The sequence below is a fragment of the Canis aureus genome, chromosome 5 (genome assembly GCF_053574225.1).
Source record: "Canis aureus isolate CA01 chromosome 5, VMU_Caureus_v.1.0, whole genome shotgun sequence".
Classification (NCBI taxonomy): Eukaryota; Metazoa; Chordata; class Mammalia; order Carnivora; family Canidae; genus Canis; species Canis aureus.
The window spans coordinates 76,580,815-76,697,300 of record NC_135615.1 but is presented as its reverse complement, the minus strand read 5'-3'; the positions used below and the strand labels follow the sequence as shown (position 1 = coordinate 76,697,300).

The window sequence follows — 116,486 nt, the reverse complement described above, 5'->3', positions numbered from 1 at the left end:
CCCTTCCAGTGAACTAGGAACAGTAAAGCTAGCTGTGACTTATCGAGTATCTGCCATGTGCCAGTGAGTTTCCAGATGCTTTACCAAATCGTCCCCACAAATCTGTGGACAGGGTGCAGGATCCTGGCAGGATTACAGGGAGGAAACTGAGGCTTGGAGAGGTGAGGGAGCTTGTCCAACGTGCCACAGCCTGCGAGTGGAGGCACCGAGCTGGAGTCCTACTTTTAGTCCGTGCTCTACTCCTGAGGCATCTGGCTGTCCTGCTGATCAGATGCTCTGGGTGTGTGTGAAAGGGCTCTGAAGGGCACATGCGGAGGGCAGGCAGGCAGTGCTGAGATGCTGTGCTTGGTTTATGTCAACAACACTGCCACGCTGGAAAGATGAGCAAGGAAATTATGTTAGGAATGTGACAACCATGCCTAGCAAGCTCTTTGGTTGGGGTTACCCAGTGCCAGGCACTTCACATATGGCATCTAATTTAATCATCAAAGCAATCATCTGAGGTTCTGAAAGGATAAATAACTTACCTGTAAAGGGACAGCTGATACACAGCAAAGTCAGGATTCAGCCAGCATCTATCTGATTCCCGGACTCACAGGGAGAAAGTGCGGGAGGGCCAGGGTGGCCGTCTGAGGCCAATTCTGTATGACCCATTGGTTTGTACCGGGTTCTAAAAGAGCTGCTGACATCAACAGCACTGGATGTGGAGGCTGTTTTAGAGACCTGGGCTCTGATGTGTACTCCAGGGTGACCTCTGGCAGGTCCCCTAATATCTGTGAGTCTCATAGAAGGGAAATGGAGGGAGCCCCCCCCCAAGCCTCTTGCTACCTTGTAGACTAACATGCCAAGTGCTAGCGAGTGGCGTCTTTTGAAGACACCTTCTTGCTGCTCTCTTTGAATACGGAGTCAAGTCTACAGCGAACAATGTGATTGACAAAATGTGAGACCGACATTTAGGCTCCTGGGGACCCACCTGAATCTTCGATGGAAGCTGGAATCAACCCTTTGTACATCTGGACCCACTGCAAGACCTATCAGGGGGCCTGATGGGGGAGAGATGAGTGTGAGCCAGGGTGTGTGTGTGATGGGGGTGTCATCTGTCTTGATGGTCTCTGCGTCATCTCCTTGCATGACTGGTAGTGGCCTAATACCCTGGTGTATCTTGAAACCCTTATTTTTAAACGTGTGTGTGTGTGTGTGTGTGTACACGCACACGCTAGAAAATGGCATAAGGTGGAAACCAAACCAAGTTCTGGAAGAACCTGGATCAGTGAGCGGGAGGGGTATGCTAGAGAATGTGTCATGCCTTGGGTACCCTTATTGCCATACGACGCACACTTTTAGCCCCAAACCAACCAACTGCCAGCTGGCCGGCGACCACCTCGACTTAGGGTAATGAGTTCCATATGTTTCCATAAGAACCAGGCTAAGCTTTTCCCCAGCAGTTCTTAAAAGTGTTCTCTCCCCTCCCCAGCTTCCAGCTCATGCTTGGCCACCCTTGTTTCATTTGCTCCTAATGAGGGCAGAAGGGAGGCGGCTGGGTGGCAATGACAAGGAGGCAATGCTTTAGGGAATCACCATCCCTGACTTCATATTTACAGATCTTCAGGGTGCATGGAAGGTTGGGAAGGTAGGGGGGAGAGGGGGCTGGCAGTCCCTCTACTGGAGCTGTGTGAGGCCCTAAGCCTCTCAGAGTCTCAGCTGCCCCATCCCTAAAGTGGGAATAATAATCCCTGCTCAGGGCAAGCGGGTATCACAGAAAGAACCCTAGATAGGAAGGTAGAGGCTTGGGTTCGTGTCCTGTCTTGACTATGAACTTTCTGTATACCCCCCTGAGCAGGCTCCTTACCCTCTCTGGGCCTCATTTGTGACCTATAAGGGCCCTTCCGTCCCTGGCAAGCTTTAGATTTTTTTTTTTAAGATTTTATTTATTTATTCATGAGAGAGAGAGAGAGAGGCAGAGACAGACAGAGGGAGAAGCAGGCTCCATGCAGGGAGCCCATTGCGGAACTCGATCCCGGGTCTCCAGGATCACGCCCTGGGCCGAAGGTGGCACTAAACCGCTGAGCCTCCCAGGCTGCCCAAGCTTTAGATTTATGAACAAACAGCAAAAGGTACAGAGAAGCACATCAACTTAGCTGTCAAACATGGGTGGCCTCAGGGTGGGGCTCGAAGGAAGCCCAAGACCTCCCAGCTGTGGTCCCCGAGTTACTGTCCACCTGGGCTCCCTGTGACCGTGGTCTGGCCCAATCAGAGTTCTGCCTTCCACATCTGGCACAAAGTGGGAATAGGGTGGTGGTGTTGAGGAAGAGAGGGAGTGTCCCCGGATGGAAGGTCAGTCCAACAGCTTGGGTGGTGAAGAGGGGAGGCCACAGTCAGCCCCCCAGCCATGCAGTCAAAGGAGTCTGAGTTCAGAGGGCTACAGCCAGCCCCCGCCCTTTATCTGGCTTGTCAAAGATAAGGCCAAATCCTTGTCATGGAGAACCTACTAGCCCGATCTGGTCTGCCCACTGATCCGACCAAGGACTGACTCACTAACCTCCAGCACTGACGCTCCTCAGACTGACCCTGGCACCGTGTCTGTTAACCCAGGCCACAGGCTGACTGACTGCTGCCCACTCCTATCCAGACTTGCCCCAAACCCTGCCACAGTCTGGCTGAACCCCAGCTCTGGCCACACTCTGCCCCCTCACCCTCCTTTCAGACTGACCTCTGATTTGGGTCACAAGGAGACCCCTTGACCTTGCCACCGACTGACCCTTAACAGGAGGAGAAATAACCAGAGAACCATGAAACGCTAAATTGTGAGTGAAATAGGACGCGGGAGAGGAGAGCGGGGCGGGGCGGGGAGGGAGACTGGGGCGGAGGGCGAGGCTTCCCGGAGCACCCCAGCGGGCCCGGGGCCACCCTCGGAAGGTCGGATGGGCCTTGTGCGGGGCACGTCGCAGGCGCTCGAGGAATGCGAGTTGCCTGAAAGAATGAAGGAAGGAAGGAACGGGGGTGCGATCCAGGGCGGCCGCCGGGCCAGGGCAAAGCCTGCCCAGGCAGGAAGCGGGGTGGGGGCGCGCTGAGGCTGCAGCGGCCCGAGCGCAGCTGGGGGCAGCGGGAGAGCCGTGGGGTCAGCGACTCCGCTGGGTGGGGGGGCCCGGCCGGGAGGCTGGGAACTGGGAGGCCGCGCTGCTGGCAGAGCGGCGGGGGCGCCGCGAGGCTCCGGATGGGCTGGGAGCCCCGCCCGCAGGCTGCGGAGGGAGCCGGAGCCAGAGCGGAGCCAGAGCTCAGACATCCGGGCGCCAGCGAACACCTGCGAGCGGCCCCCAGGGCCCGCGGGGGGGCAGCGCGGGTCGCCGGGCGGGGGGCGGGGCGGGCGCGCCTCCGCCCCGCCGGGCTCGGGCCACGTGGGGGCCCAGGCTCCGCCCCCGCCCGGGCTGCGAGCGGCGGCCGCAGGAGCTGCGGCGAGAGGCGCCGGCGGAGGGCGCGGGGCGGCCGCGGGGCGGGCAGGAGCGAGCGCCCGCAGGCCCGAGCGCGGAGCCCGGGGCGACGCAGGCGAGCGCTGGCCGGGAGCGGAGACGAGGCCGGGAACGCGCACAATGGAAGGTTGTTGGGCGCATCCCCAGCTGGGGACGCCTGTAACCGGCCTCCTCTCAAGGGCACCGTCCCCGGTGTCACGGGCATGGATCTGAATCCCTGCTTTGTTGCTTAGGAGCCGTGTGGCCACGGGCAAGTTCCTTCCTCCGTTCTGAGCCTGCCTGTCCTGTTTTATTTACAAAGTAAAAAATCTCTTCCAAAGGTGCCTATTTCAGAGTCGACGCGATCACGAAGCAAGACAGTTAATAGTGAATCTTGTGTTTCGGGGAACCTGGTAGATGCTTCCTTTGCGCGCGTTACCTCTAATCCGCGTCACAAACCTGCAACAGAAGTACCATCAATCACCCCAATCACAAATGAGGGAGAGGGACCCCGCGATGGCCCTGGGTCTTTCATTCAGCAAGCACCCACTGGGGACTGCACAGGTACCAGGTGCAGGGAATGGCCAGGGAGGAGAGCTGTCCTGGAGTAGACACGAGAATAGGTTTTGAAGCTACGTGGAGTTGGGTTTACTCATTCCTGCTGTGCCACTTCTTTGCGGTGTGACCTGCATCGAGTTATTCAGCCTCTCTGAATCAGTTTCTTACGTAAAATGGGAATAAAGATACCAGCTTTGCTGAGTTGTGGTGAGGATTAGAAAAAAATTAAGATAAAACAGAGCCTGACACCTGGCAGGCACCCGGTAGGTGATTATGACAGACGACACTATCCTCATTCTGAGAGTTTTCCGACCCGCGGCCAAATTGCTTTCACTCTCTAATGACTAATGAATTGGCATCCTGGTTTCAGCTTTTGTCCCAGCCACCTGAAGAGCTCAGTCTCAGCAGACCTGACAGGCAATTTCCTTGGAATTAGCTTAATAATACCTTGTAGGTGTGTGATGCATTTCAAAGACCTTTCCCACCATTATCTTCTGTCCAGGGAGAAGGCTGTAAGAGAACTGCCAGCTGTCGGGCAAAGGAAGGAGAGAGGCTTGGAGAGGTAAAGTGGCTTGCTCAAGGTCACATGGCAGATGAGCCATTTGGCTCTTTTCTAGCCGTCCCCAGTCCCACAGCTTCTGAGTGAGCAGGAAGCAGCATGCTGTGGCAGTAAGGGTGGATGAAGAGTTCAGTGCCTGGCTCTCCTGCAATTAATGGTCTCGTGTAGGGCCAGGTGCCTCAGAGTAGATGGCTCAGGATCAGCAATCTTACATAGATGTGGAAACCAAGGGTCAAGGGAGGCAGTCTCTAGCCTGCGTTGTACAGCTAGGATGTGATAAAGCAAGAATTTGCACCCTTGCGTGGCTGCCACCAGAGCCAGCACAGCACACCTAACAAAACAAACCAAGGTAGACCCAGGTTGGGAGGCAGGTTGGTTTTGAGGCAGGAGTTATTCACATGGGGGCTGAGGACTTCCTAGGGGATTAGAGGTCTGCTAACACTCTGCAAAGGTATGTGTATATATTTTCTGGAGTGCGCATACCTTCCACTAGAACATCAGAGGAAGCCAGGAAAACAGGTTAGGAATCGCTGGTCAGCTGATTGGCAAAGACAGATTGCCTCCCCACCACATGCCCCTGTTCACCCCTGAAAGCTCACCAGGGTTAAAGCATGAAGGGTGATGACATGACCTGTTTGTTATGAAATATTGAAGTAACTCATGCCAGGGGCCAACACAGATGAGCTCATATCATAAACAGGAATCTGGTGAGGCCAGGAGCCTGGTGGAGCCCACCTGGGGAGCTGCCTGGTGGGGGGCAAGGAGGGATGGTGTGGTTTGGGGGTCTTGCCCTCTGCCCCACTCTTGGACCTGGCACCGTGGGATGACCAGTCTTAGGCTCTCCACTACATTTGTAGTCACTGTCATTGGGTTAAAATCCCATCTTTCTCTCAAGGGGTTGTAAGAAGCTGGCCCAGACCCATTATCCACTGAGCCTCAGTTTCTCCATTTCTGAAATAAAGATGTTCACAGAGTAGACTCCCAATGGAAGTGCTATAGGAAGGAAATATCAGAAGGAATGAGGGGTGTGGGGCTGCTGCTTCAAATTCCCACTTTAGGCTCAGTCTTCCAATTACCTGGTGGTAGAAGAGGGATTGGTACACTAGTGCTCCCCAAACAGCATCCAAATCATTCTGATCAGAGTGGCTGGGGATTTGATGGATGAGAAAAACCCATCTCCCGTTTTTTCTTTTTCCAAATTTGGAAGCCCAAGAGGAAGCCAAACCAGAGAGCATGAGGAGGGAAATGAAACCAGGCCCTGATCTGCTTATTCATCTCTGAAATGGGTCTATCAACCACCACCCCTGTCTGGGCACCAGGTGAGACGCCACTCTTCCACATCCCCTGCTAGAAAGACATGAATAATTAACGACATTGAAGAGGACAGCCATCGGGTAATGTAGCAAAACGTAATGTAGCAAAACGGCTAAGGGACCTAAGAAACTGGGACTCAGGAGACCCAATTTCTATCCCGAGCCCCCAAATTGCCGGGTGAGATTGTGCTAGTCACTTCCCCTCATCCACAAAATGAGGGGACAGGGCCAGGATCTTCTCTGCACCCACCCTTAATGGATATGAGGCTCCCAAGCAGGAGCTCTTTCCACTGCCCCCGCCCCCAGTCTTAGTTGACATTTTTCCATCTCCCTTTAATAAGCAAGTTTGCTTTTCCCAAGGTCCAAGAAGGACATCTATATTTCCCCTACATTCAGCCTTATGAGAGCATTAGCATTTAAGGAAACAAATTACATACTCATATACTCAAGTGTTTAAAAACCGTTTATTATGCAAAATGTTAACTTTTATAAAAAGTTTAATAATATACATTGCATGGTTACAGAAAGTCACCTTCCTGCAAAAAAGGTACAAAAGCTATATACTCTATTATAGAGTTCATAATCAGGGCAACAGAGCCTTTCTCCAAGGAGACCAGAAGACCAGCTCTACTGCTGCCTCGGCAGACTTTGGAGAGCAGCCACTCCCCCCCCCAACTCCACACTGTGAAAGACAGTCTTTAAAACTTGGGGGTGGGGTGGGGGCTGGGAGATGTTGCCCAGCTGGTGCCCAGAGCTAGCTCTGGCTCTTTAGGCCACCCAAGTTCACAGTCCTCCGCTCCCGGGCGCCAGGTCCAGCCTCGAGGCGGGGGTTTGGGGAAGTCAAGTGGGCAGGGCGAGGTTGGGGCCCATCCATGCCCTCGGGCTTCCGGCCGTAGAGGGTCCCGGGGTCCCAGGCGGAACGGGCGCCAGCACCTGCGTTCTGGGCGGGGGAGGAAAGAAGACCAGGGAGCCATCAGTTTCCGCCGAGCGCGCCGAGGCGGGGGCCGTCCGCAGACTGCCCGGCGCCAGGGAGGAAACTTGGTCTCTACCTCCAGCTGATAACTCCGAGCCCTAAGCTGCCCCCACCCAGTTGGCGCCAAAGGACCACAGGCGGAGCTTGCAACCACCCCGCCCTCTTGGAATTGACACTAGTTGGGAGAAGCCTACACTCCCAACTACGGACAGAACGGCTCTTTTATTTACCTGCGCCTACTTTTCCCCCTGTCTTTGGCCACTGGGGGAGGGCAGGGGCAAAGCGCGCGGAAGGTGGAAACGCACATTGGATGGGAATTGGTTCTGTCATTCATTTGATGGAACCGAGGGTTAAGCCACTCTCGCCCCACCCTCGCCCCGTTTTCCCCAAACTGAGATGGCAATAATCGCTTAAAAGGCCAACCAGTTCCAAGATCTGTCGCTTTAAGCACCGCCCCACCCCCACCCCCACCCCCTGGGCGACGGCGGGGAGACTCACCTGGAGGCGCCAGGGCTGCCAGGTCAGTGGCAGAAGCTCCTCTTGTCGTTGGAGATCACGAGTTCCGGAGCGAGCTCGGCTGTCTGAGACGAGGAGAAAGAGGGTAAAGTGATGCCCGGCGTTTGGGAGTTTCAGGAGTCCAAGCAGCATCCCGGCTCCGGAGCTCGAGCCCGCCCCACCTCCCGCGCACGCCCCCACGCACCTGGATGGGAAGATGCGGGCCGTCGGGGGGTCCAGGGGCGGGCTCGGCCAGGACCACCTGCAGGTCGAGGATGTAGTCGATGACGCGCTGCAGGATTTCCACCTGGCTAAGCTGAGTGCCTCGCGGGACTCCGGGTACGAGTTCCCGCAAGCGCGAGTAGCAGTGGTTCATGTCGTCCAACAGGCTCAGCGGCTCCTCGGCCGCCGGGCCCTTGCCGCGCCCGCGCGCGATGGCCAGGCTGCGTTCGGACAGGCAGCACACCGCCTCGTAGCAGCCGCGCACCGGGCTCAGCGCCTTCATATTGCAGAGTGAGGCCGGAGGTGCCGAGAGGAGCAGGAGAGCCAGGGAGCCCCGACAGCAGCTGGCAACGCGCGCACGCCGGCCGCGGCCCCACTTATAGAGCCCGGTCGGGGCCACGCCCCTTTATGCAAAACGCGCGCCTCGGCCCCGCCCCCGCCAGCCCTGGGCGTTCACAACCCGGTTAAATTGCAAACAGGCTTCCTCCGGCTGGTCTGACGCCGAATACCGCGGAGCCGCGGATTCAAAGAATGAGGAAGCGCTGATACTGGGGAGAGGCAGGCCTCTTTGCCAGCGAGGATTTTAAAAAATCACTTAAAACCATTAACTTTAAGAATTTGCCTTTTCCTGGCAGCGCCCCAGATCTTTGAGCTCCCCTGCCCCCTGCCAGTCCACCCACAGCCCAACACTAGTTCGAACCCACAGCTCCTCTGAGGTCATAAATCCCTGAACAGCAAAGAAGCTTTTTTTTTTTTTTAAAAGCAAAGGATTTTTCAAGGGAAACTTGTAAGGAATTAGTGCCGCCTTGTTCCCCAATTTGCTGTTCGTCTGACCTCCAGACTCACTGGCGTCAGGAATTATCTTGTGACCAGAGGGGAAAAAAAATTAATTGCGGTGAAGCTGAGTTTACAATGAAGAAAACAGATTTGGGCTAGGGCTGAGATTGCAGAAGGAGGAGGGGAAGGGGGTTTGAGCAAAGAACACTATTTGAGCAACAGGGGAAAAGGAAAAAAAAAAAAAAGAAGAAGAAGAAGAAAGCAGGCCGAATCCGTGATTTTTGCATGGGGAGAGAAAGGAGCTCCCACCCTCTGGCCCCATGCGCTCCATAAGGAGCCAAATATTTGCCAGTTGTGTTTTGGAAGTGAGTTCGATTAAAATCTTGGACCGAGTTTTAAATATGGGGCGACAGACAAGATGATTTCTGTATCAATCTTTCAAGGGGTCCCCCGTGGGGGGGGGGGGGTCAATCTCTTAACTCTTGCTTTGCCATCCCCCCACCCCCCACACTTTCCACACACCTCTATGCAGAAAACAATAGTTTGGTAATTTCATCACTCTATTGTCTGTCCCTTTCTGCTATGGAAGGGTAGGGCCACCTGGACTTGATTATTCTTAGCCTCACTGAAATAGCTCCAGCTCTATCTGAGAGCCCAGGAAAGGGATCAGAGAACAGGGAAGCTAAGCCCTGTATTGCAACAGGACATTGCACTCAGTATTCTTGTCTTCTTGTCACTTCCCAGAACTTTTGGGAATTTGCAGCCTCAAAATGCTGGTTTTCATCTTGGAACTGACCAGGTGGGATTCCCCCAATGGTTGCTTCCTAAATCAATCAGTTGGTAAATATTTATGGAGTCATCTTACACAGAACAGTGGCTCCTGCTCTCAAGAATCTCACAATTTGGGGAGACAAGATTAACACAGGAAACAATTAAGATTTCTATAGTATGTGGCACTAATTAAAAGGACAATGGGAGCTCAGAGCTAGGAGAATCTCAAAATAATAATCGTAGAGAGGACGCTGGACTGGAAATCCACATAGCCATGCGATCTTGAACAAGCCCATTTACCCTGGCCTTTGTTGCCTTGTGACTAATATGGGGAGATGGTGCTAAGTGATTATTTTAAATCCTTCCCAATACTAGAAATCTAAGGCTTTATGAAATTTGGACAGGCAGGTGTGGGGTAGTAAAGGGCTCAGAGAGGGGCTATAAAAACATGTCCAGTGTCACACCACAGCTAATGGTAGACTCAGCCCTGAAGTCCCGTTGTTTGCCATCATACCACACAAGGTTCTGTGTCCCAAGAAAGGGGTCTTCTAAAGATTTCTCCCTAGAATGTTAATGTTTCCAAGTTTCTTATACTTTTTAGCATGAGGAAGAAGAAAATAACCTGTAAGTGCACAAGTCAGTCTATAAATGCTACAGACGTCAGAAGAAGAGAATGCCAGCTATTTGGTCATGGGAAAGGAAAATGGTGGCTCCGCAGACTCCTGAGTGACCAAATAGAAAACCCTTTCCTTTTCTATCACGCAGACTTCCGTGGTTTGTGCAAAATGGTCAAGCCTGGGTTGGGGGGGAGGGTGTTCTGGAAAAATCATGGCCTTTGGAGCCAGGCAGATTTATGTTCAAATCCCGGTTCTTCTCTTTTACTAATGATGTTGAACTAAGTCAACTCTCCATGCCTCAAGTTCCCAATTTATAAAAACGAAGGCTAATTAGATCTAGCTCATTTATTCAACAAATAATTACTGCATGCCTCTGCTCTGCAAGGCACTTGACATATGCTCTTTCCACCAGATCTGGTAGTCTCCTTAGTGCCTGGGGACACAGCATGGGGCCAGGTGTGTGTTAGGTGTTCAGTCCACAGGTCCCTACAGGTTCTCTTCTTGCCTTTTCCCCTCCTCTGTTGCTACCACTGATGCCTCAGGCTCGCGTACCTGTTTGCAAAGCATCTTCACATTTACTATTTCCCAAGATGCTTTCAGGCTGAAATGCCCATGGGCTGTGTGACACAAGGCAGTAGAAGGATGCAGTGGGATTAGCAAGCAGATTCTCTCTTGGCCATGCCAATAACTTGCAATGTGGCCTTGGACGAGTTTCCTTCCTTCCTGGGCAGAATTTTCTGCAAAACTGGGGGACCGGGCGGGGAGGGGGAGGGAGAGGGGTGCAAAAGACCTCTAGGGGTCCTCTCCAACCTAAGAGTCTAATTCTGAAAGAAGCAGGGGACGGTTGGGGACACTGAATAAAGTTTGAACCCTAGAGACTTCTTTTTCCAACAGCAGACTGGAGGGGCTAGCTCGGGCCTTCTGCAACTAGTTTAGTGGTGGCGGGGCCTCAGCCTCTTATTCCAAATGCCTCTGAACTTTCTGTTCCCAGTTCTGCTCCTTTTACCAGCTTTTTCCCCCCTCTTGCATTTTTTATTTTTATGAAAGGATGTCATTAAGGCTTTTGTCTGCGCTGTTTTTGTTTCAGAACTTTTCTCACAATCCTATTTTTTGTTGAGGAATCCGCTCCTTTGCCCAGCTGTGGGTCCCGGTCCCACAGCTGTGTTGATCTAAGACTCAGCCCCAGACAGCCTGGCGCCAGGGTGGGACGTCATGCGTTCACACAGGGATGCGTGTCCCAGGCAACCTTTCCTCGGGCAGTCACCGGTCGGCGACTGCCGCCCCCACCAATGGGCGCCCGACACCCGAGAAAGGGGCGGGGTCTGCGCCTCCCCGACCCGAGAGCGGCTGGTGAATTGCAGATGCTGGGAACTTGATAACGTTCCTTGAATTGGGGCCCTTCAAAGTCTTTTTTCCCTCCCTCTTTTGGTTCTTTCTTTTCTTCCTTTTGTTTTTTTTTTTTTCTTTCCTTCCACCTTCTTCCTTGATCTCTATATGTATGTAGTTTTTCTTTGCCATCTCCTTCTTCCTTTTTAAACTATCTCCTCCCAGTGTCAGGAATCATTTTGTAAGCATTTCCAGGAACTGAATCTTCCTTTGCCAAAATTGAAAGAAAAAAAAAAGAAGAAGAAGACGAAGAGAAAAAAAAATTCAGTGTTGTGTTCTCTGATTTTTTGAAGTGTTGGCAGAACCATTAAGTGATACTGTTTTGTCTTTAAAATTTTAAAAAGTGGTGGGGGGTCTCTGAGCTGTCGTTTTCAAAGCCAAAGTAATGATGATGAGAACTGCAGATGTCTTTTTGCCTAAACTGAGTTTCTATCTATTTATCTACCTATCTATTTTTTCCCCACTTATGTTGTAAAGTTGGAATCAAGGAAACCTCAGAAACTTGCCCAAGGTTACTTGGGATGTCAGCTGGGGGGGGGGGCAGAACCCTGACCTCCCCTAACTTGGCTCCCTGTCCACGCTGTTCCCTAGCCCTCATTAGCATTACAGTGGCCTGCTGTGGTCTCAGAAGACCCCCAGATGCTGCATTTCCTAATAGGTAACTGTTTGCTCTCAAAGTACCTGTAACTGTGTGCTGAGCACTTTCTAGCCATTCACATAAGAACGGACTTCTAAAAAAAAATAGAAAGAAAAAAAAAAAAAGAACGGCTCCTTCTCCCCTCAGCGAGGCTAGACCTCAAAGTGCTGCTTGAGACTCATGTGATACAAGGAAACCCCAGGGAATTCAGAGTCAAGACCAGCCTCCAAATTCCTGTATGGACTACTTCCCCTCACTCTGCCTCAGTTGTGTCTTCTGTAGAATGGGGAGGAAAATGATAGCCACTTACCTCAGCTGGGAGGACCGAAGGGGAGGAGGATTGGAAAGTGCTGTGGGAACCAATTAGTTATTTTTCTGTGCTACGGTGTGATGCACCCCTGGTGAGTAGAATAGGTGATGCCAGGTGAGTTTAATGGTTCCTGCTGAGACTGTTCTCAGGAATGTGGGTAATACCCTGAAGGGGACTGTAGGAAGCATGGAGATGCAAGGCTTGAGTCCTTATGGGGGTGGGTATTTCAGCAGTCTCCAAGATAGGCTACTCTATAGTTAAGAAGTACTTGGTGCTATCATCATCATCATCCTCATCCTCATCCTCATCCTCATCCTCATCTTTCATTGAATCATAACTGTTCATCTTCGCATACATTATCCCATTATGGATTTTGCAGACAAGGAAACTGAGGCTTAGAAAGGTTAATATGCTTGTCCAAGATCACATAGCCAGTAAGCGGCAGATCCAAGATTTGTACCCATGTCTGCCTGTCTCAAAGCTTGTGTCCTTCTTCCGTGCCTATGCTTTTCCATCTGTGCCTTCAAGGGACTTCTTGGGAAGGTAGCTCAGTCCTGAAAGTGTTTTATTCTACTGGATAGAGAAAAGCTTGTGTGTGTGTGCGCGCGCATTTGATAGGAAGACAGACACTGGTATTGGGGACATTACGGGAAAAACCTTTGTTTTCTAAGCAGAGAGATTCAGAGAGCATTGGAAATTTCAAGTTTTTCCCCTCAAAAGCCCTCTCCTGTCCATGCTTTAAAGGACATTTATTCCTAAAGTGCAGAATGACTACTTCTGTTCTTAAGGGTCAGTTTGGAATTGAGTTTCCTCCCTCTCTCCTTCTTCTAACCCAAATCCAGCCTAGTTTGGTCCAGCCAGACCACCCTGAAATTCAGTAGCCTCTTGCTCCAACAGGTAGGCAGTGGCCATGGGATGTCCAGGAGCTCACTTGGCATCTGGGGTGAGGGGTAGACACCCACAGAGAAGCAGGTAAGGAGTTTATCTTCTGAGAACCTATCCTAAGTTGGGTCTTTTATAAACTCTATCTTACATAATCTGCTCTAGAGGCTTTTGGGGTAAGTATTATTAGGACAAAGATCCTGAAGTTCAAAGAGATTTGTCACACAGCTGGCTGAAAATAAAACCCCACCAATCAAGATTTGAATCCAGGTCTATTGGCTCAAATTCTCCAAGGATGGAGACACATATTCAAACCACACACAGTGTGCAGACATGAAGGACTGGTTCTCTCACCCTAGCATTTCTTGGCCCATGAGTATGGCCAGCAACAACTTGTCAAGCAGGGACAATTTGGAACTTCTAGCATTTGGAGAGCATCAGCAGGTAATGTGGGAGTTTAACTGTAACTTAAAAAAACAACAAAAAGGAAATGAATATATTGCAGAGGTTTTCTATTTCCATAGCACTTTCATTCAGGATTTCTCTGAACACTCCCAACCACCATACAGGGCATATATCTCACCTGCTTTGCAGCCAGGTGGTATTTATCTCTCTGATTTCAGTATACCTCCTAGTGCCTGGCACTTAGTAAAGTGCTGAATTAAGTTCCACCTCAGTCATCACTTTTAGGAGACCACTTGGGGATGGAGGGATTTAAAAGTCAAATTCACGTTATACTGGATGACTCTGATTCTGTGACTCTCAGGCATAATGTCTTTGGTGCAGATGCCAACAATTGGATTTGGGCTCCTACTAACAGGGGTCAGAAAAGGCTTTAGAGGGCAGCCCTGGTGACGCAGCAGTTTGGCGCCGCCTGCAGCCTGGGGTGTGATCCTGGAGACCTGGGATCGAGTCCCACGTCGGGCTTCCTGCATGGAGCCTGCTTCTTCCTCTGCCTGTGTCTCTGCCTCTCTTTCTCTCTCTCTCTCTCTCTCTGAATAAATAAATAAATCTTTAAAAATAAAAAAAGAAAAGAAAAGAAAAGGCTTTAGAAAGATGAAGTCCAGGGATGCCTGGGTGGCTCAGCAGTTGAGTGTCTGCCTTTGGCTCAGGGTGTGATCCTGGAGTCCCACATGGGGCTCCCTGCATGGAGCTTGTTTCTCCCTCTGCCTATGTCTCGCCTCTCTCTCTCTCTCTATTCATGTGTCTCTCATGAATAAATAAATAAAATCTTAAAGAAAAAAAACAGATGAAGTCCAAAGGAAGAAAAAAAAAAAGCGACCTCCCCCCCCACCCCCACCAGCCCGCCAAGGCCTTGCCCAGATATTGTTTTATGTTGGCCTAGGTCCCAGCTGCAGTTCAAAGGCTTCAAGGGTAGGTACTGAGGCCAAGAGGGGGAATCTGACCTGGGACACAGGTGTCCGTGCCAGAGAGGAAAGGGCTCCCTTACCCCCAACCGGCCCAGCCCTGCAGCGAGCTGGAAACGCAGGGGTGTCTGAAAGCACAAGCAGAGACTGCAACTCAGAGAGAGCCTCCTGCCAGCTAAAGGGGCTCCTGAGTGTAATCATTACAGTGGCTCAAGCATCAGCAGGTTAATAAAGGGCAACTTTTGCTGGGTGCCAACAGTGAGCCAGGCATCTTACATGTATTTTCTCTCTCTCCATCCTCATATCAGTGGAAGCTCGCAGGGATGAGGTGACTTGCCCAAGGTCACACAGCTGTTGGGAGGCAGAGCAGGGCTGCCTGAGTCCAAAGCTTGTGCGTGAACCAGGTTACCAACTAGAGGGAAGCAAATGCTGGAGAATGGGGGGTGGGGGGTTGTATTAAGGAGGAATTGAGGATGGAAGGAGAAGGAAATCAACATTTGAAATCCATTTTGCTCAACAGACCCTCACGGCATCAGGCAGTGGATGCGTGTATGTCTCTGAGTAAGTGGGTTCTTCTCTGAATGCCTGTGTTCCTTCCTGAGCGTGTGCCCTTCACCCGCCTCTGGGTTTGGGGATCCTCCTGTTGAGGGTGGCTGCCTGGGCCCTGCCTGGTGAGAGTGTGGGTCTCCGCAGCGCTGCGGCCTATCTGGATGCGTGGTGAGTCTCCCGGGGCGCCCCGCTCCGTGGGCCCCGCCCGGTACGCGCCTGCCTGGGTGTGCAGCCTTCTCCCTCACGGCCCGCCTCGTATGTGTCCATCGGGCCAGGTGCAAACGGGGCCAAGGGGACAATGCGCTTGCACGCCCGGGTGGCCTTTCCGCCACGCCTCCCTCCGCGCGACCCCCTCCGCCTTCACCCCGCGCCCTGGCTGCCGCCCCATCCTGGCCCGCTCCGACCTTGGCCCTCCCGGCCTGCGCCAGGGCGCCCCGCGTCGCCCCGCCTGACCCTCCGCGCCGCCCCCCGCGCCCCCGGCCCCCCCCCCGCCCTCCCGCCCGCGCCCCGCGCCCCCACCCCCGGCGGCCCCAGGCGCGCAGCTGCGAGACACACAATCGCCCGCGCCCCCTCCCGCCCCCCGCGCAGCCCCTCGCCCAACAAAAGCCGCTTTCTTTCCCCACAACAGATTAAAGACCAGGAGGGGGTGAAAAATAGGCTTCTCCAGCCCTGGCGGGGGAGGGGCGCGGGCAAAGCTGGGCTTTGGGGACTCTTTGATGGCGAGCGTGTGGGAAACCCGGAGGAATGCGGCTGCGGGGACCCGCGCAGCGGGGCGAGGCTCCCGGAGAAGGGCCCGAACCCCCCCACCCCACCCCGACCTCCGCGCCCCCCCTCGGGGCCCCGCGCCCCTCGCGCCCCGACCCCCCTCCCCGGGACCCCAGCGCCGCCCCCCGGGGACCCTCGCTGCGCCCTCGCGCCCTCGCGCCCGGCCTTTCTGCGCCCTTCGCGCTCCTGCCCCGTCCGTCTGTCCCTCAGCCACTTTTCGCAAATTCTCATTTCTCGGTCTTCTGTTTTGCGTTTTTCCAGTTTTCCTCTTCGCGAATCTCCTTTGCTCCTCCACCCTTTTCTTCTCATTTCTAGTCTCTTGGTCTCTTACTCCGTGTCTTTCTTTATCTGGATCTAAACACCCATCCTCTATCTCCTCTCTTTGTCTCGGACACACTCTGTGCCTCTTTGTTGCTGTGGCTCTATCTCTTGGTGGCTCCTTGTCTGTGCATCTGGCTGGGACTCTCCTGGGTTGGCTCCTGGGGACGGTGCTGGATTGAGCACAGTCTCCTGCCTGTTTGGAGCGGGCTGGCAAGAGGGAACCTGAGATGTGGGCAGTTTGTTTAAACATTCCTCTCCCTCCACACACGCATGAGTGCAGATGAGAGCTGGCAAGGGGAAGACTGGGGGAACCCAGAGAGCCCATAGGGAGGAGACTTGGGGAGGCCTGGCCTGCTAGACCAGGGTCCACTAGGAACAGGGGCTCTCTGAGGCCTCCAAGGGTTCAGTATTATTTTCAGCCCAGTTTGGTTCAGACTCTGAAAGGTATTCCTGGCCCAGGACCGGACGGTGGCCTTGGGACCCTGATGGAAATGGGTTGGGTCTCCTGGCCCCCTCCCTGTCTAGTCCTTGGGACAGGGCTTGGGGAGGGAGGAGGCTGATTCAAGACAAAGGCCTTTGAAGTGGCTTGGGGCAGAGATCATCCTTGCAAAGACCTGGAGGTACCCACAGGGAACCTCGGCCTAGAATCCTGGAAACCCAGCTTTTGCACTTGGCCCTGCCACTAGCTGACAATCCTGGGCAAATGCTGTCATCTTTGGGCATCAGTTTACCCACCTGCAAAATGAGATATTTGTTTAGATTAGTGATCCTCAGCGTTTTATTCTACCCACAGATCCAATTTATTCCAAATTCATTGCCTCTATTAATTAATCTGCTTTCTCATTTTGTATTTATGAAAGACAAGCATTCAGAGTTTCTGATTAGCATGGTTCATTACCATGCAGAGCTGTCCTAATTCCAGCCAAAGACACCCCATGGAGACCCCCAAAGCTTTAGTGGTCTATGCAGCAAAATCCCAATGGAAGACTATCTGCTTTGGAGTCAGACAACTTGAATTTGAATACTGAATCTGCTAGTGTCCAGCTGTGTGACCTTGGGGCGAGCACACCCTCCCTCTCCTTCCTTATCTGCCAAAAAGGGAGATATTCATAATATCTACCCCACAGGGTTGTGGTGAGCATTACATCAGATAATAGAAAAATGTAAGAAATAGGTGCTCAATAAACAGCAACTGTGGGGATGTTGATGCTCTACACCAATGCTGTCTGATAGAATTATGATGCAGCCACAAGTGGGAGCCACATATGGGATTTAAAATTTCACAGCAGCCACATTTTTGAAAAGTAAGAACAGGTGAAATTAATTTTAATAATGGATTTTACCTAACCCCAAACACCCCAAAATATTATCATTCAAACATATAATTAACACAAAAAACTACTTGTTTTATGTTAATTTTCACACTGGTGAAAATTCGCACACATCAAAATTCATACACGTGATTTCATGCACATCAAAATCTGGTATGCATTTTATCATGCAGCACATCTAGTTCAGACTAGCCACATTTCTAGTGCTCGGTAACTAGTTTCCACTAGATATGGCTAGTGGAAACCTATTGGACCGTGCTGATCAAATTAGTTAGAGAACCAAGATAGACCTTAGAGAGGAAAGAATACCGGAGCTGAGTCTTGAAGGCCAGGAAGGATTTTAATACATGAAGAGCGGGAAGGAAGAAGGCAGAGAATGGTGTGAGCAAAAGTGCTAACCAGCTTGCTTGGGCAGAAGCTAGAAGGGGGGTGGATGTTGGCCAAGACTGGATAAGTAGATGGAGGTGGGGTGTGTGGGATACCTGCCTTATATGCCAGGCTAAGAACATAAAGAATATGGACATTAATACTTTAGAATGACTGTCTCTTTGAGATCCACCTTCTTTTCAGGGAAGAAGGCAGCAGTACCGTGGGTAGTGTTGATTCTATTAAGATCTCGGTTAGTACCAGCTACCATTTATTGAAGATTCATTATGACCAGGCACTATGGTAAGCACATTATGTTAATTACCTCATTTAATTCTCTCAACAAACCCTCATACATTGCTGATGGGAATGGAAAATTTTGGAAAACAGTTTGGCAGTTTCTTAAAAAGTTAAGCATAAATTGACCAGATGACCCAGCAATTCTTGTAGGCATCCACCCAAGAGAAATGAAAACATGTGTCTACTCAAAGACTTGTACATGGACACTCATAGCCACATTGTTCATTGTAGCCAAAAAGTGGAATCAACCCAAATGTCCATCAACTGATAAATGAATAAATAGATATAGCTCCATACAATGGAATATTATCCAGCAATAAAAAAAGGGAGGGGGACCCCTGGAGGGCTCAGCGGTTCGGTGCCTGCCTTCGGCCCAGGGCATGGTCCTTGAGTCATAGGATCGAGTCCCATGTCAGGCTTCCTGCGTGGAGCCTGCTTCTCTCTCTCTGCCTATGTCTCTGCCCCTCTCTCTCTGTGTGTCTATCATGAATAAATAAATAAAAATTTTTTAAAAAGGGAATTAAGTACTGACATATGCAACACATAGAGTCCAAAATATTATGCTACGTGAAGGGCACCTGAGTGGCTCAGTTGGTTAAACATCTGACTCTTGATTTCAGATCAAGTCTAACCTCAGCGTCGTGAGACTGAGCCCCACGTTGGTCTTTGGGCTCAGTGGAGAATCTGCTTGAGATTCTCTCTCTCCCTCTGTCCCTCCCAGCCCCCCTCAAATGAATAAATTAATCTTTTTTTTATTTTTTATTTTTTGAAAGATTTTATGTATTCATGAGAGACACAGAGAGAGAGAGAGGCAGAGACACAGGCAGAGGGAGAAGCAGGCTCCATGCAGGGACCCTGACATGGGACTCAATCCTGGGTCTCCAGGATCACGCCCTGGGCTGAAGGCAGGCACTAAACCACTGAGCCACCCAGGGATCCCCAAAAGGAGTGAATTCTAATGGAACAGTTTTTTGGGGGAGGAGGAGTTGATAAAAATATTCTAAAATTGTCGTGGTGATGTTTTGCAACTCTGTAAATATGCTGAAAATCATTGAATTGTATACTTAAAGTGGGTGAGTTTTATGGTATGTTAATTATACCTCATTAAAGCTCCTTCATTTTTAAAAATTTATTAGAGTGAGAGAGAGAGCACGCACATGAGCAAGGGGAGGGGCAGAGGGAGAGAAAGAATCTCAAGCAGACTCCTCAAGACTCATCACCCCAAGATCATGACCCCAGCCAAAACCAAGAGTCAGGCTCTTAACTGACTGAGCCACCCAGGTGCCTCTAAAGTGCCTTTAAAAAAAAGTTTACTTGGGGCACCTGCATGGCTCAGTTAGTTAAGTGCCCAACTCTTAATTTTGGCTCAGGTAGTGACCTCCAGGTTGTGAGATCCAGCCCCTCCTCGAGCTCCTTGACTAGCAGTCTGCCTCTCCCTCTCCCTCTGCTCCTCCCTCCACTTGTGCTCTCTCTCTCTTTCAAATGAATAAATATATAAATTCTTGAGAGAAAAAAAGGAAAGTATCCCAACATTTGTGATAGATACTACTGTTATCTCATTCCACAGATGTGGATATCTCAGAAAGGTGAAGCCAAGGCTGCTGAGCCAGGAAGTGAAGGAGCCGGATCTGAAGCCTGCAGAGCTGCACTGCTGACCTCTGGGCTCTCCCACGTGATGAGGGTTGCTTGCGCTGTGCTCACCATCTTTCCGGGGGCATTTGACGCACCAGTTTGGTGCCAGACATGTTTTCAAGCTGCAGCAACTGCTTAGATGACAAAGGTCAGGGGGAGGCTGCAGATTTGGGACGCTGACAGAGCCTCCTCCGTGAGAAAGCTCAGCAGCAGCTGGGCCGGGGTCATGTGTGGTAGCCCCCATGCTCTGACACCCCCTCCCCAACACTGCCTCCCTCCCAGGGGACAAAGGAACTTGGCTCTGAAGCTGAGGCCAGAATATGAGCCAGAGACCTGACCTGACCCCCACCTTGGAGTCGAGTGGATCTGGGGCCCTGGTGGGGGAGGGGTTGTCCCCAAACCCAACAAACAAACCCTGTTATTTTATAATCACACCATAGAACAGACTTGAATGGAAAGCCAGTGGATCTGGAAGCTTGGAAACCCAGTTCGAGCCTCTACCTCCTCAATCTGCACAGTGTCCTTGAGTAAACTTGCTTACTAACTCCAAACCTCAGTTCTCTTATCTGTGAAATAGAGACAATGATACTCCCTTGGGTGGTTGTAAGGATTTGGGGCACCAGGGGTTAAATTCACTTTATTTTAGACTGCCTATGTTATGTGTCTTAAGTTGTGGTTCTAATAATTTCCCCACTCAAAAGAAACGAGCTTAAAAGAGAATAGAAAAAAATAGTTAATAATTCAAGTCAATGTGTATGGGTGCTGATTTCTTTGTTTCAGGAACTTTACATTTACATTTAACTTTACATTAACTCATTAATCTTCATCACAACCCATGATGTTGGTATTATTATTCCCATTTTACAGATGCAGAAACTAAGGTTCAAAGAAATTAGGTATGTTGCTCAAGGTCACTCAGTGTGGGAAGGACAAGCCAAATGATGTCAGAGCCTTAGCTTCTTGCCATTTATTTATTTCTTTAAGTAAACTCTAGGCCAGGGCAGCCCAGGTGGCTCAGCGGTTTAGTGCCGCCTTCTGCCCAGGGCGTGATCCTGGAGACCCGGAATCTAGTCTCACGTTGGGCTCCCTGCCTGGGGCCTGCTTCTCCCTCTGCCTGTGTCTCTGCCTCTCTCATTCTCTCTCTGTGTGTGTCTCTTATGAATAAATAAATAAAATCTTAAGAAAAAAAAGTAGACTCTAGGCCAATGTGGGGCTTGAACTCATAACCCCAAGACCAAGAGTTGCTCTACTGCCTGAGCCAGCCAGGCACCCTGCTTTTTGCCATTGAGAATGGAATAGAATAGAACTCAAGAAGACCCCAGTCTCAGGGTTGTGAGTTCGAGCCCCACATTGGGTGTAGACACTTCTTAAAAAAGAAAACTCCAGTCTGGTTTCCTGAAGTCCTGGTGTGTGAGGATAAGGAAAAGCAGCAGTAAGATGATAAGTTCAAAGGAATTTTTCAACATTTCACCATTTTTTTAAAGATTTTATTTATTCATGAGATACATGAGAGAGAGGCAGAGACACAGGCAGAGGGACAAGCAGACTCCCCATGAGGAGCCTGATGTGGAACTTGATCCTGGGGTCCCTGAACCACTGAGCCACCTAGGCGTCCCCATTTCACCATTTCTAAACCTGTTTGCAATGAGGTCACACATATCATCTTCATGGGAGTGCAGTAGAGTCACCATGACAACTATATTTATGTTTATACCTTTCACATGAACTATCGTATATGGAAATATTTTTAAATTTATAAGAGGATCTCAATGTAATATTTTAAATAGGGAACACACCTGACTCAAAATTCAGAAAGCATGAAAAGGCACACGGTGAAAAGCCTCCTTCTCACCCCCCATTCCTGCCATCCCCCAACCTGCCAGTCTTGCTAGTTTTTTCAAGGGGAAGGGAAGAACTGATACCTTTTGAAATTAGAAAGTGTGTGCTTAATTTGTTCTGAAGTCATGAGGCATAAAGCCTACCTTACTCTGGTTGATTTCTTCAGGTCAGCCTCTGCCTGATTTCCTGTACCCTTTGATGCATCACTGCTTCCTGCAGGTGATGGTTGGTCCCTTAGGGAAATGGTTGGTCCCCTCTCCCTCCAAACTTCCCCCAGGAATCCCCACCGGTACCCCGCGATGCTCCTGACCACATTCCCTCCCACCGCAGCTTGTTCCTCATACCCCAGAGCCTGCAGAGCCTGTAAATCCAGAGAACATCTCATTGTCTCACTACAGCTGATAGGGTGAAGGTGGATCTGGAGGTCACACCTGAGTGGCCTCAGGCCAAACCTAGCCCATAAAAAAAAAATTGAGGGGGCCTTAACAAATTATTTCAAAATTGGAAAATTTCACCTGAAACACTAAATTTCCAGATTCATTTGAAATGCTGGTAGACCCAGGGACACCTGGGTGGCTTAGTTGGTTAAGCATCCAATTCTTGATCTCAGCTCAGATCTGGATCTCAGGGTCATGAGCTCAAACCCCATGTTGGGCTCCATGCTGGGCATGGAGCCTACTCTAAAAGAAAGAGAAAGGAAAGGAAAGAAAGGAAAGGAAAAGGAAAAGGAAAAGGAAAAAGAAAGAAAAAGAAGGCAGCCCCAGGGGCCCAGCCGGTTTAGCACCGCCTTCGGCCCGGGGTGTGATCCTGGAGACCCGGGATTGAGTCCCACGTCGGCCTCCCTGCATGGAGCCTGCTTCTCCCTCTGCCTGTGTCTCTGCCTTCCTCTCTCTCTGTGTGTGTGTGTCTGATATGAATAAATAAATAAAATCTTTAAAAAAGAAAAGAAGAAAATAAATAAATAAATAAATAAATAAATAAATAAATAAATAAGTAAGTAAGTAAGTAAGTAAGTAAATAAATATCGGTAGATCCAGCCATAGTGAACCTGTATTCATGTGTGATGAAATCAGCTGGGGCAGCTCCCTGGATTAGGAGGAGGATGTGTTGTCTGGATTGTCATGGTTCCCACCACTCTCTGCTGGTTAATGTGGCCAGCAGTTTAATGACCTCTCCAAAGATGTCTGCATCCTCATCCCTGGAACCTGTGCATGTGCTCTGTTACATGGCACGTGGAAACTGAGGTTGCAGAAGGTCGCTAATCAGCTGATCTTAAAATAGGAAAGGTATCCCGGATTATTTTTGGGGTGCAATGTATCACAAGCGTCCTTAAAAGTGGAAGAGGGAGACAGAAGGGGAGAGTCAGAGAAAGAGATGACATGGAAACAGGGTCAGAGAGGTGCCATGCTGCTGGCTTTGAAAATGGAAGAATGGACCATGAACCAAGGAATGTCAGTGGCTTCTAGACAGTGGAAAAGGCAAGGAAATGGATCCTTTTCTAGAGCCTCCAGAAGGGAACACTGAACCTGCGAACACCTTGATTTTAGCCCAGTGAGATCTGGGATTGAGAGAGTGGGGCACAGCTGGTGAGAACTATTGTAAGCACAGGAGATACTTAGCTTAAAATTCTCGGTCAGTGGCACCTGTTGTAGTAAAGGACGGGCTTGTGAGGTGGATCCCAGGCAGAGGGGAGACATCCGTGCCTGGTTTCCATCCAAGAGTCCAGATCTGTGCCTGGTTTCCATCCCAGTGCCCTGAGAGACTTGGGCTGAGCAGGCAGGCCATGGTCACCACTCAGAGAGCTGGCAGGTGTCAGCCGCCAGGGGAGGAATAGGATCCTTGATTGAGGCCAGGATTAGAGGGCCAAAGTAAATGAGCAGGGACTGGGCCCCGGGCTGGGTGAAAGGGCTGTCAGAGCCGAAGGTGGGAAGGTCGGGAGGAGGTCTTCATATGGGGTGCAAGTGGGGGCAGGATGTGGGGTTGGTGCTGGTGGGTGTGGGCATGACTGGTGGTTCAGGGGTGCTGGCGGGGAATGGCAAGCCGCCTTGCTGGGAAGGAACTCGTCAACCAATCTATCACGAGCAGTTACTGATGGCTCGTAGTGGCTCGCTGTGTCAGGCTTGCCCAAGGTATTCATGTTTAACAGTGCATATCATTTTAACATAAAAAGATGAAGTTGCATTTAAGGTAGCAGTTTTGGGAAGGAAAACTTCATGGCCACGAGGATGGAAATGTCACCTGGGCAGCCACGTGCCTCACCTGTTCACAAAACCCTGCACACCCCAGAAGCTCTTCCATCTTCTAGCTCCCATGCCCTTAAGTGACCCCTAGACTTTCATTATAATTCTTCCACTTATTTTTTGTGTGTGCTGGCCCATTTTCATTATTATTACCTTTTTAGCAACAAGTCATATAATAATATATGCCAGGCACTGTTCTAAGTGATTGACAGATGTTAACTTGCTTAAACATCGTAACAAGTGGTGTTAGCTCCATCTTATAGATGTGAGAAAATGAAGCACAGAGAAGTGAGGGAATTTGCCTAAGACCCCATGAGTGGCTATACTTTCTGAGCCTCTGCTTTCTCAACTGTTAAATTGAGATAGCGGATTTCAGTGTCCTCATCAGAGCAGGGCTTCCCAGCCCCGGAACTACTGACATCTGACATTTGCTGTGGGGGCTGTCCTGTGCGTTATAGGATTTTAGTGGCGTCCCTGGCCCCTACCTGAGAGATGCAGTAGCAAACCCGCTTCAGAAGTTGTGACAAACAAAAGCATCTTCAGACCTTGCCAAACGTCCCCTGGGAGCAAAATCAACCCTGGTTGAGAACCACTGCTCTAATAGGATCTGGGGAGGATTAAACTGGGTAATGCATACAGAATGCCTTCACACATTCATTCCCTTCTCTGCCCCTTCTAAACCTACACTCTTTGAATTGCAACACTTCAGAACCCTCTTTCTCTTTCTGTTCCTTTATTGATCTTGAAGATGTGCCCACCTAAATGTAGACTGTGTGCATGAGAGCTTCTCGCAAACTCGAAGCTGGTTCCAGGGAGTCAGACCTACATTCTAGTCTCCTCTCTTCCATTGACATGCTGTGTGGCCTTGGCCCCTCACCTCCCCGAGCCTCAGTTTCCCATGTGTGAACTGGGGGGGTTGACCTAAAAGCTTTCCAAAAGATCTTCTCACTGCAGAAATCAGTGACCGGGTGATTCATACCAAATACCAACAAATTCCCCTCACAAAGTCCAAATTCTTCCAGAGACTTAGTCATTCCAGGGTTTGAACTTTCTCGCAAAAACCATTTGAAAAATTCTTCCAGCTTTAAAAAAAGAAAGAAAGAAAAGAAAGAAAGAAAGAAAGAAAGAAAGAAAGAAAGAAAGAAGCTATTAAAAGAAAGTAAAAGTTTCAAAACCAAATCCTAAGCAAACAACCCCGAAAACAATACACACACGCGCGCACACACGCTCACAGCACCCAAGGTAATGCCGAGAACAGGATATGAAACCTTGCAGGCCGGCACTAAGAAATGATTCACAGGCTTTTCGAGATGCTTCTATTTCAAGGCATGATCCGCCCACTGGATCTGGTGGCTCCAAAAACAAAATAAACCTTAAAGAAGCTGGCATTTCTTATCTCAACACAGAGCCTAGCCAGCATCCCCAGATCTCAGGGTCTCCAGCCAGGAGACAAGGCTGAGTCCTATGAATTCCCTTTCTGTTCTGTTTCAAGTCTCAAGGTGCTGGCTTGTTTTAAGAAAGTCTTTTGCATCTACCTTTGGTTGGCTGAGTTTAAAGCAACACCACCTCAACCGATGTGAGCTCGTAAGGTTTAGTTTAGCAAGGCCTCTGTATGGCTCTGTCCTGCTAAATTCCAGGCTGGTCATTCCAGCTGTCTAGTAGCTGTCTCCAACTAAACAATCCTGCCTGGCTTGGAGATGGTGCAGATCAAGATGACTTGCCCCCAGGTTAGGAAACGTTAATTTTAGCATGCCCTCCAAAGTTTCACGCTCCTGCGTAAAACAGAAATATCGCAGTATTTATTCACTCAACGAAATGCTTATTGAGTGCTTGCTGAGCCGGACACCAGGGTTGCACTGGGCTAAGAGGCAGCCTCTGCCTTCAAGGAGCCTTGCTGAATAGGAAAGACACGCAAGCTAAATTACTAGAAATGTATGGAACTAGTCCCTGCAGGAAATGCCCTGCAGAAAAAGTGATACTAACATTGGAGCAAAATTTAAAGAAATGCAAACACTTGTGATATGGTTAAGTACAGTCTCCTCTGTGCTTACCCTTGATCGCTCCTTTTGGGTTTAGAAATTTCTTTCACTGGTGCTCTAGCTGCCCCCCACCCAAAAGCCCAGAATGCTGCAGGAAGGGTCTAGCCCAAACCTGCTTTTCTTACCAACCGATTTCCTCACACCCGGATCTTACTTTCATGCCACTGTTGCCCCAGAGAGTCTTCCCTCCTCCCCTTCTTATCTATCTTTCAGGGTCTGATTCCAAGCCCGTTTCCCCCAGGAAGCATTTGCAGACCTCCTGGCTGTGTCCCCACTATTCCTAAATGCACAGATCTCGTGCTCTCTTCTTGGCTTTTAGCCTGTCCTGCCTTGTGACCTCTCACGTATTTTTGTCCCAAACTTTAACCTAACTTGTGAATTAGGACAAAGAGCATAAGGACTGACATTAAGTGGTTATGGTGTCAGGCATCTTGTTAACTCCTTACTATACATTACATGCCTGGCCCATAGAAGATGTACAATAAATATTCGCTGACTGAATGCTTGAATGATTTCACTTCAATACAGTAATAACTGTGAGGCAAGTGCTGTTAGTATCCCCATTTTACAAGTGAGAAAACAGAGGCACAGATAGGTTAAAGCCTGCCTTTGTGGTCTTTCTGCCTCCAAAGCTAAGGTTCAGGCTCATTCTTCAGTTCTGTGTTGCTTGTCTTCAGACATATATTTTTTCCCTAGGAATCTTGTACATGGTGTTTAATAAATATATCCTGCTAAAAAAAAATTTTTTTTTTAAGATTTCATCTATTTATTTGGCAAAGAGAGACAGTACAAGCAGAGGGAGCTGCAGGCAGGGGGAGGAGGAGAAACAGGCTCCCCGCAGAGCAGGGAGCCCGATGCGGGGCTCCATCCCGACACTCTGGGATCACGTCCTGAGCCAAAAAGACAGACACCCAACTGACTGAGCCACCCAGGCGCCCCTAAATATCTATTGATTGATAGGACACATACCATGTTCCCTTCTTCATTCCATTCCAGACGTTATTACTTGCTTTCTTTTGTGGTTCATAGTCTTTATTTGTATGCTTAATTTAAAAACCATCCCACCATGGGATGCGTGGGTGGCTCAGGGGTTTAGGCCTGCCTTTGGCCCAGGGCGTGATCCTGGAGTCCCGGGATCAAGTCCCACATCGGCTCCCTGCATGGAGCCGCTTCTCCCTCTGCCTGTGTCTCTGCCTCTGTGTGTGTGTGTCTCTCATGAATAAATAAGTGAAATCTTAAAAAAAAAAAAAATCCCACCATTATGTGTGTCTGTCTGCCTCTCCCCCTAGACCATGAATGTAACATGCCTGGTGGGTTGAAGGCTGGCACATTGTTGGTGCTCAGTGATTTGCTGAACTAGAGGAGTAGTGGTGATGTAGTGTGTTGAACTATGTCCCCCCCAGAAGATATGTCCAAATTCTAACCCTGGTACCTGCGAATGTGACTCTAGTTGGAAATAGGCTATTTAGAGATGTAATTAAGGCTCTCAAAACAGAATCATCCTGGCAGCCCGGGTGGCTCAGTGGTTTAGCACTGCTTTTGGCTCAGGGCGTGATCCTGGAGACCCCGGATCGAGTCCCATGTCAGGCTCCCTGCATGGAGCCTGCTTCTCCCTCTGCCTGTGTCTCTGCCTCTCTCTCTGTATGTGTCTCTCATGAATAAATAAAATCTTAAAAAAACAAAAACAAAAAAACCAGGATCATCCTATACTTAGGGTGAACCCTAAATCCAAGGACCGGTGTCCTTATACAGGAAATGAGAGATCTGAGACCCAGAAACATAGAGAGAAGAAGGGCTAGTGAAGACCGAGGCAAAGATTGGAATCGTGGGGCCCAAAGACAAGGAACGGTACCAATGCTGGCAGCCACCACAAGCTGGAAGTGAGGATTCTTTCTCAGAGTCTTCAGAGGAAACCAACCCTGCTGAGACCTTGCTTTTCAACTGCTGGCGTCCAGAACTGTGAGAGAATCCATTTCTATTGTTTTAAACCACCAACTTTGTGGTCCTTTGGTACAGCAGTCCAAGGAGACTAATACGGGGTGTGAGTGGGGGATAATCTTAGCTAAGAAATTCAGGGCTTATTTGTTTTCTTAAAGATTTTATTTATTTATTCATGAGAGACACAGAGAGAGAGAGAGGCAGAGACACAGGCGGAGGGAGAAGCAGGCCCCCCGTGGGGAGCCCCACGAGTACCGGGCCCCGGGATCACACCCTGAGCCAAAGGCAGATGCTGAATCACTGAGCCACCCAGGCGTCCCGAAATTCAGGGCTTAATGGAAGCAGCCTCAACTCTGGGGTCCCACCCTCCGGCTTTGGCACCTACCTGTTCTGTGGTCTTGATAGATGACTCTGCTCTTCTGAGCCTCGGGTTCTTTCTGTGCAAAATGGAGAGAGTCATAGTTACAACTAACCTCTTTTTTCCCCATTTTATTTTATTTTTTCATCATGATTAAGTGTAGTCTTTCACGTATAGCTAACATGTGTAGAGAATGCCAAGCAGTGTGGTAAGCCCTTTCCAGGCATCCTAAGACAGCCTGGGTAATAGGCCAGGAACACTCATTAAGAAAAGAAACCAATGGGGTGGGGGGCGCCTGGGGGGCGCCTAGGGGGCTCAGTCTGTTATGCATCTTCCTTCTGCTCAAGTCATGATCCCAGGGTCTGGGATGGAGCCCCGCATGAGGCTCTCTGCTCCAAGAGGTGGCTGCTTCTCCCTCTCCCTCTGCCTCTCCCCCTGTGCTCCCCGCCTCCTCTCTTTCTCTCAAATAAGTAAATACAAATCTTTAAAAAAAAAAAGAAAAGAAAAGATGGGCAGCCCGGGTAGCTCAGCGGTTTAGCGCCGCCTTCAGCCCAGGGCGTGATCCTGGAGACCGGGGATCGAGCCCCACATCGGGCTCCCTGCATGGAGCCTGCTTCTCCCTCTGCCTGTGTTTCTGCCCCTCTCTCTGTGTGTCTCTCGTGAATAAATAAATAAAATCTTAAAAAAAAAAAAAAAGCTGGGTTTGGAATTTACGATCTCACCTTGCACCCTGCATTTTTCTGCTTTGAACCTGACAATGAGAGCATAGGGTGAGTCAGCCAGAACCAGATTCAAATCCTGACTCTGGAGTTTGCCTTCTGCCATCTGTCTTGCCCTCTGAGCCTTGAGTTTGGCATCTGTAAAATGGGGATGGTGCGGGTCCCTACTTCATAACATGGATGTGAGGACCCAGATCGCGCGTGCTATAAGGGCGGTGCCGCTCGGTGCACAGTAGGTCCTTCACGAGAGGAAGTGGCCGCCGCCGCCACCGCTGGAGATGAAGGTTCAGGAGGGGACAGTCCAGAGCAGCAAGCGAGTGAGAAAGGACTGCAACAGCTGGTGGCTGATTTTCCCAGAGGGGGCCTGAGGGACAGCGAGGGCCTCTCGGGCAGCTGCTTCCTGGGGTTGTGATGTCACCAGCCCATCCAGGAGGCCACGGTACCAGTGCCTGTCCCTGCCTCCCAGCTGGCCGGCTACGCTTCCTGCGCCCTGGGCCTGCCCTTGCCTTCTTTCTCATGACCCTTGGGAGGCAGCTGGACCGCAGCTCAAGGAACAACTCACATCTGCAAATTGGGAGAGCAGGGCCCCTCGCCGCTCCCTAGGGCTTCTGCACCTTGGAGGGACCCTAAAGAGCGACTCCTGTCCAGTGGTTGTCAAACCGGGTTCCTCCGAGCCCTGGGATCCTACTGAAATGGCTCCGAGGCCACTGAGGGTGGGGAGGGGGCGGCATGGTGGGAGCAAGGGGTACGCTAAGCAGGCCAGGTTCTGAAGCACCCCCATTTCCATCTTGTTTACGTATTGGATCTACTTATAAAGCTTAATTTCTGAAGAAAAGATTTTGTGGCAAAAGAAAGTTAAAAAAAAAAAAAAACCCTTTGATCCTTCATGGTATGTGAATCATATCTCAGTTTGAAAGAAACCAAAAAGCAAGCCCTCCGGTTCTATTCTACCCTTTTTGTTTTCTAGATAAAAAACAGGCCAAGTGAGAAGCAGCAGCCCCTCCATGCTCTCCTCGTGAATCAGGGCTAGAACTGGGAGCCAGGGTGCCAGCAGAGGGTGCGGGCAGATGGCCCTGATCCCCGCACCTGACAATCACCACCGCATCCCTCCACTCTCCCGGGCACAGCTCAGGTGCAAGGTGAGGCCAAGTCAGTGACCGTTTCCCCCGCTCACCCCCGGCATGCTTGAGGCTACACATGCAACCAGCCTGCTGGAGAGCTTCATCACCTTCCCCTGGGAAAGCAGGGATTAGGAAAACAACTCCTGGGAAGGTGGAATGTATAAGTTGTTCTTTTTTTTTCTTTCTTTCTTTCTTTTTTTTACTTATTCATGAGAGACACACACACAGAAAGAGAGGCAGGCAGAGACACAGGCAGAGGGAGAAGCAGGCTCCATGCAGGGAGCCTGACGTGGGACTCGATCTGGGGTCTCCAGGATCAGGCCCTGGGTTGAAGATGGAGCTAAACCGCTGAGCCACCCGGGCTGCCCATATAAGTTGTTGTTGTGTTTTTGTTTGTTTTGTTTTGTTTTGTTTTATAAGTTGTTCTTTGAACTAACATTCAAAGCACCTACTATATGCCGGGCATCATACTTTGCTTTGGGAATTGAGGCAGGACCAGGATGTCAGACTCCCTTTCTTCTGGAAACTTAACATTTGTGTGGCAGGGGCCGATCCTAAACACGGAACAGGTAAGTCAATGGGAATATATCAGAGTAAGTTCTATGGTAGGAAGAGAAGGGGCAATGGCGTAGAAACGTTTCTAGTTAGATTGGGCGATTGGACAGGATCCTCTAAAGGGGCAATATTTGAACGGAGACCGCAGAGAGGTGAGGAGCGAGAGGATTAACGCTGGTGATTCTCTGTGATTGCCAAGTGTGCTGCGTAAATGCCAGAGCGCAGCAGGAAGGCAGAAGAGTGATTACCCCAGTGTCCACCTGCAGTACAGTTCAGTTATTACTATAAATACACACATGTGACGTGCACACGTTCACGTGTTTGTTCCCGACTTGTGTTTGCTGATGGTACTCATGCTTCACGTGGCACGCACACCTGCAACACGCCACATCCTCTTCCAAACATTTAGATGTGCTGCTCTGTTTAATCCTCATAGCAACCCTGTCAGGTAGGCACTATCGTTTCCCCTATTCTACAAGTAAGGAAACTGAGGCTTAGGGGGGTGAACTGCCCTGCCTGAAGGTGCTTGATCTGGAACTTGAATCCAGTCGATCTGAAGCCTGTGGGTTTTTTTTTTAATTTTTATTTATTTATGATAGTCACAGAGAGAGAGAGAGAGAGGCAGAGACACAGGCAGAGGGAGAAGCAGGCTCCACGCACTGGAAGCCCGACGTGGGATCCGATCCCGGGTGTCCAGGATCGCGCCCTGGGCCAAAGGCAGGCGCTAAACCGCTGCGCCACCCAGGGATCCCTGAAGCCTGTGGTTTTAACCATCGCCCACCTTTGCCTCATCCATGGTCTGCCCACAGTCGGTGCTCGACTAAATGGATGTCTGCTTGTGTTTGGGGAGAGGAAGCTCTGGCCAGATGTTTAGCCATTCCGGACCCATGGCGCAACCGGCCCTGGAGGGGCACACGAAGTTTTGCACTTACCTTTTCTTGCCTTGCTCCCACCAACCTTCCAAAATCAATCCCTGAGGTCCCAAACGAAGAAAAATGAATGTGCTGGCAGGAGTCATGACAGTGTCTGCAATCCTCTATGCGGATTGTGAAACTAGACAAGTTCTGAGACCATGACTCACAAATGTTACGTCAAGAAGGAAATTACAAACAAGTAATAGCTAGGAGCACCATTTCACAGAGCGTCCTTCCCTGGTTGTGTCATCCCGGGGCCCCGACCCTATGTTTTAGTCACGGCAGGCGTCTGGAATACAGATGGGAGCCCCATGTCCCCCCTGACCCCCCACCACCCGAGCCCAGAGCACCCTCCTCCCAGGTCCTCTCTCTCTGAGAGTTGGGGTTTTGCACGTCCCAACAGGAGGTCCTGATCCTCCTGTATTTTTTGGAGATGATGGCTCCTGGCGGGTGGTTCTGGGTTCAGATTCTGGCTTAGCCACTTACCAGCTGAGTGCCTTTGGCAAGTTTCTGGACCTCAACATCCTTCGTCAGGGAATAACTAGGACAACAGAAGCCCGTGTCCTAAGGGCTCCAAGAGGGCAGCATCCTTGTGTGTGTGTTCATTGCTATATCCCCAGGGCTTTGAATGGTACCTGGCATCAGTGACTAAATATTTGCTGAATGAATGAAAGTTCTAGTTACAGGACCTGTTCATATAATAGGCACTTAGTACCCGGTGACTGCTATTATTACTACTAATGCCTGAAGGAGAGCCTGCAGAGCCACTGACCTCCTAGCTCTCAGGATCAGCGAAGATACTGGTATATCCGCTGGTCCCAGATGGGTTTACTGGTGTGAGTCAGGGTCCCAGAGCCTGGACACCTGGGCTGGTAGGAAGAGGGCTGGGCAGACAAAACTCCGATCTTATAAAACTCAGGAAGAGGTTTAGGGCACCAAAGCATTTAGGGATACAGGGACTTTCTTTCTGCAGCAGGGTGGGGAGGGACAGATGGAGAGAACACCTTGATAATAACAGGGAAACTTGCTCCTTGCATCAGTCACCGTTCCAGCAGGAAACAGATGGCCTGCCAGAAGGGGCACCTGGAGAGAGAGTTTAATGAAGGGCTTTAATCTCTAAAGGGGTTGGTAGGGTCAAGGGATGGAGGTGCACCCAGGGCCAGCAACAGCAGGAAGCCCTGGGCTCTGTTAGCCTGGAGGGGCGAATGGTAGGTGTAGGAAACCAACTGTGGCCTTAGGTAGAGCTCTGCACAGTCAGCCCAGCTAGTGGGGAGGAGGGAGCCAGGGCAATAAGTACCCAACCCCTCTCTTCCTTTCAACACCGGTCTTCTGCTGGTGCTTCCACTGGCCAAACCCAAGTGGAAACCAGACAGCAGAGAAGCCCAGGCACTTCCCTGGGCACAGAAGGGAGGGCTGGTCTGGAGGGGCATGTAGAGAACACAGGGCATGCCTTGTTTTTGTTTTGCTTTTGTTTTTAACATACCTAGGGGTGAGGGACTTTATACACATTATTTTATTATTATGTGAATTATATATATTCTGGAGGTGAGGAAACCAAAACTCAGAAAGGCAAAGTGACTTGTTTGGGTCTTCTGACCCCAAAACCATGACCGACCTTCCTTCCTTCCTTCCTTCCTTCCTTCCTTCCTTCCTTCCTTCCTTCCGTCCTTCCTTCTTGATGTTTTAATGAAGACTTTAGAGTGGGTTGGGAGATAGGGAGATATTTAAATATCTTAAGCCAAAGAGATGTAATGCACAGGCTCACTTGGATGGGCCAGTGTCACCAGAGCTCAGTGGCAGGGCATGTCTGAATGGTGCAGCTCTGTGTAGGCTGAAGAGGAGAGGCCCCGCAGCTGGCCTCACCCACAGGAGTCCCAGCAGTGAAGCTTCGGGAAGCCCATTGCCTTCCAGTAAGCAGGGTCAACATTATCAATGAATCACTGGTTTATTATAAAAGGATATAATTCTGGAACCAGGATGGAAGAGATGTGTGGCGAGGTATGTGAGAAGGGGCATGGAGCTTCTGCATCCTCCGCAGGCATGTCATGCTCCCCAAATCCCCAGGCATTGACCAGCCCGGAAGCTCCTCATGTTCTGTCCATGTGACATGATTCTGAGAGAGCTCACACTGACTTTCTGGCTGATATGTTCTACTTTCCAGGGGAAATCTCTCTTGACCGGGTGATGCTAAGTTTCAAATGGAAGGAAGTTCAGGAGACAGGGAGGACTGGTAGCAGGGGAGATGTTGTATACTGTGGAGGGTCTTTGGCACTCACCAAGCCTTTCCAGGAGCCACCCCTATTATTTTGAGTCTCATTCATTCTGGGATGCAATAGCTGTGGAATGGACAGGCCAGGGGAGCAGGGGCTGGGTTTGGAGGGGCATTGCTCATGGAGATCAAGGAGTAATTAGCTAATTATTACCTGGCAGCTCCACCTCCTGCAGAAATATTCACTCATCTGTACAAAGAGGCATTTATAAAGATGATCATGGCAGCTTTTCCTGTAACCATGAGAAACTGAAACCTCTAAATGTCTATCATTCAGTGTTTTGATTGTACCTGGGGCTTAATTTCTAGAGATGAGTGGGTGCCAACACAGTGAAGCCAGTGCCATTGAAAGAAGTTTTACTACTTATAATTCCAAAGAGGAGGGGCAATCCACACCACACAAGGCCACACAGGGAAGCACTAGGGTCGGTCAGGAGGTGGAAGGAGTGAGGGGAGAATAGGGCACAGAACCTTGGTTGTGGTTTCCTTGGAAAGGAATGGGCAAGCTAGGGTAGGTAAATTTGAACTTAGCCAATGTTGGCAAGCTTTGGGCTAGCAGGTGGTGTCTAGTGGTCCAGTGCCTAGCCCTGGGGTGATTTAGGGCAGGGGGAATATTGACTTAGTGTGCGAGAGTTAGGTAGGGTGGTTGGGAGTGTGGTTCTGGATTGGTTGATTTGTACACGAAAGATGGGTTCTCAGGCAACTTGTCTACTATCTCTAGTAATTAGTGAGCCCTAGGAAAGGTGGTTTCTCTAGGATTAGAAAGATCTCAGGGCGTCAAAGCATCATTACATGCAGAAAGCAAGAAATATGATTAATGCATTTGAAGAATGATGAAAAATGACAATACATCATCCTTTGGAATACCGTATGGGAGTTAAATAGTCAGGTAGGTCTCCGAGTTCTGACATACATGGCCTCCAAGACATTGGTAAGTCAAGAAAACAAATTTTGAAACAATACTCACCCAAATTATTCCATTGACACGTGGGGGAAAAATACACAAAATGAATCTTAAGCTTCTGTAGGTCTGTGTGTATATGTGCAGTGCCCAGAAAAATGTAGAAAAGAATAGATCCCAAACTGCATCACAAAGGTCTTTTACTAAAAAAAAAAAAAAATTTAAAAAAGGTCTTTTACTGTATCTGTATGTTCAAAAAAATTTTAAATAAGAATATGTTCACATATTATCTATGTCATTAAATAGAAAAGAATTCATTTAGGGCAGCCTGGGTGGCTCAGCAGTTTAGCGCCGCCTTCAGCTCAGGGCGTGATCCTGGAGACCCGGGATCGAGTCCCACATCGGGCTCCCTGCATGGAGCCTGCTTCTCCCTCTACCTGTGTCTCCGCCTCTCTCTCTCTGTATGCATCTCTCATGAATAAATAAATAAACTCTTTAAAACATAAAAAGAAAAAAAGAAAATAATTCATTTAAAAAAATAACTTGGGGAGGTTCCCCGGGTCACTCAGTTGGTTAAGCACCTGCCTTCAGCTTAGGTCTGCAATTGAGCCCTGCATCGGGCTCCCTACTCAGCAGAGAGCCTGCTTCTCCTTCTCCCTTTGCTGCTCCACCTGCTTGTGCTATCGGTCAAATAAATAAATAAAATCTTAAAAAAATAAAAAGGGAAAAACAACCTGGCGGTGGAGCAAATTGAGTGAAGGTGGTCAAAAGGTACAAACTTCCAGTTATAAGTAAGTTCTGGGGAGATCATGTACAGCACGGTGACTATAGTTTATAAAACTGTATTGTGTTTTTGAAAGTTGCCAAGAGGGATCCCTGGGTGACTCAGCAGTTTAGCGCCTGCCTTTGGCCCAGGGCATGATCCTGGAGACCCGGGATCAAGTCCCACATCGGGCTCCCTGCATGGAGCCTGCTTCTCCCTCTGCCTGTGTCTCTGCCTTTCTCTCTCTGTATCTCTCATGAATAAATAAATAAAATATTAAAAAAAAAGAAAGTTGCCAAGAGAGTAGATCTTAAGCCTTCTCATTAAGGAAAAACATTTGTCACTACGTGAGGTAATGGGTGTTAACTAAATGTATCGTGGTGATTACTTCACAATATATACATATATCAAATCCTACTGTACACCCGAAACTAATACAATGTTATGTGTATGTCAGTTATACCTCAATAAATCTGGAAATTAAAAAACAAAACAAATCTTCTACCTGCAGATAATATCAAACCTACGTGATGAACACAATGATGGGGAAGCGTGGAGGCTGGCTGGTGAGGAAGCTGAGAGGAGTCCCTCACCCTGATTAGGCAATCGGGGAGGCCTTCCTGAAAGAGATGAGTCCTGAGTTATGTTTTGAAGGCTGGGAGAAAATTATAGCTAAATGAAGTAGATGACGACTATTCTATTGAGTATATTGACCAAGGGAACAGTAGGGAGAAGTAGAACAACAGCTTTATTTGGGAGCGTAAGATTTGAGAGGGAGAAGGGTGAAGGATGAGGCTGGAAGTAGATATTGGGGGGCCTCTCTGACAAGCCAGGCTGAAAGGTGTGATTTCCCCCAGAGTGCAGTGAGGGGCCTTGGAAGAACTTTCAGCTTTGCCTAGAGTGGGCCAGGAGGTGAGGCAAGGGAACGGGAAAAGCAAGAATGAGGCCGAGGGGTGGCTTGCCCTCTCCCCAGCACCACACTCCAGCCACACACAGCTGTCTTCCTGACCTCTACCCCGGTGACCCTCAAACTTGAAGGTGCATCAAAATCACCTGGAGGACTTGTTAAAAACCCAGCTTACTGGGTTCCACCCCCAGAAGCGTCTGGTAGATCTGGGATGGGTCCCAAGGATTTACATTTTATTTGTTTATCTATTTAGTTATTTATTTATTTTTACGTAATCTCTACACCCCACGTGGGGCTCAAACTCACAACCCCGAGATCAAGAGTCACATACTCTTCTTCGGAGCCAGCCAAGAGCTCCAGAATTTACATTTTTGACTAATTCCCAGGTGACACTGTTGGTTGGGGAACCCCACCTGGAAAATTGCTAACATTCCTATCCATTCTCACCTTAAGGCCTTTGCAATTGCTTTTCCCTCTCCTTGGGATTTTCTCCCTTACATCTTTGTCACCTCCTCCGAGAAGCCTTCCTTAACCACTCTTGGTAGCCACTCAACCACTATCTTCTGGCCTGTTTTGCTTTCTCTACTGCACCAGTCATATTTAGAAATTATCTTGTTGCTATATTTGTTGACTTCTTTATTTGTTGTCTGTTTGCCTCTATGAGAACATAAGCTCCGGGAAGGCAGGGATCTACCCCTGGGGGCCTAGGACAGTGCTTGGCATGCAGCAGATCCGCAGGAAATTGTCTACTAAAAGAAAAGCGGGTGGTGTGGGCTTCTGCAGCCTGGGGACTCTGCAGGGCCTGGGGTTCTCTGCCAGTGGAGGCCTTGGTGATGGGCACCAGCCCAGAAAGCTGTTTGGATATTGAACTGAACGGTTGACATAGGTTAGAAAAAGTCATCCTTTTTTGGGGGGAAGGGACAGGGTGGGGTGAGACAGAGTTTAAAATAGGTGACCTTTCAAGCAGATGTGGGAGGAAGGAAGGGCCCACTGACATCACAGCTGAGAGGCCCAGAGCTCCGTTGTGGTCCAGGGCCCATGGCCACCAGAGCAGGTCCCCAGCCTGAGTCACTCCCACCTGTAAGGCAGAAGACCAGGCCGAGCCTGGGGGTGGGGGTGGGGGTGTGGCCCTGGGGGAGTGGAGGGGGCAGGGAGGGGTGGCGACTGAGGGCAACCTGGGTCCTCCTTCCTTCTTTCCTCAGCCTCCCTGCATCGTGGAGGCCTGGGTAAGACACAGGTCCTCGATTTTCTCATCTGGGGAGTCGGGGGCGGGGAGGAAGGAGCCAGGCCAGGCTTCTCCTCATGCCACAGTTGACCTCACCCCAGCTACTCACCTCCACTCGGGCACTCATGTACCTGCAGTTTGAACCATTCTGCCTTAGGCCTCCATCCAAGCTCTTTGTGTGCACTTGGGCACACACACTCACACACACACACACACACACACACACATGCACACGAGGCCCTCTTCTCCTAAGCCGATGCTCTCTATTCTCCAGAATAGAGAGCTGCTGGGTGCAGGCAGAACAACAATATGGGCTTTGGAGCCTGACAGACCTGGTCCCAGATCTGGCTGTCCCTGATTCCCTGGTGACTCTTCCCTCTTCTGACCTCAGCTTTCCTTCCTGTAGAGTGGATACATCTATCGCTTCTCGGCCTTTTGGCGAAGATCAAGTGTAGAGTGGGTATATGCATCTACCTTGTAGATTGTGGTGAGGATAAAAAAAAAAAGCCAATTATGCAAGTTGGTTTCTTTTGCCCCTTTTTTTCCATTTTTGTTTTATTGTGGCGAAGTACAATAAATGTACCATCTTAACCATTTTTAGGTGTACAGTTTAGTGATATTCAAGATACTCATAAGTGTGCAGCTCTCACCACCATCCATCTCCAAACCTTTTCATCTCATGAAACTGAAACTCTGTCCCCACTCCCCTCCCCCACAGCCCCTGGCACCCTCCATTTGAATCTTTTTTTTTTTTTTTAAGATTTATTTTTAAATAATCTCTACACCCAACGTTGGGCTCACACTCACATCCTTGAGATCAAGAGTTGCTTGCTCCTCCAACGGAGCTGGCCAGGTCCCCCTCCATTCGACTTTTTGGCTCTCTGAATCTGACTACCCTGAGTACCCCTCGTAAGTGAGATCACACTGGGGCGCCTGGCCAGCTCCATCAGAGGAGCATGTGACTCTGGATCTCAAGGATATGAGTGCGAGCCCCACACTGGGTGTAGAGATTACTTAAAAAATAAAATCCTTAAAAAAAATAATAAATGGGATCACATGGTATTTGCCTTTCTGTGACTGACTTGTTTCACTCCATGCTATATCCTCAAGGTTCATCCATGTTGTAGCATGTCAGAATTTCTCCCCTTTTTAAGGCTGAATAATATTTCATCGTATGCATGGATCACATTTTGTTTATGCATTCATCTGTTGACAGACATTTGGGTTGCTTCCATGTTTTAGCTATTGTGAATAATGCTGCTGCTGTAAACACTGGTATAAAAATATCTCTTTGGGACCCTGCTTTCAATTCTTTTAGGCATACACCCAGAAGTGGAATTGCTCGATCATGTGGTAATTGAATTTTTAATTTGTTGAAGAATTGCCAGCCCAGTAGTTGTACCACTTTACATTTCTACCAATAGTTCCTTTGCCTTTTTTGCCCTCCTCTAGTTCCAACTACCGCTGCCCTGAAGCCTTTCAGGATTTCTCAACATGATGAATTCCACGAGCCCTGACAGTCCTTGGGCTGGACTACCCTAAAGCCCTTGACCCCAGCCTTGGTGAAAGCAGAGACCCCCTCACACACCACCAACTCCGCCCCAGCCTCCAGCTCAGAGTTGGTAGCAGAGCAGGAAGGGCTACCAAACACCACCTATGCACCAAGGGCCCCACTAGGTACTTCACACGCATCAGCCCCTTCACCCTCATCACCGTGCAGCAGTGTTACCCTGCCCACCGGGAGAGCGAGCCTTGGGAAGTGTCCTGACCTGCCCACGCAGACATTGGTGAGCAACGAGGCTGGGGAAGTGGAAAGAGCCAGCCCGGTGACGAAGGTCCTTGAATACATTTTATCTTGAGGGCAATAGGGAGCCAACGCAGGTTTTAGACAGGGAGGCAACATGATCAGACGTGGGCTGAAGCTGAGCAGTGGTAAGACGCCTAATGCAAGGGCCGTGTTGTCTTAGGCAACATACTGTGGTTCTCTGCACCTCAAGTTCCTCATCAGCAGAACAGGCTTAATCACAGTACAAGCTCCCGGGGAGCCGTGGGAGTTCAGTGAGATCACCAATACATGCAAAGCATTTACTGAGGCCAGCCGGGCACACAGCAAGTGCTCGAGAACCACCGAGAGTTGTGGGAAGTGAGGCATCGCCACTATTTTTATTGCAACTCTCACTGTTTCGGGGCAGCCTCCCAGGTAGGAAGGGGTCTTCAGCCCTCAGGAGCCTTCCCAGCCCGGCTCAGTTCCGGTGGCTTCTGTTGGATGACGTTTCTCTGCTTCCTGGTGGGGAGGGTGGGAATGGCAGCCACGCTTGCAGGTGCCACCTCCCTGCCCACCCCCGCCCTGCCCTCCCCTGCTCCTGCTCTCTCCGCCCCAGGTCTATTTCCAGCAGCGTGGCTGCCTGAGGCCAGCGCCAGGTGTGGGTGGTGAGTCAGAGCCAGGCCTGGTGGCCCCGGGGGCCTAAAGCTGTCACAGCCTCCCTCCCTGGGCCTTTCCCGGCAGCCCTCTGGGCACTTTAATGAGGGGAAGCCTAGACTAGTGCCCAAAGGTCCCTCATGGGTGTTCCAGAGCCCCAGCTAGAAGTGGGGGCAGGGGCCATGCCCGGTTCAGCTCCCCTCCTGCTATACCTAGGTCCAGACTTGGCATGCAGCAGGGGTGCAATAAGTGCTCACTGACTGAGTGAGCCAGCCTTTGCACAAGACTTTGGAGAAACAAGATTTGCTTTTGTGAAGACAGAGCATAGGTTCTAGAGACAGACAGACATAGTCTCTATGACCCTTGGCAGGTGGATTTGCCTCTCTGAGCCTCAGTTTGCTCATCCGTGAAATCGGGATACCATGTGTACCTTGTAAAGGACCTTTGCGAGGTGCAAATGAGGCCGCCTCGGAAAACGGTCTACCGTGCCTAGACTAGATCTGTAATAACATGGGCCGCGTTTTGTTACCCCTGTAACAAGTATATTTGTTGCTCTATCTGCTTCTCCCTGGATGTGAACAACGCCTGGGTGGGGGCTGAGTCTTACTTATTTTTGTTCCCCCCCCGCCCCCGCCAGGCACCGGGCCGAGCACAGAACCAGTGCCCCACCTGTGTTTGTTGCATGACTGCCTGACTCCAGCCAAGACAAGAGCCAGTGGGACTGGATGGTGGTGACTGTAGGCCGCAGCAGGCCACAGGCCACTGGAGTGCTCACTGTTTCTTCGGCACCCGAAGGCCAAGAGCGTTCGCGGCTTACTTCATCAAAATCTCACAGTGCCGCCTAAGCAGGTACTGTTACGATCCCCATCGTACAGATGGGGAAACTGAAGTTGGGGGGTGTTAAGTCGCTTGCTTATGGTCACATGTTGACCTAGAGGTGTCACTGAGACTGCGTACGGGTCTGCCTGGCCTGATGATGTTCTTAACGGTCCCAGAAGAGGAGGTTGGGAGGCACTGCCAGAGGATTTCCTTGCTGGTCTGAGCTGCCTTGAGGTGGCCTGATCTCGGGTCTCTGAAGGTCTGTCTGCATGTCTGCGTGTCCTCACCAGTACTGAGGACTCTTAGAGATGGGACTGCGACTCCCTCACCCTGGTGACTCCAGGGCTCAGCGGGGGCTGTGGCATACAGCAGGCGCTCCATGGGAGTTTCCTGGGTGAATGCATGGTCTTTGGCCTTCTCTGTTGACTGGGTCCCACACTGTTGAGATGGCACAAACCACTCCACTTGAAGGCACCGAATGTCCGGGCACCAGTCCAACCCAACAGCAGGTGAGGTGACTGCCTCCAGCAAAGCTGGCTTCTTAGCGTCAACACTGTCCTCCACTTCAGTCTCCTTGTCCAGCCCCAGATCCTCTCTCCCTCCCCCTGCCTCCCAGGACTTTGAAGCTCCTCTCCCTGACTCATGCCCCCACTCTCACGCCTGGCTAAGCAGGGACTGGCTTTCGAAGTCATTGAAGCGGCTCTGTGTCGGGTAGGCTGGGCCTTTTACATAATTTCTTGGATCTCTAAGCCTTTAGTTGCCATGCCCCAGCTTCCACCACAGTGCCAGACATGTAAGAGGTGCTCAATAGATATTTGAGTGACTGTCTTCAGGCTCAATGAATCTGCAGGTCTACTGAGCTCTCTGCTGGTAAAACTTTGGACTGGTGTGTTTGACCTTGGCATTTCTGGGCCTTGGTCTTCCCATCTTTGAAATGGATATGTTTAAAGGAACCAGCCCTGGCCACCCCAGTGTCTACTGCAGCGTGCTGGACGAACAGTGGACATTCCCACGTACAGCCTCCCCCGACTGTGCACACCTAGATTTTGATGAAACCAAAAAGGATTGCAGGGAAAGCCAAGTCCTAACGTGATCTGTGATCATCATGATTGTTGAACTAGCCGCTCACCATGGGCTAAGAGGAGCTCTACAATCCTCAAATCCTCATGCAGGAGCAAGACTGCTTCTGTTCTCTTTGAGGAAGCAGAATGGAGAGCACAGGGTGTGAATGACATCATTACAGGACTCAGTTGTTCATCTCTTGACCTATTTAACAACTATTTATAGGGCAGCTTCTAAATACCTGTCCCTTAGGGACAGGACAAGGAACGAGAGGTTCTTTTGGAGCTTATGCTCTGGTGAGAGACACAGGGAACACAAAAATAAGGATACATAAGAAATGTGAAGATGTTTTATTGTGATGAGTGCTATCAAGGAAGTCAACAGGGTGCTGGGTTAGAGGGGCAAGGGAATGGTGTTACCTTAAAGGGGAGGAGGCCAAAGCAAGCCTCCCCAAAAGCTTTGGGAGCTGCCAACTAGAGGATGAGAAGGTGCTGACCTTGCAAAAAAGCAGAGGGAATAGCATGGCAGGTCGAAAAAACAGTATGTGCAAAAATTGTGAAGAGGAAAGGGATAATTGTGGATGTTTTCTGTATTTTTTTTTTTTAAATCAGGGGCTCCTGGTGGGCTCCATTGGAAGGCCATACAACTCTTGATCTTGGAGTTGTAAGTGTGAGCCCGACGACGGATGTAGAGATGACTTTAAAAAAAAAAACACAAAACACTGCAATTCCTTAGTTATTAGTAGTGCCAGATTAATTTCTTCATTCAACAGAAGAGCCCCTACTGTGTAGCCAGCCCTGTGCTAGGCCCTAGGGACAAACAGAGCTGCTTGAAAGGGACATTCTTGTCACACACATCCTGGACCTGGCACCCCATGGAGATGGGCTGGTCTGATGTTTGCGAAGGGCTCCCAGCTTGGATCCTTGGGGAATCCAAATAAACCCCGCAGGTTCTGGCATCCCAGGCCTCCCGGCAGCCAGCAGCTCCAGGCCTGCATAGGAGAGAGGCTTCTGTTTCCTGCCTCTCCCTCCCCCACCCACCTGGGCACAGAGGGTCTTTCATCCATTGTTACTGCTTCCTGCCCATCCATCTCCAGCTGCTGGTCTGAACCCTGCAGATTTACACTGACAAGCGGATGCTTTTACCAAGACCCTCGAGGGGGACAAGGAGGGGAGTGGCCTAGGGCGACGGGGAGGCTGGGGGAGGGGGGGCAGAGCTTTGTGACAAGGAAGAGTTTCCTGCCCCAAAGAGGTGTTAGACCTGAGGGCTGAGACGGAGGGAAGCAAGCCTCTGTCCCCAAAAGCTCCCCCTTGCTGGGAGAGGGAGTGATTAATGACCCCTGACTCAGCAGGGCCCCCCATGCCCCTTGGACTGGGTTTGGGTTCAGCAACATCTTCCCTGGCCTCATTTCTGATGCGCAGAATGAGCACGGGCCTTGGAGTCAGGAGACCTGGGTTTATGGTCCATCTCTGCCAACCCTTCACTGAGACTTAGACAAATTTCTTAGTCTCCTTGGGTCTCAGTTCCCTCATTTGACAGGTGGGTCTAATAATCTACGCCCAGCAGTAATGTGACAACGAATGTGATCTCGTAGGACAGATGGTTGTAAAATGCCATAATATGAAAAACATTTTCTCCCCTGGGTTCTCTTATCCAAAGTAGGAGGTTACAAACTGGATCCTGGTAAGGGAGGCTTGATGGAGCACCTACTGTGTGCCAGCTGCTGTGGCAGTGTTGAAGATAAGGAGCAACAAGACTCAGTTCTTGTTCTCTCGATGGGGACAGACAAGCAAACAGACGTGCATCTCGTGTCTGGTTGAAGCCTTTGAGTGCACCAGCCGACTGTGGCTCTGGAGCCAGCCTGCTTGGTCTGTATCCCAGGTCTGTCATTTCCCTGCTGTGTGGCTGTCGGCAAGTCACTTAACCTCTCTATGCCTCAATTTCCTAAATATGTAAGATGAGGACCAATAATTACGCACCTCCTAACACTGTTGTCAGGATTAAATTATTTGATACTTGTAAAGCACTCAGTATAGCATGTGTTACGTACTATGCCTCAATAAATAAAAGCTACTATTAGTATAGAGTCTGCATTTTGCCCGGAATAACAGGAGTCTGGTGTCTGAGCTGGAACTGCAGTAGCCAAGCCTGCAGGCAGCTGATGCCCAGCAGACACCTGCTTGGGCACCAGGTCTCCATGGCTGGCTATGTCTGTCTGTCCTGGGACAGCGTGGGGTCATGCACCTGCAGTCCAGCCAACTGCCATTTGCATGAAGCTGGAGCCAGTCCCGAACCCTGAGATGCCAGAGCTTCGAGAGGAGAGTGGCAGCCACACGGTCTTACCGGGCTGCGAGATGTGGAACCGTGGCCGTGGGAGCTCGGGGCGCTGAGCCCGCCGCCAGGGCACCAGCTGATCCACCCCGCGCTGTCCCACGGGCTGTCCCCGGGCTGGCCCTGCAGGTGCAGGCCCCTGCCTAGTGGAAGGAGAACCCTCAGCTGGACACCAGTGCCCTCACCCCTGGCTGGGTGGGAGCAAGAAGAGAGGGAGCCTTGAGCCCCAAGAGAGAGGGAGGACTGGGAACAGAATGCACTGGGTGAGAATAAACCACTGGGACCTTCTTCCCCTCGGTATTGTGCAGGATTGGCAAGGGATGAAGACCCTTCGGCCCCATTCTACTCACATACACGTGGTCTCTGGACCGTGTGACTCATTTCAGATCAAAGCTAACTCAGGAAAGAGCAGAACCGCTGACCACCGCTCTCACCCTGGACTGTCAGGAAATGCTGCCCGGGGTTTCTTGTTCAGTCGTGACTAAGGAACCACCAGACCTGATGAGTTGGAAATAATCCTACACCTTAATTAATTAATTAATTAATTAATTTTATTTTTTAATTTATTTTTTATTTTTTTAATCTTTTTTTTTTTAAGATTTCATTTATTTATTCATGAGAGACACAGAGAGAGAGGCTGAGACACAGGCAGAGGGAGAAGCAGGCTCCATGCAGGGAGCCCGATGTGGGACTCAATCCTGGGACTCCAGGATCACGCCCTGGGCCGAAGGCAGGCACTAAACCGCTGAGCCACCCAGGGATCTCCCCACGTTTTTTTTTAAAGACCCATACCTTAATTAAAAAACAAACTATCACTTAAAAAAAAAAAGGTCGTTATTACTGCAGGTGCTGCTGAGTCAACACAGAGTGGGGAGTAGGTGGCCTAAGGGACCTCCAACCTAGCCGGGAGGGAAGTCCAAGAAGATGGGAAGAAGAGCGGAGCCTTAGGTGGTGAATGTGAGCAAACCAGCAACAGGAAGGACCCTCCTGGCAGAGGGCAGGGGAGTGAGCAAAGGTATGCAGGTGAGAGACGGTGCTGGGTGCTCCAGGGGATGCAAGTGAAGATCCAGACGAGGCACAAGAGGCACAAGAGGCAGACTCGGAACTCGGGTCCCGCCAGCCACCCCGTTAAGCTGTTGGGTCACGATCCTGCAGATCACGAGAGGGTTGTAAGCTGTGAAGGGACAGGTTTGGAGTTTTGCCAACCACCTTGGCTGAAGCGTGGAGGATGGATTTGGAGGGCGGGGGACGGTGGGCCTGAGGACAGGGAGATCACACAGGAGGCTGATGTCGTAGCGCTGTGAGTAGTAAAAGGGAGGAGAGGTTTCCTGCCCCTTGGTGTCATTTTATTTTATTTTATTTTATTTTATTTTTAAGATTTTCTTTATTCATGAGAGAGAGAGAGGCAGAGACACAGGCAGAGAGAAGCAGGCCTCTTGCAGGGAACCTGATGTGGGACTTGATCCCTGCACCCGGGATCACACCCTGAGCCAAAGGCAGACATTCAATCGCTAAGCCACCCAGGTGTTCCTCTCAATGTCGTTTTATTTTTTTATTTTTTAAAAGATTTTATCTATTTATTCATGAGAGACACAGAGAGAGAGAGGCAGAGACACAGGCAAAGAGAGAAGCAGGCTCCCTGCAGGGAACCTGATGCGGGACTGGACCCTGGGAGTCTAGGATCATGCTCTGAGCTGGAGGCAGGCACTCAACTGCTGAGCCACCCAGGTGTCCCTTGGTGTAGTTTTAAAGGCTAAGTGACAGTCATCCTCCTAGAGAGCCCGGTACAGTGCCTGGGACACAGTACGTGCTCACAGCCAGCAGGAAACAGCTAAATGCTGAGGGGTCTGGACTAGGGCTGTGGTGGTAGGGATAGGGTAGGGGGCTGGCTTGAGAAAGATAAATCTGCAGGAACCATTAACTGACCGGATATGGGAGTGAGAGAAGAGGAGTCCGAGACTTCCTTCGATATTTATGAAGTAGCCACCATGTCTGTGAGCCTTCTTTCAGCTGGTGATCTAGCTTCATGCATCCACCAATTTTTGCTGAGCACCTACTACGAGCCAGGCACCTTCCTAGCTGCTGAGGCTATAAAACAAAGCAGAGCTGGTCTCTGGTGCCCTGGAGCTCACTGATCAGACTTCATGAACAATGGAAGGACCAACAGATGGCCTGAGACTGCGGGGGCCTCGGGAGCTGCCTTCCAGCAGCATCCCTGGCAACCTGCAAACTTCTCAAACCTCCCATGCCCCCAACTGGATTGCCACACCTGCCCCTACCGCCCCGCACGTTTCCCCACCTCAGGAAATGACACTGCCACTCACCAGGTGCTCAGGCCAGAAACCTGGGTGTCCCTTCTAGTACCTTCTTCCTCTCCACCCTCTTCCCACCCTCGTTCCAGTCCATCTGCAGCTCCTATGAAGTTTCTTTCCAAAATATACTTTGAGGGATCCCTGGGTGGCGCAGCGGTTTGGCGCCTGCCTTTGGCCCAGGGCGCGATCCTGGAGACCCGGGATCGAATCCCACGTCGGGCTCCCGGTGCATGGAGCCTGCTTCTCCCTCTGCCTGTGTCTCTGTGCCTCTCTCTCTCTCTGTGACTATCATAAATAAATAAAAAAAAAAAAACAAAAAAAAAAACAAAATATACTTTGAGTTCTCTCCCCATCTGAGCCCAGCCCCCCTGGCACTCCTGCTCAATGCCATTTCCACTGCCTGGCTGGTCTCCGTGCTGCTTGACCCTCCCCTTGTTATCCACACAACAGGCAAGAGCAAGCTGCTGCTGCATCTTCTTTTTCTTTTCTTTTCTTTTCTTTTCTTTTCTTTTCTTTTCTTTTCTTTTCTTTTTTTTCTTTTCTCTTTTCTTCTTCTTCTTCTTCTTCTTCTTCTTCTTCTTCTTCTTCTTCTTCTTCTTCACTTTTTAAAGTAATCTCTATGCTCAATGTGGGACTCAAACTTACAACCCCGAGATCCAGAGTCACATGCTCTACCTATTGAGCGAGCCAGGAGCCCCAAGTACAAGCTTCTGAAGAGGCAAATCACATCTCCTGATGCCACTGCTGAAAACTTTGCTTCAGTAGCTTCCCGCTGACCTGAAATCAAATCCATAAGCCTGCAGCCCCCAAAGCCAGCAGAGGCCTGGCCCTGCCACCTCCTGCAAGTCCACACCCCGTCCTCCCTGCCCAGCACTTCCAGAACCACCAAGCTGCTTCCTACCTCCAGGGTTCGTACCTGCTGGTATCTCTCCTGGAGATGCCCTCCCGCCATCCTTCTCACTGTCCAGTCCTGGCCGCAGTGGCCCCTCCTTCCGGAGGCCTCCCTGACTATCCCCCAGCCTCCTCATCTCAGCACCGCTTATTTCCCTTGGATCCCTTCTCCCAGTCGGCAGTTACTTTGTCGACTTATGTCATGGTCTCTGGACTTCTTGGACTGGGACCCTTGAAGGCAGCACCCACTGTCTCTTGCTCCTAGGGTTCCTGCAGGCCTGAGGAGCACCTGCCCACCACCCTACTAACACTGAGTCAGGTCCAGCAATCCCCGCAGCGCCCCCCAACTCCCCTTTGTTCAACAGACAGCACTCTCTTCTCTCCCCAGCCCCAGAGGAATAACTGTGGGTTATCTTGTCATCTATCAATCTCTAATAAACCTGGTTATTTTTAGAACAGGTGAAAGCAACGATCTCACATCTCGGAGAGGATTTTCCACTCACATCTGACTTTCTACTACAATTTGGTTTCCTGTGGTGGTTACGGAGGCTGTCAAGCCAGCAGGCTTTGTTATTCTGGGGCGTAGAGAAGGGCCTACAGAGAAAATCAAGCCTCCCCACACCTCTGCATGGAGTGGAGGGAGAACCAAGGTGCGCAGTGCAATCCCCCAGTGGACAGTGGGAAGCCCAGAGGAAGCCTGGTGCTCTTCACTTGCTGTGTGACACTGGCCTCCTCATGTTCCCTTTCTGAGCCTCAGTTAGTCCTCTTTAAAGGGAGGGATGGGGGGAGGGAGGATCCCTGGGTGGCTCAGTGGTTTGGCGCCTGCCTTTGGCCCAGAGCGCAATCCTGGAGTCCCGGGATCGAGTCCCGCGTCGGGCTGCCAGCATGGAGCCTGCTTGCCCCTCCTCCTGTGTCTCTGCCTCTCTCTCTCTCTCTAAGTCTATTATAAATAAATAAATCTTTAAAAGAAAGAAAGAAAGAAAGAAAGAGAGAGAGAAAGAAAGAAAGAAAGAAAGAGAGGGACAGGAGGATTAATTACTAAAGACCTCTGACTGCTAAGAGTTGGAGGGAACCATGAGCCAGTGGGTTTTTTCCGTCCCTGGACATCAGTTAGATGACATCAGTTCTTTCTATGAATGAAATGTACTCAGTGCCTCTAATAGCACAGATGCAAATATATGTAAATTAATACAAATAAAGGACCCCCACCCCCACCCCAAAGCTCCTGTTCATAGAACCGAGGTCAGACCAGACCTGGGGTGGAGGGAGAAACTTAGCTCATGCTTTCACCCTGCTTGGATCTCTCCCCCCACACCCCATTCTGCAGAGAAGAATCTGAGGCCCATGGAAGAAAAGTGATTTGTCCACGGTCATGCTGCAAGACTGACAAAGTGAATTAGCAGCCAGGTCTCTCTATTCTGGCACTTTTCTCACCTGGCCTTCCTGCCATTCAGCCACAAGCCTGGGGCTGGAACCCAGCTCTAAGGGAAGGGAGCTGTATCTTTTGGTCAGCACAAGGTGGACTAGGATAAACTTCCTGAGGAAGTTCAACCAAAATGCTCTGTCTGTGGACCAGGAGAGGTCCTTTTGCTTATGTGATCAGGGTGAGGATGTCCTTTGAGTCTCATGTTCAAAATTGGGATTTAAGGAGATTATTCCATAGAGGGGACAGTGTATGCCAAGGAGAGATGCAGACAACAGGAAAGCACTGCCATGCTCAGGTGTCCCTGCTTATAAAGACAACTTGGAGATAAGCCCTCACAGAAAAATTCTGGAACCTCCCCTGCCTGTAGGATAGTGCACATCTAGGGAAAGAGTGAAGAATAAGCCTCAATAGCTACCTGGGGACCAACATGCCCAAGGCCAGAAATGGTAAGCTAAGGAATCCAGACTTTTTTCTGAGAGCGATAGGGAGCCATTGAAGGTTTTAGAGCAATGAGAGACGTCATTGAATTCATGTTTAGGATGAGAGAAATTAGTTTGAAGACTGGAGCAATAGTCTCAGTGGTAAAAGGAAAGACCTGAACCAGGTCAGGGAAACAAGGGTAATGCATGGACATTTGTCTGAATGGAATAGTCTGAGCTTATTTGGGTAGGGAAGCAAGCGAGAGGACTGGGAACAGTAGGTTTGCTTCACCCGGAGAGGAAGGGAGCTGAGGCCTCTCCTCTCCATCCTTCTCATGACTGGCTATTTCCCCAAGCTGGTGCCCAGGAAGGCGGAGAAGGGGGTGCCCAGGTCAGTGGAACAGCTGCCTGCCAGGAATCTGGGACAGGGGGCAGCTTGACTGTTCTCTGGGGACTTTTAGTCTATTTCTCTAAATCATTAAGGACAGACCTGAGAGCCCTAGAGGACCACAAGCCAAGTATTTCTCAAACATTTATTTAGGACTCACTAGGGCAAAGTATTAGTGTGGGGGACAGATATGCTGAAACCAGATCTTCTGAATCTCAAACTGTGACATGAGTGGTACATAGGGTTTTTTTCGGGTGTGAGATTTATCTATATGACAAGCACTTTAATGACATCTGTTATGGGTGGAATTATGTCCCCCCAAAAGATAGGTTGAGGTCCTGACTCCCAGGACCTCAGGATGGGACCTTATTTGGGAATAAGGTTGTTGCAGATATAATTAGTTAGGATGAGGTCATATTGGAGCAGAGTTGTCCTTTTGTCCAATAGGACCGCTGTCCTTCTAAGAAGAGAGCTGCAGCAAGGGGAATACCATTGTTGACAGAGGCAGAGACGGGAGTGACGCTGCTGAAGACCAAGAGGTGCCAAGGATCGATGCCTACCGCGAGAAGCTAGGTAGAGGCAAGAAAGGACTCTACCCAGAGTCTTAGACAACATGACCCCGATGACAGCTTGTTTTCAATCCTCTAACCTCCAGAAGAGAGAGAGAGAAAGTATCTGTTACCTTCACCCTGGCTTTGTGGTGCCTTGTTACAGTAGCCCTAGGAAACCAATAACACATTGAAGAAAAATCACATTTAACTTTTGTCCATTGCCCACACTGATCACTTTAAAGGGGGTACCTTTTCTAGGACAGACAAAACTTGTTCAAAACTTGTTTACAGCTCCCCAGTGCCTGGGTGATGCTTGGGGGGAACTCCTTGCCTGGGGCCTGAATGCTCCCCAGCACTTTGCCCTCTGCTATCGGAGCCAATACACCATCTCCTTGGGGGGACCCTCCCTCTTACTACCCCCAACACCTGTTCCCTCATCCTTTTCTTTGGGGTGAAGAACAGCTGCCTGGTTTTGAATCCTGGCTCCCCCATTTCCTAGAGTCTAGCAGTGACACCTTGGTTAAATTTTTATCCCAATGCCTCAATCTTCTCACCTGTAAAATAGGAATGACAGCTGCCCCTATCTCACAGAGTTGAGGATGGAAAGGAAGAGCAGTTACTCTTGCCTCCCTTACGCATGGTGTACCGTCTTCCAGGAGGCCTCTCTGCCCGCTGCCCCCACCCCGGTCACTGGATTGTGTCTCCCAGGTATTGTACCTGTCTCATCATATCTCTGTCTCCATCAGATATGCACTGCTCCGGGAAGGGACCACCCTGCATCCCTGCCTCTGAGCACACAGCAGGTGCTCAATAAATGCTTGTTGAATGAACTATTGAGCAGAGAATTGACAAAGGACATCTGGGAGGTAGAGCGTGGGGACAGCTTTCATAATACAGTCTGCCCGTCTGCCTAGAAGTGAAAGTTGCACTACTAGTTCTGAGAGCATGAGAAAGAAAGTGAGAACTAGAGAGGAAAAAAAAGGCAGAGGGCAGGGGGCTGAACCTGCACCCTGCTCCAGCACCCCGATCTTGCCCCCCAGCCCCAGCACATCCTGCCCCCCCCCCGTGGTGCCCCTCCAAATGCTGTCACCCACGCACACCTACCCCATCCCCAACCAGCAGCTTCCTCTGACACACATTTTCCATTGCTGGGCGGGGTAGAGCAGGTTCCAGGTGAAAACAATCTCGGGGGGGTTCCTTCTCAGGGTCCTTCCCCCCGTCCCTGTCCCTGCTGAACTGTTCACAGCCCCTGACGTCCACGGCAAGTGTCAGTCTGGGGCCAGAACATTCAAGGCTATGTGAGGTGTCACCTGGTGGCTCGGATCAGGTACAGGGCAGGGGGGGTCAGGATGCTGGCTCCGCTGCGTTTGAGCTGTGTGACTCTGGGCAAACCCCTTCCCCTCTCTGAGCCACCTCTTCTGTAAAAGGGAATAGTAATGCCAGTCATCTGGGACTGTTGTGGGAATTACATGGGACGATGGATAGAGCATGAGTAAGCTCTACCAATCTGATTGTTTGTGGGAACAGGGCTGGAGTGCAGTGGCAACAGGGAAGGTCCCCTGCTTCAGGCCCGGCACCATGCCAGGCACTGAGAGGTTGCAAGTGTTTGGTTGCTGAGTATGGGGGAGTGGGGCCTAGAGCCTAGTGGCAAGAACACAGCATGGGAGTTAGAGACCTGAGCTTGCAGCCTCACCCCTGGCTCTATGATTTGGCATGTCTTTTTTCCTCTTGAAGCCTCAGTTTCTCTGACTCAAAACAGCAGGACTAACCCCAATGCTCTCCAGGTCGAAATCTCAGACCTTGTGCTGTGCTAAGTGAAGGAAGGCCAAGGAAGGCTGGTGTGGTCTTCTGAGTGTCACCATTTCTTTTTTCTCTTTCCCTCCCTTCCATCCTTCCTTCCCTCCCTTCTTTCTTTTTAGTATTTTATTTATTTATTTATTCATGAGAGACACAAAGAGAGAGGGAGGCAGAGACACAGGCAGAGGGAGAAGCAGGCTCCATGCAGGGAGCCTGATGTGGGACTCGATCCCTAGTCTCCAGGATCAGGCCCTGGGCTAAAGGCGGCGCTAAACAGCTGAGCCACCCAGGCTGCCCTCTTTCTTTCTTCTTTCTTTCTTTCTTTCTTTCTTTCTTTCTTTCTTTCTTTCTTTCTTTCTTTCTTTCTTTCTCTCTCTCTCTCTTTCTTTCTTTCTTTCTTTCTTTCTTTCTCTTTCTTTCTTTCTTTCTTTCTTTCTTTCTTTCTTTCTTTCTTTCTTTCTTTCTTTCTTTCTCTTTCTTTCTTCCTTTCTTTCTTTCTTCTTTCTTAATTTAAGTAAACTCTACACTCAACCTGGGCCTCAAACTTACAACCTGAGACCAAGAGTCAAATGCTCCACTGATTGAGCCAGCTAGGTACTCCTGAGTTGTCACCATTTTTTTTTTAAGATTTTATTTATTTATTAATGAGAGACACACAGAGAGAGAGGCAGAGACATAGAGGGAGAAGCAGGCTCCTTGCAGGGAACCTGATGTGGGACTCGATCCCTGGACCCTGGATCACACCCTGAGCAGAAGGCAGATGCTCAACCACTGAGCCACCCAGGCGTCCCAAGTTGTCACCATTTTTAAGCCACTCTGGAAACCCTGAGCTAAGATCCTGGTAGGGGGCTAGTCTTCCTTCATTTCCTCCCACCAGCTTCTTTTGCAGGTTCTCTTGTGTCACTGGCCAGCCCACATCACTGGCCAAATCATCAGCCAGGCTGCCTTCTTCTGGCTTCACAGCCCCTGTTCTTCTTTCAAGACCAGCTTGGGTGTTCTTTCCTCGGGAAGCCTTCCCTGACACTCTGGGACACCTGGGCAGCTTCTGCTTGGAGCTCCCACTGTACCTCCTAGAACCCTCCATCACCACACTGACCTCCCTCGCTTAGACAAAGTATCTGTCTATCTCACTGGATTTGAAGGAAGATCTGAGACTTTCTTACCCATTGGTGCGCACCGAGTGTCCAGCATAGGACCGGGTAGATGACAGGATGGGGGGGAAATGAGTGAGTGGAGGAAAGAATGAGGGAATCAAGAGATGGATGCTGGAGGAGTGGACAGGTGGACAGGGTATGGATGGCTGGTAGGATGGACGGATGATTCTATAGGCAGGTGGACAATTGATGAAAGAGGTAAGTGAATACTTAGCTACTGATCATGATTTTCAGTATCACGCACATCCCTGCAGGCACCAGACACATACTTGGACTCGCCAGGGCCCAGGGCACTCCCCTACCTTCCAGCCATTATACCAGGGCTCTGGTTCCTCCTCCAAAGCATGGACATGGGTCTAAGTATCCTCCTGGGACTCTCAGCACATGAGAGCCAGGGTAAGCTGCCCATTAGCACCTCCCAACCGGTGCGGCCTGTTCACAGCTCCCCACAAAGGAGAATTTTACAATTTACCATCAGTCACTGGTTCTCTTTGGCCACCCTATCCTCAGGCCATCTCAGGGACCCTAGACGAACAGGAGTCAGAATCCATTTTGAGGGCTCGTTGCCTTCCCCTAATCTGCCCCATAGAATCAACTAATGTAGAAACATTACAGGATTGGAGGTCAGAGGACCTCAGTTGAAGATTTAACTTCTCAGCCCTCATCAGCTGCTTCACTCTAGGGAGTAGGGATTGGCTAAGAGGCAGAGCAGGGCAGCAGGCAGAGACAGGCTTTGGAGCTACAGAGATGTGGGTTCAAAACATGCCCCATCAGGGAGTGTGACCTCGGGCAAGTGATCTAACTCTTGAGTCTCTGTCTCCTCATCTGTAAAGTGGGAGAAACAGCACCATTTGGCTCGCAGATCTGTTGTGATCTGTTGTGAAAATCAACAGACCTTGATCAATGCTGCTCAGTGAGATGCTGCTCAAAGCCAGCCACCTGCAGCTCCTGAGCCCTTGAAATGGGGCCTGGCTGAATGGAGATGTGCCCTAAGGTGTCAAATACACACCGGATTTTGAAGACTTGGGGAAAAAAATGTAAAAATCCTTAAGAATTTTTAGCTCACTTTTAATTGATGATATTACACATTGATAATATTTTGAAATATTGGGTTAAACAAAATATATTACTAACAATCTTTTATTGCTGTTACTCAAAAGTCCCTCTGCTACGCAGGCTTCCCAAGCCTCCCCCAGAGTGTGACGGTTTCTCCTCTGCTGTGCCTCAGGGTTTGTACATGCTCCTGTAATGGCTTTTAGCAAATATTGTGGTTGTCTGTTTAGGTGTCTGTCTCCCCAACTAGTCCATGAGCTCCTTGGGGTCAGGAGCTCTATCTTGGTCATTTCTGTCCCCAGCTCCCTGTACAGAGCCTGGCAAGCAACAGATACTCTGCAAATGTTAACCAAGTGGGTAAATATGTGTATGTGAAAGCAGTGTGAACTTTCATCATTCTACCCTACCTGGAGTCCTTGATGAATTCAACAGGCTACATGTCACGCCAAAACCATGATCGGAGCCTTGGCAGGAAACAGATGGTGCGCTCAAGTTGAGTAGTTTGAAGAGACTGTAATCAAGAGACTATTAACAAATCATGGTCAGGATTCAGGGAAACCAGGCGGGATGGTGCGGTATCCTAGGGCTGGCAACACTGGGAAGCTGTTACCACCTATAGCCTGAAGGATGGAGAGAGAGAAGTTACCCAGACCTGGGGTCAGAGATTTGCATGGGGCCGCCTGACAGGAGCCAGAGCCCTTGGGAGAGGGACATGGCCAAGCCATGGCAACCCTGCGAGAAGGGACTGGGGAAATTACTATACACCCTCTGCCCTCCTGCCCCACCCGACCAGAAGCCAAAGGGCAAAGGAGGCCATTGACGTCACCCACAGAATTCACCTATCAGGGCACAGAACAGGATGGAGAAGGGCAGAGAGGGGTCCTAGGGGGGAAATAGAGAAACCCAGTGCTGTAGAGAACGTTACACCCCCAGCATCTTTCAGGGCCTCTGGACATCCTTATAAAGTGCAAAAAAATGGTCACAGCCAACCACAATCTTTAGGTAAACAACTACAGTATGTCAGGTGCTGTGCTAATCCGAGTTCAGGCTCAGAAAGTCCAAGTAATTTGCCCAAGGGCACACAACAGGAAGTGGCACAGCCAGGAATGGGACACAGATTGGCCTGGGGCCTCAGGTTCTTATCACCTCTTCTCAGCTACGTGGCAGGCACGTAGCTACATTTGAGCCCTTTGTCTACATTACCTCTAATCCATCAAAACTCTGCAAGGTCGTGTCCTTTATCTCAGAGAGGTTGAGCAATCTCTCCAGGGCCACACAGCTCCTGGGGGATGGGATGGACTCAGAGAAGTAGGGTTGGTGACATTGCCATTAATTAAGGCAGGTGACTCGCTGATTGCATGGTGGCAGCCTCAGGGATTTATTTAGCCCCAACGGGTGGAGCCACCTCTCACCAGGTGCCTCCTGGAGTCACTCCCCAGCTGCAACCACAGGATTTAGATTTTCAGAGCTGGGCAGGGCCCTCCGCATCCTCTAGGCTGGCTCTCGCCTGTGACTCTGAAACTAATAATTGCGGGAGTGACAGCCATGGACTTCCAGAGCCCCTGGTATGTTCTCCCCCCCAACCCCGTGTGTTCATTCGATGTTTTTCTCTGCATGGTCACTAACTCTGACCATGACTCTCCCTTAGGACCATATAGGGTCTTGTAGGCAGGCATCACAGGCTGCTCAGCTTGCAGATCAAGAACTGAGTCCGAGAAGGAGATGGCTTGTCCATGGTGACACAGCAAAGCTGACCCTGTGCAGCCCGAGGGCCGTGCATGCAGCTAAGAGCACTGGTTTTGCTGGGATCAATCTGGCTCAGCACTGGATGTAGTGACCCGGGGCTGGTCACTTTTCTGTGTCTTCTGTTCCTCATTTGTAAAATAGGGACGGCCGTATCTCCTTCATGTGGTGTGAGAAGGATAGAATGAGTGATTGTACAAAAAGCTCTTACAACAGAGACTAGAACATACCCGGCGTTATCATTCTACCTCCCATTCCACTGAACTCTCTCACCACATCCGGGGAGGTTCTTAAAATTGTGCTCCTGGGTGACCCTGGCTTTAGTGACCGATTGAGTAGCTGCCACCCGGCCGTGCACTGAGTGTTACATGCTCATGCTTTCCTCCTCCAGCCCTCACTGTACCCCCAGCCCCACTTTGCAGGCAAGGAAACTGAGGCTCAGAGACATATAATGACCTGCCTAGGCCTTCACACCTCAGAAATCACAGCCAGGACGACCACACCCAAGTCGAAGCCGATAACCACCCTCTGCCAAGTGCAGGAAACCCAGATTGTTATGATTATTGGTATTGTTGTCCAAAACAATCCTCTAGACAGTGACAATGCAGCAATCATGGAGGGTGCTTATTTCCATTGGCTCCGCGATCATTCCCCCCCCCTCCACCCCTGCGGAGGGGGCCTGGAGCTTTAAGAAGAAGCTCCTCGAGGCAGGATGAACAAACAAGCAGTGAAAAGCTCGCAGCTGGGCCCCAGGTGCTGGGAGAGAGAGTGGGGCAGGAAGCGGGCAGGCCATTTCTTTCTTTCCTCTTCTTTCTTATTTGTTTGAGAAGCAACTTGACTTTCTAAATCGGTCATTGTCACCCGTTGGCCCCCGCCCCACCTGGGCCAGGGCCTCTGGTGCAGGGGCTCAAGAGGAAGCTCTAGAAGGCAGGAGGGACACGGGTCCTAGGTAGAGCAGAGCCCAGGCCCTAGGTGGACCTGGGGGGCCTCTTCCCTGCAGGGACTCCCTGCAAGTGGCCAGTGCCTGCCTGCCGGTGTGACCTAAGTCTTCCAGGTCCAGCTGCCAGGGGCCCCTCCTAAAAAGGGACGTATCAAGGCATGGCTCTGGCATCAGATCTGCTATGGCTTCCAAGCTCTGTGATCTCCCCTCTCTGAACCTCCGTTTTCTCACCTGTAAAATGGGTAGGGTTGCTGTGACAATGAAACAGAATTAAATAACGTGGCCAATGTAACCCTTGTAGCACATTTACTATCATTTGCATATTGACTGGAGGTTCACTTGAGAAGCCAGTAGCTATTGGGCATTGACTATGTGCCCATCGCTTTTAAAGCATCCTACACCTATTACTGCATCTAATCAGCATGATAACTCTCTTTCCACTTAACCGATGAGAAAACTGAGGCACAAGAGAGGCCAAGTGTGTTGCACACGCAGGAGTGGGTCTACATCCTGCAGGATGTTAGTATAGTCTATACCATACTGGGGAACCCCTTGAAGAAAAATAATATGAAATTATGAATACAAAATGACGGGCAAGGCCATGCAAGTGAGCCACCTGAGGCTTAAACTTCTTGAGCCTGACCTTTATTTTTTTTTAATTAAAAAAAAAAAAAGATTTTACTTATTTATTCATGAGAGACATAGAGAGGCAGACACAGGCAGAGGGAGAAACAGGCTCCCTGGGGGGAAGCCTGATGTGGGACTCAATCCCAGGACCCCGGGATCACACCCTGGGCCAAAGGCAGCAGCTCAACCACTGAGCCCCGCAGGTGGCCCTGAGCCTGACCTTTAATCTCCCCCTAAGCTTTAGATTGCACAGCGAGCCTGTGGCACAGCCCAGGTGGCCAGCTCCAGGACACGCATGTGCCATAAAAGCACTATTAATGGTAGGCGAGACAAAACGTGGCTACCAAATGCCACCCAGGGTGCCAGCAAATAAGAGGCGAGGCTTCCACTGCGCTTGCTGTGTGCCACATATAATTTAACCCTCCACCAACCCGATGAGGCGGGCAACATTATCAACAGGCCCATTTTACAGACCAGGAAATTGAGGCTCAGAGAAGACCCAGGGCTTGCCCGAGGGTACAGCATTAAGAAGCAGCAGAACAAGACTCGCACCAGGCAGCCTGACTTCAAGGACTCTTCGTTGAGCCACTATAAGAACTGTTACCGCCCTGGTCACTGGGGATCGGCGCCTCCAGCTGCAGGTCCTCTTATCCCTTATCTGACAGCAACTCGGGGTGTGGACGAGACACCCCGGTTTTGGAGTTGTTGTTTCCCAGACTTGTGACATCTCTAGCCTCAGTTCTCTCTTCTGTAAGATAGGATTGGATCCTTTATAGGGTGTTAGAGTCTGGACGGATTATTACTTTACATGTCTTGTAATGCACTATCAGTGAACCATGTATTATCGCTGGATGTTTCTAGACATTATGGCTGCCCTGGATCATACCTCCCAGGGTCGTTCAGAGGACCAGAGGTGAAGACAGATGAAATGCCTGGTCCATACTAAATGATCAGCACCGGCAGAGATCGCCGGCATGGAGGCAGAGGAGAGGAGATTTTGGAATAAAGAGCACAGGACCAGGTGTCAGGCAACGTGCATTCTTGATGGATCTCTACCACCAGCTGGTTGTGTGGCCTTGGACAAGTCACTTCCCTCTTTCTGGGCTCAGTTTCTCTGTTTGCAAGTTATATGCAGTGTCCCCCAGTGCATGAATGACATTGTCTCTAAGGGCTTTAACAGATTGGATTTCTGTGTAAGAGCACAGGACTCCCTTCGAGGGCCCCCTGAGGGCTGCTCCTGTGGAGGCTCCCCACTTCCCTGGGGGTGGGGGTGGGGTTCTTCATGGCTATCCTTGAGACAGAGAGGACAGCTGGCAATGAACTCTCACATCTCATCTGCTCCAACAGAACTACGGTGTTGTGGCTCAGCATGGGGGCCCTGCAGCCAGATGGCCTTGATCTAATAATCTGCTTCCTCATCTGTGAAACGAGGATGAAGATAACAGCCTTTCTTATCCCCATTTTACAGATAAGGAGAGTTAGGTTCCAGGAGGCACCAGACTTGCTGGAGGTCACAGGTCCCATCTTTGGAATCCTGGAGTCCTCACCCCATCCCAAATGGCCGGATCACACTTTCCCTCTGCCTGCCATCCTCTCTTCTCTCCTTCACCTGCTAAACTCCGCCAGGGGGAGATCAGGCCCCTGGGCCAGCCCCGGTGCCCCCACTGATAAGCATGGTGACTCTGAGCAAGCCGCCTACCCTCTCTGGGCCCCCATTCCCTCATCCATGTAAGGGGGACAACAGTCCCTACCTCATATGCGTGGCACACCCAGTACCTGACCCACTGTGGGCACACATGAAAGGTCAGCTGTTTTTGTCTTCACCCAGCTCAAATTCTGACTTCTTAGGGGGCTGCCTGGGTACCCCCAGAGGACCGAGTTTCTCTGGGCTCCATAGCCCAGTCAGTCCCTATGGCACTTATCACTTTAGGTCATCACTATCAGCCATCGCATCTCTATCCTGCACTACCTCAGGCTCTTGTGTTCTAGCCTTCTTGACATTTGCCATGTCTGGCACAGGGACTGTTATACAGCAGGTGCTCAATTAAGGACTGTTGAAGGAATGAGTGAATGAATGATACCCCAGTGGTGCTGAATTTATTGGCTGTATTTTCCGTCCTATCAGGACAGCAGGAATCCATGTGCTATTACTTCTACTATTTCTTCCACCAGCACTACACATAGCTCGTATTTATTGAGCACTTACTACGTGCCAGATCCTGAGATAAGCATTTTCCAGAGCCATCTGACTCACACCTCGCAGTCACCCTCTGGGGTGGGTGTTCTGTTGGAATCATCATTTCACAGCTAAGGAAACAGGTTCTGCTGGAGGAGGAGGGAGCATCTATATTGACTGAACTAGGGCCCATGGCCCTTCCACCCCGGTGAGGGTGGGTGGGTGGAGCCCAGAACAGTAGGAGCCTGTCACCCCTTCCAGAATTTGCCTCTGTTCCCTCCTTGCAGGACTTCTCTCCTCCCTGGAGCTCTCTCATACTCCTTGGTCCCCTTCTCAAGTTCTGTCCAACTCTTAGATGTTGGTGTCCTCAGTTCTGCCCTCAAGCCTTGGACTGAACCTTGGTACAGCAAGTAGGGCCTTTCCTTCTGAAGTGTGAGCTGACAAAATGTGAACATGTGGGCATCTTTCCTGGGACTGGAAGAGTCCTGTCTGCCATGGGAGAGAAGGAGGCCCATTCATTTTTTTTTAAAGATTTTATTTATTTATTCATGAGAGACACAGAGAAAGAGAGAGACAGAGACACAGGCAGAGGGAGAAGCAGGCTCGATGTAGGAAGTCTGATGTGGGACTTGATCCCGGGTCTCCAGGATCACACCCCAGGCTGACCGCGGCGCTAAACCGCTAAGCTACTGGGGCTGCCCAGGAGGCCTTTTCTTTCTTTAAGAAAAGACAGGCAGAAACCAGCAGAATTGACTGAGGGGCTGGTGGGGAGACAACACAGACATTATTAGGAACCCTGGATCCAGCAGTGCCTGAAGCTGACACACTCAGAAAACTCCAAGGTAAAGGAGCCATTACATTCTCAATGTGTCCGTTAGCTTTTAAATCCTCCCCCCTCCCCCTCACCTGGTTTGAATTGTTTGGATCACTTAAAACCAAAGATTCCTAATCCGATATTCTCTTCTCTCTCTGTCTGTCTGTCTGTCTCTCTCTCTAGGTTCCCGTGGATGATGCTGGATCTCAACTACTCCCACATCTGGGGGGGCTGGCACAGAAGGCTCTTGAACAAATGGATGTCTGACAGGTACCCAGAAGGTGACCTTCCCCGACTCCTTTCCTGGGTTCCAGAGACAGCAAATCCAGTTGTCCTTACCTTCTCTCCCTCAAACTGTTCTGCCATAAACACTGCTGTTCTGTTGTAGAAAGTTCCCTCCTGTCTGTCCCCTTCTCCTGCCCCTTGCCATTATCTTGGTTCACGCCACCTTCAACTCACTGCAACAACTTCAATCTGTCTTCTCTTTCCTCTTCCTTTCATCCACTCTCCATACCTATTACCACAGCGATCTCTCTAGAACCCACACCTGACCGCATGGCTCTCCTGCTCCGAACACTGCAAGGCTCCCAATTAACTTCAGGACAAAGTCAAGCTCCCTATGGTGGCACTGGAAGCCCAGCCCAATTATCTTCATCCTGCACCCCTCTCTTCTGCCCACCCTGCATTTCAGACATATTTCATGCCCTTCCCCTGAACCCACTACATACTTTCTTTTCCCAGACTTTTCTCCCTGAATGGTCTCTGCTTGGAATGTGCCTCCCCTTCTCCCCACATGAACCACAACCATTCCTCAGAGTCTTCTCAAGACTGACTCCTCTGAGAAGTCCTCCTCCCTGTGTCCCCTACCCCACTCCCCCCACCCTCAGAGCTCCCAGGACACCTTTGCCTCTTGGCTAACTGGACCATGGACTGCCTGAGGGTAGGATCTCCCTCTGCACCCTTGTGCCCATGAGGCAGGATGGGGTGTGCTCTGCCAGAGAAGGTGAATTTCCAAGTGGCCCTTCTCATGGGGATCCTTGGAAACTTACTGGTTAAATCTAGTTTGCTTCTTGATTAATCCTCCACCCTTCAGGACAAAGAGGCACCTGGGGAAAAAAATATCATAATTTCAGTTCTTTGCATGTGCACAGTACTTTAGAGCTTACAAAGTGTTTCTGGGTTTCTCATTCGATCTTTCCATCTCTACGGATTGTCAGGGAAGGTGTTCTCAACCCCATTTCACAAGTGGAACTTGCTTCAGTTAAAGATGGAACCAATCTCCAGTCTTGGGGGAGCCCCTGACTCTCAGACTATCAGACTTTTTTTTTTCTTAAGATTTTATTTATCTATTCTTGAGAGAGAGAGAGAGACAGAGACAGAGAGAGGCAGAGACACAGGCAGAGGGAGAAGCAGGCTCCATGCGGGGAGCCCGACGTGGGACTGGATCCCGGGACTCCAGGATCACGCCCTGGGCTGAAGGCGGCGCTAAACCGCTGAGCCACCCGGGCTGCCCCCATCAGACTTCCCTGATCCAAGCCCTCCCCAACCTCCCCATTTCCCAGATGGGGCCCGGGAAGCACAGAAGGCCAGCAGCATCCCTGGATAAGAGGAGAGAACGCGGCTTCGGGATGGGATGGGGCCAAGAGCAACGTTAATGACCCCAAGGACAGCTACCGCCCTGATGGTGCACGAGCATTCTAGGGCACTTCGCTACCATTACTGGCTCACCAGGAAGGGTCAATCATTCTCACTTTTCAAATGAGGAAACTGAGGCACAGAGAATGCGAGAGACTCTCGCCTCTCTTAGGGTCTTCCCGATGCCTGGGTATTGATTGGTCCCGCACCTACTTTCCCATCTCTTTCCAGGTCTCCGCGGTCCAGCGCCGGGAGGGCACCCGGCCTCCCCCCTCCCCCGACTCCCCCAGCAAGGGGAGCCGGGGGCGCAGCGCGGGAGGGGCGCGGGGCGGCGGGGCCGCAGTGCGCGTGCGCGCCACCTCCCCGCCACCTCCCGGCTCCCCGGTCCCCGGTCCCCCGCGGAGCGCGACAGGTGCGCGTCGGGGCCGCGGCGGCTGTGCCCGCGTGGGCGCGGGCGAGGGACCCGGGCGGGCGGCGCCCCACGCCCCTCCTCCCTCCCTCCCGCCCTTTCTCCCGTGGCTGGTGGCAGGTGAGTGGGTGTCGAGGAACCGCCAGGCAGCGGAGAAAACAGGACGCCGCAGAAATCAGATTACTCACCTGCAGCTGCGACTACCCAGCGCTAATAAAAGCTGAGCTTCCTGTTGTTTCTTTATTACCACCCTCTGCCTCCCCCAGCCCGGCCCAGCTCCCAGCTGCAGCCAGGGCCCTAACTGATGGCCAGAAACCAGCGCCGTCAGGGGCCGGGACCACTCTGCTGCCCGAAATTCCACCACGTGTGCAGCGTGCCCCCAAAGTGGCCCTCCATCACCTGCAGGAGAATCACCTGGGGTGCTGGTTAACCAAGCAGGTCCCCAGACACTGCTTTGCACCTGCTGAATCAGAATCTCTACAATTAGGGCCCAGGAGCCTGCGAGTTCATAGCGATCTCCGGTGATTTGTATGCAGGCTAAAGTCTGAGAACCACGAAGTCCAAATGTTGTGGGTTCACTTGTTTTGTTTTGTTTTCTGGACTGACACCTACAAGTTAGGGATGGATCCATCTCCGAGATTTATCCGAGTAAGTCCCTGATCTCAGGGCCTCTGTTTGCTCATCTGTTAAGTAGGTATGAAAATACAGACTTCTTGGACTGAAACAGTCTCAAACGAGATCATATGCTTAGCAGGAGTTCAGGTGGTTGTTCTGGAAGTTTACAGTCCCACCAGGAATAAAAACTGAGCTAGTATGCTGAGGACCTAGGGGGTGGGCAGGGTGAACGGGAGCTATAGAGACCTTGGAAGGGCCATAATTCACTAGAGAGTGCATTGGGAAAGGAAAGCCCTTCACCGTGGAGATTCTCCAAAGTTCAGTCCTACCATGCTGGGAAAATGTTCCTGCCCAGGGCACTGACCAACCCCGATGGCTAGATTTGGTGGCTTCTTTGGTGCCTCTCTGTGACCTCTGACTTTGGGGTGGGCCACACCCTTCTCCTTCAAGCTCTCACCTCCCTCAGCTTCAGGAAGATCCCACGTTCCTATTGTCCTCCCACCTCACCATCAGCTCTTTTGCAGTCTCCCCAGCTCCTCTTCCTGCCCCTGGGATCATGGGCACCTTGCACTACCAGAAGGGTTCTCCCTCCGTACCTTTCCTGGACAACTTCACCCACTCCCAGTTCCCTTCTCCAAGCTGAGCTCTGCCTGAACTCCTAAGATGTAAATGCAGCACCTCCTAGCATCTCTGCTTAGTGACCCCCACGCACCCCAAAGCAACTCAACCAACTCTGAATTCATGATCTTTCTCTCCCCTCTAACCTGCTTCTCCTTCTGGGTTCCCTCAGGGTATCACACCTGGATATTATCCCAGATGATTTCTCTCCTTTGCCCCCACATGTGGTCTTCCAGTCCAATCAGTTTTACCTTCCCAATTGTTCTAGAATCTGTCCTATCCACTCCTCCTGACCCTGTGTCCAGACCTGCTAGTCCAGGACTCTGTCATCTCTCACCTAAATTATTTTAACAGCCTCTTAAACAGGCTTCCTGGCTCTGGTCTTGCCCCTCACTTTATCCAGATGGAACTTTCTGGGACACAAATCCTGCCTCTGCCTGGTTTTAAACCTTCAGTGACCCCTCAGAGCCACTAGTATTCAATCTAAATTTCTCCTCCCATTCAATGCTCACCTAGGCAGAGCCACACGCTCCTCTCCACTGGATCTCCTCAGCACTTCGTACAAACAGCGACATTTAGTGAGCTCTTTGCTAAGTGTTCAGTAGCATGGTGAACCAGTTATCTCTATTTTTTTATATTTTATTTATTTATTCATGAGAGATATAGAGAGGGAGAGAGGCAGAGACACAGTCAGAGAAGCAGGCTCCATGCAAGGAGCCCGATGTGGGACTCGATCCCGGGACTCCAGGATCACGCCCTGAGCCAAAGGCAAGCGCTCAACCACTGAGCCACCCAGGCATCCCAAACCAGTTATCTTTAAAGCTTTGTCTCAGCCTCATAGCATTGCCAGGAGTGTTATTCCCAATTTACAGATGAGAAAACTGAGGAAGAGAGAGGTTGGCTATCTTGGCCCAGTCACACAACTAGTCAGTAGCAGGGCTGGGATTCATTCCCAGGTCGCTCTGGCTGGGATTCATTCCCAGGTCGCTCTGGCTCCAAAGAGCTGCCGCTCTTCACTGCTCTGTTTTGAGCCACCTCCTCCCAGTTGGATCATGTTCTTTCCTTTTCTATCTTCCCTTGTGTCTAAGAGAGAGCCTGGCATATGGCGGATGATTGTTGAATGAATGAACAACTATCCACACTCCCATTTGGTCCTTATAACAACCCTGGGAACTACAGATGTTCTCAATTTTTTTTTTTTTTACGTTCTCAATTTTTGTTTATACAATTTTTGATGAATACCTGATTTATGAATACCAGCATCTGGGGACCCACTGCTCCAACTTATGAACTAGAACTTCACCAGCACCATTGAGACCCCCTGTGTGCCTCCTGTTCTGTTCCCTGCCTCCCTCCAGAGCACAACACAGTACAGAATTTTGTGGTCACCGTCCACTTGCTTTGAAAAAAAGGGGGGGGGTGTTGCCATATAGGGATGGATTGTATACAACATATTGTTCAGTTTTCTTTTTTACCTTTATATAAACGGTACAATGGGAGATCCCTGGGTGGCTCAGCGGTTTAGCGCCTACCTTCGGCCCAGGGCATGATCCTGGGGTCCCGGGATCGAGTCCCACATCGGGCTCCCTGCATGGAGCCTGCTTCTTCCTCTGCCTGTGTCTCTGCCTCTCTCTGACTCTCATGAATAAATAAATAAAATCTTTAGAAAAAAATGGTACAATGCATAGACATTTCTCTTTGGCTTGATTTTTTCACGTGTTGCTATGTTTCTAAATATGTGACTGCATTTTGGCTGGTATTCGTTCATTTTCTCTGCTGTCTAGTACCCTACTGTCTACATAGACCTCAGCTACTTCATCCACTCTCTAGTCAATGGGCATGTCGGATGTTTCTTGTTTTTTGCTGCCACGATGTTTCTTATACGTGTCTCTTGGTGCAAAACCAAGTGAGTTTCTCTAAGCTACATGTCTAAGATTTAACTTGTGGGTCATCAAGTATGCACATGGTTAGCTCTCCACCTGCTGCCCTGCTTTCCTAAGTGCTGGAACCAACAAACAATTTTCGCTTTGTTTACTGCAGCAAAGGAGAGTTCCAGTTGCTCTATGTCCTCACCAATATTTAGTATTATCAGACTCCTTCATTGTTCCTGATAGGTCAGTCTTCATTTCCATTTCCCTAATCAGATGAAGCATTTTTTTTAATTTGTTTATTTTGCATTCTGGCTTCTTTTTCAGTAAATTGCTTGTTCAAGCCTTTTGCCCACTTTTCTACTAGGTTGTTAGGTTTTTCTTATTACTTTGAGGTGTTCTCAGGGAGGTTTTGTATTTGTTTCTTTAAAAATAAAAGATTATATTTATTCATTTGAGTATGGGGAAGGGCAGTGGGAGAGAGAGAAGCAGGCTCCCAGCTGAGCAGGGAGCCCCACACGGGGCTTGATCTTAAGACTCAAGACCCATGATCTTAAGATCATGGACTGAGCCCAAGGCAAATGCTTAACCGACTGAGCCACCCAGGTGCCCATCTTTTCTTTTCTTTTTTTTAGAGTAACCTCTATGCCCAATGGAGAGCTCAAACTTACAACCCTGAGATCCAGAATTGCATGCTATACCAACTAAGCCAGCCAGGCACCCATGTTTTTGTTTCTTAATAGAGTTAGGATCTGTGACTGAAGTTCACAAGGGACAGAGCTGGGTCCCAAACCCACATCTCCCTGATTCCAGGGGACTTTGTACCAATCCCTTTGCCTCTCATTCATTCATTCATTCATTCCTGAAATGTCTACTGATGAACTTCTCAATTAATATTGGAGAGGGATCGGGCTCCCTGCATGTAGCCTGCTTCTCCCTCTGCCTGTATCTCTGCCTCTCTCTCTCTCTCTCTCTCTCTCTGTGTGTCTCATGAATAAATAAATAAAATCTTTAAAAAAATAAAATAAAAAAAGAAAGGGGATGCCTGGGTGGCCCAGCGGTTGAGCATCTGCCTTTGGCCCAGGGTGTGATCCCGGAATCCCGGGATCGAGTCCCACATCAGGTTCCTTGCATGGAGCCTTCCTCCCTCTGCCTATGTCTCTGCCTCTCTCTGTGTGTCTCTCATGAATAAATAAAATCTTAAGATAATAATAATAATATTAGAGAGGGAAGGACGCTTGGGTGGCTCAGCGGTTGAGTGTCTGCCTTTGGCTCATGGTATGACTCTGGAGTCCCAGGATCGAGTCCCACATCAGGCTTCCTGCATGGAGCCTGCTTCTCCCTCTGCCTATGTCTCTGCCTCTCTGTGTGTATCTCTCATGAATAAATAAATAACATCTTTTAAAAATAATAATAATATTGGAGAGGGAGCAGAGACTTGTGGTTAAGAGCATAGACTCTGGAGCCCTCCTGCCTGGATTTTAATCTTTTCCTTGCCACTCACTAGCTGTGACCTTGGTTAAATTTCTTTTTTTTTTTTAATTTTTTTTTATTTTTAAAGATTTTATTTATTTATTCATGAGAGACAGAGAGAGAGAGAAGCAGAGGCACAGGCAGAGGGAGAAGCAGGCTCCATGCAGGGAGCCCGATGTGGGACTCAATCCCGGGACTCCAGGACCACACCCTGGGCCAAAGGCAGGCACCAAACCGCTGAGCCATCCAGGGATCCCACTGCTGAGCCATCGAGGGATCCCTTGGTTAAATTTCTAGCCAGTCTGTTCCTTAGGACAGATCCAGCACAGCCCGAATAAATAACTAGCACATGCCAAGCATTATGCCAGCAGGGTACTTATTCTGGGGACATGGAGATGAAAAGACAGGCAAGGATACCGCCCTCGTGGAACTCACTGCTTTGCAAAAGGAAAGTGACACAAAATAAATAATGTGATGTGTCTTGTGATAAGGGCAAAAAAGAAAACCACAAGGTGACAAGAGTGACCGGGCACTGACTCAGCTGGGGGGGCATTCAGGTAAAGCCCCCTGTAGGAGATGACACTTAGGAGGAGGCAGAGAAGATGAGAAAGAGGTCATGCAGGGAAAGCCCCCTGTAGGAGGCGACACTTAGGAGGAGGCATGGAGGGTAAGAAAGAGTCACTCAGGCAAGGAGCAGAGAGGAGAGTAGTCCAGCAAGCGGAAGGGCACATGCAAATGCCCTGAGGCAGGAAACACTTGGCATCCTCAAGAGACTGCAAGGAGAGCAGCATGGCCAGACCCAAGTAAGCAGGGAGCTGAGGGGCAGGAGGGAAAGGTGGGGAGGCATCTGGGGCAGGGAAGAGTCTGGATTTTACTCTAAATTTAGTAGGAGGTTTTGAACAGTAAAGTGTTGTGATACAGATTTATATTTTTAAAAAATCACTCCAATTGCTGCATGAAGATCAACTATCTATGAATTCATCTAAAGACTTCTTATAGCCACTAGTATTTTTAGCCAGTACCCTCTCTGTGCAAAACAAAACTTCCCCTTATTGGTCTTAAATTTACTGCTCTCAGGTTTCAAGGGGAGCCCCCTTGTGCCTTGTATTATAGGGTTACCAGCTCCTAGCAGGTCTCTGCCCAAGATTTTTTACAGAGGAGGGGTGAGAGGATGGTCCCCTGGGTTGCACTTTACCTGTGCTGTGATGTTTGCCCACCTGTACAACAAGAGCGGCCGCCTCAGAAAGGCTGTAAGGAGGAAGTGAGAGGCAGCCCAGCAGCAGCTGCGAAGATGAAGATGATGATGGGGGCAAGGAGGATTCTGCTGCGTGATCTTGGGCGAGTCACTGAACCTCTCTACCTTGAGCTGGGAAATAAAACAACAACGTTGTAAAATGAACTTGAAAATAAGAGTGTTGCAACAGATGATCTGTGGAGACCTGCCCAGGTTTGAGGTCCGAGAATTCTGTGATTTAGATTCTCTCTTTCTCCACTCAGCCTTGGTTACTGTCTTCCCTGCAATTTTGTTGTTCCCTACTGACGTGTGATGAGAGATGGAGTAGTATGGGAGGCAGAAAAGGGCCTGGAGCCACGGAAGGTCCAGATATGACGTTTACGGTGGAGTCTCATCACCACGTGTTTAACTTACATTTCAACACACACATAGAAGGAAAGAAGAGAGAGCACCATGTGCACAAATCACTGCTAGGGAGTTACACTCTCCTCTCTCTTGCCCTGTAAGCACTCACACCTTGATGGGACATGACCTCAAAGGGATCCTGCCCCCTATGAGTCCCAGGTCCCCCACACCCAGCAAAATGTGTGCTCTCACCATGCCCAGTGTGATCCTGGAGTTCAAAGGTGTTTTGTATTTAGGTGTGGCCCTAAATACAAGCCAACCTTATCATCTGGTGGTCAGCAGAAGCCACAGCTATCTTTTGACAGCACCGGAGAAAGAACCTACACCATCCACTGTGCGCTGATGGATGACCCTGCTTCCTGTTTCACTGGGAAAACAGAAGCAATTAGAAGGAAACTTCCCCAGGCTCCCACCTCACCCCTCTGTTCACCTGCTAGTGTCTATGCTGGTTCTCTGCTTCTCCCTGTTGCGAGGTGCCCTTGTGTGTACTTCTAAGACCACACCCTCCATGTGGGTACTGTACTGCATCCTCTCCTGCCTCCGGGGCACATCCAGCAATTCCTCCTGGGTCTCCTGCAGCAACAGGTTTCCTCCTCTTCTACTGGCTCTTTCCCATCAGCACACAATCATGCTGTCATTCTCCCAGTCTTAACATGCTTGCTCGCGTGCACACAGGCTCTTTTGCCTCCCTCTACAGTAAAAGTTCTCCAAGAGTTTTCTGATTGACAGTCTTTTTCTTTTTTTAAGATTTTATTTATTTGAGAGAGAGAGAGAGAGAGAGAGAGAGAGAGCCTGAGTTGAGGGGGAGGGCAAAGTGAGAACGAGAACCATACTCCTTGTTGAGCAGGAAGCCCCATGCAGGGCTCCATCCCAGGACCCTGAGATCATGACCTGAGCTGAAAGCAGACGCTTGACTGAGCCACCCAGGTGACCCCCTGATTAACAGTCTCAATTGCTTTTTTCTCTTTCTTCCTCCAGTGTATTCTAGTCCGGCTTTCATCCCCTCTGATCCACCGAAAGCACTATCGTCAAGGTCATTGATGACCTCACACTGCCTAATGCAATGGTCATTGCCTGGTCCTCATCATCAGCATCTGACCAGGTGACTGAGCCCTCCTACTTGAACACATCTTCCCCAAATCTTCCTGGATCTTATTCTTTTGGTTCCCCCCACACCTCATGAGGCCCCTTCACAGTCTCCTCCTCCCTCATCTTCCCAACGCCCACATGCTGGAGTTCCCTGGACGTGGGCCCTTGGACCGCTCCACTTCCCCAACTCACTCCCGCATGCTCCCCTCTGGTCCCGAGGCTTGGTATACATCCTACATGCTGATGACTGTAGGTGTGTTGCTCCAGCCCAGACCTTTCTACTCAACTCTAGAATCATATATACCTGCTCAGCTCTTCAACAAGAAACCCAAACTCAATATAGCCATATTATGGAAATGACAATGGTTTTCCCATCTCAGCAAATGGCAACTCCATCCTTCCCATTCCTTGTGGAGGATCATCTCTGACTCCTTTCCTTGTGGAGGATCATCTCTGACTGCTCTCTCTTTTTTTTTTTAATTTTTTTTAATTAACCATTCCTTTTTTTTTTTTAAGATTTCATTTATTTATTCATGAGACACACAGAGAGAGAGAGAGAGAGAGAGAGGCAGAGCCACAGGCAGAGGGAGAAGCAGGCTCCATGCAGGGAGCCCAATGCAGGACTCCAGGACTCGATCCTAGGTCTCCAGGATCACACCCCAGGCTGCAGGTGGCGCTAAACCGCTGCGCCACTGGGGCTGCCCCTGACTCCTCTCTCTTATGCTCACACCTGACCCAGCACAAATACCTCCAGCCCCATCTTCAAAAGATGTCCAGAATCTGACCCTCACTACCTCCATGCCACTCCTCGCATTGAAGCACCATCTTTTCTTGCCTGGATCTGTGTAAAAGCCTCCTGGTGGGGCTCCCTTCCTCTGTCCTTTTGCTCCTCCCTCCACGTTCTAGTTAGTCTTCATATAGTAGCCAGCAGGATATTTTAAAAGCATGAGTCAAATCACTACCACCCTCTTTTCAAATGGCTCCCTTGTCAATTGAAGAGCATCTTAGCACCTTTCCGTGACCTAGAAGGTCCTAACTGAACTTGTGTATGCCCCCCCTTATCTTGTCTCCATTTGCTTTCCCCTCTCTCACTTCAGCTACTCTGGCATCCCTGCTGATCTTGGAGCAGCCAAACACAATCACACCTCAGGGCATTTGCACTTGCTGTCTGCCTGCTTAAAGGAGACTCTTCTATATCCATCTGTAGGTGCACTTCTGTTCATCACTAAGGAGGCTTTCCCTGGCCACCCCACATAAAAAAGCATCCCACCTGCCCTCCCTCAGCGCTGCCACTCTCTAGCCCCTCTCCTGCTTTACTTTCCTTCATGGCACTCATCAAACAGACATTCTGAGCATTTTGTTTATTTGTTTAGTGTGTGTCTCCCTATTAGAATGTCAGCTCCACAAAAGCAGGGACTTTGTTTCATCCAGAACAGTTCCTGGTTCCTACTAGCTGCTGAGTAAATATACACTAAATGCATGTAAGTGTTGGGACACCTGGATGGCTCAGTGTTGAGTGTCTGCCTTTGGCTCAGATTGTGGTCTGGGGGTCCTGGAATCGAGTCTTGCATCAGGCTCCCCATGGGTAGGCTACTTCTCTCTCTGCCTCTGTAGGTGTGTGTGTCTCTCATGAATAAATAAACAAAATCTTAAAAAAAATGCATGTAAATGTTTGAAAACTGAGAAGTTATTTATTGGTATTCATGGTGGCATCTTCCCCAAAGGATTTTCAAGCATTTGCTTATTCAACAAACATTTTATGGGGTGTTTTATTTATGTGGCGGCTTTAAAACCTCCCTGCCCTGGTAAGATGAATTTCCACTGTTTTCTCTGTGCCATGGCCCTGCCCAGGCCCAGTTGTGAGATGGAGCAATCACACATTCAACATTTATTTGTTGAGCAGCTATTTCAGGCCAACTATTGGGGTGGGGTCTAAAATTCAAAAAGGAGCAATCAAAATAAGATCGTCTCTGGAGAGAGACAGAGATGAAAATAAATGACTTAAATACAAAATTGCCCTAAGAGTAAAAGTATTGGTGAGGATGTGGTAACTGGGAGAGTCTCGTGCATTATCACCGGAAGGGGTAAATTGGCACAACTTTTGTGAACTGCTTGTCGTTTTGCTCCTGAATCTCCAGTCTAGGAATTTACCCTCAGGGGATTACCACCCAAAGGCACAAAGACACAGGGATCTTCATTGACCTTTTTTTTTTCTTATTGTAGTGAAAAATTAGAAACACCAATCAATCCCCAGCCATACGAGGTTGGTTATGAAAAGTATGATAAATCCATACAGCTGATACTACGGGGCCATTAAACATGATTCTGCAAGGATATTTAGTGAAACTTGAAAAGATATTTGTGGAAAAAAAAAGATATTTGTAATATATCACTATTATATGTAAAAAACTTTTAAGAACCAGATTGCAGAGCAGCATGTAAAGTGTGATGTCATTCTTATATAGACATAGACATATTTGTATCTGTTTAGATCCAGAAAGATGTTCAGAAATAGGGCTCCCACATGTTTAAAATGCTGAATTGAGGTGATGGGTGTTTGGATGTTTACTATGCTACTCTTTCAACCTTTCTGTATGTTTCAAAAAAAAAATCTTACAACATCAAGTTGAAAGAAAATGTGGTTATTTTTGAGTAATTTGGGGAGGGTTTTTTTTTTTCTTCTTTGTACTTTTTGTATTTAATTTAATTTTCTGTAATGAGCCTCTACCACTTTTTTTTTCCCCTACCACTTTTTTAAAAAAAGATTGTATTTATTTATTCATAAGAGACAAAGAGAGAAAGGCAGAGACACAGACAGAGGGAGAAGCAAGGTCCTAACATGGAGCCGGATGCGGGACTCTATCCCCAGACCTGGGATCAGGCCCTGAGCCGAAGGCAGTGGCTCAACAGCTGAGCCACCCAGGAGTCCCCCCACTTTTTAAAAAAAGTAGGCTCCATGACTATCATGGAGCTCAGTGTGGGGCTTGAACTCATGACCCTGAGATCAAGACCTGAGCCGAGATCAAGAGTCAGATGCCTAACTGACTGAGCCACCCAGGTGCCCCAACTACCACTTTTACAAAAATAATGAAGTGGTTTCAAAAAAAAATGGAGCTCTTGCCACACAAAATATTTAAATCAGTTTTGTTTTGTCTTGTTTTGTTTTAGTAATCTCTACCCGCAGCATGGGGCTTGAACTTACAACCCTGATGTCAGGAGTTGCACACTCTTCAAACTGAGCTAAACAGGCACCCCTCAATAATTTTTTTTTCTTTGAAGAATTGTTGGGCAGCCCTGGTGGCCCAGAGATTTAGCGCCACCTTTGGCCCAGGGCGTGATCCTGGAGACCCTGGATTGAGTTCCACATCGGGCTCCTTGCATGGAGCCTGCTTCTCTCTTTGTCTGTGTCTCTGCTTCTCTCTCTTCTCTGTGTCTCTCATGAATAGGTAAATAAAATCTTAAAAAAAAAAAAAGAATTGTTGCCCTGATTTTTAAAAAGGGCAGGGGGAGACAATGCAGATATCTGCAGAAAATTGGGTAAATTAATTGTAGTAGTCATACATATACTGTGCTACTGTTTATTTTTTATTATTATTTTGTAAGATGTTATTTATTTATTCATGAGAGATACACAGAAACAGAGAGAGAGAGAGGCAGAGACACAGGCAGAGGGAGAAGCAGGCTCCATGCAGGGAGCCCGACGTGGGACTCGATCCCGGGACTCCAGCATCAGGCCCTGGGCCGAAGGCAGGCGTTAAACCGCTGAGCCACCCAGGGATCCCTGTGCTGTTTAAAAAGTTATTTGTAGTATGTTGATAATTTTTTTTAAAAAAAAGGCCATAAAACAGTTGGAGCTGTGTTAACCCATTTTTGGAAAAAAAACAAAACAAAACAAAAAAACAATATATAATGGCCGCCCTGGAAAAAACTGGAAACATCCACGCCAAAATGTCAGCAGCAGTGGTTTTCTCTGGGAAATGGCATTGCAGGTGTTTTCCCTTTTCCTTTTGCTTATTTGTATGTCATAAATCAGTTTTGTCCAATAGAATGCTCTGCAGTGACGGAAATGTTCTGTATCTGTACTGTCCAGCACGGCAGCCCCTAACCACGTGTGGCTACTGAGCACTTTCAAAATGGCCAGTGAGACTGAGGAATGGAATTTTACATTTTACTTCATTTTATTTAATATAAACTTGAGTGGCCGCGTGTACAAAGTGGCTACTCACTGCATTGGGCAGCACGGTCCTGAATTGTTTACAGAGAACACACACTGGCTTTGCAAAGAAGGAGGGGGAAGAGCTTTTCTTTCTTTTTTTTTTCTTGTTTGTTTATTTGTTCTGCTACTTGCAAAAGCTCCTTGGAGATCTCAGTGAGAGGCAGTGAGTGTCAGGGTTTTGCAAACTGTGAAGTGCGGTGCTCAGGAGGTGCTGCCGCCTGTGACTCCTCTTCCTCTTATTCAGGCCCTTTTTCTGCCATTCCCTCTTTGGGCTCTGAGATCGAGCCCTGACTAGCGACAGCATCTCTGCTGGGGGCCTCTGGAAGCAGGGAGGGTGTCCTGGGGCCTGGCCCCTGCTGCTAAGGAAACATTCATTCTCTCATTCATTCATTCAGCAGTCATCAAGAGCCCTCCCCCCTCCTGGCTATGTACTACATGAGGGCAGGGGCACTGGGTCACCACCGTGTGTGTCTGCCCACGTGGAGACGGGCAGGGACAGGCTGGGGAGTTACAGAGTGGAAAGTCACAGGGGTAGGACCTGGAGGCTGAGTTTGAGCCCCAGCTCGGCCTCCTCTGGGCGCACCACTTAATTTCCCTAAACCTCCACTTTCTCATCTGTAAATACCAGAAAAGAGTGACACTGCCCCGGGGAAGCACAGGGTTGACCAGGGCTGGGAAAGCCCATGACAAAGGCCTGCAGAGATATTCAAGGTCAGAGAACGTGCTCCCCTAGGGGAATAATTGGGTAGTGACAGCTGACAGCCAGGCCGATGCCGACCGTAGATACTATTAGTCATATTTCATCACAATGCATCATGGATTCTTTAAGCATAATTAAGATCTTAATTGTAGGAAGAGCAGCAGAAGATGTAATCATCCACCTATGGGGTGTTTGCTGGTGCCCTGTGATGTCCCAGGCCAAGGGTGAATAGGGGTCCTGTCTGGAAATACAGACCTGGATTAGGGTCCTCCCCTTGGGATCCTGACAAGGGAGCAGAGGGGACACATAAGGAAACAGGCAAACTCCATGCAGCAGTCCCATTGGTATACGCCGGGCCCCTAGGGCCAGATGGAATAAGCCTCTGCTCTCAGGAAGCTTCCAAAGGAAGCGGGGAGGCAGATGTTCATCAAATAGCTGCTCAAGTATATAATTACAAACTGTGATAAGGGTTAAGAGGAGGAAGTAGAGGGCTGTGAAGACATGTCATGGGATTTAATGGTAGTGAGAGGGTCAGAGACGATGTCTCTGAGGACAGCAGGATCTGAAGGGGCTTAATAAGGGGTGATGGGGGAGGGGGGGGAAGAGTGCTCCTGGGGCCAGTGTGGCTGGAACCCAGGCGGCAGAAGGGATGAGGTCTGCTAGGTGGCTGGGGCAGGGGCACAGCCCACTGGGTCGGCCAGACCCTGCTGGGGAGCCAATGAAACGGTCGCAGGGAAGGGGCGGGGAGGAGAGTTGTTCATTCTGGGATGAGGGCTGCAGGGGCAGGGTGGAAGCAGGGTGGGCACAAGGTGGCTGATGTAAGGGGTGGCAGCGGGGTGCAGAGGTGGGGAGAGACTTGGGAGCTGTTTGGAGACTTGGCATTGGCTCCGCCCTGGGGGGTGGTGGCAAGAGGGGTCCTAGAGTGAGAAGTTCTGTGAAGGAGGAAGGTCTGATTAAAGCTGACTTGAGGGGCTTTGGGGCAAGCGTCCCAGGTGGAGCCCATCTCCCCGGGGCTGTGGAGAGGGTTGCAGCGCCCCCGGTGGAGGCAAAGGGGAAAGACAGTCTCCGAGGTCAGGTCCACTAAGTCCCCTGGGCTTTGAGGAGCTCGCAGAGAAAGGAAACGGAGGTTTGTCGAGTCCTGGCCGTGTGCCAGGCCCTATTCCAAGTCCTACCTTCATGGCCTGGTTTAGTCCCCACAACAATCCTAGGACATCGATGCTGTTACAACTCCCATTTTACAGAGGAGGAAACTGAGACTCAAAGAGGCATTGATTCTGGGATGTGAAGTCCAGCCAGGCTGACCCCAGTCTTGCCTTTTCACCAGGGTGTCATACTGCTCTCGTGGTTTGTGGTGACTAGAGCCTGGAAGAGTTGGAGAGATGGGGGAGGGATGAGACTGAGGCTGAGACGAGCTCCCCAAACACGGAAGGGCTGCACGTGTCCGGTTAGGGGGTCTGGACTTGGCTGTGACAGATGGGTAGCATGTCCTTAGGGTGGGAGGCGATTAGGTCAGACTTCTGGAGAAGTCACTGTGAGACCTGATAATGGGAGCGGATGGAGGGGGGATGGAATTCCAGGGGGAGAGAGACTGAGGCAGGGCCCACAGGCACCCAGGGAAGAGGCCACTGCCCCAGTGGGGAGCGGTCTGTGCTGGAGCAACAGGGCTCCAGGCAGCAGGGGTGGATTCCAGACAGTTCCAAGATAGGAACTGGCCCGCAGGATGTCAGGGGTGAGCCATCAAACTTGGGTAACAGGAGGCTGCTGTTTATTTTATTCATGCATAGACCAAACTCTTACTGGGCACCTACTAAGTGCCAGGTTCCATGCAAAGTGCTGAGAACACAGAGAGAAAAGATGAAATTCTTCCCAAGAAGGGAGGTGGGAAGAGAAGGGGAGACAGGGAGACAATGATGAGTTTGGTTGGGGACCTATTGAATCAGAGGAGGGGTGGACAGCTATGTGGCAATGTCCAAGGGACACTGGATCAAGGGTCTGGGACTCAGGAGGGAGGCACCTTTGAGATCTAGGGTTTAGAAAATCAAGCCTTGAGCACAGCTTGGTAACTTTATTGAACATCCCTGAATTGTACACTTAAAATGAGTAAATATTTATGATATGAAATATATCTCAATGAGGTTCTAACATGCAATTAGGGAAAAAAAAAAAACCAACCAGTTTCAAAAAGTCATGAAAAGGGGGAGAGGGTGAACATTCCAGAGGGAAGGCAGAGGGCAGGAGTGAAGACCTGGTGACAGGATGGGAGGAGGTGGGGGGTGGGGGGTTGTGAGGGCCGGCTGATAGCCAGGCTATTGAGCGCTGGCCCCCTGCAGGTGCTTTGGAAGCCTTTGCTTCCTAGATTGAATCGACCCTCCTGACAAGCCCAGAAACGAGATGCCGTCCTCATTTTACAGTTGGGGAAACTGAGGCTCAGAGAGGTTAAGCAAATTATTCTCAGTCACATTGCCTTTATTAAAGGAGTAGAATCAGTTCAGCCCAGGTCTGTTAGTTTCGAAGTCTGGGCTTTTAATTAACACTCTGGACCAAGTTTTGCCATATGTAGTAAATGTTCAAAAGTCCCCATCCAGGAAGAGGCGGGCAGTGGGGCTGGAACCAGGGAGCCCCCTGCAGGGGAACCTGGGGCCAAGACACCGGCGCTACCATGGCGCCATCTGCTGGCCCAGATGTGGAGCTTTGCCGGCGACGAGCAGGTGCTTGGTCCCCGATCCGCACAATTCTCTTGATCTTCCCCTCCTAACATTGCTTTCTCCCACCAGCCCTGAGAGGCTAAAGGCAGGGATTATAGTCTGGCCTCAATTTACCAATGAGGAGACCAAGGCTTAGAGAGGAGAAGATGACTAGAGGACTAGAGGAGGACCCAGGATTCAAGTCCACGTCCATGAGATGCTCTCGACATCCTGTCTGCCCCCAGTGTGGACTTGAGCCCCACAGTGTCCCCCGAGTGTATCCAGGGGCATCTAGGTCAAGCCTCTCCCTCTCTGCTTCACTGGTGGGAAAAACAGATTCAGGGAGTGACCTACCAAGGGGTGTCTTTGTGCGGGCTTGGGGGAGAGGTTGACTTGCAGGGGTTACTTTAGGATCTGCAGGGGGGTAAGCTGGTTCTCAGGCTGGGCGGAAGCCCCATCCCCTCTCCACGGGGGAACCTAAGTCAGGCAGCGTCACTCTTTGGAGAAATGACTGCCCTTTCTCCTTCTCTAACCCCTCTGGTTTTCTGAGTCTCAGGTTCAGGGAGGAGGGAAGGCAGAGAGAGAGAGAGAGAGAGAAGGAGGCCCAGATTCAAGGGAAGACAATGAGCTGAGAGAGGCAGCAGCAGGACCCTTGCTGAAGGGAGAGGGTGGGGCCAGAGTGAGGCCCAGATGGATGATGAGGACAGCCAGGATCCGCTGCCCGCTGAGCTGCCACTACTGAGGAACAGGCACTGAGGCTGGTACTTTAGGGGGATATGCCCCGTGACCCTCTCAATGACCCACAGACAAGAAGGATTATTACCCTCATTTACAGTTGAGGAGCAACATGAGGGAGTTTGAATAATGTGCTCAAGGTCACACACAAGTGGACATGAAGCTGGCATCTAAACCCAGGAAGCAAGCCTCCCAGGAGAAAGGGAATGATGAAAAGCAGAGAGAAAGGGGCAATAGGTTGTTGGAACAGAGGTCAGGCTGGGTGTGGGGACGGAGCAAAGGGGTCCTACTGCTGGGGGGGTCTTGTCATCGAGTGAGTGAATACATATGTGTCACAGGGAGGGAGTATGTCTGAAGGTCTCTTGTCATGTCTTGGTAACAGCCACGCTGTGAGTTGTTGGACTGTGGCTGAGCAAGCCGGGGTTGGTGAGGGGCCTGACAGTTTCTTGTTCCCCACATTTCTGGGCTGACTCCTAGTCATCCTTCCCAACACAGCTGAGAAGTGCCCTCCCTCGGGAAGCTGATCCTGGAGAGGCTGGGTAAGGCCTCTCCGTCCTCCAGCTGCTCTGGCTCAGCCAGGAATCAGGTGAGTCTGGTTCTCTGACCCCTTCTCTGGGTTCTCCTGGGAGGTGGGCACTGAGGCCAGGCCCAGGGGACAGGAAGTAAGGAAGGAGGGCAAGGCTGGCAAAGACAGGCAGTGTGTCCCCCACCTTCTCTAACCACCATCTCGGGTGGCTGGACTCCTTTTTTCCCATGCCCTCCTTCTCTAGGAACCAAGGGGACTAAGTGAACCATCCCAGGACAGCCAGGCCAGGCCACCCCACGGGGCACCTGGACAGGTACTGCCGCTGGACCCCCCCCCCAACACTGTCACCCTCAGCATCCCTGGGAACAGGGCAACAGAAATAGGAAACTCCCCTGCAGCCCCTCCACCCCCACTTTAAGGCCTCATCCAGAAGCCGGGCTTGGAAATAGTGACGTGGGGGGAAGAGGGTGTGGGAGGGCGTTAGATGGACCCTGCATGTGAGCCTCAGCCTCCTCACAGGGAAAGGGGGCTGAATAGTACCAATAGTACCAATTCCAGAGTTTGCCGTGAAGATTACATAAAGTTCTGGAGCATAGTTAGGTGTCCAGTACTTGCCAGATGCCACCACTACTGATATCAAATAGTGAAGAGTCATCCTTCCTATTTCATCCCTCACTAACGTTAATACCTCACCTTTACTGAGCACTTACTACCTGCCGATTCCATTCTTAGCGCTTTACCTGTACCAAGTCATTTCATCCTGACTATGTTGTTGTGCTTGTTTTATAACAAAGATAGGGGGTCCCAGGCACGGCAGGGTGCGGAGCTGGGATTTGAGCCAGGCAGTCTGGCTCCAGAGTGGGTGTCCCTAGCCCCTTTGCCATATACTTGTATGTTGGGCTGTTAGCAGTTTTCATGTGACTCCGTCATTGTGAATGATCATCGTTTTTTACCTCGTTGCTGTTTGTTTGGTTCAGCATTTTCTGATCACTCATTGGTGCCGGGCCCTGTCCTGGGATAGAAAAGGAGGTAACGGAGAGCTCCCTGTCTGGTTGGGGATAGACACTTTAAGAAAACCCACACTAGCAAGGGATAGGTTCCACAGCAGTGCTCCTACAAGGCATAGAGGAGGGAAAGACAAACCTTAGAACAGAGGACCAAAAGCAGAATGATTGGCTGAAAGAGAATGAATGTTTGTACGCTGAGCAGGGTCTTGAAGGATGAATAGGAGTTTCATAGGCAAAGAGGTAGAAAGAACATTCCAGAGAGAAGGAACAGCAGGGGCAAAGGCAAGGGGGCATGAAACACTACAGTAGGTTCAGGGAAACAATCATTTGATAAAACTGGAGAATAAAGAGGAGGAGGTGGTATGGGTGTTTCTAGGAATCAGAATTTTTTCACTGTATAGCAGTGTTTTTTGTTTTTGTTTTTGTTTCTCTGGTGACTTTTCTTTTTTTGCACATTTCTGTATTTCTCAAAGTCTTGTCTTATTTCTTTAATCATAAAAATGTATATAAATATGATTTTTTACTTTAAAAATTATGTTTTTATTTTATTGAAGTATAGTTGATGCACAACGTGACATTGGTTTCAAGTGTACAACACAGTGGTTCCACAAGTCTATACCTTAGGCTGTGCTCACCACCAATGTAGCTGCCATCTGTCACCATACAACATTATTACGATACCATCCTTTACATCCCCTGTGTTGTACCTTTCATCCCCGTGACTTATTCATTCTACAGGCCAATGTTCTAAAAGCTGGCTATGTGGACTTAGGTAAGTTCCTTAACTTCTCTGAGCCTCTACTTTCTTTTCTGTAAATTGGAGTATAATATAAACTACTTCAAAGGACTCTAGTGAGGGTTGGGCAGCCCCGGTGGCATAGCGGTTTGGCACCGCCTGCAGCCTGGGGTGTGATCCTGGAGACCCGGGATCGAGTCCCACGTCGGGCTCCCTGCATAGAGCCTGCTTCTCCCTCTGCCTGTATCTCTGCCTTTCTCTCTCTCTCTCTCTCTCTCTCTCTCTCTGTGTCTATGAATAAATAAATAAAATCTTAAAAAAAAAAAAGGACTCTAGTGAGGGTTAAATGAAATAATATCTGTTAAGTGCCTGAAACCGAGTATTTACTAAATGCTAGCTGTGGTTACTGTTATTGTGAACAATTATTATGAATATAGTTACTTAAAAAATATGCAGTTACTTAGAAAAAAAAAAGAAAAGGAACAAGCAAATTCCTTCTTTTCAGATGGGCTCCCAGAAGTGGACAAGGAATTTAATAGACCAGACAGCACGTGCTGAATTAATGAGGTGAATTATTTTTTAAAGACTTTATTCATAGAGACACACACACAGAGAGAGAGAGAGAGAGAGAGAGGCAGAGACACAGGCAGAGAGAGAAGCAGGCTCCATGCAAAGAGCCTGACACGGGACTCAATCCCAGGTCTCCAGGATCACGCCCCGGGCTGCAGGCAGCGCTAAACCGCTGCGCCACCGGGGCTGCCCGAGGTTGAATTATTTACGCAGAATCTCCCTCCCTCAAACTTACAGGCAAAGTTCACAGTTTTATATTAACCCCCTGGAGCGTCCAGAGGCAGGAAACATGGGAAGAAATCCAGTGTCTCCAATAATCCTGGGGTTTTGTTTCAAAGTGTTTCAAAGCACTTACTATAATCTACGGTTATATATCTGTGAGACTTATCTTTTTAACTTTTTCTTAAAATATAACACACACTTAATCCTAAGTGTCCAGCTCAGTTCATTGTGACAAAGTGAACATGCATGCATATCCTGATCAAGAAGTGAATGTGACCAGTCCCCAGAAGCCCCCTTTTATGCCCCCCCACTGACCTCCAGAGGTAGCTGCAATTTGAGAATTCTTTAATTATCAACATAGATAGTATCTGTATCCCCCTCTGTATTATTTTCCTTGGGCTGCTGTAACAAATTGCTACAAGTGTGGTGCTTTAACAGAAATGGGACACCTGGGTGGCTCCCTGGTTGAGTGTCCACCTTCGGCTCAGGGTGTGATCCCGGGGTTCTGGGATCGAGTCCGCATCAGGCTTCCTGCAGGGAGCCTGCTTCTCCCTCTGCCCGTGTCTCTGCATCTCTCATGAATAAATAAATAAAATATTTTTTTAAAAACCCAGAAATTTATATTCTCACAGTTCTGGAAGCCAGAAGTCTGAAATCAAAATGCTGGCCAGGTTGGTTCCTTCTGAGGGCTCAGGGGGAGAATCCACTCATGACTTTCTCCTAGCTTCTGGTGGCTACTGGCAAACTCATTGGTGTTCTTGGAGTGTGACAGCCCTCCAGTCTCTGCTTCTGTCTCCACAAGACTTTTGCCTCAGTGTCCCTCTGTATCCTGTCTCTCATCAGGACGTTGTCATTGGATTTAGGGTCCACCGTCATCCAGTATGATTTCATCTCCATCCTTAATTACACCTGCAAAGACTCAAATAAGGTCATGTTCTGAGTGGATATGAATTTGGGGGGATACTATTCAACCCATCACATCCTATAAGCCTGCAAGCCCTAGAGGGGCAAGTGGTGTCACTCATCTTTGGATCACGAGAACTGAGCCCTGGGCCCCAGCATACATGAGCTGCTCACAGAACTTTGGCTGAATAGATAAATAGTTGTCTGGCTGGCTCGCAGTCGGAGTCAATGAATGACTGATGAGTGAATGAAATTCAGGCATGGGTTGAGGGTGAATGCAGAGGATAGAATGATAACAGGTGCTGTCCCTTGAGCACCTGCCTTCTGTGTGTGATTCCATTTAATCCCACGTTATGGATAAGTGGGGGGACTGAGTGCCCCGATTTACTTGGGGCGATTCAGTTTGTGCCCATCATCCCAGAATAATGAGTATGTATTTTGTGCCCATTCTCCCCTTTTGTTCTCAGAAGTGTCAATAATGTGTGTGGTCACTCCACAGATAAGGCAGCGGAGGCCTTAAGAAGTCCTGAAGGGAATATATTCACCACCTGATTTGCACCCACCTGAGGTTCTAAAGCCCCTGTCCTCAATGGCTAGTGTGATGGTTGTAAATTAGGAGGCAGGGATAAATAAGCAGGTGCCATCCAACTGTCTCAAGAGAGAGGGTAGAGGGTGGGCATCCTCCTGGGTCTGCCAGAGACCAGCTCCCTCCCCGCTCTGGTCCAGCAATCTGTGGAGGATGAGAGGTGGCTCATAGGAAAGGAGAGTCTGGAGGATCCCATTTGGAGGATAACAGAGGTGGAGGATGAAAAGAGGGGCCCCCTCCTGGCCAGGCAACCCCTTAGGAGAAAGGTCTCAAGGGAGAAAGCTTCCCCCCCCCCACCCCAGGGGACATAGTCCCCTTTCCCTGCTGCCCAAGAAAAAGACACCTGTAGGAAAGACTGGAAAGTTTTTGAACATGGGTGTGACAAGGAGCTCACTCTGAACTCTGCATCTTCCTCCTCAAACCTCTTCCTTCTCCAGAGTCCCCATCTTGGTCCATGAACTCCCAACCACACAGACTAGCTACACAATTCACAGGGCCCAGTGGAAAATGAAAATGCAGGGCTGCCTTCTTAAAAAGTTATCAAAAGCTTCAGGACAGTGACAGCAGGGCATTAAATAGGCACTGGCCCCTTCTGCATGTGGGATGGTGCAGGTCACACACCCCTGAAGCTGGCTCTGAAACCACCCATTTACCGACACTGGAAACCTGACTGCCATCTTTTGCCTCTCTCTCCCCCCACCCCATATACTGAATCCTGTGGGTTCAAATTCATTAAATGGTGGCCCCTTCTCCACCCCAAATGCCATGCCTCTAATCTAGGCAGCATTTCTCACCCCTAGACAACTACAGCCATTCAAACAGTTTCCAGGCTTGCCTGTTTTGGCCCATCCTCCCCTAAGCAGCCAGAGAGAGAGCGCTCCCTACAGGCCAGTCGACCCTATCCCCTCCCAGCCACCTTCCAGTGGCACCTGCAGTGGATGGAATCCTGTTCCCCCCACATTCAGGTGGTAAAGCCCTAAGACCCAATGTGACTGCATTTGGAAATAGGTTCTTTAAGAGGTAATTGAGATTAAATGAGGTCACAGGGTGGAGCCTTGTTCTGATTGGACTGGCAGCCTTATAAGAAGAGACCACAGGGCAGCCCAGGTGGCTCAGCGGTTTAGCGCCGCCTTCAGCCCAGGACCTGATCCTGGAGGCCCGGGATCGAGTCCCACATCAGGCTCCCTACATGGAGCCTGCTTCTCTCTCTGCCTCTCTCTCTCTGTCTCTCCTCTCATGAATGAATAAATAAATAAAATCTTTTTAAAAAAAGAAGAGACCACAATGAGCTTGCCCCTACGCTCTGCCCAGCGCAAGCACAGAGGAAACAATGTCATGTGAGGACCCAGGAAAACAGGTGGCTGTCTGCAAGCCAGGAAGAGACCATCGCCAGAAACTGAATCTGTTGCCACCTTGATCTTGGACTCCTGGGCTCCAGAACTATAAGGAAATTAATTTCTGTTCTTTAAACTATGGAGCCTGTGGTATTTTGTTATAGCAGCCCAAGATAACTAATACAGTTCCCCACTGCCTAAGCTCTGTTCATGGTCTTTGTGGCCCTGTGTGGTTGGGACTTACCTCTCCAGCTATTGCCAGAACATCTTTCCACAAGCTCTCTCTCTCATGTCTCTTCCACGTGCTCTTCTTCTGCATGGGACTGTCCTCTCCACCTCCTCAGCTGGCCAATTCCTGATGGACTTTTAGTCTCCAGGTTGGAAATGAAGCATCCTTGACACCCTGAACCCACGCACAGTCAAGGTAGGGCCCCTGTTCCCTGTCCCCTCAGCCCCTCTCTTGTCAGTCCCACTTGTTACTCATATCACTGAATATTTTGGGCTACTCTTGCCTGTTATCCAGGAGCTCCTTGAAGACAGGGACCTTCTTCCCCAGCATCTGCTGCTCCCATGGCTTCTTATCCCTGGCAGCCCTTCCAAGAAGCTTGAGGCCAAAGAACATGGCCAAAGGAGTAGGGCTAAGTGTAAGGAGAGAGTTTGGTTAACTTTGCATTCATCCTCTTCCTAGGGAGAATTTCAACTGAGTCCTTTTGGAAAGAGTCATTCATTTACTCAGCCAGCAAACACCCATTGCTCTCCCAGTTAGGGTGGGGTCCTAGGCCAGGTGCTGGATGCTTCAGAGAAGGTGCCTGCATCCCCACCAAGAGACACACAGACACCAAGCATCACACTGTACTGAAGAGGGTTTCCTTGGCAAGTCGTGGGAAAGAGAGGACTCAGATAGACAAGCCTAGATTTGTATCCAGGCTTTGCTCATTATTTGGTGACCCTGGGCAATCCACATGCCCTACTTTTCTAGTCTTGAAAATGACCCTGACGTCCATCTGTTTGAATTATCAGTTCTCAAACTTTTTGAAAACCCTGTACATTTGTAAGTATTATGGAAGACCCTACAGATCTTTTGTTTATGTGGGTTCTTTTTTTGGGGGGCGGGGGAGTATTTCTTTCAGTATTTACCATATTGGAAATTAAAACTAAGAAATGCTTAAACCCTGAGAACACACATACATTCCATTTCCCATCAGAGTAATGATATAATCTTGCCCCAGGACCTGTGCTCAACCAGAAGACTGAGAAATAAAACTCCAGCCCCAGCAACAACTCCATGAGGAAGCAGAAACAACCTTTAAAAAAAAAAAAAAAGGTTTGGGGGGCATTTGGGTCCCTTAGTCGTTTGAGCATCCAACTCTTAATTTCAGCTCAGGTTATCATCTCAGGGTCCTGAGATGGAGCCCTGAGTCAGGCTCTGAGCTCAGCATGGAGTCTTCTTGTCCCTCTCCCTCTGTTATTCCTCCTACTTGTGCTCACTCTGTCTCATAAATAAATAAATAAATAAATAAATAAATAAATAAATAAGATATTGTCTTAGGGGCACCTGGCTGACTCGTTTGGTAGAGCCTGCAGTGCTTTCTAAAAGAATTTTATTTTCCTTAAATTCAATTAATTAGCAAATAGTGTATTATTAGTTCCAGAGGTAGAGTTCAATGATTCATCAGTTGTACATAACAATACAACACAGGCCTTCCTCAATGCCCGTCACCCAGTTACCCTATTCCACCACCCTACCTCCTCCAGCAGCCCTTGAGCCTGCAACTCTTAACCTCAGGGTCATGATTCAAGCCCCACAGTGGCCATAGAGATTACTTTAATTTTTTTTTTTAAGTTTTTAAAACCAGAATTACAGATACACGATATGGTGGTACAAATGGTAAACTGTGGTAATATTTCTCTTTCAGTTGATAAATAACAGCTGTCCTAAACCCTGTGAGTGTCCCCAGCATCCTGGCAGTCTCAGCCCATCCCAGAGATACTCCCACTGTTATAAACAATTCTAGAAAGAATACCCCCATAATTGTACCTCCTTTTTTTTTAAGATTTTATTTATTTATTCATGAAAGACCCAGAGAGAGAGGCAGAGACACAGGCCAGGGGGGAAAGTAGGCTCCCCGCAAGGAGCCCACTGCAGAACTCAATCCCAGATCCCGGGATCACACCCCCCCTTCCCCACCAAAGGCAGATGCTCAACCGCTGAGCCACCCAGATGTCCCTGTACCTCCTTTTGATAAATATCTACAATTGAATTGAGTAAAAAGGATGCATATTTTAAGGCTCTAGATTCAGATTTCCAAAATGCCCTATAGGAAGTATATATTGACTGACACTCCCATCAACAAAGTATGAAAGTGCCCATTTTCCCACATCTTCTCCAACAATATTGTTTAGGTTTTTTTTTTTCTTGAAAACCTGAAAGGTAAACAATGGTATGTTGTTTCAATTTGCTTTTCTTTCATTCCTCCAAATGTTGAATATTCTTTCTTGGTTTATTGGCTATTTGCCTATTTGTGTGTTTGTAGGGCCTCTTTTTACTGATTTGTAACAGATCCTTGTATATGTAGTTGATGGAATTGCAAAGTAAACTCTGGATTCCAGAACGGATATGGGGACTGCTTTTCCCTCTCCTACCCCCTCTAACATTTTCCATGGAATTAAGAGAGGAATAATTTTTACTCAGTCTGGGAACCTTTGTAGTAAGAGAAATCTTAAGAAGATGGAAAACAAGAGATACTGAGATTACAAGTGCTTTTTATTTTAGAGGACTTTCCTCACCAATCTACCCTTCCCCACTTTGAACTGTAGAAAGGTTGCTGTGTTCTTTGTAGCCAGAAAAACTGAGTCATACGTCATGTGATCTTTCTGACTTGCTTTACTTTCTGAGCCAAGTGGGTCCCCACCCAGGAAACCTACTCACTCACACCCTGTGCTTATGCAGATAAGCCCTTATTGTCATCTCACTGAGCCCTGATGCAGTGTCTCTGCCATTCACCAGCTGTGTGTCCTTGCATGAGCCCCCTAACCTCTCTGGCCCTCCATTCCCTCTGAAATGAGGAAAGCATTACCTCTCAAGGGTTTTTGTGAAGATTAGATAATGTATATAAGGCGCTGGACACAATATAGGTGCTCAAGAAACATCTGTCAAACTAACACCTGAAGATTGTTTTCCTTTCAGTTTGTTCTTGGTGTGTGTGTGGGAGGGTGTTCTTGTTTAGCTTTCTCTTTCTTTCAGCTGAAAACTCACTCAACTTTTCAGAACGATAATGAGCCAAACCCCTTTGCCTTAACCGACATGGGTTAGGAATCTTTGGTGACAAGCAATAGAAATTAACTGGAGCTTGGGGTGCCAGGGTGGCTCAGTTTTAAGTGTCTGCCTTCGGCTTAGATCATATTCCCAGGGTCCTGGGATCAAGCCCCGAGTCGTGGGCTTGCTGCTCAGTGGAGAGTCTGCTTATCCCTCTCCCTCTGCTTGCTGTTCCTCCTGCTTGTGTGTGCGCTCTGTCTCTCAAATAAATAAATAAAAATCCTTAAGAAAAAAAATTAACTGGAGGCTAATAGAAAAGAAGGAATTGGGAAGAATTTATTACACTTAGTGGTTTCTCAAAGATTCCAAGAGCTTGACATGGGGATTCTACTGTTTTTCCCTGAAGGTCTGCTGTTTCCCTCTCCCTATCTTCCTCTAAACTAGTTTCTCCACCACAGTAGCTACCACTAACTGCTTCTCTCAATTATAGTCTCTACCATGTGGAGAGATTAAATGACCCTAAATCCCCAAACCAGGATCTAGTTAGAGAGATTTTGATTGGCTCAGATTTGGCCACATCCAATCAGATGCTGTCCCTTAAGAAATACACAGTAAGTAACTGCCAGGGGGCCCACGAGCTCAACAAAGCTCCTCCTTTATAATAGAGCCAGTTGAAACCTTTGAATTCTTAGAGGGATTAAAGGAGAGGTGATCAGAAATTGAATCCAGAGCTCCCAGAACTGACCCCAGAAGATCAAATCTTAAAAGACTTTCATGTATTACCTCTTTTAACCTCTGCCAATATTTTATTTTTTTTATTTTTTTTTAAATTTTTATTTATTTATGATAGTCACAGAGAGAGAGAGAGAGGGGGGCAGAGACACAGGCAGAGGGAGAAGCAGGCTCCATGCACCGGGAGCCCGACGTGGGATTCGATCCCGAGTCTCCAGGATCGCGCCCTGGGCCAAAGGCAGGCGCCAAACCGCTGCGCCACCCAGGGATCCCCACCTCTGCCAATATTTTATAGAAAAAGAATAAGGTCTAGAGGTATGTGTTTGTCTGAGGCAGTCCAGCCAATCCATGACAGATCTAGAAGCAGAGTTCCTGGCACCATGGCTCAATCTCAAGGTTTCAGAAGACAAGACTTGATTTCTCCAATAGCAGTGCTGTCTGATAGAATTTTCTGTGATGATAGAAATGTTTCATGTCCATGCTGTTCAAAATGGTGGCTCTTGAGCACTTCACATGTGGCCATTGTAGTTAAGGAACTGAATTTTAAATTTTACTTAATTTTGGGATCCCTGGGTGGCGCAGCGGTTTGGCGCCTGCCTTTGGCCCAGGGCGCGATCCTGGAGACCCGGGATCGAATCCCACATCGGGCTCCCGGTGCATGGAGCCTGCTTCTCCCTCTGCCTGTGTCTCTGCCTCTCTCTCTCTCTCTGTGACTATCATAAATAAATAAAAATTTAAAAAAAAAATTAAAAAAAAATAAAAATAAATTTTACTTAATTTTAATTAATCTAAATTTAAGTCACCACATATGGGTAGTGACTACCATGTTGGACAGGACAGTCCTACAGCTTGAAGACTGATCTCTTGGGAAAGGAGTTGATGTCAAATCCCCACTAGCTGAAGAATCAAAAGATAAAAAGAAAATTCATTCAAGAAGATATGTAGAGAAAACTAATACTTTGTGAAAGTATTTACTAATTATGGAAATATAAAACAATATTGCTTTAAGCTCTCTCCTTTTTGCCTATCTAATAGGTGAAAATAATTAACAAATGTAAATTATACATTTAATTTCCCAGCAACCTTGTGAAATAATAATTTTGAGTGTTCTCAGAATGCCTGGGCCATTTGTGTCTCCACCAGTTATGACCTATGTGTTCTTAGATTAAACAACTTTGCTTTCATTTCCGTATAAACTATTAGTATTACTACCTACCTCAGAGGGTGTTTTCTTGGGGCAAATGGAAAATTACCTATAAAGGGCTCAGCACAGTACCTGGCACCTGATGGGGGCTCAGTATATGTGAGCTGGGATTATTATCTCCATTTTACATGAGGCCCAGAGAGGGCAACCAACTTGCTCCAAATTGCCCACCTGTTAAGGGTTGAGGCCAGGATTCACACTCAGGTGTCTCTGGCTCCAAAGCCTTCTTCTAAGCTGTCTCTTTCCATGGCTCAGGATCCCCTGGTACCCTCCCCTCCCTCCAGTCCCTACTCACTCCCTCCATAGACCCCCACCTCTAGAACCCTGAGGACTCTGTGGGGTCTCTAGACTCTGGATTGTCCCTCAGACCCTGGCTCCTGAGTGCACCTCCGTGCATTGGGAACCTCCTAGACTATACACTGATGGGGATCTGCTAATGGACCTGCTGGTGTCCTTGCAGTCCTGCTGCTGCCTGTGGGGAGGAAGCTCCCCTCTGTCCTGCAAGAAGAGACGAAGAGCTAGGCTGGTGAAAATGAAGAGAAGGTAGAGGAGGAAGGGGGAGGAAGCCACGAAGTGGCAAAGCTGAGACTTGCCTGGTCTTTGGAATCCAAAACCAGTTTCCTTTCCAATGATCCACAGATACTCAGAAGCAGGAACTGAAAGTCCAGGGAGGAATGATAAACACAAGGATCCCAAGGGCCTCACTTTACCCCTTATGAACTTGTGGGACTTATAGCTAAGAAACTGTTAACACACCAAGATGCCAAATAATTAGTGAAAAACAAAACTTAGATGAAGGGGAAATTAGCTACATGATTCAACTACTCACAAATCATTTCTCTACCACCACCTGTATCCGAAGAGGAGGGGCCAGAGTTGGTCAGTGTGACCAGCACAGTGCTGTAATGATACCCCTCCAGCTCCCAACTAACTGCCCAGGTTCTAGCAACAGGTTAACCTGTGGTTTGTAGTTAGAGCGCCTCCATGTGTTCCCACTTTGTCATAAGTTCTTTAAAAGACCAATTATCAGCATCATCAAGATTTATGAGCGAGGAGGCTTATCTCCTTGAATCACCTCAACATCAAGAAATAGCTGGACTCCCAGGACTACTGAGTGAGAATAGCATAGCCAGGGCTGTAATCCGATTAGGTAAGCCTTCTCAGAAGCCTGTTCTCTCTGCCACCTTTCCCTGCATCTAACTGGCCTCCAGGCAGAGAACCTGGTCCCTACGAACTGATGTGTAGATGGTTTCGGAACTCTTGGAGGCTGCCAGAACTGTACTAGCCTCAGACTACAGTCCAGTAGCTTGGTCCTCAATTCTTGGGCCAGCCCTTCTGTGTGGGAGACTGTCCCTCCTCGCCCCTCACCCCCCTCATATTCTTCCCAGGTCCTACCCTAAACATTCCTTCAGCAAGCCAGTGCTGGAGGCTGGGACCCCAGAAACATGCAGGGTTGGACTCCTATCCCTGCCTGCCTTCCTTCGGGCATGAATTTGCAGCGCTGGAATCTGGCTGAGACTCTGGGGCCACACTTGAGTTCTGCTACTTTCTTCCCAGTGGCCCAGCCCCTGAGCACAGCTCCCTCATCTCTCAGATAGAGTTAGCGGCTGCATAAAGGTGACAGTGCATATGGGGGTCAGGGCCTGAAGGCGTAGGAGTCATTCTGCACTCACTTCCCAAACTCAGGGTTTGCCACAGGCCGTATGCAAGCAGCTGGAAACAGGGATAAATCCATGCAGTTTGTGAGGCTGAGAAAGGACCAGGAAGCACTTGTGTAAAAAGCCCAGAGGAGCCTCCTTTTGGTGGGCAGCAGCCTCATCCTCCTCCCAACGTGGAGAGGGAGAGTCCACCCCCTGTCAGAAGGGTGCTGTGTTTTTCCCATGTATGCCAGGGCCAGTAGGAACAAGGGATTTGAAGGACGGGCTAGAGATGTTTGTAAAAGGGGGTGGGTGGGGCCCACTGCCTGGTTGGTCTGTTCTAGGCGTGAGGGGCTTCTCCTGGCTTTGGAGGTAAGCACTTCCTCCTTGCGGCTGGGGAAAAGACCAGAGCATCCTCAGGTGTGAGGTGTTGGAGAGGCCCCCTCTCTGCCCTCCTGGCCAACTGTTTTCCTCTTGCCTCACCCTCTGGTGGTTGAGCTGGCCCAGTCCCAAGGAAGATGAATTAGGGACAGGAGGTGGTCAATTCATGCTCTGAGCATCCTGTCTTTTCTCTGAGCAGCTCCTAGCATGGGCAAAGAGAAGACCCACATCAACATTGTGGTTATTGGCCATGTGGATTCCGGCAAGTCCACAACAACAGGGCATCTCATCTACAAATGTGGAGGCATTGACAAGAGGACCATCGACCGGTTTGAGAAGGAGGCCTCAGAGGTGAGACTGCTCTATCTGAGCCCCACGCCCAGCCCTCCTTCCTAGCCTTGGTTTCCCTGGGAGGGATGCCTCATTTTGGGGGAGGAGACTGCTCACCTCTGCTGAGCACCTGCTGGGCTGGTAGGTGCTTTCCCTCTCACTCATGTCAGGCAGGTGGTGTGGCTGCCATTTTCCAGGTGAGACAGATGAGGTTAGAGGTGTTTAACAGCTTGCCTGAGGATGGTGCCAAGGTTTAAATCCCAGGGTGATGCAGATGCCACACTGTATCTCAGGAGCTAAAGCTGGCATTTAAAAGAGGGGAAAGGATTTTTCATGCATCTACCATGGATCTTAGGGTAGCCCCCATGGATACATGGTAGGTGCAAGCAACTCCTGGTCACACACTCTCCTATCACACCATAAGTTCGGTAATAGCATGGGTGCTGTAGGAGCCTAGGTCATGGACAATGAACATGTCCCGAGAGGCCTTGAAGGATTCCAAGAATGGACTTCCTTTGAGCCTTAAGGAAGTGGGACAGGTGCCCGTGAGCCACAAGGAAACTGGAACAGCACCTGAGATGCAGAGTTGTTGCCTGGTAGGACAGGGGACAGTGGCCTCGAGTGCCCTGCTAAACAGCCCGGCCACTTTCTCTGCAGCAGCTAAAGGATTTCAGGCATGGGAGTGATGGGAATCAGGCAAGATTTTTTTTTTTAAGATTTATTCATTCATGAGAGACACAGAGAGAGGCAGAGATATGGTCAGAGGGAAAAGCAGGCTCCATGCAGGGAGCCTGATGTGGGACTCGATCCCAGGATCTCAGGATCACGCCCTGAGCCGAAGGCAAACACCCAACCGCTGAGTCCCCCAGGGGTCCCAGGCAAGATCTTTTTAGGAAGAGCACATTGATTGCAGCATGGAGAGAACAGGCCAAGGGCCCAACTCTAGGAGCTAGGAAACCAGCTGGGAGGTTGTTGCTGTTGACCATGGGAGCAAGGATGGTGGCCTGGGCTCAGGCAGCAGCAGTGGGCATGGAGAGTAATGAATGGAATCCAGGGACGTGGATGTGGGGAACCCTTTGCATTCTTTTTTTTTTCCCTTTGCATTCTTAAAGGCACCCCAAAGAGTTAGTTTATGTAAATTAAATCTATATATTTATGATATTTGAAATGAAAACTGAGGTTTAAAAATGCCTAAATCACTTAAAAATAATAGTAATACACTCCATGTATTAACATAAGTATCACTTTGTGTATGAAAAATAATTATTTTCTAAAACCTTGGGAGGATGATGATGTTTTATATTTTTGTTGATAGGTTTAATGTCTGATTTAATAGAAGACAGTTGGATTCTCATCTGCTTCTGTAAACAACCTGTTGTGATTTCACTTGTCATGTAGCCTTGGGAAAACACCACTGCACAATGATGAGACAATGAGAGAGGGAAAAGGCAAATAATGTCTTTGCATTATAAAAATAGTTTTGATAAAAAAAATAGTTTGATCACGCAAACTCTAAAATGTATCAGGGTCCCTGGACCATTCTTTGATAGCTGCTTATCTAGTGAATATTCTAAACTATAATGGACTTCATAAAATAGAAGTTCCTACAGTAGCAAAAGTTAGGACACCTAGTTTATATCTTAATAAACTAATTAGTGTTCTTGAGGAAGCCGCCTGGTCTCCAGTCTTTCCTTTTCTCTACTCTGCCCTCTAATTAGAGCTGAAATGAATAGATGTTCAGGACCCCTGAGCTGGCAAGTGGTAGAGTATACCCCAGACCAGCATGTTAACTTGAATATGCTACCGATTTTTGTAGCCTCGTTTTTTTTTTTAAATTTTTTTTTTAATTTTTTATTTATGATAGGCACACAGTGAGAGAGAGAGAGAGGCAGAGACACAGGCAGGGGGAGAAGCAGGCTCCATGCACCGGGAGCCTGATGTGGGATTCGATCCCGGGTCTCCAGGATCGTGCCCTGGGCCAAAGGCAGGCGCCAAACCGCTGCGCCACCCAGGGATCCCCAGCCTCGTTTTTACCAGTGCTGAAAGCAGCCCATCCTCCCCAGGCTAGCAATCAGTCATAGATACCATTTAACAGAGGGTAGTGGTTAAGAGCTTGAACTTGAGTCTGATGCTTTGGGGTTCAAATCTTGACTCTGCTCTTTATTCATCAGATGATCTTGGGTTGGTCAGTTAATTCTCTGTTACTTTGTATGCAAGATGAGGATAATAAAATTTTGCTAAGTTGTTGTGAGATTGAATGAGATAACCCATGGTAAGTACTTAAAACAGCACCAGGTATGTGGTCAGCATTATTTATGCATTTGCTATTACTGATTTGAGGGCTTGCTGACCCTGTACCAGGTCCATATGTCTGCCTAGACACTTTATCACTTGGCCCTGGGTCACTCTGACTCTAAAACCAGCTCTGAAAGAAAAACTTAATTATATAAGTAATAAATACTATTGTTTGAAAAATTCAAAGGCCTTACCATACACTGCCCTGTTACCATTCCTCTGACTCTCCATTCATTTGGGAACTTCCTTCCTGGTTGATGGGCAGCTTTGGATATTAGAGGTGACACTGGGGTTTTCCTCCTACTCCTGGCCCAGGTGGGCAAAGGCTCCTTCAAATATGCCTGGGTTCTGGACAAGCTGAAAGCAGAGCGGGAACGTGGCATCACCATTGACATCTCCCTGTGGAAGTTTGAGACCAAGAAATACTATATCACCATCATTGATGCCCCAGGTCACCGTGACTTCATCAAGAACATGATCACAGGCACCTCACAGGTACACCCAGAGTTGTCTTGGCTCTGCTTTGGGGGTTGGCAGTGGGTGTCCCAGGCCAAATCTGAGTTGGGCCTTCTTCCCTCTGTCACCTGGGCCAGGCAGACTGCGCTGTGCTGATTGTGGCAAGTGGTGTAGGTGAGTTTGAGTCTGGCATCTCCAAGAATGGGCAGACCCGTGAGCACGTACTGCTGGCATATACACTAGGCGTGAAGCAGCTCATCGTGGCAGTCAATAAGATGGACATCACGGAGCCTCCTTACAGTAGTGCACGCTTTGAGGAGATCAGCAAGGAGGTGAAGGCCTATATCAAGAAGATCGGTTACAACTCTGAGGCTGTCGCCTTTGTGCCCATCTCAGGCTGGCATGGGGACAACATGATAGAACCAAGCACCAAGGTGAGAGCTGACCGTGACAGGGCTAATTAAATGCAACATTCCCACTCAAATCTTTGAGCTTCTTCAAGAATATAATACCCAGGATTTACAGCTTGCTTATTGGCCAATCACTTTGAAGGGTCTTCATCCCTATGGGTACATGATTTGATCCCCATTTTTCAGATGAACAGACGTTACTCAAGACTACACAACTAGTAAGCATAGGGCTGCATTGTGCAATGTCATAGCTAGTTACATGTAGCTATTAACTTTAATAATTTAAATCAAATAATTTCAGTTCCTTAGTTGTGGTTGCTGGGCACTTGAAATGTAGCTAATACATGTGCCTGTCACATTGGACAGTGAACTTACTGAATATTCCCATCATTGCAGAAAGTTCTACTGAGCAGTGCAGCAGAGTCTGGAATTCTAGTCCATGCTCACAGTATCTAAGCTACCTCTCTAGGCAGGTTAGGAAGTGTGGGGGCAATATAAATGTGTCTAAGATATACTCACTGTGCTCATGGATCCCAGAATCTAACAGGGTTTAAAATTCTTAAGTGAGTGTCTCCCTACAAAGAAATTCTAACTCTGGCATCAGACCTGGTGAAGCCCCAGTTTTTTCCCTTGCCCACAGTAAAGGGGTAAGAGAGGAAATAATACTCTGGGTGTTAGGACTCACTTTAAGGGACTGTAAGAATTAAATGAGAGACTCCACGTGGGAATCTGTTCATGCATACAGTTGGTGCTCAAATGTTAATTGCTATCCCTTACTACTTTACTGCCTAAAGCCCACCTTTTTCCATAACTGACTTGAAGATTCTTAGCCCTTTCTTCCATGTATATAGCATAATCTTTTCCTGATTATAAAAGTAATGTCTAACATTTTTGCAATAAGCCTTTCATACAGATATGAAGCATAGACTTCATAGCTTATAGATAACCTAGTTTCTACGCAGTTCTTTCCAGATGTTCACAGCTGGACTCACACTGTATGTAATTTTCTATGAAACTTTTTGAAATTTTCTTTGCCATTTAAATATGTTGAATACTTAGTGTTTTATATTGTAGATCAGAGTTACAATAGATTGTGTAGCCATATCCACTATTAAGTGAAATGGCATTGAGAAATTGCTATGTGCCAGACACCAGACTGAACGCTTTACATGCCCAGAACCCCATGAAGAAGGCATTTTATTCCCATATAAAATAAGAAAACTGGGCAGCCCTGGTGGCTTAGCAGTTTAGCGCCGCCTTTGGTCCAGGGCCTGATCCTAGAGACCTGGGATCGAGTCCCACATCGGGTTCCCTACATGGAGCCTGCTTCTGTTTCTGCCTCTCTCTCTCTCTCTCTGTCTCTCTGTCTCTGTCTCTCTCAAATAAATAAACAAATTTTAAAATAAATAAAATAAGAAAACTTATGGTGTAGTTAATAACCCAAGGTCACCAGCTTCTAAGAATAGTGTTTCTAGTTTTATTAAAAACTGCTGTAAGCATCTTGATAAACAAATCCTTGCATGCGTCCTCCATCATTTAATTAGAGTAAGTTCCTAGTGAAACAAAGGGTAGGCATTATTCTGGAGTCTTCTGATACAAATTGCCCAACCGTCCCTGGGAAAGATAGAACTACTACTGGCAGTGTGTTCATTTGTATGGTACTTCAATATTTCCATGCGGGGCCCTGTCCTTGGTGCTGAGGGCGTGGTAGAGAATGAGATGCAACTCTGCTCATGGCACTGGGGTCTTCTGGGAGCAATAGTAATACAGTGGATGATGACAAGTGCTAAGAAAAACATAAGGCTAAGGGGGCACAGTATGAGAGAGTTACTCTATATTGGGTAGTGAAGGAGGGGGCCTTCTAAAATGACAGTAGAATAAAAACCTGAAGTTTGATGCCCATTTCCCAAGAATTTCCCAGAGTTCAGCTAGTGAAATAAGGAGATTTCATTCTTCTGTCCCTGTGGGTATTCATTAGGCATCTAGTATGTTCTAGATGCAAAAGAACAAAGCATGCAGTCAGTGGACTAGATAGTAGACTTAGGGTTTAGCCTCTGCTTTCAAGAAATACCTGTAATATCAGAGACCTCCGTTTCCCCACTTTTAAGATAGGGAAGATGCTGACCTTGTATGCTTATTCAGGCCTCTGAGTTGGCATAGAGCCAAGTTAGTTGCTAAGTTCATCAAACTAATAGAATAACTTATCCTCATGGATGAAGCTGGTGTTTGGGAAGTTGGTCCAAAGAAAGGAGCCAACTGGATTTCCAGTTAACTGATATATCTCTGAAGGCAAATATGATGTCTCTGATGAGCTTTGGCCAAGGTTTTCAGGGAAGTATCTACTTAAAAGACATGTATATAATGAACTATTATCCTTAAGATTGTCCTTCTAGAAGGACTTATGCTCAATAATGCTGCCCTTGCCTAAGATGTTGGGGAACATCTAGTCTTTACAAGGTATAAATGTTAGGGTATTTGAATATTGTTTTCATTCTCATTCCTGATGCTTACTTAACTGTGCTGCATGTTTTCTCTGCTTCTCCTGTGTAATCAACAGATAGAATGAGGCCTAAGGGCTAATCAGATTCAAGAAATCTCTGCTTCCTAAGAATATTGGCTCAAATGAGGGGCAACACCTTGCCATCATTTAGTGGGTGTGTAGCACATGTCAAACATTGTGCTTGGTGGGTTGTGTGTGGTCTTTTGTGTCTTTACTTGAGCCTGCAAAGTAGGTGGTGATATTTGTTTCATAGATGAGGAAGCTGAGGCTCAGAATACATTAAAAAATTGCTTGAGGTCCCATGTTAAATACACGTTGGCATCTGGGACAGGCTCCCTTGAGCCTAAGCAAGCTGCATGTTTGGTGGCTTTTCCAGATGTCCTGGTTTAAAGGCTGGAAGATCACCAGGAAGGAAGGAAACATAGTAGGTATGACACTGCTAGAAGCACTGGACTCCATCATGCCCCCTGCCCGTCCTATGGACAAGCCCCTGCGGCTGCCTCTGCAGGATGTGTATAAGATTGGGGGTGAGTACATGCTGTGTGGGGGTCCTTGGTGTTGGGGGCTCACTGAAGTCTGGCTGCTGACAGGTCTGGTTGCTCTGTCCCCCCAGGCATTGGCACTGTGCCCGTGGGCCGGGTGGAAACAGGCTACCTCAAGCCAGGCATGGTGGTGAACTTTGCCCCCTGCAACATTACCACAGAGGTCAAGTCTGTAGAGATGCACCACGAGGCCCTGGCTGAGGCCTTGCCTGGAGACAATGTGGGCTTTAATGTGAAGAATGTGTCAGTGAAGGACATCAGGCGGGGCTACGTGGCAGGAGACAGCAAGAATGATCCACCCTTAGAAGTGGCGAGCTTCATCTCCCAGGTGAGGAGGCCCATTTAAGGGGTGTTTCCTGAGACAGTCATCCTGTCTTACAAGCAGAGTGCCTCAGTGGATCATTCAGGAAGTGAGTACTGAGCATGTGATCCATGGTGGGCCCTTGAGCAGCAGTGTGGGTAGAGTCAGACTGCCCTAGAATCCTGAATGCAGCTTATTTGCTATTTTGCCCTTTAACAAAACAATGCAGTTCAATGATCTTGTTAGTTTCCACAGTATGGTCTTGATGCCTAAAGCAGTAGTTTTCAAGCCAGGTGGATTAGATCACCTGCGAAGTGTTTCAAAAATGCAGATTCCTAAACAAGAACAACAAAAACAAAAATGCGTATCCCTAACATTCTTCCTAATGGTTCTGGGGAGTGATTCAGTAGACTTGGGTGGGACCTGGGAATCCTTGTGTTAAAGCTCTTAGGTGTTTCCTCAGCCCAGAGTTAGAATGTGAAAGCTGTTCTGAAGGTAACATCTGGCACATTCTTACTTCTGCGTGTGGAGGCTGGCACTACCTCACAGTGAGCCTTGGAGAGTTACATGAGGTGATGATATGTAAAACATCTGATCCGGGACCAACAGGTCACCTAACAAGTTAGTTAGCTATTACAATGCATTTTTCTAAATGGTAGGGGGAAAGCAGAACATAAATTACACGTATGTGTGTAGGTTTTATATCACTCATCCCTAGCTCTACCGCTTCCCTGCTATTTCATCATGGGTAAATTACTCAGGCTCTCTGCTATGAAAATTAAATTGGAATGCATGAGATATACTTAGGACAGAATTTGGTATACTATATAACTGTTCAAATGCTCACTATAATTTGAAGTGTGTCCAAGATGTCTGACTCCTCAGCTGGTTAGGGCTACTTCCTTTGAAGGATGCTTGGCTAAAGCTCTCCCCCTGCTCCCATCCCACGCTGGGTTCCAGGTGATCATTCTCAACCACCCTGGCAGCATTGCAGTTGGCTACTCACCAGTTCTGGACTGCCACACGGCCCACATTGCCTGCAAGTTTGCAGAACTCAGGGAGAAGATTGACCGGCGCTCAGGCAAGAAGCTGGAAGACCATCCCAAAGCCCTCAAGTCTGGGGACTCCGCCATTGTTCAGATGATTCCACGAAAGCCCATGTGTGTGGAAAGCTTCTCAGAGTATCCGCCCCTTGGTAAGTCCTGATAGCACCTGGCTACTGGAGCTGCCCCTTCCTCCTCCTGGCTCCAGGGAGTAAGTTAGCCAGTGTGTCACACCCAAGCCAGGTTGTAGAGCCTGTAAGAAGGGGCAGCCCTGGTGGTGCAGTGGTTTAGCGCTGCCCGCAGCCCGGGGTGTGATCCTGGAGACCCAGGATCGAGTCCTGCGTCAGGTTCCCTGCATGGAGCCTGCTTCTCTCTCTGCCTGTGTCTCTGCCTCTCTCAATATATATGAATAAATTAAAAAAAAAAAACCTGTCAGAAGGACCAGAGTTCCAGATTAGAAGAGCCCAAAAAAGGGAAAGTGGCTTGTGTAGTGTCACAAGCAAGGCAGGGGCCACTTCAGAGACTTGTACTCCAAGTATGGTCTGTGGACCAGGAGCACAGGCATCCTCTGGGAGGTGATTAGAAATGAAGAACCTCAGACTCCATTTTCAGACCTGCTGAAGTCAAATGTGCAGTTTAACAAGACCCTCAAGTAATTGGGATGCACATCAACTTGAGAAACCCTGATCTAGAAGAGGTGAACAGAGCAGAGATTAGTAGGGATTTTCTTTTTCCTTCTTATTCTCCAGTGCAGTGGTTTTCAAACCTGGTAGATAATCAGAACCACTGATGGACCCTATTAAATCCAGAGGCTCAGACCCTGATAGATTCACCAGGTCAAGGCTGCAGCCTAGGAGTCTTAGATCCTCCAAGTAGATTATACATGGTTAGGTCTGAACAATTTATCTAGAATGTTCAAAATTCATATATAGGGAGTAGGCAATATATAAAAGTGCTAGATGATAGATATTTATAAACCAAGAAGTCCCTGCCATCAGGGTCTCCCAGTTAATGGGGGAGGGGGTGAATTTCAAAATTTTAGAGGTGGGCCACAGAGGCTGCCACAGGAATCTTGCAAAGTGGGTTTGGTTCTTTCTACCTCTGACAAAAATACTATGAGGTTGAAACCGGATGCCAAAGCCTTGCCCTCCACAACTTGAAGTTAGAGAAGCACTCAAGTACCCCCCAGGAGAAGCAATTGCCAGATTCACAGTTGAGTGTAAATGAGATACATCCTACGAGTTGTTGTGATGGGCACAGAGAAGATGCTAGTTGCTTGGAGGCTGGAAGCATTAGTATGGTAGGGTGGTGGGTGCACCCAAAGCAAAGTTTTCTCTGTGACCTTTACTTATGGAAGTAGGACAGTCCAGTGGCTAAGAACATAAGTGCTGGGGTGAGACTTTCTGGGTTTTCAACCATCACAGCAAAGTGACCTTCTGATTCTTTGCCCCAGTTTTCCCAACTGCAAAACAGCTATCATGAGCTCTACTTTGAGTTGTTGAGATAATTGCATGCACTTATATGTATAATTCAGAGTATCACTTACTTGACCTCCCATGCCAGTGTCCTATAATAGCTCCTGCCCTGCTAGTGTTCTCCACCTGTTTCTTCATGTCCTGTGTCCTAGGCCGCTTTGCTGTTCGTGACATGAGGCAGACAGTGGCTGTTGGGGTCATCAAGGCTGTGGAGAAAAAAGCAGCGACTGGTGGCAAAATCACCAAGTCTGCCACGAAGGCAGCCAAGAAATGAGTGGTGACGACTACTTTAGACCTTTCCAGGAGAGGGCAGCCCAGAAGAAGCCACGGCTGGAAAAGAAGAGCTCAAGGAGACTTAGACTTACTCTTCTCTTGACTAAAATGTCGTAAACCTACCCCTGCTAATGCACTTTTCTTTTTGCTGATGAGTTTGAGGCATGGGAATAAAGCACACCAAGTCTTTGCCTCTGCCTCTACTGACCTCGATGCTGTAAGCAAGGAGGAAGCAGGTGGGTTGCTCAGTCTAATTCCACACCTCAGCTTCCTTCTGGTGCTTGACTTCCTTCTGGTGCAAGAACCAGAGAGCTAGAGTCACGAGGAGGAAAAAGTATAAAGGAGGAAGTCTAGAGCAGCTTTTAGCCCTGGCCAAGCTCTTCAGTTCCTACAACAGAACTCTGGTGCTAAACTGCCTGACTTGAATAGCATCTATAAAAGTTACCGAACTTCTCTGTGTGCTCATTTGTAAAATGGAAAAACAAGATAGTATCTGCCTCCAAAGGGATGCTGAACTTTGAGTGAGCTGGTACTTGCTGGGCATGGTAATTAGCCACTCTCATTAACATGGTGTGCGAGCTGGAGGCAAGGAGGTACTATTTCTGGGAAGTTCTGTTTGAAAAAAGTTGAGGGGAAGGGAATGAGCCTGTTTTTATATTTTCTAGATACATAGTTCCCTCAGGTTATTTTTTTTTTTTTAACTTCAGTTTGACAATTTGAGTTACAAAGTTGCAAGAGGCAACTTTCACCCAGATTCCCCAAATCTTACCACATTTTTTCCCCCTTATTTGAGAGTAAGTTACAGACATGATGGCCCTTTACAGTGAATACTACAGGTGTATTTCTCAAACACAAAAATATTCTCTGGGATCCCTGGGTGGCGCAGCAGTTTGGCGCCTGCCTTTGGCCCAGGGTGCGATCCTGGAGACCTGGGATTGAATCCCACGTCGGGCTCCCGGTGCATGGAGCCTGCTTCTCCCTCTGCCTGTGTCTCTGCCTCTCTCTCTCTCTCTGTGACTATCATAAATAAATAAAAATAAAAAAAAAATTCTCTGATACAACCAAGGTCAAGTCATCAGAAAGAGGACATTAAACTAACATGGATACACTTCTGAAATCTGCAGACCCGATTCAGATTTTTGTCAATTATTCCAAAAACATGCTTTATAGCAAAAGAAAATCCAAGGTCATCTGTTGCATTCAGCAGTCTGAGCTCTTTATTCCAAGCTTTGGAGCAGCCCCTCCCTTGGCTCTGTTCCTCCCAGAGCTTTGGTTGAGGCCTCTGCTCTGGGCTAGTTGGTGGGTGCCTGATGGAGGAAAATCAAAAGTGTGGTTGGGGGGTGTTGGATGCGTGTGTGTCTCTTTTCTCTATCAGCCCAGCTTCCCAGAAGTCCCATGTGTGCCTATTGGATGAAACAAGGAGAACCTGGGGGTTTAATGGTAGAAGTGAGAGGCTTGTCTCCTTTTCCACCAAAGTCCTTTGGCTATTTATTCCTGTTAAACTGGTGGATTCAATGCCAGGTTCTCCCTGCAGTGCTGCTGCTGAGAATTAGTGTAAACCGGGAAGCCAGCAGAGCTGGCTTATTGTTTGCCAGCAGAGCCTTTGTCTGTCAGACTAATCTGCAACCCATCTTTGGGCGTGCAGGATGACTGTTGATTATACACCATGTCTAACATTTTTTTGGGGGCGGGGGAAGGGGGTTGCTTGGATATAGTGGGTTTATATTAAGAGAAATCCCTTCTTGGGCAGCTGGGTGGCTCAGAGGCTCAGCGTCTGCCTTCAGCTCAGGTTGTGATCCAGGGGATCCTGGGATGGAGCCTGCTTCTCCCTCTGCCTGTCTCTTGCTTCTCTCTTGTCTCTCATGAATAGATAAATAATTAAAAAAAATAAAAGCGTAACCCCTTATGCGTGCTCTACACAATTACTTCATTTAACTTTCACAACAATCTCCTATGATCTAGGTACCCATTTTAAAGCTGAGGAAAACTGAGGCTCAAAGAGGGTCTAATTAGTAACCTGGCCGGGGTCGCGTATTGGGTTAACCAGAGCACGACTGCGTCTCCACAGCTCAGGGCTCTTCAGCCACCTCTGTTCTAACTATAAATTCCACATGTTCACATTGTCCCCGAATAAGTTTAAGATTTTCTTTTTTTTTTTTTTTTTTAGTTTTTTTTTTAAGATTTTATTTTATTCATGATAGAGAGGCAGCAGAGGGAGAAGCAGGCTCCGTGCAGGGAGCCGGTTGCGGGACTCGACCCCGGGTCTCCAGGGTCACGCCCCGGGCCGAAGGCGGCGCTGAGCCCCCCAGGGATCCCCTACTTGGCGATTTGCACGACTGATTTCACGTGGCCCTGGAAGTCGGTTCACGCCAGGAACCACGAGGTCCGGAGACCGTGGGAGGGAAGGGCGCCCGTGGAGACCGGAAGCTCAAGGAAAAGCTTTAAAAAACTATTTTTGGAAAACCCGCGTCCCGGGGACCAGGCGGCGCCCACCCGCCGGCCCGCCCGCCGCCCGCCGCCCGCCGCGGCCCGCGGGGCAGCCTGGGGAGAGAGCCCGCCTCCTGACCCATAAGGCCCTGGGCCGGAAGCTTCGCCCTCTCTTCCTGTTCTCCACCATGGCGGTGAGTAGCTGAGGCCCTGCTTTGCTTCTCTTCATCCGCCTCCATCCGCCTCCATCCGAGGCGGGAGCTGCCTCGTCCGCGGCCGGAGAAGGGAGCCCGTAAGGCTCGCCGTGGCGGAACTGGCAGAGCCATGCGGGCCGAGGCCGCGGAGCCGAGCCCTGCCCCCTCCACTCCCGCTCCCCTCCCGCTCCCCTCCCGCTCCTCAGCCGGCTGGGGGCGGCCGCCGGGAGGGCGAGCGGAGCGCGGCGCGTCAGCTGCGGGGAGGGCGACGGAGCGAACGGAGGGGCTGGACCTGTTCCCCGTCCCGGGGACTTGAGGCTTGCCGGGTGCTTAGGGAGCCGCAGCCCGCCCCTCCGCTCGAGGAGGCCGCCTGCCCTCTGCCCCCCGGGCTGCTTCCGAAAGGAATGGGGGACGTCGCCCAACCACGCGCTTCCTGTTTCCTCAGCGGCGTTTAAATCCGATTTTCTTGCCCGTCGGCTTTGTAGCGGGGACGCGCGCTCCGACACCTTACGGGGGTGAGCCCCTTGGGGTTCGAACTCCCGCTACCTGCCCCAAGTTTCTGTTCGTCCATTCCTGGCGCGGAGGGGGAGCCCAGCTCCCGAGCTGGTGCACAGACACCGCGATGCTTTGCAAGCCCGTAAGGCTGTCGTTAGGAACCGGGATGAGCAGAACTAGGTAGGCGGTGTCTACAGATGTGGGACTCGGAGCTGTGGCGGGGTGGCGTGTTGACTGCTGCGCTTCCCTCGTTGCAGCAGGATCAAGGTGAAAAGGAGAACCCCATGCGGGAGCTTCGCATCCGCAAACTCTGCCTCAACATCTGTGTGGGGGAGAGTGGAGACAGACTGACCCGCGCGGCCAAGGTGCTGGAGCAGCTCACGGGCCAGACCCCAGTGTTCTCCAAAGGTCAGTGGTGGCCGTCAGGGGAGAGAACATCCCTGCATGTTCTTTTCTAATTTACCTGGTATACAGCCTCTTCAGTGCCCGTTTTGAAAGTGACAGTTGATGCCCCTTAAAAAGCATCACCATCCTGAGCTACCCAAGAAGTATTTTCCTTTGTTTTATTTAATTTTATTTATTCATGAGAGACACAGAGAGGCAGAGGGAGAAGCTGGCTCCATGCAGGGACCTGATGTGGGACTCGATCCTGGGTCTCCAGGATCACTGCCTGGGCCGAAGGCAGACGCCAAACCGCTGAGCTACCCAGGGATCCCAAAGTATTTTCCTTTCAAGACGGGTTTGGTTTTGGAATACCAGGTCTTTAAGTTAGCAGAGCTTCAGCCAGGGCCAGTCTAAGTAGAGATTTTTCCGGGTAAAGTTAGAAACATTAGGAATGCACTAGGTGATATTTGGCTTGAATGACTCACTGAGAATTTATAGGCTACATGGTGAAGGGCTCTGTGCCTAGGCCAACTGGGTTCAAATCCTGGCCCCATCATTTGCGGGTCTGGCCTCAGCCTTTCTGGGTCTCAGCTTCCTTATTTGCCTAAATGAGATGATAATAAGATTGTGAAAAATAAAATAGATTTTATGAAGTGCCTGCTACATACCAAGCCCAGCGTGGATATTAGCATCGTTAAGTTTCTTTGCTTTAGGATAATGCAGTATGGCACATTGTTGGGTTTAGATCCTGCCTTTTGTTACCAACTGTGATTTGGGGCAAGTTAACCTCCCAGAACCTCATCTATAACAGGATAACATTAGAGAATTATCAATAATGTTTTGTTTTCTTTAGAATACAGTGACCATATTCCTTTCTAGTGGCCTCTTCTGGCTGTGAACTTGGCCCGTCCTGAGACTTAGATGTGACTTTGAGCTCTTAATTGCTTAAGTATGATTGAATGACTTGGAAGTTGAAAAATCTGTTTTCTGTGCTATGGATGAAACCAGATGTAGGTGACACTGGTAGGAATGCCAGCACTTAGGATGTGGGTGGATATTTAATGTGTCTTAGAATTGTGGAGATGATGTTCTAGGGAAGAGGTGAGTGCAGTGGGAGTGTGATACCTGACTCCTTGTTTTCCCCTCCTGCAGCTAGGTACACGGTTAGATCCTTTGGTATCAGGAGAAATGAAAAGATTGCTGTCCACTGCACAGTCCGTGGGGCCAAAGCAGAAGAAATCCTGGAGAAAGGTCTAAAGGTGAGGCTGATCCCCTCATGGGATAATAAAGAGCACCAGCTTATGTGTTAACAACTAGATAATTACAGTGGCAGTGGTTATACTTTGTACACTGTCTTTGGTCCCTTGATATATTTTTTTAATTTGAAATTTTTTTGAACCTCTAAAGGGTGTTTCCTGCACCCAACAAGGTTTTAAACTTTATTCTTGAATGATTTCTCTGGGTTTTTCAATGCCTTTTAAATATTGGGAAAGCTCTATGAACTGCTTTTTCTTTTCTTTTTTTTTTTTTAGCTCTAGAAACTCCTATCGTGGGTTGTGATTTGGTGTCGTGGGGAAATGAGATTTTTGTTCATGATCAAATTATATCGAATTGTATCTCAGTGATGAGGACTAAACTAATAATTTGGGGGGATTTGAATTGACGAGGGATATGATTGCTGCATTTGTCTCCTTAGGTGCGAGAGTATGAGTTAAGAAAAAATAACTTCTCCGATACTGGAAACTTTGGTTTTGGGATCCAGGAGCACATCGATCTGGGGATCAAATATGACCCAAGCATTGGTATCTACGGCCTGGACTTCTATGTGGTATGAATATTTAGTCTTTTCTACTCCTGGTCTGTGAGAAGAGTGGAATCTGCTACTCCTTTATTTTGTGTGTGCTATCTTGATGTTCAAATGTTGGATTGAAACTTTGAGTGTTGTCTGCCTTTGTGTTCTCCCCCTTGGGAAGATGTACCTCATGTGTGGCAGGTGTTGGGATACAGCACTGGACTAGATAGACGAGATCTTGCTATTGCAAAGGTTAAGAATTTAGGATTCAGCAAGCACTAGTATGGCTTTGAGGTGGATGAAGGGACTGTTCATCCACTGAATTGAAAATTTGAGAGCTTTGGTGCAGTATTTGTTGTGTGGGTTGACTGTACTGAGGCCACTTTTTTCTAGCTCCTTCCCTTAGACCCTGGGGATGGGGTGGCTTCCATCCAGAGGACATAGATGCGAGTTTGGTGATGTGGCTGTTTGCTCAGTCAGGATAGGGATTTCAGTGTAAAAATGACCATTGTTGTGTTACTGCAACGTATTTGTCAACCATAAAACTACATAGCAAACCCCAGAAATCCTGACTAGTATGGAACCTGAGTCATGGCAGCACCCTCATTAGATTTGAGTATCCGAACACTGAGGAGAGGTAGGTGCTCACAGGGAGTTTGGGAACAGCAAGCGTTTAAGGAGCACTTTGAACTGCAGCAAAAGAGAAGAACAACTTTTTGTTCTTCTCAGAATAAGTTTTAAAATGCACGTATTATAGTTAAGGGTTTTTTTTTGTTTTGTTTTTAATGTCATCTTTAAAATGCGCTTTGAAGATTGGGGAGCAGTGATGGAGAATCCTTAGCTACCTTTGGAAGTTGGGCAGGAAAGGGGGGAGGTACTGCAAGTTCCAGCCTCCAAAGCAGACCTGCGTTGTCCAGGATGCTGCTAACTGGTTTATCAGACCCTGAGATCATGGGTGTCTTGCTCAAGAATTCATTGGGCCACCAAGGTGACTCTTGAAGATCAGCCTCCAGTGTGTGAGTCTTGTCCGTCTACTCTTGACTGTGAGCTGGCTAGGTGACTGTTGGTTATTCCTGGGACAGGTGCTGGGTAGGCCAGGTTTCAGCATCGCAGACAAGAAGCGCAGGACAGGCTGCATTGGGGCCAAACACAGAATCAGCAAAGAGGAAGCCATGCGCTGGTTCCAGCAGAAGGTAAAGCTGATTTATCTCAGGTGAACTGGTGGAATGTGGTGTCGGTGAATGGAGTTGGGATTTGGGGGTGCAAAATCCAGCACCATTTGGTGGGTAGTTTCTTTAAAGATGGAGTATTTGGTTGGGCACCTTGGCAAAATGGGCCTCCAGGGTTGGTGGCTTGAACAGCCAGTATCAGGCTTTCTCCCCACCCCCATACATGCAGGTAACTGGAAGGGGAGGAATAAGGCTTTAACAGCTCCCTTTTCTCAAGGTATAGTGTAGTTCAGCACGGTGTAGCAGTTGTTAAAACTGGCCAGTTTCCTGTTTAGTCCAGAAGGGATGTGGGGTTCAGAGCTGAATTCACGTATCAGATGTGAATTCTCAAATGTTAGCAATTGCTGCCATCTTTGCTGTTGCCTCCTGTTGTGAAAAAATAAAATCTCTTCTCTTTCAGTATGATGGGATCATCCTTCCTGGCAAATAAATTCCCGTTTCTATCCAAAAGGCCAATAAAAACTTTTCAGTGAAATGTATGTTACTGTTGTGTATTCTGTGAAAGGAGCCTGGCCATATTCAAGTCTCTGGACCTCAAGCCACTTAAAGCTTCGATGGGAATAGCTGGTAACAACCCTGTCGTCCCTTGGATGCCAGTGTTTCCTGGCAGATTGAAGCCTGAGCTTTGCAGCATTGCCTGTGCTCCCCACACCCTTATTAGGCTGTGGTGGTGGAGTAGTCGCTTGGAAACTGATTTTTAGAGGGGAGGGTATGATTGGGGCTGGGGTTTGAATATAGAGCCTTGATTAAAGGTGAGCAGCAGTACTTACATGTTTTCAGTAATTCTTTTCACTAGAGATTATACTAGCACTTGTGTCTGAAGGGAATCACAGGCTTCAATGTGTGATGCTTGGGATTAAATTTGGTTTAACTGTTCAGACTCTTTTAAAGTGAGAACGTAGAGTTGTTTAGGCAATATAAGCCTAGAAGAGAAGGGTCCTTGAGGCAGATTGCCTGGATTTGATTCCCTGTCTTGCTTTTTATCCGCTGTTACTTGAAGCAAGTTAATCTTTGCCTCAGTTTTCTGATCTGTATCATGGATGCAAGAGATAGCCCTCAGAAAGTTAAACAGTTTAATACTTGTAGAATACTTAGACTTCTATCAGGCACATAGTGCTCAAAAATGGTTAATTTTGTGTTTTGGTATCTGCTCTTCCTTGGGTGTGAAAGTAGAACTTTCTTGCCTCTTGTCACTGAACCAATGACATTCAGAAGCCACCGTTTCTCTGGCCATTAGACACATAACTTGGCCAGTGGTTCATAGTTTTCAATTTAGGGTTTACATTTTGAGCATATGTTAATTCAGCTTAATAATTCACTCACCTGTGACTAATGAGTTCAGTTCTCAGGCCATCTTTCTACTGCTATTAATGGTTCTCTAATTTGTTAGCTGCCTTTGTAGTTATTTTATTTTTTATTTTTTTGTAGTTATTTTAAAACCCAGGAATCTCTTTGGTGTGCCTTCATTGTTATGGAAATACGACATTTTTATCTTTGTGATAAAATCTTACCCAATGAGATCAGATACAGTGTTAAAGGGGAGAATCATGAGATGCATTGACATATTACTTTTTGTTTCACTTAAAATATCAGTGTGCATTCACTTTCCAGTCTGATTGTGGGGCCAGGGCTATCCCCTTACAGGCAGTGAAATTTGTGTAGGAGTGATTGTTGCGGTTCAGCTTCATGGGGGCAGAGAATTAGACTTGTCTTATAACTTCTGTAATTATAGTAACAACTACAACTGGAATACACGCCAGAACAAACTGGTGGTCAATGTATGTAACTAGTGCTGGTGGGTCCTAGCTGCTGTGGGGAGTCAGGGTATTGTACAGAGGAGATAGCATAATGCTTATTTCGTGTAAAGCATTTCAGAAAGGCTCTCTAATACTACCACTATGCTTGTGCACTTTACTGTTAGCCATTTGCTGTTATCTGTATGTTTTTATGTTTGTGTTCCTATTTCATTTTAACAATATGAACCTGCCTACCCTTCATTTGGTCCTGCCATGTCATGTATTCAGTTGGGTTGACTCGCCATTTTAAAATTAAACTGCCTGGGCTCTTGGCCCTGGTAGAAGAAGGACCCTTGGGAGTTTGGTGATCTGCTGGATTTTACTTCTACCTCAGTGATATTCTGGGTGAGTCCTGAAACACGCTGGGTTCTGGAGCAACTGGGGAGACTTTCCTAACCAGTTTAGAGTGGTCAGGGCCAGGAAAGTTTGCTCCTGTCCTGGTTAGAAGGACAGGAGGTGTCTACTATGTTTTTGAGTTGACATCCATTCACTTGCTACCAAGTGGATACAGTGACCTGGGGTGGGGGTGGGGAGTGTGAAAACTCTTAGGCCTCACCTCAGATCTATTGAATTAGAATCTGGCTTTTAATGAGATCCGTAGGTGATTTGTATGCACACGTTATAACCTAGAAACTACCCACATACTAATACCACAACAGGGAGGGAAGACCTAATACTCAGGAGATTTCTTTAATAAATTTGTTTTTATGAAGTTCTTGTGTGGTTGTTTTTCTCATTACTTCACGTGCTATCCATGAAAACTTAGATCATTGTTAGGTCACTCTCTGCCCGCATGTCCCATTGTGTGGTTGTCTTCAGAATTAGGTAGTGTTCCACTGGGCACTGGGCATTGATCTGTATTCCAGTACCGGGCCCAGAAATACTGGATGCTGCTTCACCGAGTGAATGTTCTAGTTCCACAACTATCCATTACGACAGAATTCTCAGTCAGGGGCAGTAATCTATCTCCGTTCTGGGGTATTGGAAAATTTGTGAGAGGCCCTTCAATTACATTGTAACTAGGCCTGCTATTTGTATTAGTATCTGTAGGTCAGAGATGTCAAACATTCTATCATTCTGGGTAATGACACAAGTATGCAAGTTGCCATGTGGATAGGTACGGGGTGGTCACTGAGACTTGAGCAGATAACATGATGGGACCAGCCAGCTGTGCAAAGGCTTGGAGGTGCCAGCCTCTGGTTAACAAGCAGCAAGGAGGGACAGACACCTGGGTGGCTCAGCAGTTGAGCGTTTACCTTTGGCTCAGGGCTTGATCCCAGAGTTTCCGGGATCGAGTCCCACATCCGGCTCCTTGCATGAAGACTGCTTCTCCCTCTGCCTGTGTCTCTGCCTCTCTCTGTGTCTCTTATGAATAAATAAATATTTTTTAAAAAGGGGGGGAGACTAATTAGAGAAGGGTGGAAGTGTGGAGTAGATCAGATCAGGCTAGTGAGAGGCTATATCCCAACCTATCATTGAAAGTTATAGCTGCTGCAGTAAGACATTTTTAAAGGAAATTGGGACAAAAATGGGAAGACCGCTTAGGTTATACCAGAGTGCTTAGCATTTTCATCCAGCTAGGATAGGCAACGGGGAGATTAAAATCCAGGTAAGGGTAGTCTAGGGTTCTTTTTAAAGATGGAACCAAATTTTTTCAGAACAGGTGTGTGTACATGGATATGTTAGAGTCGAGCTGGTTGGTAGAAAATACCAATCCACAGGCCTATGTCAGATAACAAATACATGACCAGGACTAAGGACAGAAGGTGCTCTTTTTTTGGAAACTGGTTAGTAAACAGCTGACGTTCCTTTCTAGGCCTTTTTTTTTTTTTTTTTTTTAAACATAATTGAGAAGGTATTTTGTGCCTTTTTCCTCTTAAGTGTATTCTTGTCATTGTGGCTTTGTAATATGCCATCTTTTAGTTTTATAGGATATATTGCCTTATGCAGCCAGTTCTGTAGGACTGCCTCATGCCCCAGTACAGACTGTGTTAGTATCTGTGAGGTCCTTGCATACTATCTTCAAGTTCTCTGATAGAATGGTGTAGTTGAAAGAACACTCAGCTGGAGAAATGTCATCTGTGTTTTGTTTTCTGCTCTTCTTCCCCTGCTAGCTTTGTGACCAAAGATAAGTAACCAGGCAAATTGCACGCCCTTTGTCCCTCTAGAACAGACTGACCTGCTAGATTTTGTATTTGACTTTATCTTGTGATTTTGTGCCTTATTTATGCACGGTTTAACCACCTGCTAGTGCCAGTCTGTTAAACTCCCTTGTGTAGGTTGAGGTGCTCCGGCCAGCTGGTGGGTAAAGACCACAAGTAGGCTGCCAGTGGCTGAGTCCTAAAGGGTTAAGGTCCAGGCCTTCTAAGTGATTGTGGAGGTCAGGGCCCAGGAACCACCCACAAATAGTTTATGCTGCCTGTCACTAGGGACCTAACTGGTGCCCGAGGGTACAGAACCACTTGCAGAGCAGCTTGTTATGGAAACCACAGTGTGTGGTTGTCAGGGGGGAGTCCAGCTTAAGGCACCTGGGGGGTACCACGAGGAGGACAGTTCACTCTGCTCAAGGTGCAGGAAGGCTTAGGAAACCAGTGCAGTGGTTTGTGTTTTCACAAATCTGAACAAATAGTTGTGATTTTATCAGTTGAGGACCTTATATAACTTGATTTTAAGATGTTATGTAATTATACTTATCACTGTTAATTTAGTTTGCTTTTGGATGAATATGTTTGTAGTTACCCGGGGTCTGAAAGTAGCTTGGAAGGCAGAGGCATTCAACAACTTAAGCAGAAATGCTGTTTAAACTCCCCTCTGTTACCCTGCTGAATGTATTACTTTGATAGCAAGACTTAACCCTTTTGATACCATGGTGACTGCCTCTGAAAGTGTTTTCCTATAGTGTATTTTTTTTTTAATTTTTTTTTTAAGATTTATTTTTATTTATTTATGATAGACACAGAGAGAGAGAGAGAGAGGCAGAGACACAGGCAGAGGGAGAAGCAGGCTCCATGCCGGGAGCCCGACGTGGGACTCGATTCCGGGACTCCAGGATCGCGCCCTGGGCCAAAGGCAGGCGCCAAACCACTGAGCCACCCAGGGATCCCCCCCTATAGCGTATTTCTATTTTTGCTTTTAAAGATTGGTTTTCCGGGGATCCCTGGGTGGCTCAGCGGTTTAGCGACTGCCTTTGGCCTGGGATGCAATCCTGGGGTCCCGGGATCGAGTCCCACGTTGGGCTCCTGGCATGGAGCCTGCTTCTCCCTCCTGTGTCTGCCTCTCTCTCTCTATCATAAATAAAATAATAAATAAATAAATCTTTTTAAAATAAAGATTGGTTTTCCTTAAATATTACACGATATATGATCGCGGGTATGAGCACAGAATTTGTAATTTAAGCATCTCAAATTTATCTTACAGGTTCCTGATGAATAGCATAGGCTGCTTTCCCATGAAGAGTCCCACTAGCTTCCAACCGGCCCCTCTTCCAACTCTACTGATAGCAAATAGTTTTATACAATGGTGGTTGCACGCAGAGTGGTCATCCAGGCAAACTCCAGGGGAGGGGTGCTTTCTTGGATGTTGGTCAGGATTCTTTTCTGACAAGTGCCAATTAACTCATTTAGTTTTCATGACACTGTGGGGTTGCTACAATGATGAGGACACAGAATGGCACAGAGGAGAAAATGAATTGTCCAAAGACACATAGTAGTGATGGAGCCAGTCTTCAAAGGCAGTCAGATTCTACCACATCCAGACCTATCTTTTTGTACAGGTTTATAGCTCTTAAGTAGTAAGGCTAAACCACGTATCTGCCCTTTCTTTTTCTTTTTTTTTTTTTTTAAGGTTTTATTTATTCATGAGACGGAGGCAGAGACACAGGTGGAGGGAGAAGCAGGTTCCATGCAGGGAGCCCAATGTGGGACTCAATCCCTCAACTCCAGGACCACACCCTGGGCCGAAGGCAGGAGCCATACCTCTGAGCCACCCAGGTATTCCCCATCTGCCCCTTACATCAGGTTTTCCCTGAAATTCAGTTGACCAACCTACATTTACCGTTGTAGCTTATGTTCCTCAAGTCCCCAAGGATGGTCAGCAGTCACAGGATTAGAGTTAGTCTTTGCTTGTTGCAGTTGACCCCATAAGGGACAAACAATGCAAGTAGCCCCTGAATTATAATTAAAGGAAGACAGTTCCTCAAAATGGGAAGTGTTTTGTAGCTGATGTATTGTAATCTCTCTGAAGACTGTCTCACTGTTCTGAGTGTCTGACTTCTGAGACTAGCTGGTTGCTCAGATTGGGCACAGATAGTAGCATTGCTGCTTATTACTTGAGTGAGACCTTAGGCAGGTCAGCCGTACTTTCTGGGCATCAGGTCTTGTGTGAAATAGCTCAATATCTGCTTTGCGAGGTTATTTTCAAGAGTTAAAGGTAGTATATGTATGTCAGTTGGCACATAGTAGGAGCTCTTGTCATATGTAAATATTATGCATTTATTGATAATACATTGTGTGTGTTCTCTGGTAGGCTTAACTGTAAGAAGTTTTTTGTTTGTTTGTTTTTTAACTGTAAGAAGTTTTATTCTGTGGCTTGGGTGTTACTCTTTCCTAGGACTCTTTCCTGAGGATGGGAGTTCTTCCCTCTAAAGTTATTGAGTAAGCTCAGATTCAGGGGATTGTTTGTTTGACTCCCCTTTTTTCAAGTCCCTCAAATCTATGAAGAACCAGGCTTTGACCGGGTCAGTTGGTAGAGCTTGTGACTCTTGATCTCAGGGTTGTGGGTTCAAGCTCTACATTGGGTATAGAAATTATTTTAAAAAGTAAAATTAAAAAAAAAAAGCTTTGGGAATGACAATAACTTGGAGAGGACAAAAACTCCATGTCCTTCCTCCTTCCCCCACTTTCCAGGTAGAAAAAAAAAATCCAGGGACGCCTGGATGGTTCAATGGTTGAGCATTTACCTTCAGCTCAGGGCGTGGTCCTGGGGTCCTGGGATCAAGTCCCACATCGGGCTCCCCTTGAGCCTGCTTCTCCCTCTGCCTATGTCTCTGCCTCTCTCTCTCTGTCTCTATGAATAAATAAATAAAATCTTTAAAAAAAATAAAAAAATGTAACTTTCCTATTGCTGGTTCTAACCTGTTAAATCTGCAGTTTGAAAAATGTTGCTCTGCAGTGTAGTCAACCATATCTCAATAACAAAGGCAGAATTTCTTAGAAGAGCCCTCAGAGATCATCTAATCCAGCAGACCCTGAGACCAAATACTTGCCTGATACTGGACTATTCTAGGAAAATCACCTGAGACATTTATTTAAATTATAGATTCCGGGGATGCCTGGGTGGCTCAGTCAGTTGAGCATTTGCCTTCAGCTCAGGTCATGGACTTGGGGCCCTGGAATGGAACCCCACATGGGGCTCCCTGCTCAGCAGAGAGTCTGCTTCTTTCCCCCTCCCCCCACTGGTGCTCATGAGTGTGTGTGCTCTCTCAAATAAGTAAAATCTTAAAAAAAAAAAAAAGATTCCAGACCCTGGCCCCAGAAAGCTTAGAGAAGAACATAGGAATTAAGTCTTAAAGAGGGGGAATCCCTGGGTGTTTCCACAGTTTGGCACCTGCCTTCAGCCCGGGGCGTGATCCTGGGATCAAGTCCCGCGTCGGGCTCCCTGTGTGGAACCTGCTTCTCCCTCTGCCTGTGTCTCTGCCTCTCTCTCTCTCTCTCTGTCTCTCATGAATAAATAAATATTTTAAAAAATAAAAAGTCCTAAAGGAACCTGTTGCTACTAAACGTACAGGCTTGACATGTTATATTTCTATGTGCTAAAATAAATCTGTAACTGTCAAAAAAAATGTTTCTTGAAGTTATTTATTCAGTAGCTTTTTTGAGTGACTGCTCTATGCTCAGCATTGTTAAAGATTCTTAGGATATATCCGTGAACAAAGATCTCTGCCTTCAAGGAGCTTGCATTCTAATGGAGAGAGATGTGCACTAAATAATACATGAATAAATTGTGAAGTACATCATAAGAGGATATGTGCTGTGGAGAAAAGAAGGAGTAGGGTAAGGGGTAGGGAGGGCTAGTCATGGTAGGCCTCACTGAGAAAGTGAGATTTGAGAAGATGAGGGAGGTAAGAGTTGGCCACATGGATCCATGAGGAAGAGCTTTCCAGAGAGGGATGAGCTAGTACAAAAGCCCACAGCCAGCTGGAGGAGCATGCCACAAGGAGACCAATATGGCTAGGTGGAGTGAGAGGGAATGAGGTCAGAGAGTGGTGGGGAGGGGACAGGAGCTGTTTGTGTAAGGCTTTGTAGGCCATCATAAAGACCCTGGCCTTTACCATGATATGAATCACCCTTGACAGAATTTTGAGCAGAGGCATCACATGATCTGGCTTCCATTTATTTTTTTATTTTTTATTTTTTAAATTTTTTAAAATTTTTATTTATTTATGATAGAGAGAGGCAGAGACATAGGCAGAGGGAGAAGCAGGCTCCATGCACCAGGAGCCCAACGTGGGATTCGATCCCGGGTCTCCAGGATCGCGCCCTGGGCCAAAGGCAGGAGCTAAACCGCTGCGCCACCCAGGGTTCCCTCCAATCTTTATTTTTATTTTTTTTTAAGATTTTATTTATTCATGAGAGGCACAGAGAGAGAGGCAGAGACAGGTGGAGAGAGAAGCATGCTTCCAGCAGGGAGCCTGATAGGGGTCTCAATCCCAGGACCCCAGGATCACCACCTGAACCGAAGGCAGTCACCCAACCACTGAGCCACCCAGGTGCCTTGATCTGGCTTCTATTTAAAACCAACCGTGCTGTGTTGTAACTGGCATTTGGGGTGGGCATGGATAGAAGCAGGAAACCTCTTAGTATTATAGCAGTCATGTTGGCTCTGACAGGGTGGCAGCATTGGAGGTGGTGAGAAATTGTCAGGTACTGGATATGTTTTAAAGGTAAACCATTAGGATTTCTTTGAATGGTTGAGGAATATGAGAGTAAAGTCAAGAATGACGAAAATTTCTGGCCTAAGCATTAGGAAATAACGGAGCTGCTGTTTATTCAGATATGGCAGTATGTAAAGTGGACCTGACAGAAAGCTAGAAGTTCCATTTTGAACATGTTTAAGATGCCTATTAATATCTACAGGGAGATGCTGAGTAGGCAGCCTGGAGTCTGGAGTTTGGGCTACATATATGTGTTTGGGAGTCTTTGGTGAAGAGCTACCCATATTTAAATTCTTGAGACTGGGTGAAATCGTAAGAATGAATGTGATAAAGAGACCTGGGACTAAACCTCTGGGTATTTCAGCATGAGGACAGCTGGGAAGAGAAAAAGAATTGGCAAAGGAGACCAAGGAGGAGGGACGGGGACAGTAGGAGGAAAGACAAGCATTTGGTCTCCTGGGAGGCAAGTGAGCCTATGTGGTGGAGGAGGGCACAAGTGCTGCTGATGCATCAGGTAAAACAAGGCCTGAGAATTGGCCATTAGGTTTCCC

The 116,486-nt window shown here is 48.6% G+C and overlaps 3 protein-coding genes and 5 long non-coding RNA genes across 11 annotated transcripts; 4 read left to right on the top strand and 4 right to left on the bottom strand.

Moving 5' to 3' along the window:
• Positions 1 to 2,483: 2,483 nt before the first annotated feature.
• LOC144314711 (uncharacterized) lies at positions 2,484 to 20,322 on the top strand. 2 transcript variants are annotated; one of them, XR_013380574.1, is made up of 6 exons: positions 2,484 to 2,804; positions 4,507 to 4,566; positions 5,771 to 5,882; positions 12,962 to 13,036; positions 17,850 to 17,948; positions 19,513 to 20,322. It is a non-coding gene; the product is annotated as an uncharacterized LOC144314711 (long non-coding RNA). The 2 variants fall into 2 exon arrangements; XR_013380575.1 differs by lacking the exon at positions 17,850 to 17,948.
• On the bottom strand, positions 6,322 to 7,883 carry ID3 (inhibitor of DNA binding 3). Its single transcript, XM_077899161.1, has 3 exons — positions 7,550 to 7,883; positions 7,348 to 7,430; positions 6,322 to 6,816 (listed from the first exon to the last, which is right to left on the bottom strand). Exons 1-2 carry the CDS (start codon positions 7,847 to 7,849, stop codon positions 7,371 to 7,373), a joined length of 360 nt encoding a protein of 119 aa, XP_077755287.1. The 5' UTR covers positions 7,850 to 7,883; the 3' UTR covers positions 6,322 to 6,816; positions 7,348 to 7,370.
• Positions 20,323 to 24,418: 4,096 nt separating the features above from the next.
• LOC144313523 (uncharacterized) lies at positions 24,419 to 31,425 on the bottom strand. Its single transcript, XR_013379164.1, has 3 exons — positions 31,319 to 31,425; positions 28,019 to 28,070; positions 24,419 to 24,738 (listed from the first exon to the last, which is right to left on the bottom strand). It is a non-coding gene; the product is annotated as an uncharacterized LOC144313523 (long non-coding RNA).
• An 8,005-nt stretch (positions 31,426 to 39,430) lies between these two features.
• LOC144314712 (uncharacterized) lies at positions 39,431 to 62,188 on the top strand. 2 transcript variants are annotated; one of them, XR_013380577.1, is made up of 5 exons: positions 39,431 to 39,565; positions 40,422 to 40,633; positions 49,880 to 50,005; positions 50,549 to 50,691; positions 60,471 to 62,188. It is a non-coding gene; the product is annotated as an uncharacterized LOC144314712 (long non-coding RNA). The 2 variants fall into 2 exon arrangements; XR_013380576.1 differs by lacking the exons at positions 50,549 to 50,691; positions 60,471 to 62,188 and having other exon boundaries at positions 49,880 to 50,534.
• A 27,159-nt stretch (positions 62,189 to 89,347) lies between these two features.
• LOC144314709 (uncharacterized) lies at positions 89,348 to 93,602 on the bottom strand. The gene is made up of 3 exons (XR_013380573.1): positions 93,478 to 93,602; positions 91,510 to 91,694; positions 89,348 to 91,264 (listed from the first exon to the last, which is right to left on the bottom strand). It is a non-coding gene; the product is annotated as an uncharacterized LOC144314709 (long non-coding RNA).
• Positions 91,270 to 101,278, top strand: LOC144314706 (elongation factor 1-alpha 1-like). Its single transcript, XM_077899159.1, has 7 exons — positions 91,270 to 91,413; positions 94,003 to 94,182; positions 94,281 to 94,577; positions 97,430 to 97,580; positions 97,667 to 97,923; positions 98,857 to 99,091; positions 100,567 to 101,278. Exons 1-7 carry the CDS (start codon positions 91,270 to 91,272, stop codon positions 100,686 to 100,688), a joined length of 1,386 nt encoding a protein of 461 aa, XP_077755285.1. The 3' UTR covers positions 100,689 to 101,278.
• Positions 93,888 to 103,552, bottom strand: LOC144314708 (uncharacterized). 2 transcript variants are annotated; one of them, XR_013380572.1, is made up of 3 exons: positions 103,254 to 103,552; positions 100,486 to 100,620; positions 93,888 to 94,086 (listed from the first exon to the last, which is right to left on the bottom strand). It is a non-coding gene; the product is annotated as an uncharacterized LOC144314708 (long non-coding RNA). The 2 variants fall into 2 exon arrangements; XR_013380571.1 differs by lacking the exon at positions 103,254 to 103,552 and adding an exon at positions 103,008 to 103,176.
• On the top strand, positions 103,161 to 107,687 carry RPL11 (ribosomal protein L11). The gene is made up of 6 exons (XM_077899160.1): positions 103,161 to 103,308; positions 104,061 to 104,211; positions 105,340 to 105,446; positions 105,884 to 106,015; positions 107,062 to 107,172; positions 107,609 to 107,687. The coding sequence occupies exons 1-6, from the start codon at positions 103,303 to 103,305 to the stop codon at positions 107,636 to 107,638; spliced, it is 537 nt and encodes a 178-aa protein (XP_077755286.1). The 5' UTR covers positions 103,161 to 103,302; the 3' UTR covers positions 107,639 to 107,687.
• The last annotated feature ends 8,799 nt before the right edge of the window (positions 107,688 to 116,486 follow it).

Bases quoted from the DNA above. Each gene is read 5' to 3' on its own strand.
- ID3 (XM_077899161.1), bottom strand. From the start codon at position 7,849: ATGAAGGCGCTGAGCCCGGTGCGCGGCTGCTACGAGGCGGTGTGCTGC. The intron at 7,431-7,549 runs GTGCGTGGGGGC...TCCTCGTCTCAG, and splicing joins GCCCGCATCTTCCCATCCAG to ACAGCCGAGCTCGCTCCGGA.
- LOC144314706 (XM_077899159.1), top strand. From the start codon at position 91,270: ATGGGCAAAGAGAAGACCCACATCAACATTGTGGTTATTGGCCATGTG. The intron at 97,924-98,856 runs GTGAGGAGGCCC...GCTGGGTTCCAG, and splicing joins TGGCGAGCTTCATCTCCCAG to GTGATCATTCTCAACCACCC. The intron at 99,092-100,566 runs GTAAGTCCTGAT...CCTGTGTCCTAG, and splicing joins CTCAGAGTATCCGCCCCTTG to GCCGCTTTGCTGTTCGTGAC.
- RPL11 (XM_077899160.1), top strand. The intron at 105,447-105,883 runs GTGAGGCTGATC...TTGTCTCCTTAG, and splicing joins TCCTGGAGAAAGGTCTAAAG to GTGCGAGAGTATGAGTTAAG. The intron at 106,016-107,061 runs GTATGAATATTT...TTCCTGGGACAG, and splicing joins ACGGCCTGGACTTCTATGTG to GTGCTGGGTAGGCCAGGTTT.